This window comes from Typopeltis vanoorti, chromosome 7 (assembly GCF_054136105.1).
Source record: "Typopeltis vanoorti isolate ZY-2024b chromosome 7, IOZ_Tvanoo_1.0, whole genome shotgun sequence".
Classification (NCBI taxonomy): domain Eukaryota; kingdom Metazoa; phylum Arthropoda; class Arachnida; order Uropygi; family Thelyphonidae; genus Typopeltis; species Typopeltis vanoorti.
Window position 1 is genome coordinate 43,208,500 of NC_143555.1, and position 144,179 is coordinate 43,352,678.

General features: G+C 35.1%; 1 protein-coding gene across 4 annotated transcripts; it reads right to left on the reverse strand.

Moving 5' to 3' along the window:
* Positions 1–13,579: 13,579 nt before the first annotated feature.
* Positions 13,580–78,036, reverse strand: LOC150104631 (mitochondrial genome maintenance exonuclease 1-like). Of its 4 annotated transcripts, none has more exons than XM_090395830.1 (5): positions 77,685–78,036; positions 68,747–69,561; positions 45,978–46,194; positions 29,268–29,400; positions 13,580–13,844 (listed from the first exon to the last, which is right to left on the reverse strand). In XM_090395830.1, exons 2-5 carry the CDS (start codon positions 69,459–69,461, stop codon positions 13,695–13,697), a joined length of 1,215 nt encoding a protein of 404 aa, XP_090251956.1. In that variant the 5' UTR covers positions 69,462–69,561; positions 77,685–78,036; the 3' UTR covers positions 13,580–13,694. The 4 variants fall into 4 exon arrangements, with proteins under 4 accessions (XP_090251956.1, XP_090251954.1, XP_090251955.1 ...); XM_090395828.1 differs by having other exon boundaries at positions 68,747–69,587; XM_090395829.1 differs by lacking the exon at positions 77,685–78,036 and adding an exon at positions 77,370–77,431 and having other exon boundaries at positions 68,747–69,587.
* Between the last annotated feature and the right edge of the window lie 66,143 nt (positions 78,037–144,179).

Below are 144,179 nucleotides of genomic sequence, written 5' to 3' on the forward strand. Positions count from 1 at the left end.
AGGCTCTGAGAAGAGTTGAGGTATTTTAAATGATATAGCGAATAGAAGTACTCATCTCAGTAAGAATAATTTCAATTATTTGAATCAGTTGACTGAAATCAGCACATCATCCAATTGTCTCTATTGGAATGCATTGTGGCTGAGAGAGCACGAGCTGAGAAAAAATATTATAGTCACAAGGAGAGATAATTGAAACTGTGTATTCAGAAGAAAAATGTTTAAAAAAATGATAATGGGAGAATGATGGGAATTGTCTGGTATTCTGGAATATAGGTTAGCAATGTATATATATCATTACTGACATCAAACAATTCGGATGATCTTACAGTTCGTATGCTGAAATCTTCAAGGAACACTGTCTCACCCTTTTAGTAATTACCACGCTACCGGCCAGGACGTGTATATATATATATATATATATATATATATATATATATATACGTCCACATTTCCATGGATGCTAAGTGCATATTAAAATTGTAATGCCATTGATATTACATTGAAATTTATGATGGATACGAAGCTTTTTAGGGTGCGTATTTGATCTTTATTTAATGGCCGGTAAGGTCGTTAAACTGTATGTGCTCGACTGTTAGAGATGGATAATATATCTATATCTAATAGATGGGTATAGTATAATCATTAGAATTAAGATCGCGGTAATGGCTGTAAATGAAGGCATCAAACTGAAGTTAGGAAATCTTGAATGAAAGCAGATCATATGTATGGAAAATATTCCAAAACCACCAGATACGCAAATATCCATTTTTTGTTTTTAATTTTCATATCTTTGATTTATTCTACAGTACTGTTGTCATATTCTAAGCTATTTAATAGGTGAGAGAACATTTTGCTACTTACCCAAGTCTTCACATGACTTGTTTAGCTACTGTTACAAGTAAGAAAGCTATGTGTAAATATATTTCTCCCTATACATTGAATGTATTGGGAAAAAAAAAATAAATAATATATATATATATACAATGTGTATATATATATATATATATATATATATACAGGGTGGCCATAATTAAAGAGGAGGTGTTCAGAGCCCTGCAGTAAAAAATGTATTGAATGAAATTCAACCAAACTTGGTATAAGTACACTCTGGAACATGTTTTTATATATATATATATACACACACACAGTGGTGGCTGGTGCAATAGAAACAGGTGGGGCCAAAAAAACTTAATGTTTTTATATTTATACAGTGGGTTCTATTATTAATTTAGTTATTTCTATTACAACAGCCTGTGTAGTTCAGTGGATGTGGTATTTGCCAACCACAGCGCTTGGCCGCACGAAGGAAGACTTGGTTTCGAGTCTAGTCGGCGACTAGAGGAAATTTTTCTAAACCTTTTTTCGACCGGTTCCCGAGTTAGTCGATCTCTGGCACGGGCAAGCAGGTTTTTCCTCCCGGAAACTCGGGTTTTTCGTCCTGTAAACTCAAGAAAATCGACCGTAGAACCGATATTATTTCAGACATTAAATATATTGTGTTAGGGTTAGGGACCACGAGATGGCGGCACATTTGAGCCGTCTCTCTTCACTGAGTACCGCTTAATTAGTGATAGCCTTGGGCCATCTATCTCTGATTGGTACCAGTGGAGATTGAACTGCCCGCTCAGTCTCCAAAAAGTTAGATAGGGCTAAATGGCCTCGCCTACTCCCTGTATACGAGAATAAAAAGGCGTTAGCTGATTTTTTTTTTCTATTACAATAATGTTTAGTCAGAATCCACTGAGATTATGAAGCACGTGCTTTACAATCAAAGAATCGCGCGCTATGTACGTACGTGCCAACACAGTTACTGGGCCCGACTAAACTGGCCCAAGATAAGCGTTGCGCCCGGTAAATAAACACGATCGCTAGTGCACATGCCTCATACATGCCCTGTGTTTCAGACGTATAAAATAGGGCCAGCCATGCCTGGCCCCAGAGACTGTACTAAGTCGCATTATACAATATTGTCACAAAATACTACAGTAATTTTTTTTTATTAAAAATAAAACGTGTTGGAAATAGATCAAATAATAATAATTACAAGAAACATATTTTTTAAAACTACAATTATTGGGCTAGTTATACAAATATAGGTGGCCCCTATAGACGAGCCGCCTCTCTGTGTGTGTGTGTGTATGTATGTGTATATATATATATATACACACACACACACATTGAGAAGATAAAAATAGTACAAAATTCTGTCACCAGAGGACATTTGGAGCTATAAGACGCGTGGTTTGAGATTAAAGCGTTATGGCTAGAAGAGAAAAATCAATTTTCATGTTTGTATAACTTACAGATGTGATTCAATGTCCTTTCAGATTTTCTAACTGCATTCTGTGAATGAGATTTTTTAGAGTGGAACACAACAATCTATTTGTTGTATGAGGTAAATCAATCTATTGATTTACCTCACATGCTGCGTTATTCTGTCTTTCAAGGTTGCTAAATCAGGAATATGTCTTTCGTACACCATGCGTTTCAGATAGCCCCACAACCAAAAGTCACGTGTTGAAATCAGGTGAACGCGGTGACAATGCTTTAGGAAATGCGTGACTAATTACTCTGTGTTCTGTGAAGTGTTTTCGTAACATTCGTTGTACCGCGATCCAATGTAAGGTGGTGCTCCACACTGCACCTTGACTCTAGTATGGCAGAGTCAAGGCAAAGATGCCTCAACTCTACCATACTGAATATGGTAGAGTCAAGGCATCTTTGCTGTTGTGGAACAAAAAAAAAAGTTGTGCAGTATCTCTCGATACCTAACAGCAAAGACGATACAAGTCACTGGTCCTATCGGGCGAAGTTCTTCGAAAAAGTTACGGACCGATAATATACATTGCAGCAAAACCACACCGTGACTTTCGGTGAGAGTAATGGAGTCTGATGGAACACACGAGGGTTATTAGCAGCCGAAATGCAACAAAAATGTGAGTTAACACTACCTTTCAGATAAAAATTTGCCTAGTTTACTCCAAAATCTTTCACGGCCATGCATCATCCATCTCCATTCGAGCTAAGAACGTCAAGGCAAACTACAGTCGAGTTTCTGCAACACCATAAAGCAAAGTTTGAGTATGGGAGATCTTGTAGGGAAATAACCTCAGCAATTTAATGCATGATTTTCCTGACATTTCAGTATGGTCATGTCCAGTTGTCTTGATATTGTCCAAGCACTGCTGGATCCTTGTACGTTATTCATTCCGTGTTTCACGACGGCCGTTGTAACTTCGTCAACTTGTTGAGGAATAATCCATTTATGCCCTCGTTCTGACCTTAATGCTAAAGATCTATTTTCAAATCGTAAAATCATTTTCTAAGATTTGTTATTGTCATCGGACACCTTTTCTCCCACCTTTCAAACGCCGGAATTCTCGAACGCGGTATTTGCGTTCCCGCATTGTTGATAGTAAAGCTTGACTAACAACACACGTTCCAGTAAGGTGAGAACCATACAACTTCAGTCAGAATGATGCGATCCGTTTCGGGTCTTCCTTATACAGTGGTACCTTGAGATACGAGTTTAATTCATTCCATGACCGAGCTCGTAAGTCAAAATGCTCCTATCTCAAATGTTTTCCCCACCGAAATTAAAATGAAATTAATCTGTACCAGTCCCTAAAAAACCACTCCAATTTTTTTATAATAATGTATTTATAATGAACAAATATTGTATACAAACAAAATAAAACCAAATACTGTACATACATACATGTAAAAGAGAATCTAAAGAAATAAACAGATGTTGGCATAGCCGATTTGCGTATGGTATTAATTTTTTCTTTCACTTCACTTTTGCTTACCTTAATTTTCTTCTTCACTAGTTTTTTTCTTTTTTACCATGCTTTCGTCACTTTCATCCGCAGGTCGTTTCAATAGACACCTGTCCAAGCTTTGTTTCTTCCTCCGTTTTAGAATGTTTCTGAAATGAGTTAGGCAAGTGTCATTAAATAGTGCCGTTGCAACTTTTTCAGGGTGTTTCTTTTCAATAGCCCGAAACTTTTTCCCACATTGCCAACACTTCCTTTATCTCACTTGAAGAGATAACTTCCTCTGCAGTTGTACCAATCTCCTTCAGAACCTCCATATGTTGCTGCGTGTGTAGTTCTCTCAACTCCTCCATCATCAGTTCTTCGGAATGTGCGGCGACAAGGTCTTCGATGTCTCCCTCACCCACCTCAAGCCCACGGACTTTCCAAGGGACACAATCTCCTCCAGCACTTCCTGTTCAGGTCTAAATTCTTCAGTCCCTTTCAGCCACAGCTTTTTCCCATGCAGAGGTCAAGGTCCTTATTGCAACACCCTGCCAGGCCATATCAATAATTTTGAGGCATATGACAATGTTGTAGTGGTCCTTCCAGAACTCTCGAAGGGTGAGGTTTGTGTTCTCCGTAACCTCGAAGCAGCGTCAGAACATGTTTGGTAAAACGTTGTTTGAAATTGGAGATCACCTGTTGGTCCATGGGCTGTACGATAGGGATGGTGTTGGGTGGAAAGTAGAGAACCTTAATAAAGCTGAACACCTCGAGGATGTCGTCCTCAAGGTTTGGTGGGTGGGCAAGAGCGTTGTCAAGGACGAGAAGAACTTGCAGGGGTAAGTCACTAACCTCAACGTATCCCTGAATGGCAGGACCAAAGACCAAGTTGACCCACTGCACAAAAAGCTGCCTGGTGACCCGTGCCTTTGGGTTTGCCCTCCCCATAACTGGTTTTTCTTTTAAAACCTTGTGTGTCTTGAAGGCTCTGGGGTTTCCCGAGTAGTATACGAGCGGCAGATTGATCTTGCAGTCGCCACTTGTATTTGCACAGCGCAAGGGCCAACCTATCCTTCACGGGCTTGTGACCTGGCATCTTCTTTTCTTCTGACGTTATGTAAGTTTTGCTTGGCATCTTCTTCCAGAAGAGCCCTGTCTCATCACAGTTGAAAACTTCAATTCAGCAAAGGTTTTTACAAATTCCTCAGCTGCCTTAGAATCAGAGCTCGCTGCCTCACCATGCCTGATAACGGAGTGAATGCTGGTCCTTTTTCGGAAATTTTCGAGCCACCCACGACTGGATTTGAATTGCTCTTGTGAAGCCTCCTGTGCTGAAGTATCTGGGGTCTGCTGCAGCAAATCTGCGTAAATGGCTCGTGCCTTCTCGCAAATTATAGTCTCTGTCACAGCGTCTCCTGCAAGCTGCTTCCCTGTGAACCAAAAAATCAGCAGGTTCTCTTTTCATGGACAGAGTTGTGTAGCTTTGAAATAATTTTAACGCCCTTAGCTGGAGTTATAGCCTTTATCGAGTCCTTCTGCTTAAGAATAGTACATATCGTAGAAGTAGTGCGATCGTACTGCATTGCCAAGTCTATTACTCTTACACCTTGCTCATGTTGGTCTATTACCTCATGTCTTAATTCCATGGATATCACCTTTTTCCTTTTCTCACCACTGTTCTTTACACTCACCTTCTTTGGACTCATGGTTATATGAAAAAAAAATCAGCTAAATAACTGTACATACAAAAGAAGACACAAAATTAAAACTCAACACGACAGAAATGCTTTTGCAATGAGGAAAACATGTGAACTGAATGATGCACAAAACTTGGGGAATCTGAGCAGAGTGGTGGTTGCGACATCACCGAAGCAGACTCGTATCGCAAGGCAAAAAATCGACCTAGTGACGACTCGTATCTCAAAAAACTCGTATATGCTGGGGCACTCTTATTTCAAGGTACCACTGTATATCCAACTCGTCAATAAAAACAGCGGATTATGCAAATATCACGATTCTAACGTCAATCGTCTGCTGGCAGCAGAATTTTGTACTTCATTTTATTTTTGTAAATCAAAATCCCATATTCCAAAGTGTACACGAGTACTTAAACTAAGTTTGGTTGAATTTCGTCCAATATATTATGATGATAATAAAATCGACCAAAGAACTAGCGCACTTTCAGACGTAATATACGTGCAAAATTAAACTTGCCAAGAAGTTATTCTTTATCCAAGTGTTCGCAAAGCAAAAACCGAAGCTTACAATTTATCCAAGTATAAGCTTCATTTGCATGAAGTATCTTCATGACTATACTACTTGTATATACAGACTGACTTCACATCAATTGTCTTAGTACTTAATAATGCAAAACAGAGTTGCCTTCAGAGCATGTTGCTATGCACAATGCCAAAGGATAACTACTCAGACCGGTTTCGACCTTTTTAATGATATGTCATCAGTGAGAGCCAAAAGGGATACCAAACTTCAATTTGATTTCTAACCAAGTGGAAGAACATTTTACAGCAATCTCTGATCTAGAGTATTTTAACAAGGTGATACACCTGTTTACTACTTGTATATGAAAAATATGACTTCTGTATTAATTCAACATTAGCACCTATTCTGGGTCTGGCTACCATTGATGAGACTTCGATAATGGTCGAAAGTCTTGGCAGTGAACCTACCCATAATGCATAGTAATATATTCTTCTGAAAGGAAGTGTGCTTAGCATTATGGGATACTAAGGCAATTGATGTGAGGTCATCAGCCTGGTTGTGAAGATATTTTACACACAAACCTTGTTTGCTTACACATCAGTAAAAGGATTAAATATGCATATAATTTCTTGGCAATATATACTTCTGAAAGGAAGTGTGAAAGGAAGTATTATGGGATACTAAGGCAATTGATGTGAAGTCATCTGCCTATACTAGTAGCGAAGCTATTTCATGCGCATCTTCTCCTTCCTGCTATGTACTAAACCATGTCTTTAATGCCAAAGACTGACAATGAAAATGTTTTTCGATACATGGTAGGAAGGGGAAAAGAATGAGGGTGGGGTCACCAATCGAAATGATGTAAATGTTATTGGTGTGTTAAGACTCGGGTTTTTCCCCCTTGGGGGGGGGGATGAATGTTTTGCCAGAGTATTCTGTTCTTCAAAAAGTCAGGGATAATGAGTTGCTTACTGCTTTTAGAATGAAAGGCATTAGTTGTTTATTCATTTTGCATCAAAGTCTTATATAAATCCACTTTATTATTATTTTTTTAAGTATTCACACACTGATATCCACATGCATATTTTTAAATGTGAATTTTGCCAAATACATATTATAAACTTATTGTGCATTACCTTTGCTGCTTTAAAGATAATATATTCTGGAAATCTACAGGTTAAGCAAATTTTTCTAACTACTTAAAGCCCTTCAACAAGCAAGGTGGTTTCATCACGATGACCAATGGAATTTATTTGTCGCCTTAAGCCATTCACAACTGCCCGTGCCCACAGTAGAACCAACTCACGAGTAATGTTTGTAAAACAGAAAAGCTTTCCTCTGCTAGATGCCAGCAAATGCACACCTTTCCTTTTATCTTGATATATTTCTTTTATAATACTCTGCATGCATGCTGATATTCAGTGACCAGCAATATGGATTTTACCACTACTCATTCACAGCCTCTATACTCCACCACTACTCATTCTCCTAGCCATTACCCACCCTTCAGCATGAGCAAAGAAAACTTAGGAGAAACTAACACATTCATGTTCTTTCCATTTCTAGGATGTTCAATTAGGTCTTACAAAGAAGTATACTCAGCAAAGTAACATTTAGCAATTGAATCACCAGCTATTTTTATGGTAATTTATTACCAGTCATGCGTGACAGCTTCCTTTCCTCAGCTTTAGTCACCAGTGCTGGAGCGAAAGTGCATGGCTCAGTACTTTCACCAATTTTTCCTATAAATAAACAACCTACTCTCTCTTTCACTCTGACCTCAAATTCTATCCATAACTATGATGACAATACACTTTTCTCTTCTTCATTTGACAAGCCCTTGTAGAAAAGTAAATATTTTGATAGGACAGGACACTTGTAGGCCAACAGAACTAAGTAGCTTGGCTATACTTCATGTTAATTAAGAAATTAAAATAACCAAAGGAATTATATACAATTTTTTAAACTTTACTTCCATAACCAATGCATTAAACTATTTTACTATCCATAAGTGGGGAGGTGATGATAAAGTTATGAATAACAATGCTACTGTCCTGTCACTACTCATACAAAAGTAGCTCAACTTCACTTCCCTTTATTTTTGATAACACCTAGATCTCCAAACAGAATAAGATTTCACTTTTAGGGGCTGATTCATAATCAGAAACATACATCAATAAAAAATGCAAAAATTATATTAGAGCAAACAGAGAAATCATTAGAATACAACAAACCTCTTTACATATTTCACTCACTTAAGTAAAGCATTTTAATAGAATACAGTTAACAGACAAAAAAAACCACATTACAAATAAGAAAAATATATTAAAACAAATTTCGAAACTAATTAATATGTACAAAGATAACAGTTCTATAATAAATATAGAGTAAGGAGAGGTTGAAGAAATTAAATTACTTGACAAATAGGAATCTAAGACATAATTAACATAAGACAGATTTAACTCGTATATATTTTATTGGTATAAAATTTTCTCCTTAGTATGAAGGGCATCTTCAGTAGTATGATTTTCAAATCAAACAACAAAAACCGGTATATTCAACAATGAAACACATGAACTGCATATACATGATGTACAGCAGGGTTGTCCAAAGCACTGCCTGCAGTGCAATTTTGTGTGGCCTGCCTGTGGGTTTTGATTTTCACAAGCAAAAACATAAAATAACAATTTAAATCGAATGCATATTAGATATTTTAATTATATCACTAATCGATAATCTCTATGTTGGTAATTTTACTTTGCTTTATTTTATTTTACTTTTACATCACTATATACCCACGTTTTTCAAATGTTGGAAGTTTATTTTGCACTTGGTTAGACTATAATAAATTTAGTTTAATCCTTTATCCAAGTGTAAGCAAACAAAGTTTGCACCTGAAAATATCTTCAGGATTTAGGCAAGGTGGTACATCCCTTGGCAACTCATTGCAAAGGTGGACCAAGCTTTCATCACTCCCTGTCTCAGTATCTCCCATAATGCAGGATGCACATCTCCTTGCAGACATGTATACTGCTATGCATTATACTGACACAAAGAGTGATGAGAGCTTGGTCCACCTTTGCAAATGAGTTGCCAAGGGATGTACCACCTTACCTCAGTCCTGAAGATATTTTCAGGTGCAAACTTTGTTTGCTTACACTTGGATAAAGGATTAAACTAAATTTATTATAGTCTAACCAAGTGCAAAATAAACTTCCATCTTTCTCTAAATCCAGAATAATTTAATAATAAGGTGGTAACACCAGTTGGCAACTCATATAGGTAAATATGACCTCTCCATTGCTTCTGCCTTACTATCACCACTCTGGGTCTGCCTCCCACTGATGAGACCTCAATAAAGGTCAAAACTGGTCTGGGTAGTGGCTCTTCCTTTAATGCATAGCAGTACACATGTCTGCAAGGAGATGTGCTTCGCATTATGGGCAGTGGCGCACTCAGGATTTAATCTCGGAGGGGGCCGAGTGCTCAGGATTTAACCTTGGGGGGGACTGAGTTGAGTAGACGTTTTGCGAATACACACTACACTTCGCATACGACCTATAACTGAGCATCTGTAGTGATCGCTAATTCATAAGTAGCACACAACATAAATAAAAAAAAAAAAACGAATTTTAATTAGGAAAAGATTTTTGGAAATTTTTCTAGTGTTTTTTCCTTTTCTTTGGGGGTGCCTGGGCCCCTTACCCCCCCTCTGGGTGCGCCACTGATTATGGGAGATACTGAGACAAGGAGTGATGAGAGCTTGGTCCACCTTTGCAACAAGTTGCCAAGGGATGTACCACCTTACCTCAGTCCTGAAGATATTTTCAGGTGCAAACTTTGTTTGCTTACACTTGGATAAAGGATTAAACTAAATTTATTATACGTTTTTCAAATATTAGATGTGTCAAACAAGCGTTCTTACACTTTTAGTTCCAACACGCACACTCTGGGTGCTCACAGGGAATGTGAGCATGCGATTAGTGTTGTTCGTTAGTTCAGCTATCTAGGTTGTGTCACTGCTGCTCACCAAATTACTAGATATGCAGTGATGTGGCCCTCGGATAAATATTTTTTTTTTAATGCGGCCCTCGGATTACCAAAGATTGGACAGCCCTGATATACATTCTTACTAAATAGCTTAAGGAAATTACAACGTACAATAGAATATACATTAAAATAAATTTTAATACACTTACAATATTTCGGCAACATCACGTGGCCATTATCACAGGAACTTAAATACACGACACGTGCACGCAAGCACAACACACAGTAAATAAGGAATGAAGCAGGAAGCTATTCTTTCTCCTAAAATTTCTGATGATGTCCCCTAGCAGGCAATGTTGGTATTCTTGGCCGATTGGGCTGAAGATCTTCTGATGTAGGTTTCCCAAATTTGGGGCAGTCTCATGCGACCAAATTTGTTTGGGTTTGGATTGTTTCTTAGGGCTGAGGCTGATTCCATGAATAGCCTTTCGTATTTGAATTTACTACGGTGTTTTATCGTGGCTTTGTCTGTATTATCTGTACTCTTGTCCCCATCTATAGGGTAAAGGAGATGCACAAGACTGTAAAAATTACAGAGGAATAAAGTTGATGTCCCAAACAATGAAAATCCTAGAAAGGGTTCTTGATGGAAGATTGAGGAAGGAGGTGGAGATTGCAAAGGAACAATTTGGCTTCATGCCTGGTAGATCGACAACAGATGCTATCTTTGGGTTACAGCAGATGATGGAAAAGTTTCGAGAGAAACAACGGGAACTATATCTGGCATTTACTGATCTGGAGAAAGCATATGAAAGAGTGCGAAGGCAAGAAGTCTGGAGGTGTATGAGGGGGAGGAAGGTTCCAGAGAAATATATCAGGTTGGTGCTGGAGATGTACAGAAATGTGAAGACAAGTGTTCAGACCTGTATGGGATAGAACAGAAAGTTTTCAAGTAACAATTGGCTTGCATCAAGGGTCAGTATTAAGTCTGTTTCTGTTTAATATTGTGATGGAGGTGGTGAGAGAAGCTGCACCTTGGACAATGTTGTATGTAGATGACATCTTGCTGTGTGCAGATTCAAGAGAAGAAGCAGGAGCTAAACTGGAAAGATGGAGAAAAGTACTGGAAGAGAGAGGTATGAGACTGAGCAGAGGTAAGAGAGTATGTGTTGCACAGTGGGCGGCAGCCAGGAGATAGATCTGGAAGGAAATGTCATCAGGAAAGTGAGGGACTTTAGATACTTAGGTTCAACAGTGGAAGAAGAAGAAGATGGAGGAGCTGAGAAGGAAGTGGGATGCAGGATACAAGCAGGTTGGAGGAACTGGAGGGAGATGGCTGGAGTGTTATGCGATACTAGGGAATTATGAGCAAGTTGCCTTCCTTGCCATAGTATATTTTTTTATGACTGTAGCTGTGTGTGTTCACGGGACCAGTTTTCCTGTGTTGAGGGATGAAAAACCTGAGTTACCAAGAGAAAAACCCTCCATCTCTGTATGAGACCGGTTAACTCAACTTTAGTCGAAAGAGAGACCAGAGAAAGGTTCCTCATGTCACTGATGGGAATTGAACCCAGGTCTATCCAACCAAAGGGCTTCGTCTATACTGACTGATCTACGGAGGCTCCGTATGAACTACAATACTTAATATTAAATGCAATTTATTTGTCGCTTTAAAACCATACACTTAATGCTAAACACAATTTCAATCAGCTTTTTAAAAGCATACATTGCAATGCATGTTTTTAAATTGATCCAGCCAACCATTGTTACATACAAAATCACGGTGTCTAAATTATTGAGCATTTTCCACTTAATCCTTCAAAATTGAATTACTGAGAATCTAACACTTCTTTGTGCAGTGAACCATTTGTAAGCTTGCACTTTCTATATAGATAGTTTTGGTTTGGTTTGTTTCAGTTATGTTGTTTTCCAGTGCCAATACATATTTATCTTACTTCTTCAACAGTGTTGATTCTACTAAAAATGACAAAGAAAACTTTTTATACACTTGAACATTTTTGGCACCACATTCTAATTCACAAACCAAGAGACATTTACTTTTAGTAGACATGTTTCTGATGGATGGATCTGTTTTTAACTAATCTTAAGTTGTGGCAGTGTTTGCGTAAAGCTAGGGGAAAAGAGCCAGATGTTAGAAACTGGAGAAGTAGGAAAAGATTAGTTTATAAGCTGGCCCATAAATCTGATGCAGGTGGTTATAAAAGCTAATTCATTCCTTTCATTTTGGTGTATTCCAAAAATTCAGTATTCCAAGAGCTAATTAAGCAATTAAGAATGTTCGGCGTATTTACCAAAATTTGTACAGCATATCCGTTTAGTATGCTTGTTATAAAAGTGACCAAACGTATGAGAATATGCATAAATTAAAATAATTATCGCTTTTTACTCATTGCAGCTGTGATCTCTTCATTTTCATGCTTGTTACAAAATTCTCTCCAAGTGAATTTGTATACATTTTTATGTTAGAGCATGGTGTCAGTAATAACTAGTCCATGTCTGAACATGACAGGTACTGATGATAGCTTTGCTCTTTTCTCAAATTTTTCTGATAACATTTCTATATGTCTGGTAATCATTTCCTATTCTACTATTTAGATCTCCAATAAGGACCAACTTTTCCATTTGTAATATCGTAAAAACTTTTTCCACTTCTTCCTTAGAAGAACCTTCTGTGGGATAATATGCAACACATAAGTCTCATTGTCCAGTTCCTCATTCTGATATTTGCTCACATCACCCTACTTGATGTTGCCTGCATTCAAGAAGATTGTCGTATTTAGCGTTGAATACTATAATTACTATTCCTTTTCTCTGATTGTTATTGTATGAATGTAATTGTGTATTGTTAGAAATATCTTAGCTGTTTTTTTTTCTTCTTTGTTTCACATTGACATAATAGGCGTATTTGTCACACCTATTATGTCAATTTGGTACTTATCCAATACTTCTGCTGGTTCCATTTCTTTCCTTTGATACTTCTTATGGTGATTGTGCCAATCTCGAACTCAGCTGATGCTGAGTTGGCATATGTTCCAGTAGCTGACTTTTTGCTGTTTGCCTCAGTTCCCCGAAAAAATAAAATAAAATAAAATAATGGGGACCTTGTAATTTAACTGGATGATGCCAAAGTTGGCATGAAATTTTATCAGTTTGTATCATTATTTTGCATTATGGTTTAAGCCAATAAGAATATAATTTGTTCAGCTAAATCCCAAATTGCTAGCGCATCTTCGTTCATTCAGTATCCAGGTAGATATCTAACGGGTTACGCTATGTGAAGATAAGAAATGAACATTATGTCAGAAGTCCTGGTCAGTTCTCCAACTTTCAAGATACATGGAGGTCTACTCCCAGTAATCCAACTCCGGCCCTTTAGCACCATAAAATTTCCTATCATAATGTATTCTTTGTGAAGAAACTCAGATGTTCAACATTCATGTTGGAATTTAAGGCAATTCATAACAGCAGCACCAAGTTCAATATGAATATCAATTATGCAATACTAAATGATGCCATTGGTGATGAAAGAAATTAATGATCTGTATAGTAGTATCCCAATAGATTCTTTCATAAAAACATGAGACTACTAGAATATTACTGAACCACAGTTCAGTAATAATTTCCAAACTTTATTTACAATGATACACAAGAGGTGAAATTTAAATACAACGCCAGGAATTTAAAGTAAAAGGACAAAAAATGCTATAGTTTTCCCTCCTGAACTTTTACCCAATAAAGCTGTAATCGTTGTAACCACTCTTTCCAATATCTTTCACAATCTGCTTTAGACATATAATGTACATGCCCTGGTTTTCCATCCTCATAAGCAATGACTATCATAGCATTCTCAATCTATAAAAGAATAAACTTTTATCACATTTTCCTGAAAAAAATATAGAAATTCCTTTTTCTTCTAATTATACAACATATATAAGAATGGGCAAAGTTAACAGAGGGTTCCAAAAATCACTAACTTTGAAATGTGCATCAACAATATTGGAATCAAGATAACAATTTTCCAAATGAAATTCATTCCTTTCAAAACCAATATAATATATATATATATATTGGTTATGTATTTTTTTTGTAATATATATATAAAATCACCAAAAATAAAAAAAAATACAGATTTTCAAGTGCATGTTTTAAAGTTTCTCTAATTACAGTTAGAATATTTTATTTTCTGAAACTTGTTAAATTACTAAAATCTTAACATTACTAACCTGTTTATGATTAAGGCATGAAACCTGAAGGTTATAAGTTTCCATGAAATTCTTAAACTGAATGTAAAATTATGTATTTTTTTTGTAATTTTCCTCAGGTTGTATAACAGTTGAGTTACATGAAGATTTGAATGTAAGCCAACTTCATTTGGTGAGATTTAGAGTGATCTTGTAGATCACTCAGTTTTTGGAGAAGCATCAATACACTTTAACATACCTCAAATAAAGGTCAAAACCGGTCTGGGTAGTTGCTCCTCACATAATGCACAGCATTATACATACCTGAAAGGATGCATACTTTGCTAATGGCATCACATCAGATGCTAAGGCATCTGATGCGATGCCATTAGCCTCTATGTACAAGTAGTCCAGTGAAGACATTTCATATGCAAACTTTGTTTGATTACACTCGGATAAAGGATTAAACCAAGAATATAATTTCTTGGCATCTTGGAATATAATTTTCTGCCTATTTAACTGTAATTCTACAGTTAAATAGGCAGGAGAGTCAATGTAAGAACAGACAAAGACTACATCTGGTTCCATCACTACATTCACTCAGGACTTGCTGATCTTTTTATTAAGTGAAAGAGTTTGAAAACAAAAATCAAACTTGAAGACACATTGAGAGACTAAAGAAAACATTGATTCAGCCAGAGGTATGTGGTAAAGTTCTCTGCAAGAATAGAAAAATCAGAACTCCAAGGTGGCTAAAGGAAATTAAAGAAGTCATGAGGAAGGAAAATGTATATTAAAAGTGCCTAGCAAGTAAGTTTGCATGAACTCTGAATGACAAAGAAAATTATAATAAAACAAATCAATGTATAAAAGTAGCTAAACAGTCATTGAAATATAAAATAAAATATAGGACATACATATCAGAATCAAGTAAAAAGTTGATCAGGTGTTGAAAAAAAAAAGTTAGAAATGGAGGAAAGAGTATTGTAAAAAGAATCACAGGTAATAATGGTGGGCAAGTAAATTGAAGATAAATATAACTGATGTCTTCAGTAATTATACTGAAAGACTGCTAAACAAAAGTGACAGAACAGAATGGTTTCAGAAAATATTCAAGAGGAATGTAGTCAGGAACACACATCAGTACCTGAGGTATGAAAAGGCATCAAAAACCTGAAATGTGGAAAGGCAGCTAGAGTAAATATTCAACCAGAAATTCATTCTCAAATGTGGCAGTCCAAAAGTTTTACAGTGGCTGCACTGCATAATTCGGAAGCATCGTCAGAAGGTCAAATTCCAGATGCCTGGAGTAGAGGTCTTGTATTACCCATCAATAAAAAGGGAAATAAAACTGAATGTGAGAATTACAGAAAAATTTGCCTGAGTATTACAAGTAAGATTTATGAAAGCATACCTGACAAGCTTTCCATACACAAAAAAAAAAAATTGTGGATGGAAAGTTTGAAGAAAAAGGCAGGTTTGGGCTAGAGGTTGTCGAGATTGGATGTCACCTTTAAGACATGTTAAGAAGTCATGGGAAAATAACAGGAATCTATTTAAGGTTTGTAGATCTGAAAAAAGTACTGTTGAAACAGATTCCAAGAGAAAACAATTATATGGTATAAACAGGACATTATACACAGCAATAAGTAGTACATTCTTGTGTTATGGATTGACAGAACTGGTGAAGGTACATTATGAACTGATGTAAAATCAGGTGTGAAACAAGAGTATACATCTCCACTGTTATTCATCATCTATATGGATCACATTATGAAACAAAGTGGCATTAAACATGATATTAAAATTGAAGATATTCATTCTCAGCTCTTTATTTTATGCAGATGATGTTACCCTCTTAAATAAATTCAATACAAGTCTGAATAACTATTGTAATAAAGCTGTCATGAAAACCTGTAATAAAAAGAAAAGACAATGAAAAGCAAGAACTTTGAAAATATAATCTTTATCCTGAATGGAGAACTATAGAATAAATAACACGATTCAGCTATTTAGGAACAAGTTTAGCGAAGATGACATATTAAATTTGGCAATAGTCAACAGAATTAGCAAAGCTGGCATGGTAGAGAGTCAGCAAAATAATTTATATGGAATAAGGGTGAAATTAGTCAAAATACTAAAAACAACTATATATGTGTACAAACCAATTTTAACTTAATGCACTGAGAACTGGGTTACAAATAAGAGTTGATCTAAGACTGGAAACCACAGATATCAGATTTCTGAGAAAAATTTGGAGAATTATCAATAGTGGAATCCAGTGGCAGCCTGTACATAAGCACTGCGCCACTGCAGCATCCCCAAGGAAAAAATGAAAAAATTAAATTTTGTTCGTGTTTATAAATAATAACAATGCTTACAACATGACATTGACTGAATAGTTAATAACTGGAATTGTTCGATTAACGCTTTAGATTACGAAACAAATGCACTGTGATCTAACGCCGATATTCGTTTGCTCTTGTCATTGCGCGTTATGTCATTCCCAACTGTAACTGCTCAAACGGCAGTGTATTTTTAGTATCCTTACGCGCCTTATTTCTGTGAGATAAGGAAGGTTTATTATTGGTGCATGTGCATGGTGAAATTTTTTTTTAAATTTTATTTTATTTAAAATAACATAATTATTTATTTATTATAGATACAAGGCTGAAATATGACAAGTGTGACTGTTGAAAATAAGAAAAGAATAATATTTTTTCAATTATCATTACACGAAACAAATGCACTGCGATCTAATGCCGATATTCGTTTGCTGTCGTTGCACGTTACGTCATTAGATACACTGCCACTTGGGCAGTGTATCTTATGCCTGCACTCATTATTTCTGTGAGATATGAAACGTTTATTATTGGTGAGTGTTCATGGTGAACTATTTTTTTGTATAATTATTTATTTATTATAGATACAAGGCTGAATTATGATGAGTGTCACTGTTGAAAATATGAAAAGAATTATATTTTTTTAATTATCGTTACATGAAACAAATGCACTGCGATCTAACGCCTATATTCATTTGAACTTGTCATTGCAATTGATACTAAACTTTTATTATTGGTGTTTGTTCGTGGTAAGGATGAAATATTTTTAATAAAGCAATTTTTAATATGTAAATTTATTTATTAATAAATTTGTTACTGATTAAGAAAAAAAAGTTTTTTTTTTTTTTTTTTGTATATGCAGCACCCCCACTTAAAATTTTCACCGTCCGCCACTGGTAGAATCATACTTAAAAATGAAGATATTAGGAAGGAACTTGACATTGTTAGCGTTAAGGAATGTATGAACATATGTATGTCATTTAAACAGAATCAGAGTTTAGTAAAATAGTTGTCTGACATCAGGATCGTAGAAGAAGGATCCACAGGAAGCTCAGGATCTAGGTAAAATAATGTAATAAGAAGTACTGTAAAAGACCAGAACATAAGATACTCAAATACAGATTCTAATTTGGAGGAAAAGTGTCAATAGTAGCAAATTTTTTTTTTGTAAAACTATCATCGTATCCTGCAGTAACCTTGAGGGTTCATATTAGGAATTTCATGTGATGATGTTTAAAAGATATATAAAAAATCACTGTTGTGTGAAAACCACTGAACACTGTTAACAGCAATGCATGCAAAATGAATGATATATTGCCATGTGGGCATTCTAACAGACATCTATCAAGCAGACATTATATAATACATGAAATAAAAATAGTTAATTCTATATTTAGAGAATACTGAGATTACAGTGAAAATTTATAACTTCCTCCTCATTAGCTGAATGTGTTTGCATGTAAAAATGTGCACTCTTTTATATCTGGTGCTCTTATTTTGTAAAATCAAACTTCAAAATGGATAATTTGATTTAAATCTAATACTGAACATTTTGTATGACAATGTGAGATCATGTTCCACATGAACTACTGATCATCAATTATATTCTTCAGTATGACTGATGAGGTTTTCTGAATTATCAACCACATTAACTAAAATGGTTTGCTGACAGGAATATAATTTGCTACTGTGTGGCATGTGGAAGAAGATCTTGATTACAGTATTCTGAAAAATAGATTATCTTGATAAAAATTAACAAAACTTTTTTAAATTTGTGTCACATTTAGTTTAGATTTGGATATTTAGTAAATTGTGGAATACTGATTATGAAGATTGAGAATTTGTAGGCTGCAGACACTAACAAACACGAGAAAGAAGATTCAGGCTTAAAAACCTCTGAAAAGGTTATAGAGAATTTCAGTAGATGGAATTTTTCATTTTATGGAGAGTGGGGAAAGGATGCGAGGGCATCCTTGGAAGTTGAGAATGCTGTCAAGAAGGGAGTAAGGCTAGATTTTTCTCTCATAATGTGGTGCATGATTGGAATGGATTGCCAGTGGATGTTGTGTGCAAGTAGTGTGAATGAATTCAATAAGAGGTATGACAGCTAGTGTGAATAGTATGATGAGCTCCTGACTTCCTGGAGGTCTCTCTTAATAATAATAATAAATATTTACAATATGGCATGATTATAGTGTGACAACCAACGCCAACATGAACCAGAACAATGGCACTCAAGATGTCTTTGTTTAAAGAATTCAAAGCTGAGGGATTTTGTGAATACTGTGTGAAATGTTTACTAAGGATGAATGGTTTGTAGGGTGAAAGTAAGAATGAAAACAGAACATGTACGAACTGTTTCAAAAGCAGGTACCAAAAATGCAGGTCCTGACAAAACAGAGATTGAAGTGGTGGATGTTACATGTAACTGTTGGGAAAAAGTCCATCGGAGAAGGTACCGTATACCCACAAATGCAAGACCCTTCGACACTTCTGCACATGTCACAATATTAGGGTAATCAATGCATTAAGTGGAATGAGTGTTTATTATTATACGTCAGAAAATTAGCTTTTCTTTTATGAAAATTCTAGTTCTTAAAGTGGTAACAATTTTGCTTGTACAGTTGTTGGAAAATTTACGTATAAAGCACGTGATTTCGAGTGTTGGTGACCAATTCATACATTCTTTATTTCTTTCTCCCCATCAGCATGAATTGACTTTTCTTGGCACACTGCCAAGCTTGGCTCTATGAATTTTGGATGTACAATACTAAGGAATAAGGAGTAAGTAAAAATGACCAAAATACGAGTGATAACTTCAAAGATATGGAGAATGGCAAAGTGATTGTAATGAGAAATAAGTGTTACATGAAAATACATAGTAGAGAGGATCAGCAGCCCTTGGTAAGAGAACAAAAGATTGCTGAACAAAGCCATTATCTGACTACATTATCCCTCTAGTTAAGAAAATAAACTGCATGGAAGTTAAACAAATTAATAATTTTGATGTGGCTGTTTAAAGTAATAGGCACATCAAAAAAAGTGTCAAGGATCCAATACCAGGAGAAAAAAATGACTAGCCCTAAGAACAGCATAAAATGCAGGCTAGAAGGGTGATAACTATAATGAGGAAGACGAAATGAAAGATAGAAAAAGCATTTAGCCTTGTAAATAAAGGAAAATACAAGAGAATTTTTTCAGTGTACATCATGACAGGGTTGTTAAGCAATCACTTTATAACATACCAAGTAAACAAATGACTCATCAGGATGCTGAGGTTGAACTATATGAAGGAATACAAGTGAATAAAATAGTAATATTAAAGCTACTGCAGGAGCTCGATTCAACAAAGCATTGGGTGAGATATTTAGATGAATATCCTATCAGATATTCATTTCCCCGCATGCATAAGTACACAGGAAGATAAATCACACAGGAATACATCTGCTTTAATGTACTGTATGTCACATATGCAAGACCCTTCGACACTTTTGTGCATGTCAGAAGAAGGAGAATCCATTCCGATATTAGGGTAATCAATGCGTTTTGTGGGATGAGTGGTTATTAACTATATGTTGGAAAATTAGCTTTTCTTTTCTAGTAGCAAGGCTTATATGTTGGTCAGACATAACTGGTGATTAGTTTACGGAATTAACAACACATATAAAGTATATTAATTAAAGGTAACTTTAATGAATAACTTCTATATTTCGGCAACGTCACATTGCCATCTTCAGGAACATAAAGATATGGTAAGTGCACGCAGGCACTAACACAAAGCAAATGAGGAAGAAAGCAAGAAACTAATATTGTTCCTAAAGTCCTAATGGTGCCCTCTGGCAGGCTAATTTGGTAGTCTTGGCAATTGGGCTGAAGTTCTCATAATATAAGTCTCCCAAATTTGGGGTAGTTTCATGCACCCAAATTTATTGAGGTTAGGAACGTTTTTTAGAGCTGCTGAAGATTCTTTGAATAATCTTTCGTATTTAAACTTGCTGCGATGAATTATTTTTGTTTTCTTCCAATGAATTTTATGTTCTGAAATCCTGATATCGGTTGTTCTGCCTGTTTGGCCAAAGTAGGACAATTTGCAGCTGCAAGGGACCTGGTATACACCAGGTAGGTCTAGGGGAAGTGGTTGGTCTTTGGTAGAGCGGATAAGGGATGCCAACTTTTTATATGGTCTGTAACAGGAAGTAAGGTCATATTTTTTGAGGATATTGGTTATTTTCTCAGAGATGCCCTGGTGTAGGGGATGGTGATAGACTTGGTGTAATCTTTATTGTGGAGGGGGGGTTTGCGGTTTACTGGTTTTAGTATTTTTTGGATTTTTTTGGGGTTATAGCCATTGGCTAAGAAAGTGTTGAGGATGTGGTTTAGTTCAGTAGTTAGTAAACCGCAACCCCCCTCCACAATAAAGATTACACCAAGTCTATCACCATCCCCTACATCCAGGGCACCTCTGAGAAAATAACCAATATCCTCAAAAAATATGACCTTACTTCCTGTTACAGACCATATAAAAAGTTGGCATCCCTTATCCGCTCTACCAAAGACCAACCACTTCCCCTAGATCTACCTGGTGTATACCAGGTCCCTTGCAGCTGCAAATTGACCTACTTTGGCCAAACAGGCAGAACAACAGATATCAGGATTTCAGAACACAAAGACTACATCCGGTTTCACCAGTACAGCCGCTCTGGGCTGGCAGACCATGCCTTAGATACCCACCATAAAATTCATTGGAAGAAAACAAAAATAATTCATCGCAGCAAGTTTAAATACGAAAGATTATTCACAGAATCTTCAGCAGCTCTAAAAAACGTTCCTAACCTCAACAAATTTGGGTGCATGAAACTACCCCAAATTTGGGAGACTTACATTATGAGAACTTCAGCCCAACTGCCAAGACTACCAAATTAGCCCGCCAGACGGCACTATTAGGACTTTAGGAACAATATTAGTTTCTTGCTTTCTTCCTCATTTGCTTTGTGTTAGTGCCTGCGTGCACATACCATATCTTTATGTTCTTGAAGATGGCAATGTGACGTTGCCGAAATATAGAAGTTATTCATTAAAGTTACCTTTAATTAATATACTTTATATGCGTTGTTAATTCCGTAAACTAATCACCAGTTATAGCTTTTCTTTTATGAAAATTCTAGTTCTTAAAGTAGTAATTATTTTGCTTGTACAACAGTTGGAAAATTTACGTTAAAGTTTTTTTTTTTTTTTTTTTTTTTTTTTAAATCATATAAGTCAACAAATTAAAGAAAGAATCATACCTGGATAATTGACAAACCAAATAATTCGCACTTAGATAATCAAGTGTATACACTGTTCCCTTTGTGATAATCCAAGCATATTTCACACACACACATATACATACAAGATATGGTGTGACTGCGACATTCGTTACTTTGGGCAGATGGATAAGTCTATTAAATTGCATATGGAGGAGCACAGGAGGGACATCACTTACAAGAGAACACGTGCCAGTGCTTTATCCAGCTATATCCTTTTTTTCTGCCAATTCTGATGATCAAAACCATAGTCATACAATCCTTTGGGATAGATCTAACAACATTTTCTGTTGCCATGACGAATTGGAGAGGAAAAATTGTTGAATCTAGAGAAATCATCCTCAACCCTGTACATTTAAATAATAATTTAAGCTACAACCTCCCAGACTGTCATTCTGCTGTGATCACATACTGGCGCTTACGAGATGCTATACGCACACACTCACCCAACAATGTGGCCAACGAAAGTAAAGCTTGGAATACACATACAACGTTTTCACGTTAAATATGTATAGTGACTTTCCTGCGCTGGTCACAGTTTTTATCTTCAATGTTTAATGTTTTTTCTTTTCTTATATGAAAACACCTGAAGAAAGCTGTAAAAAGCCGAAACAAGTTGTGTGATACCATTAAACCTTTTTCCTTTACTCTCAGTTTATGTCATTCAATTCTTTTAATATATATAGCAGTTAGCTTAAGAGCAGTTTACTTGAGAGTAATTTCAAAAGTTTCATACACTGTACTCCTGTTGTTAAACCAAACATTTACCATCAGAATTATTACAAGCCTTCAGTATAATCATTCTGATAAATCCCCCAGGAATAGAAAGGGAAGCAAGTGAGAAGAGCACAGTTTGCATTGTGATAAATTTAACAAAGGTCAGATCTCTCTATTTCTTAATGCAGTAATTTAGTGACATAATTTCTTGTTATACATAATTTTTGAGTGTACATCAAAAGAAAATGTCCAAAAAATCACAAGTTGCACTCACTGTAAAACAAAAGTTACAGATAATTGAAAAATTTGAAGAGTGCGACAAAGCTTGCAGAAAATATGCCTGTGGAGTCTGGATGGTTCATGACAAACAAAAATAAAGGAACATACGGAAGATATCATAGTAGAATTGGATTTAGCCATACTTCAATCAAAAAAAAGCACAATATACACATAAAGCTAAGATATTTCATACTTACATTAGAAATTATCTTAGAGATTCTTAAAAACAGGAGGAAATTATGTTCAAGTTACCTGATAAAATAATATATATTTTTATAAGGTAAATACACATGTGAATGTATGTTTTTTTATAGATATTTACTGTCAACATATGTAAACATGTTTAATTACCCTCCTATATTTCTTCCTTGTTATAAGGATGAACTAGAGTAGAATAAAAAAAAAGGGAGGGGGGTGGATGTTAAAACATTTAAAATGACATGACAGTTATCACTTGTAATGTAGCAAGCATTTACTATTCTAGGCTGGATCTGAGCTATGTGAATCATAGTATGTGCTACAGTATTAGAATTTAAAGGAAACAAATAGTGATATCATTAAAGAAATGACAAAAAAAAAAAAAATGATACACAATTTATGATTATTTTCCAGAATTGGAATATAAGCATACAATTAAAACAACTGAGATCCAGATACTGATATAAAGTTTTGCTTGTTTCTAGTATATACTTATTGGCATGGGAAGCAAGTTCAGATTCATCAGATTTCAAGTACTTCGCATTCCAGGATTCTAATATCAGATCAAATGTCCAAAACAACATGGCTAACATGAACAAGGTGCCTGATATAGAACAGGTAAGGTAGAGGGAATATAATCATTACTACAGGAAAGAAAAGAAGACAGCTTCCAGAATAGTTTGATGTGATGAAGAATTGGTGCTATTTATTCTGATGTCCCTTTAAGATAGGGAAAGGCAACCACCTTAACATCTCTGATTATGGGATGACATTTATTATTTTATTATTATTATTAAGAGAGACTTCCAGGGACTCATTGAGGAAGGCCACATACTAAATGCGCCAGCTCTCATACTTATTCTTGAATTCATTCACACTGCTTACACTCACAACATCCAATGGCAATCCATTCCAATCATGCACCACCCTATGAGAGAAAAATCTAGTCCTCACCCTCTTCTTAGTGGCATTCATTCTCAGCTTCCAAGGATGCCCTCCTGTCCTTTTCCCACCCTACATAAATTAAAAAATCCCATCAATTGAAATGCTGTATGACCCTTTCAGAAGTTTATAAGTCTCAATCACATCACCCCTCTTTCTCCTGTTTACTAGTGTCTGCAATTTACAAATTCTCAATCTGTCTTCATAATCAGTATTCCACAATCCTGATATCATTTTTAACACTCTCCTTTGCACTCTTTCCAATATATCAGAATCATAACGGAAACCAGGAGACCAGACCTGCGCACAATAGTTCAAGTGAGATCTTATCAAGGCCTTGTAAAGAGGTCAAATGACATCCTTATCTTTACATGTGAATGTTCGTTTTCAGCATTGCAATTATCTTTTGAGTTGCATTTGCAATCTTTGCTATATGGCTCCTGAACTTCAACTTCCTATCTACTAACACTCCAAGATCTCCAGCCTCATCAGTTTCTTCTAGCACAATCCCACCAATATAATACGACATTGGATATCTAATCACGTTGAAGCAAATGACTTTACAATTTACTGACATCCATTTTCCCATGCCCACAATTCCAGCTTATTCAAATCATTCTGCAAGTATTGCACATCAGCAGCATTCCTAATTACCCTACCTATCTTTGCATCATCAGCAAATAGCTGTATGTCACTTGTTCAAATCCTTCCCAAAATCATTAATGTACAGATTGAATAACAGTGTACCAAGCACTGCTCCTTGTGATACACCACTGGCTTACCTTAAATCTAGCAGACTCACATCCCCCATATACCTATTTTTGATATCTGTCAGTCAGCTATCCACGCTAATATTCTGTAACCCAAACCCATTTTCTCCAATTTATGCAACAGTCTACCATGCTGTATTCTGTCAAAAGCCTTAGCAAAATCCAAAAGTATCATGGCATATAGTGTATCCATTCCCATTGTCTAGTTCAATGGTAACATTGTTACAGAATGTGAGCAAGATGCTAAAACATGACCTTCCCTTAGTAAACCCATGTTGCTCATTGCAAAGCAGAGATTCATTGTCAACCCATTTCTGAATGCAAGCCATAACCAATTTTTCCAAAATCTTCACCACCACTCCTGAGATACTAATTGGTCGACAGTTGGATACATCAGTCTTTGCACCACCCTTGTGCAATGGAATTACTAATACATTCTTTCCATTCCTGCAGAATCTTCCATGTTCTAAGACTCATATTAAACAGCCTGGTCAAAGGAATAGTCAGTTCAGCTGAACACTCTTTTAGTATACGTGCTGATATCCCATCATGTGGAAAGGCTTATGTGTTTGTCACACATGTTGATTGGATTTTAACGGTATAGATGCGAACACAGATTGCTAATAAAATTATTTTATTATTAAGAGAGACCTTCAGGGACTCATTGAGGAAGGCCACATACTAAACGCACCAGCTCTCATATTTATTCTTGAATTCATTCACGCTGCTTGCCCTCACAGCATCCAATGGCAATCCATTCCAATCATGCACCACCCTATGAGAGAAAAATCTAGTCCTCATCCCCCTCTTAGTAGCATTCATTCTCGGCTTCCAAGGATGCCCTCCTGCCCTTTTCCCATCCTATATAAATTAAAAAATCCCATCACTTGATATGCTGTATGATCCTTTCAGAAGTTTCTATGTCGCAATCACATCATCCCTCTTTCTCCTGTTTACTAGTGCCTGCAGTTTACAAATTCTTAATCTGTCTTCATAATCAGTATTCCACAATCCTGATATCATTTTTAACACTCTCCTTTGCACTCTTTCCAATATATCAGAATCACAATGGAAACCAGAGATGTTACAGATTTTAAAAATTTCAATCTATACATTTTTTATGGCTAATTATTTTAAAAATCACTCACCAGAATGAAACAATTTAGTTACTGATTTAAAACATTTTACAAAGTTATTATTAATGGCATATTACATACTTCCATGTATGCTATGTTCCAAAATTTTTACCGCCAAAATTTATGTCGTCTGCTAATTACGTAGCATTTTCCTGATGATATCTCGTACCTCCTTTGTAATTATTTTCCTTACATATTTTGTAATTTTTTTTTATTTTAAAGTATTTTCCCAACTTTTCATCATGAGTAAAAGAATTAGTGAGCAAAAAAGTGAAAATGATTCGAAAAGTAATCTCATTGGAAGAAAAACTCGAAATAATAAAGAAAGTGAACAATTCGAGTCCAGAGCAAAGAACACAAAAATGGGTGAATCAACTATAAGAGCAATTTTAAGCAAAGCTGCTGAATACAAAGTATTATAATGATTGAATTAGAGAGACTTCTTTGTACACGGATCGAAGATTGTAACCAAAAACGGATCCTGCTAAGAACTGACCTTATTAAATCAAGAGCATTAAGTCTCTTTGCAACCTTGAAAGAAACAGCTATCAATGATGGAAAAGAAGAATTCTACATTAGTGCTCTAATCACAGGCGAAGCTGCAAGTGCCGATAAGGAGGTGGCTGCAAATTATCCAGAAATTTGAAGAAAATTGTATAAGAAGGGGGCTATTGTGAGCAACAAATATTTAATGTCGATGAAACTGGACTTTTTTTGGAAGCCAATGCCTTCCAAGACTTTTCTGGCTACATCAGAGAAATCTCAGCTTGGTTATAAAGTCGCAAAGTTGAATGAAATTACTGCTAGCAATATGAGATCCATTTGGAAGCACATTCTTCCACACTGTGCAAATGATTTTAGAGGCTTTTCAAATGAATCTAAGTTAATTAAATCTCATTCTGAGAAACTGAGTGATTCTGACCTGCTAAATTTAGATGCACAGTAGAAAGATCCTGAAGAATATGAAGAAAATTTAATCACTGACAAGTCCAAAGAGATTTCACAGAAACAAATTTAAAATATTTTTCGTGCAATCGAAGCTTTTAAGTAACAATGCTTAGAGACTGGCCCTCGTGAAGAGAGAAGTAGGAAAATTTGCAGAAGAGGCAGTTGTATGAAAAAAAAGAAACACAATGCCTGCAAGAATAATAGATTTATATTTTGAATATGTTTTATTCAGCTTTCAGCTTCATAGTTTTCCTTTAACTAGGCCCTGAGACATACCCTAATTCTTTTATAAAAAAAAAAAATCAAGGGTAAAAAAAGAAATTTGAGGAATGAATTATACATTTTCCCATAGGTTATTATACTCGATTAGTGCAGTTTCGATTAATGCGCCTGTTTTAAAGAATGCATTAGGTGCACTAATCAAGGGATAGCTATATTTTAATGGACTGTAGTAATTCACATAAACATGATGATAGGCTAAGGTGTTGATTATTCATAAGTGCTTCACAATAAACCACAAGAGAAAACAAAAATAAATAATTAAATGCTGTGAATTACTAATGTTTTTCTGGATTTCAAGTCAGCAACTTCATAGTGCAAATTGCAACTATGCTAAAACACAGGTGCTCGATTAAATTGTTGCAGAAACAATTCAAATTGTCATAACTGAAAAGTAACTAATTTTCCTTTCACGGTGTCTTCTAGGGCCAGATATAAACAAAGCTAATTCAAAGAAGTCAAGCTAAATGTGGTCTTAGAAAGGCTGTTTCCCAGATCATTGCCAAATTAATGTAGCCATACTTATTGAGATTAGAGGAGGGGTTTCATGGCTGATACTCATTCTACAAATAGTCTCAGACCTATAGCAACGTTTATGCAGCATAGCTGTCTTCTTCCATTTAATCCTGTATGAAGGAGAATCCAGAGCATGAAATGCCAGGCCTGACTTGCTATACAAGATGATCATGAATGTAGTTTTCATGTTCTTCAAGGCAAATGTTAAAAGATCTATTGGTCTGTCCAAAGTAGGACAAGAAGTCACAGAAACCTTATACAATTCAGGATGAGCAAGACAATAAAGTGATCCTTCAGAGAAGGATGATGGCTGAGAGCTGAATTTGTGGTTTAAAAGTGGCACGGACATTATATTTATGAAGAACTTCAACTATATTTTCAGATGTACCCTGGATGTGGGATGGGGCTGGTTTAAAATCCAACAAAATATTACTAACTTAATAAATTATTTATTTTGTTACCCTAGTGTTGTTTGTAGTAATTTAGTCTCTGGATGTGCCAGACTGCAAAGATATCATCTACATAACAAGCCAAATGAAAGGTTTAGGTTAAATATGGTATTAAAAATTTGCTTTCTACAAATTAAGAAAGAACAGTCTGTCCATAGTAGTTCATTCAATTTGTTTGTATAACTGACAAGTGAAATAACTTTCAATGATTGTAAATTTAAATGAGTTAACATCTGCAGGAAATCTACAACTTTTCTTGTAAGAACCGAAGAGTTTCTTGAAATGGTATGTTGATCGACAAAGAGATTGCATTATCAAAAGAGATCAGTTCTAATTTTATTTCCTGCTCTTTTATCTTCATTGTCCTGGACCTTGCAACAAGAATGAAATATAAAAGGCAACATAGTAGACAGTGTGCTAGACTAATAGAACTGGACAACTATTAGAACTGGGCTACTATTAGAACCGGACAACTTTCTATGCCTTTCTTTGCCAGCAGATGACAAAGATATGTTAGAAAAGGTACAGAGAAGATTCACAAATTAATCAATGGCTTGAATGTGGAGTACAAGAACAAACTGAGAGAATGTAAATTGCAAAGCTTTGCGAATAGGAATAGGAGGGGGGGAGGGATATGACTGAGATATATGCTAGTCAGGAGTTATCAGGTTGACATGGAAAAGATTTTTCATAGAATGGGAGGGGGGGGGAGATAGAACAAGAGGCCATCCCTGGAAATTAAAAGAAGGGTGTGAGCAGAGGAACAAGTTCTTTACATGGAGTGTGGTTGGTGAGTGGAATGCATTGCTTGAGCATGTTGTGAACATAGACACACTGATTCAGTTTAAGACATGGTTGGATGAGCTTTGTATGCAGTACCTCCCACAATGAATGTCTGACTCCATGGAGATCAGATGTTAATAATAATAAGATCTTTACTTGTCTTGTTATGCATTATTTCTACAGAACATCTGTTTTTCCCTCCTATCTACACAACACACAGTTTGCAGACATCCTTTAAAAAATACTATATTCACAAATTTCACTAATCTTCTGAATGTAACAAACCATTATTAATCTTATAAAACTGTATCAAGCTGTTAAGTAAAAAGAGTAATTACAATAGTATCATTAACAATACAATACGTTTTTAATAACTGTCAAAGTTAAATTTAAAAAAAGAAATAAATAAAAAACCTACAATTCATTGCTTACCACAAATTTATGATTTGGATCAAAATTAAGGGCTCCCATATAAGCTGCAACTTGTAATGGGCTATCATATGTACTAGAAAGGGATGGTTTTGGCTTTTTCGAGGTTTTCCAATCAATAAGTAGCAGATTATTCCTGTAGAAAATAAATATTAATTATCAATTTATTTTATGAAAACATTAAGTATACCAACTACAAACACAATTCAACCATTCTTAATTTCTACGTGTTCAGATTACCTAAATTTATGCAAAAACAGAAATTTTAATTATAAAGAAAAAATTAAGTCATCCTATATATTTAATGAAGATCAAACAAAAATTTATTTGGGCATCAGATTTATAATAGGTTTTAAAACCAATGACAATATTTCAGAGTATGCTTTATTATTAGTATTACACAGACATGTCTGTGGAGTATGAAGCTTAATGGACTAAGACACACTAACCATTATTTATATAACACAAGGTATGATAAGTTTTATGTGAATACTGAATATTCAAATATTCTGCTTTAAAACAGGATCAGTTTTCTCTTCTTGGTTTAAATTTCACTAACCTATCCTCGCATGAATATTCAGGTCTGCAGCCTCTGAAGAGCTTACTATTCATTTTTGTTCCAACTGTATTTCTCTCCTGGTTGAAAATGGCTCAAATCTGCCTGACATTAGAATAAGGTTCTAATGTCAGGCAGATATTCGAGGTGGTGCTGCCCTTCCTCAGAATGCTTCATGTATTCAGAAGTGAGTAATTTGATTAATTGATAACCATTCCCTTGAAGAATCCCTCAAGTCACTTTCCATTAGATATGGCATTGCTGCATTGTCTTTTCTATAGGTATTTCCATGGGTGCTGCTACCATTCTTCCACTTGCCTGTAATCATATACAAACAGCTGTCAGTCAAAATCCACATACAGTTCAACTCTAAACCCTGAACTTCTCATTCTTTGCCTTCACTCCCTACATCACTGCTCTCTGAAATAGTTTTCCCCAATGATTACAGCCCTCAGGTCCTCAAAAAACACATAGACAAATTCCTTTCTTCTTTCTAACCACCTATAGATAGCACTGCATCATAGCTCTCAGGGCCTCCCAAAGTATAAAGTTGATATTAAAAAAAAAAATATATACACACACACATACACGAGGGGGAAGAGGTCTAGAAAGTTCTGATAAACACTTAGAATAAAAATATTTTTTCACTTCACAAAAGATCTTTTAGTTTAGGATATATAAGAAGACATAAAATTAATTAATTTTTGTAGATATTATTTCTGGAAAATTTTCCACATTATTCCTCTAAATAAATATTAATTTTTATGGCAGCTATTTTGCCTATTTTTCTTTAGGAGTACCCCTTTTTTGATTGTCTTTTTACTGAATTTTTTTAGAGCATTACTGATGTGTTAAAGATATAGATACATGAAGAATATAAGTAAGGAATAATTTTGGACATACCTTTGTAGAATGTTCCTGGTTATCTTCTTATTGAGAGAGTGAATGAGAGCGAAAATGTGATGCAAGATTTGAAAACAGAGTTGGTGAAGATAAGGCAAGAGATGACAATGACATGGATGCGGAGATATTAAGAGAAATCGAGATATGTATGGAAGAGTGAAAATGATGAAAATGGATATTGGCTTGAAAGAAGTAACAAAAGTCCTGTAAGTGGCAATGTATGGGGATTCAATTATTAGAGGTGTGTTAAACGAGAAGATGCACAAGGTTTGTTTTCCTGGAGGTAAAATGAACAGAGTGATTGATGAGTTGGATATGAGGAGTAAGCGAGCAAAAGAGTTGGTAGTGATAATAGAGATAAATGACTTGACTGGGAACAAGGAACACGTAAGATTGGATATCAGGAGGTTGTTGAGAAGGATAAAAGATAATAATGTGATAAGAAAGATAATCAGTGTGTTGCCCAAGTATTACAGTGATGAAATGAAGCAAAAAGTGAAGATTGTGAATATGTTAGTGGAAATGTGTGAAGAGAAAGGAGCGCAGATTGTTAATGTGTGGAATGAGTTTAAAAGATGAATTGAACTGTATAAGAGTAATGGACTGCATTTGAATGGTTTTGGTGCAAGTCATTTGGAGAAACTGCTACTGAAAGGTAGATAAATGAGTGCAGAGAATGAATCTGATCACATATGAAGTGATGCAAAGGAGCAGGAGAGTAATTAAGGAGAGATTGAAGTGGTGGTTATGAATGAAGAAGTGGGTAGCATTATCATAAAGAATGAGAGAATGAGTGTGCAAGACCAACAGGAATACGGGCAGGCTCAAGGTGGACAGGGAACACAGCATGAGAAAGGTTGATGCTCTAAGAGGATGTGAATGTGTGTAGACAAAAAAAAAAAAAAAAGGTAAAGGAATGACTTGGGATCAAGGAAAAATAGTTGAATTTGAAGAAGATTCTAAGGAGAAAACAAAATGGATTAAGTATGGAAAAGTCACATCTAATAAGTGGTATCAGTGAAACTTGCTATAGATAAAGGAATGAGCTATTATGTTTGTAAACAAATGCTAGAAATGTAGGAAACAATGCAAATGAAATGGTTGCATTTAGGATGACTTGGGATCAAGGAAAAATAGTTGAATTTGAAGAAGATTCTAAGGAGAAAACAAAATGGATTAAGTATGGAAAAGTCACATCTAATAAGTGGTATCAGTGAAACTTGCTATAGATAAAGGAATGAGCTATTATGTTTGTAAACAAATGCTAGAAATGTAGGAAACAATGCAAATGAAATGGTTGCATTAATTGAGTCTGTTAACCCAGGAATTGTTGGAATAAGTGAGACATGGTTGGATGAGGATGATATCCTGACAGGAAAAGTGATAGAAGGGTATGATGTGTTTCGTGAAGATAGGGTACAAAGGGAGGGAGAGTGCTATTGATGATAGAGAAAGAGTTATGTCTATGCAAGGTAGAGATGCAAGAGGGAAATATAGTACCAGTGGTTTTGAGGCAGTATGGTGTGAGATAGAGGTGAACAGAATGAAATACTTAGATGTTATTATATACCTGGTAATGTGGATAGTAATGACCATGAAATGTATAATCAAATTAGCCATGAAAATAAGAAAGTGTGATCATTATGGGCGATTTTAATTATGGCAATATACACTGGGATGATGAGATAGCAACTGGAAGTAAAGAAAATGAGTTTTCTTGAGTTTTTGATGGACAATTACCTCAGACAGTATGTAACAGAAGACACACAAGAATTGAGGGATTGGAGCATCTCATCAGAGGATGTTATTATAAATGAGGTGTCAAATCACCCTACAGTTGGTGATAGTGACTATGAAGTGATTACCTGAGTGGTTGCCAGCAGTGTGAGGACATAGGTCCTCACACTGCTGAAAAGGGTATATGTGGAACTACAAGGCTGGCAATTATGAGAAGCTCAGGGGACAGCTTGCAGGTGTAGCATGAAATGAGGAATTGGCTGGAAAGGAGATCAATGCAGCTTGGGTGATATTTAAGAACTGTCTGGTAGAAACAATGTCTAAATGTATTTCAAGGATCATAAGGTTAAATAAGGTAGGTGTGAAATGAACGAGGCTTTATGGAGGCAGCATAAGAGAGGTAATAATCAATTCCATGAGGATTACAAAGCATAGGCAAGGAGGGCAACATAAGGGCAAAAGTAAAATATGAGCAGCAGTTAGCTAATGAAGCCAAAAAGAATCCTAGGGAGTTTTTTCCGATAAGTAGCCAGCAAAAAAAAAAAAATATAATAATGATTATGGAAGGATGATATTGATTGGAGAAAATGGTATAAGAACAACTGCTGCAGAAGATATAGTTGAGATATTTAATGAGCAGTTCATAAAGGTCTATTATTCTTGTGAATGTGACATCATAAAGACTTTGAAAGCAGTTGATGATGAGGAGGAGAGGCTGACTGTAAATGAGCAAGAGTATATGGGGAATTGAGTAAACTTTATGTTAATAAGGCTGTGGGACCTGATAATATATCACTACTTTTGAAGGAATGTACCAAGAGTTGGCATCTGCCTTGACATGTTTAATATGAGTCTTTCACTGGGTCAAGTTCCAAAGGAGTGAAAGTGAGACAAGACTGTGCCATTTCATAGGGAGGTGACAGAACTCAAGCATCAAATTATAGGCCTATATATATGTGTCAGTTATTGTGGTTAAAGTGACTAGTGCATTGGATTGGATATTGGCTATCTGATAGATATCAACAAGTTGTATATGGGGGAGGAGGAGCAATATCCTAGAAGAAGTAAGTAACTAGTGGTGTGTCAGGGGTCTGTTTTAGGATCATTGCTATTTAACCTGTATGTTAATGATATTTGCAAAGATCTGGATGGGGATATTCAGTTGTTTGCAAATGATGCAAAGTTGGGATGAACTATGTGGAGCAGAGCAGATGTTGTGGCCTTACAAAAGGACTTGAATAGATTGAGCGAATGGACATAGGAGTGGGGATGCCAGTTCAATAATGCAAAATGTAAGGTTTTAAATTTTGGGAAACAAAGATGGGGGATGTAGAATTCATGCTAGATGAGGATATATTATTGAAGGTGGAGGAAATAAGCTTGAGCAAGGTTAATAAGGATCTAAAATTTAGAGACACATTACCAAAATTGTGAGGACAACACAACAAATTCTGGGAAAGATGTGGAGGACACTGACTTGTAGAAGTAGACTCTTGTTCCATTGTATAAGGGTCTGATTAGGCCACACATGGACTACTGTTCATAAATTTGATCACCTGGTTTTCAAAAGGATGAAGAGATGTTGAAGAGGGTCCAGAGGCAATTGACTAAGGTAGTTTCTGATCTCTGGAATGTTGAATATGAGGAAAGGTTGAGAAGATGCAATTTACAGTCTAGCAGATAGGAGGAAGAGGGGTGATATGATAGCAATGTACAAGTTGGTAAGGGAGTGTTATAGGATCAATGCTGAAGAGGTTTTTCATAAAATGGTGGGAGATCAGGGGAGAATGAGGTCATCCCTGGAAGTTGTATAAGGAGGGTGTGAACAAGGAAGTGAGAAGCAGATTTTTTACATGTAGAATTGTGAATGATTGGAATGCCTTGCCTGAGTGTGGGTGTTTGCAGGGAATTTGAATGTGTTTAAGACATGGTATGATGAGCTGCATTATGTATGACAAGGGGATCTCCTAAATGAGTCTTTGATTCCATGGGATCTTAGGGTAATAATAATAATAAATGTCTCCCTGAAATCCCCTTTGTCACCTAACACATGAGACCACAGCAAAACTGTTATCAATCCATACATTAAGGACACATTGAAAAGATATCCAGGCGCTTAATAAATATCAGCTCCTGACCACATTTAAACCATATCTCAAATTGGCAACTCTCATTCAGTCACCTCTAAGGACAAACTTTTTCCTTTATCACATCTAGGAGTGTATGAAGTGTCCTGTAAACTTGTGACCTGGTTTACTAGAGACAGATAGACAGACAGGAAGAACAATTGATATCCATCTCTGAGAACATACGAAATACATTTAGTACCACTGTTATGGCAAGTCAGGATTAGAAGACTATGCCTTGGATATCCACCCCTTCACACAGGATCAAATGAAAAAAAAAAAAAAAAAAAAAAAAAAGTGCTGCAGAGAAGTCATAAGTCAGAGAGATTGTTCTTGAATCAGCAGCAACTTTAAACTATTCCCTTGATCCCCAACAAGTATGGTTGTATTAATTTACCAAAAATCTTGAAGACAGTCATTTTAAGATCAAATTAATACTTGTTAACTCTCTCTCTTTATACAACAACAGATGGCACCAATTAGGATTTTAGTTCCTGGTGTTGTTAATTACAATTTTTAAACTGGTCCCACTGTTAACTAATTGTTGCTGTTCATGTACTGTGACAAACTGTTTTCTGTGCTCTGAAGATACTGGGTGTAATACCAGAGAAATATTAGCAAATAAGTTAAATAAATATTATTTTCATATTATTTGTGTGTTTTGAATTAAAACCATTAAATAAACTAATGAAAAATATATTTATATAAAATATTAGGAAAGGTAAATCTGTAATTGTTTAGACATATGTATTTGATGAATTGTAGATTTACCATTCCTAAAACTGATTTGGTGGACACTAATATCTTCTCCATAAATGGTTTTAATTTGTTCTTCAAAAACAGAAGTGAATAGTATGAATGCCACACATAACAGAGAAATATCTTTATAATTTTCACAAAATGTTTTGTCATTCTTTTTATATCACATTGAGAAGATTAGTCTTTCTCCATTCTTTTGGAATTTGTGTTTCCTTCTGTATGGTTAAAATTCACATATTTTGTCTTCTACTTTCTTTCCTACTGCTTTCACCAACTCTGCAAGAATTTTTTCTATACCTGGAGATCTGATATTCCTGGATTAGCGTATTATATATCAATAGGCTATTGCCCTGATAGCAGCTCTACAGATTCTTCTACAGTTGTAGTTGGTATATAATTTTAAGTAGTAGAAACGATTCCTGTTCAGTAATTAATGGAAATATTCTCTCTCTCTCTCTCTCTGTTTATTAAGATGTTTCTTTGCACCTCCCTGCATGATATCTGACCTAGGCTTATATCATCATCATCAAATTCCTGATATGTACCCTCAGGGGTGTAAAGAATATTATGATAGTACTACAAGAAAAAGTTAAATCATTAACCTCCTATCAACAATTTTGCTCCAGATTAATCTGTTATCTGTCAAGACTCCAATATTATCAGAACTCATATTTCTTCTAAGGCACATGTTATTGTATCAATCCACCTACACCCTATTATTCTTCTTTGGGGTCTTCTAGCTGCCAGTCTGGCAAAAATACACCTTTTTGTTAATCTTCTCTCTCCCTTTCTGTTTAAGTGACCTACTCACTGAGATTAGCTAAAGATATACTGTATTTTTCTGTATATAGATGAACCCAAAATTAAGAAATCAATATTTTAAACATAAAACAGAACACATTTGATATTTTTTTAAATATTCAAAGTATATTTAGTAATTAGGTAATATTTTTAAGATACATACTAAGAAATTATGCATCCCTCTCAGTTCCCGGCATATCATTTTCTTCATCACTATTAGTTCCAGACATACATTTCTTCAATCTCTACTGCATGACTGCTGTCTTCTGAGTCACTGTCTATATATATAAGATTATCCTTATTTCCATCCATGGCATCTGATTCCACATTTCCTGAAGGACTTCACAACTACCTCTTGCTTAACTCCATTCCATGAATTTAGGATATATTTGAATACCTCAATAATGGTTGGTTTTTCACTCTTCCTGTCAGTGAAAATTCCATTTTTCCATTCTTCTTTCATCAGAGCTTTGAAGGGCTTGATAGAAATATCTAGTGGCTGTAGTTGACCTGTAAGTCCACCAGGAATAACTGCTAGCTGTGTTCACAAATCCACTGCAAGCCTTTTTGTCTTTTCTGTTAATGTGCTTGGGACTGATCAAACATGAGCAGACCTGGCCTCTTCATGAGCCCTCCAGGTCTTCTGGACCAAATCTTTGCAAACCATGATCTTTTCATTCATCCAGCCATTCTCATGAACTTAGACAAGAACGCTAGGTAGTATGCTCTCTTTAGGATATGTTTTCCTCTTAAAAATGAGCATAGGAGGTAGTCTGATACCATCTGCACAGAAGGAAAGGACAGCAGTATAGTGTGTCTTTTCATGACCACTTGTTTTGATTGGCACTGTTTTTTCCCCTTTCATATCAGCAGTTCTGTTGGAAGGCACATCAAAATTGAGAAGCACCTCATCCATGTTTGCAATCTGACTTGGTTCAAAAGCATATTTTTTCCAAAGTTTTATGACATAGGAGTAAAACTGTTGGATTTTATCCTCATAAGCTGGTGGCATTTTCTGAGCTAACTTGGTTCATGTTCTCATGGCCAACCCTTGAGATTTGCAAGAGAAATGAACAATGTTCATTTCTCTTGCAAACCTTTTGCCTCATATTGAAAAAGCTTGGCTGACACACACATACCCCACTCTGGCACTGCTCCATAATCCCAGTCTTAAGCCACTGCTCCAAGTTTGGAAATTTTGCTGGTTTTCCTTTTAAGGCCCTCTTCTTTTTGCATCTTGAGTAGTTGTTCTTCCTGTTTTCCCCCTGTCTAATCATAACTCAGGGGAGGAGGTCCAAACTGTTTCTCTAAAGGTTTATTTGCATGTTCTTTTGCATAATTGATGACTTTTAACTTGAATTTTGAAGAAAATGACAGTAGTCTTTTTTATTTTCAGACATTTTTATGGGCTAGTGCTCAAAATATTGTTAATGCATTAACTTACCCTGCAAACAAGTTGCATACATATGAATGCTTTCAGAGTTCTGATTGGTTTATTCAGAATCAGCCATTAATGACATCAATCAACAGAGTTAACAAAGACTATGACTGGTGGAAACCTGTTCATGGAAACAAGGTACTGGCAGTTTCGCCACGGCAACCACAGGTCTCTCAACCGGTTACCCCCGTGTATAAGACCCCCAATTTTTGGTCTAAAATTTTAGAAAAAAAGTCTAAATACGGTATTTGATAATTTCAAAAAATTGTTTCACATGTTTGTAATTTATTATAATGCAAATGTAAAAAAAAAAATACTTTTATAATTGTAATGAACAGGAAGTAATGAAAAGAATGGGTTTTCCTCGACACATTATCAGGTTGATAATCAACTTGTACAGGGAGCAAGAAGCCACAGTAAGAACAGGTGATGGACTGACTAATTGGTTTCAGGTTGGAAAAGGAGTTAGGGAAGGATGTTTACTTTCTCCTCACTTGTTTAGTATATATATGGAGGACATCATGTGTGAAGCATTGGATAAGCTCAAGACAGGAATTAGGATAAGTGGTAGATTGATCAGTAATCTGAGGTATGCTGATGATACTGTACTCCTTTGTAATGACAAGGAAGAACTATGATAAGTTCTTGATAAAGTTAACAAGATCAGTAATAACAGAGGACTTCAACTCAATCCTAGCAAGACAAAGATTATGGTTCTCAAAGAGAATACAAAAAAAGAAGCTCTTGAGAAACAAGTTGTAAAATCTCTCATGATAAGTAATTCAACAACATGTTTGGTTTTACAATGGTTTTAATTTCGGATATGTATTGAAAATATATGTAAAATGTTAAATGGAATATTATTCCCTATGAGTTATTGTGTTAAGCAAAAAGGAATTTTCATTGTTTCTATAATGTGACACACGAATCAGCAAATTTACAGTGGGATTGACGGTAGGAACAAAGAGGATTATCATGAGAGAAAAAGTTACAGAGAGTTGCAAAAGATGACGTCATTGCATCAAAGGACAGCAAAAGGTCACCAAAGACATAGAAGTCGAAAAGAGCGCGAAGACGACGTCAACATGCCTGGAGGTAAACAAGTGACAAGTTTGAAAAACACACGAACGTGAAGACAAAGTAGACACATATAAGGCACTTGAGCAGTAAGCAAAATTATTACAGCATTCTCAATGCTTGCTCTTGCCTGTAATTGCCAACAAAAAAAAAAAGAGGCTTCGATGTCCACCTTCTGGATTCTCAGGACATGCTTGTATTTGAAGATTTCAATTGTTCATGATCAAAAGGAATAGAAGAAATGTTTTAGCTATCATCTACGTGGATCGCCTACATGAAGGAGACATTGTGACAAGACATTAGGAAGGAAGAGATAAACACAGTGAATGAAAGAAAGGCTAGGAAGATTTCTGTAGGACACCTGAATAATAAGAAGAATTGTGTTTGAAAGAGAAACTCGTAACTATGTTTCTGAAAATATGTGTAGAATATGCATGAATCTATTGTATGTAATGTGCCAGCAAGATATTGTGTAGAAATTAGTTAATTAGACTAGACCAGTATGTGTTTTAGATCATATAAAGTTTAAGTGCTATGATAATTCAGATTAGAGGTTAGGAGAAATGAGGAACTTGTAAATATCTAGTGTGTATATTGAAACATTCTTAGGGTCTTAAAAAATAAGTTGAACAAAACACTGAACCACTTGGTGTCAATGCACTATCTCCAAAAAAATTCTGAACCTGTGTGCGAGAACAATATGTATGATTTTTATGTAATTGCCATGACTGACTAAAGGGAATAAAAGCAGAGAAAGAGCATACAATTTCAGACACCTGCATTGTCCTTGAATGACGTCTATACTTTCATTCTCAAAAGTATAGGCTAGCTGGCACAGTCGATAAACAAATAAATTTGCTAGACTTAGAGTGAGAGATAAGACATAGTATAAGCATATGGCAGCAGCCTGAGAGTAAGATGGCTGACCATAATAGTTAAGTTAAAGACAAGGACAAGGCAGGGTAGATCAAGTTAAACGTGGATATAAGATAGTGAAATATAGATAAATTTTACAAATGTCACAGTGAACATGAAATGTAATAAATTTTACAAAATGGTGCAGTCAACAAGGATTGACACATGTAAAATAACATTTTAATAAAGTGTACCTTAATGGAGAAAGAATCGAGGAAGTCAGCAAGTCTGAGTACCCAGGATCCATTATTAATGCGAAGAACTGCTGTTCAGAAGACAACAACAGTAAAAAGACTTATCTAAAATCTGGAAGGCCGGATCTATCTCCATGGGAACAAGGTTAAGGATTTTGGATGCAGTTGTTTTTCCAAGAGTGACTTATGGATGTGAGACTTGGAACCTAGAGAAGTCAGATAAGAAAAGAATAGCTGCTTTTGAGGGTGTTACAGAATGCTGTTGAGGATATTGACAGCCTTCTGAAAGGCATACAAATGAATGGGTGTTAGAAAAGACCAGTATAACTTTAAGGCTCCTTAAGGATATTGACAGAAAAAATTTAAATATTTTGGACACATTGAAAGGATGGGAGGAGGACTTCTCAGAATAGTAATAGAATATATTACTATTCTGAGTAATACCTTCCTCTTTTTGTTTCCTCTTTTTCAGGAACTTTATGTTCCTGAAAAAGAGGAAAGGGTAGACCATTAATGAGATGAATGGATTGTGTGTGTGGAGTAACTGATCATCAGAGAGTTGAAACATCCAGAAAAGCATATAACAGGACTACATGGTGAGGCCTGGTGTGACACATCATTGAGCATCGGAGTGACCATACAGCATCTGTGTATGTCCAGTGAGCATATGGATGGAATGAAATATTATAATAACTTCTCCTAAATTGCCTTTGCCTGAAAGGGGGATATGTCAATGTTACTAAAATCTACCTCTGAACCCCTTTTAGATTTTAGTTTAAATGAAGTTCGAGAAACAATGATCTATATGCCCATTATGATTAAATGTTCTGCTATCTATGGATATCCATGTTCTTTTATGGATGACTTTATGAGAAAAGTATGTACCATATTTTTACTTGCAGCAAAATCATCAGTTTCCCTTCATTTCATTAGAGTGCACATTATTATTACGTGTCACCTCCAAGGACTCATCGAGGGAGGGAGAGCATCTACTCTACATAAACTCCCGTCTCCACCACTCAATCCACCAACTACAGCAAACTGCATTTACCATTATCATCTACACAATGCCATCTACTGCCCACTGCCACCAGTAGTATTTTCACAGAGAATCACAAACATCCATGCCCACACAGGATTCAAACCCACAGCCTTTCGGCTGGAGAGCAGATACGCTAAATATTCGGCCAACCAGGCTGGCTTTATTATATATATGCAGACTTTTTTTTTTCCCCAATTGTTCCTTTAGACATATCCTCCTGGGCAATCTTGGCATTGAAATCTCCAATAATCATTTTTTTGTCATTAGATGGTGCTGAATCATAGTCTCTGTATTTAACAGAAAAAAAAATCCTGTTTTTCCCGTATCAACCTTTTTTTCTGATAGTGCATGAGCATTTATAATTTATAAATTTAAACAATTCTATTTTGATTCTTATTGAACATAACTTTTCAGTCATAGGTCTAAAATCTAAAACATTCTTTTTAATATTCCCATTAAACTACTAACACTACTCCATATTCATGTTTTCCTGATTATTTACCACTTCAAAAAAATTGTGAATTTTCCAAAATTTTGAATTTCTGTTTCAATCCATCTTGTTTCTTGTACTACCACTATTTTTGTTTCCTCCATATGCTACCTGGAGGGACGTGACTGGTAGGTTGTAGCCATAGATATTTTTCTAATCCACCATTCAAATATTCTGAATGTTGGGAGAGAGCTCCAAAGGAGAAAGTAATGGTATTACAGTAAGTCACAGTATTTGGTTACACACGAACAGGCATCTATCATCTCTTTAGGTAAAAAAGTATATATAAAACAAGTATATATATACTCCAGATGATGACCTTAATGTGAAGGTTGAAACGTCGAGTGATTATTTTGCTTTGTATTAAACTGAAGTTTTACTTTAACACAGTAGTTGTTTCCATAATTTGTAAAATGAATGCTGATCACCGTGTAGCCATGAAAGAAAGGACTGTATATGTTTGAACATACAAACATAAATTAATGAAAAGTATGAAAAGATAACATAATGCAACATAAAGAAAATGTGATGACAATTTGAAATGCATTTAAAATGCAGTCCAGGTTTGAACACTGTCTAGTCAATGATGAAATTTTGTCTTTATGAAATTTCACATTGACCTCATTGGTCACTGTTTATAACTATGTAACATATACAATAAAATTTTAAATAAGTCACATGGTGAGCTGAATACAAAAGCCATATACATACTTTAAGTTAGTCTACAAGCACACGCTAACTTAAGTATGAATTTTTACACAAACCATTTGCAACTCTTGTATTAGGAAAGGGGATCCAATGCAGAAGATAATAATTTTCTGAAGTGAACTAAGAAACATAAAATTCAGATAAAAATGAATTGCAATATCTTTTTATGTACAAGGGCTGTTCAATAAATCCGTGCAAAGTCTAAGAGATGGCGTCACCAGTATATATCGAGATTATTTTTAGTTGCTGGCAACTGTTGAGGATCACACACTAAGTATCAGTCAGATCTATTACTCTGTGTGGCGTTCATTTGAATCGATCAAATACTGTGATTTGTGAAAAATGGATGAGAAAGAATTTCATGTAGTGATTAAACATTACTTTTTGAAAGGCAAAATTGGCTCAGGAAACCAAAGCTAAGCTTGATACACATTATGATGAGTCTGCATCTTCAATTAGAATGGTTTATAAGTGGTTTAGTAACTTTCAAAGTGGCCATATGAGGCACATGTGACGCTGAATGTTCTGGATGCCTGTTGAGGTCACTACTCCAGAAATTATTGAAAAAATCAATGATATGGTAATGGATGATAGAAGAGTGAAGGTGCGTGAAATTGCTAAGGCTGTGGGCATCTCAAATGATCGTGTACATATTTTACATGAATATTTACATATGAGAAAACTATCCACAAGATGGGTGCTGCATTTGTTCACATTAGATCAAAACCATCAACATGTGAACTGTTGCAAGGACAGCTTGAAGCTGTTTCAATGGAATCCAGAGGAATTTTTGCATCGTTTCGTAACAGTGGATGAAACATGGATTCATCACTACCAGCCTGAGACCAAGGAACGGTCAAAACAGTGGGTTGCGAAACCGAAAACCGTTCCTTCAGCAGGAAAGGTTATGGCCACCGTCTTTTGGGATGCTCGTGGCATAATTTTCATAGACTTCTTGGAAAAAGGGCAAAACAATTACTGGAGTGTATTATGCATCTTTGCTGGATCATTTAAATAATGAAATAAAGGAAAAACGACCGCACTTGGCAAAAAAGAAGATTCTTTTTCACCACGACAACACCCCCCCCTCACTCTTCTGCAATTGTAACAGCAAAATTGTTCGATTTACGCTACAGTCCTTTCACCCTCCCCCCTACTCTCTAGATTTGGCTCCCTCGGACTACTATCTGTTTCCAAACATGAAAAAATGGCTGGCAGGAAAGAGATTTTCATCAAATGAAGTGATTGCCTATTTTGAAGAGTTGGAAAAATCATACTATATGGATCAAAAAACTCGAGCATCGTTGGACTAAGTGTATAGACCTCAAAGGAGACTATGTTGAAAAATAAAAAATGTTTGTCCCAAGAAAATTATGTTCTCTTTATTTTTGCACAGACTTATCGAACAATCTTCACACATATTTACTTCTGTAGTGACTGTCAGACTCTTATGAGACCTGATATCTCCAGACACCTAATCAATTCAAGTGCAATCCATCAGCCTTATATAAGACATCCTGCTCCACACATCTGCATTGTCTGTATGTTAGTTAATTTGAATCAAACACTATCTCTTAACAAATAAAAAACAATTTGTAATAGTCCATAATAGCAACAGTTGAGTTATAATACAATATGAATAGCCTACAGGTAAAATCAAAGATGTGAACTTCTGAATCACATAAAAATTTATGTGATTTAGTAAATGACATAAGAAAGGGTGATATCAGTTTGATGTGCGATTTACATTTACTATGCTAAGTGATTTTTAATTAATCATGATTATTCAAAAATTCAGAAATACATTTCACACAAATGTCAATACAACAAATTTCTAACAAACTTATTTAATGGCTAATCCATTAAATCATACAAGAACAAGACAACTTATATTATGTTATAATATGTTATGTTATTTATTAAGCTGCTAATATTTTACTGGATTCAAAGAAGTGTATTTGGAGCTTTTAGAATTTTCTATATTTGTCAACTAGGGAAACTTCCTGGCTGGTTTGCTATATTGCAAAATGAAAAGCCAAGTTTAGAAGGATAAAACATGTATGATGCTAGCTAAATCATCTTCAGTTAAAATGCTTTTATAAATGTTTCCATGTAAAAATTCAGTTCTTTCCAATCAAAGTGCATTCATTACTGACAGATCAATGGAAGCTCTTGATTTTATATCTACCCCTTTCATTTATAATCAAGACTCAATTTCATGCTTCATCTAAGATAATGCAATTTTATCATGTGAAAGGGAAATACTTTAGCAAACCTGAATTTCCCATTTCTTTTCTCTCATTTCACACTGTTGACAAACAGACCATAAAGGTCAAGTCTAGAAATTTCATACAAAACCATACTACTAAGAAGTAGTTTCACAGAATGTAAAAGATATTTTCTGGTAATCAGTATCCATTTAGCATGACCTGGACAAAACAAACCATATGAAATATTTTGAATTTGGAAGTTCAAATGAAATATGTGAAAATCATTTTCTCAGAGTGAACTATATTCAAAATCTCTTCAACTTTATGCTGTTATAACAAACTGATTTCTTTACTTGAGTTTGTGCTAAAGGATGTTTTTAAAAGCATGATGCTTCACAAAATTGTAGACCCAAATTTATGGTTAAATAATTATCAGAAAGATAAATTCAGCACTTTAAACAAACAGTATAATATAAAGAGCCAACAGGCTTCATTTCAGCGATATAAACATTATTTAAATTAAGGGGATATTAAATCCCACATTGTTTTAAAACCGAATAAGAAACTCAAAGATCAGAATCAGAGAGTTTCATGCCGAATATAGTAAACTATAAAAGTATTGACGATTACTAGTGTGAGCTAATGCAAGTAGTCCTAGTATGTAGTACAAACTCTGACAACTCACAGCAAAGGTGGTAAAGTTGTGATCACTATTCTTGGTATTTTCCATAATGTAAAGACACATTTCCTAGGAAATGTATGCTGTTATTACATTATAGTGGGAGGTCACTACCCAGACAGGTTTCAGCCTTTATTGAGGCTTCATCAGTGAGTAGCTAGACCAAATTAATACCAAAGGGTATAGCGAAAAGAACTTATATACTCTGCTATACGAGTTGTCGAAAAGGTGTAACCCATTAAGTTACTTAAATATAAAGAGCCAACAGGCTTCATTTCAGCGATATAAACATTATTTAAATTAAGGGGATATTAACACATTTCCTAGGAAATGTGTTTTTACATTATGGAAAATACCAAGAATAGCGATCAGAACTTTACCAACTTTGCTGCGAGTTGCCCAAGTTTGTACTACGTACTAGGACTACTTGCATTAGCTCACGCTAGTAATCGTCGATACTTTTATAGTTTACTATATTCGGCATGAAACTCTCCGATTCCGATCTTTGAGTTTCTTATTTGGTTTTAAAACAACGTGGGATTTAATATGAAAAGAACATATGGTCTTGATACAACTGCACCTGGACTACTGTGCACAGTTTGGTCTTCTGGTTCCAAAGATGCAAGTGATGGAAGAAATATATTGGGATTATGGAATGTAGATTACGAGGATAGACTGAGAGTATGTGGACTGCAGACACTGGTAGAGAAAGAAAACATGGGTGATATGATAGAGCTCTATTAACTTTTGAGAGGATGTTATAGGATATCAGTTGATAAAATTTTTCATTATACAGAAGGTGGAGAGAGGACAAGGGGACATCCATGGAAGTAAAATTTGTGTGCAGTTAAGAAAGGGGTAAGACCTAGATTTCTCTCTCATAGTTATGAGTGGAGCAGTTTGCCTGCTGAAATATTGAGTGCATCTAGTGTGGACGAGTTTAAGAAAAGGTATAACAGCTGGTGTGGGTGATGTATGGCCTCCATGAATTCTCGACTCCCTGGAGATCTAATATTACTAATTATATCCATCCATCCATGCATCTAGACTAAAACAGTGAAACCTTAATTATAATTACCTGTGCACTGCAACACAATCCACAATACCTTTATACATCAAGTAAGGATGAACAACTGAAGATTCAAGAAGCCTAACATCAGAGATATTTAGAAGAAGTGGTTTTAAACTTTTCCAATGTCCTGCATTCACCTGTTTAATACAAATCTGTTCAACTGAAGTTCCTTTCAGAAGTTCTACAATGCTGTTGTGCAGGGATGCACCATTATCTAAAAGAGCTTGGGGTGGGGGAATCATCTATTAGTAAATATATATATCTATTATTTCAAAGTTTATGTATAGCAAAAAGATCAAAAATCATTCTTTAAGTTTTTCCTACAAACTAGTTTGCAGAATAGATATTATAAAGTGCCAATGCAAAAAAAAAAAAAAAAAAAAAAACACCTTTAACTGAAAACAATAACTACAGCACAGAACTCAGGTGTCTGAAAAGTAGTGAGACAACAATGCTGGTCTGTAATAACCATGATCACTTAAAGCCCATGCACTAGCTTGTGATTATATTATAGTAGATTTTTGGTGTTCTACTGTAAGTTTGTGTGTGATTTAAATGGCAGCATAGATGGATATTTGTACATGTCAAGACAGGAGATTCTGTACAATTTTGTTTATCAACATTGTTCATTCATATATGAATAGAGAAATATACACAGATGCATATATTTCAGATGTGAAGGATTACTTGTCAGAAAACAAAGCGAGACACTGGTTAACAGCAGGGCCGGTGTGAGAGTATCTGGCACCCCCTAGGCAAAGAAAATTTAGGCACCCCTATACATTGTCTCTATGCAGTAATTAGTTTGTGTTAAATAATTTTCCAATATCAAACATTTTTTAAGCAGTTCTGCTGAAGTAATTTTTTGAAATTCATATATATTTAAAAGAAAACCAAACTTTTCATTAATTGTAGACATGAGCTTGAATTTTTCATCAACAGATGCAATTGCGGTATCAATAATTGAAAATTAAAATCTACCTTAAATTTTTGTTTATTAAAATCTTATGAATTCATCCTCTGCTTCATACACAAATTGTTTCTTTTTTTTTTGAAGTCTAACTCTTTCTTGTTCAAAATTAGGCGTTACACCTAAGACCTCAGCGACTTTTTCCGCATCTGTTAACATCATTTCAAATTTTCATTAAGAAATTCTTTGTATCATTAATACAATTTATGGCACCATTTATATCAAGGTTTGTATTCTGAAGTTGTTTGCTTGTAAAGTTTATTTCAAAAAGTATATTACACCACATTACTAAGGATGCAATAAATTTGAACTTCCTTAAAGTTTTAAGAAGACTATTTGCATCTAATTTCATGGTATTTCCACTTAATCCACATAAACTATCATCTTGAGATATTTCTTGCAGTGCTTTGCAAACTTCGGACAAATAATATCTTTGGGGTTTTAATAAGTCAATTTGACTCTCCCATTGTGTATCACAGACTGGTTTGGGTGTAAAATTACTTATGTGTCTTTTGAGGTATTCCCATTGACGAGTCGAACCGGAAAAAAATACATATAGATGATGTACCACGTCAAAAAATGCTGTGGCATCTAGAGTATTAGCAGTGCAATTCACTACTAAATTTAATGAATGTGAACTACAGGGTACATACATTGCTCTCGGGCTAATATTTGAAATTCGTCGCTGCACACCTTTTACATCACCTTTCATATTACTGGCGTTATCATATCCTTGACCTTGTAAATCTTGTATTGGTAATGAAAATTTGTTTAAGTTCCTAATATTTCATTGGATAAAAATTCTCCAGTGGTATTTTTTATTTCTATAAATCCCAAAAAGTGTTCTTTTATAGAAACCGTGCTATTACTAGTGTCTACGAATCGAAGTACTATGCTCATTTGTTCCGTGTGACCAATGTCAGACGTACAGTCAATAATTATGGAACAATATTTTGCAGCAACAACAGATTCTAAATTTTTTTTTTTTTTTTTTTTTAATCGCATTGGTGAAGATGTTTATTATTTCATTTTGAATATCTTTTCCAAGATAATGCAGATATGCATCTTTATCTTTTATTCTTCAAAGATGTTCATTCATTATTGGATCAAACTTGGCTAGAAATTCGACAAATTTCCATTTCCATGTGAAAACAATGTCTCATTTGTTCCTTGAAATGATAAATTTTGAATAGCTAACGTCTGAACTAAAGCAAAGAGTCGTTCTAACTTGCACCCAATGTTTCTCATTTCTAATAACTAGCAAGTTCTCTTCATCAATGGTTTTCTTTTCTTTTCTTTTATTCGAATTTCTACTTCTTTCCACTTATGGTAATTTTCAACATGTCTTTGACTTTTTTCATGCGCAGCTAAAATAGAAGAAGCATTTTTCCAGTCCCTCAATCCAGAATCAGCAAGGTTAATTCGCCACTGATCAAATAATAAACAGCAGAAGCAAAATGCAGAATCCATGGATTTTGAGTACAATACATGCATGCCAGAGACACTGCATTGTCTCGCCGTTAAATAGTCTTCGAGTATAATGAGTCATTGAAAATCTTCTATTATTATCTTTCGGAAAATCAAAATTATGAATCTGTTCAGGTCCATGTTCAACTAATAGTTGCTTAATTGATTGATATTGGAAAATTTTACAGGATACCAAATTGCAGGATCATTATAATTTAAATTTGTAAAATTAAATCCTTTTATGATTGGATCTGTAGAACCAGCTTCAGAATCAACAATACTCATAAGATCTGTAGATTTCTCCTTCGATGTTTTAATCCATTTTTGGTATCAGTAGAATTCTCCAATTCATTAATCAAAACTATAGATGAATTATCCAACGAATAATCTTGAAGATTTTCTTCTTGTATGTGATTACGATCTTCTTGGCAAAGATATTTTAAAAATGCACCTTCTTGTTTTTTCAGTCTTTCTTCCTTTTCCACTTTATGTTTGCGATATTGAAAACCCGATTTCTTTTTATCCATTTTCAAAATCCAGTAACTGAAATATTTATAAACAAAAATAAACTTAATTATAAAAAACATGGACTTTAAACTATTCAGTAATTCACAAATAAATTTTTATACATTTACTTAATGAAGTATTTATCAATTATATATACCTTATAACTAATCTATCATACATTTATAATCTAATAATTCAATAATATCGTTTTCTATGAACATAATTGACAAATTTCTCAAATGCATCTGACTTAACGAATTGTGTAAATATTTTTAACGTGTTTAAGTACAGAAAATGAGCGTTCACCGCTAGCATTACAAACAGGCAGTGTCCAGGGCCGCATTTATACTTTTGGAGGCCTGAGGCGCAACATCATTATGAGGCCTCAAAAATAAGCACTTTTTTTTAGTTTATTGAAAATAAAAGTCAACATTTCCATAATATCTAATTTTAATAACACAATATAACATTGGTATACATATATTTGCATTTTAAAAAATGTATAAAAATAAATCAGTTCAAATTTAAATTTAAAAAAATCAATAACTAAAAGTTTTTTTTTTCTGGCTTTGGTTTTTCCAAATATATCTAAAATGATATCATAATTAATCGAGTCTATTACATCTGAATCAATGCATAATAACAACAGGTCACTTGTTTTATTTTGGTGCAAGTTGCTTCTTAAATAATTTTTTATTCATTTCGACGCTGAAAATGAGCATTCAGCACTTGTATTTGAAATAGGCATCGTCAAAAATATTTTTAAAATTGTTTCTATGTTCAGAAAAGTAGACCTTAACCCACTGTTTATAAATTTGTACATATTTATAATTGAAGAATTTTCTTCCTTCATCATTATTAAAAATTGCTTAACTTCATAATTTTTCTGGATGAACATCAGTCCCATAAGTTTGTAAAATTTTATTAATAGTAGTCTTGTACTTGTCTTGATCTATATCTTTTATAAAAAAAAAGAAAAAAAAAGCCAAACATATCTAGTCAGCCAAAATAGCTTTTTTGTTCTTTCATTAATTTCCAAAATTAGCTTATCGTAAATGACATTAAAAGTGTTCACAGCGAAATTTTCTTTCCCATGTAACATAATCTCATTGTTAGATTGTGAAACTTCATCACTCATTTTTTTTTCCATTTTCTAACTCTTTCCTTTTCATCTTTAAATTTTGTCTTATCTGATAATAAATTCGCTTCTTCATTTATAGCAGCAAAACTATTTCTTATATCTAAACAAAACCAACTAAAGACTGTAACAAATTATTAGCTAAAAAGAAATCCATATTGGGATCTTGTAGAGATTTACTAGTAGCATCTATTTGTTGTAAGCTTTTGTCCCACATAACTGCTAAAATTGCTGTTTCTGGTTTCTCAAAATGTTCAGCCAATGATGAGCTCTCTAATTTAGAAATATGTTTTTCATGAGGAGAAATGGATAGTACAAGTAATGCATCTTTAATTTCTTTATATCTACATTTATATCCAAATATATCCAAAATCTTTCTGCAAAAGATTTCAATTGCAGCGTTGATTGTTGATTTTGTTTGACAAGCTTCGTTGACAAGCATCATAGTTGCTACAAAAATTCTGAATACCGAAAAAATATTAAAAGGTACGGTAATAATTTAGTATAAGTTTTTTTTTAAAAAAAAGAAAAGAAAAGAATTTAAATGCAATCTAATTAAGCTTGCTAATCATGGTAAAAATAGGAACTTCATCAACTCTAGAATTCAGATATTCTCACTAAAAATAAAAATTTTGAATTTGCAGTAATAAAAATTGTAGCAAAAATCATTATATTTATGGAATTACAACATAGATCTAAATATAAAACATTTCAGTTTGCAGTAACATGCATAGTATGCCTCTCTGGTTGACAGAATGGTTAATATATCTACTTTCCAACCACACAACTTTAGGTGAAAGGTAAATTTTGTCACCTAATGCGAGACCACCTTACTTACTGGAAGCATGGGATTCACGTAAAAAGCATATATATATATATATATATATATATATATATATATATATATATATATATTTGTTAAACATACCAAGCTATTTTAAACCTGGTTTTACTCTATTTCCTAAGTAAGCAAACAGACAAGTAAGTCAAGTCTAGCTGACCTCACACGTAGCGCAAGTCAAGGCAACTCGTGGTAAATGTGGATAAGCTCTGATCACTATTCTTAATATTTACCCTTAATGCAAAAGCACATCTCCTGGAGGAGATGTATGATGTTATGTATTAAAGGCAAGGGGCCACTACCCAGACCGGTTTCGACCTTTATTGAGGTCTCATCAGTGGGAGCCAAGCTAGAAACACCAAGATTTTAGTAATACAGAGCTTATAAGTATTTTACCAGAACAAGTTACCATAAGGTGTTTTAACCTTATGGTAACTTGTTCTTTTAACCTTAATCTATAACTTGTATAATTATATTTTTGTCATATATATAACTTATATATATCTATAACTCCAGATTTGATTCTTTTAAGTTGCAGTAATAAGCATAATAATTCCAGCTTTAGTTAAAACATAGAGATAATGAATAGTAACTTGCTATGCTCGCTGACATCCACTTTTTACTCGACATTTTATCCTAAAATAACTAGAATCTTGATGCACAAAAAAATGAACTGAAAAATCATTTAATTTATAAATAATAATAAACTTGAAAATCAAATGCTCTGTTTATGTGATATAGAAACTGCTCTTACCCAACTAATTAATACAAATAGCAGCATCACACAAAAAAAACCTCTGTTGTCTCAGGAACATGTTTCAAAATGATCGCAAGTTCAATACTAAGTGATCTGTTCTTTCCTAGTGGAATTCTGGGAAATCACAGGGTGAAATATTCTTAAGAATGTTATGGATTAAACTGATCATATATTTAATCTCTGGATTAAACTGCTGAGTCACTCAACAGTTAGTCAATACAAGTCAAACATTTACTAAGAGTAAATTTCCAGAGAAGGAGACTGGAATTTAGTAATATTGATAAGAACAATAGACCAGGTAGTTCAGAAGTGAAAACCATCTGTGACAAAATGAAACTAGTTTATTTAATTAAAAACACAAAAATACAACCAATTTATTAAATATATATTTATAGAGTTCATAATTAAAATGACTCTAATAATACTAATAGATTTCTACAGAAGTGTCTCATCTTGTTTTAGTATTATCAAAATTATCAAATTATTCTGAAGCATTATGAATTTTGCTATTTTATTATTATGATGCTAATATTTCTGCAAATGCGGCACTTTTTACAACAAAACTGGCTAAGTTATGTTGAATATATCTGTTCGCAAATATACTCGAAATCCCTTTGACCTTATAAAAATGTAGAATGCAGATGAAGTTTCATCAGCATTCTATCTGTTAAAATACAATTACTCCCCCCCACCCTCCGTTAACGGATTATTGTCTTAATGTGCACTGTATTACTTCGAATTTCTTTACTATCTTACGATATTTGATAATTTTTTCACTGCACAATTTATTTATTGTCTCTCTTCCCAAATAAAAACGAATTTCACATGTGTGAAAATAAATAATCAAAACGTTTGTTTGCATTGGAAATATTATGTCAAGTATTTATATTTTTTAAATAACATATATTGAAATAAATATGACATTTTGCTTTCTTTCCTTGAAAATAAAATTATATGGGTCGCACATTTCAATTTTAGGAAAGTTTTTTTTTAATGAACAACAAATGATGTTAAACATTACTTGGAGTTTCTGATTGTGAGTCTTCTTAATATCAAAAATTTATATCTAATGGTATTTTATCAGAGATTCTTCACCTGTCTTTTGCTTAAAACTGCAACAGTAGAATTACTTTGGAAAAATAATGAATTCAAACAAAAAGAAAGTGCACATGTTATCTAGCAGTATTTTTTTCGTGTGTGTGTGTGTGAAGGGGGGGGGGGTGATAATTTTGGGAGGGAGGTTAGCCATTAAAGGCGAATTAATTCTGTCATGAAAATTTTGGAAATAAAATTTCATTTTGATGCATGCACCTACACGTTTTGAAGGATAAAGTGTAGGGAAAATATCGCGACTTTAAAACTGCCGCATAATATTGAAAATATGTACATAACAGTTGACTTCATAACTGCTGTTTATTTCGATTTGTAGGGAGTGATTGAAGGAAACCAAGAGTGTTGAAATGCAAAAACCTACAGATACATATAAAAATTATGCATTACATGATATGATTCAAGATTTAAATATGATTCTCTATAGAGCAAAATTTAAAAGTGCGAACCTTCGTGCAATCTGTGAACTAACCTTCGAACTAAGATTATGAATTAAAAAAGAAAACTTAATTAGGAACAGATGGAGGCTGTATTCATTTTTAGATTTGGATTTTCATGAATTTATAAAATAATTGTTTGACAAAAATAATTATCTTCAATCAAGTTCTGGGAGAATTTTAAAATGTATTGGTGATTAAAATAATTAGCCAAAAAATTGATAGTGACGTTGATCTTCCAAAGTGATACAATATGAAGTGAAGAAAGTATGAAAGGATTACTTATTTTGCACTGCCATTAAAAACTATAATTATACGATAAAAACAAGCAGCAAAATGAATATAACTCATAGGTATTTAGTCTGATATAACTTAGATTCCGGTTACTGAGCAAACGGCAAGCAACTGCGTTTCTTGCTGTAGGCAACTGAACATAGCTACTACATATGTCAAGTAATCTAATTAAGTTCTTTTCAGCATGAAGGATTATTGCCCCTTCTGATGGACATGACTGTCAAACTACACTTCTTATCCATGTTCTTTCAGCAGATGGATATTATCCAGGTTTGTTGGACGTGTATATAAGTGCAGTAAAGAAATGGTACGCTTACATATATGAATTTTATGGAATACAGGAGTTCCTGTTAGTTTTATATATAGCAAAATGTGGTGCCCCGAAGTCTTGGTGCCCATAGGCAATTGCCTAGGTTCGCCTAATGATAAAACCGGCCCTGGGTCATTAATAAGTCTAACTGCTCTCCTCTGTATTCAGTAAAGCATTTTGAGGGAGCGTTTAGGGGCCCAATCCCATAAGTGAGAGCAGTATTCAATAGCTAGGTAGATTTGCGATTTGTATAATGTTAACAGCTGTTCAAGGGTGAAGTAATGTCTTGAGCGAAAGAGAAATCCTAGATTTTTTTTGAAGCTGAGAATGCAATGGTTGTGATGTGTTTATGCCAGGAGAAATCTCAAATTGTCTAGAAATTTGGGTATCATTAAAAAAGAATAATGGGAAAAACTGGCTTTTTTTTTTAATGAGAAATAAAACAGAACTCCGTTTTATTAGTATTGAAATTGATGAGGTTATCTGTACCTCATTGGAGGATAGCTTGGAGATCAAAACTGAGGGATGTGGTGGTTGATGTTTTGTAGGTTGAGGCGAGTTGTATAGAGCAAGGTTTATCAAATGAAAGGGAGGAGTGCAACGTGCTGTCATCTGCAAAACTGTGGATTGGGTTTGAGGTCAACTGAAGTAGGTCATTGATATAGCAGGAAGAGAGTGGGTGAGAGGACAGAACATTGTGGATTCCTGGCATCAATTTAATGGTGAGAGGATAAAGAACCATTCACCATCACACACAGTGTGCATTCAGACAGAAAACTGGCAATCCAACTACAAAAGTCCTGATAATGATGGTAGTTTGCTTAGCAAGTCTTTGTGTCAGACTTGGTCAAAAGCTTTGGATATATCAAGTGCAACCACCTGACATTTGCTAGACTTCTCCATGGCATTTGTCCAGAGATGGGTGACATATATGAGGAGATCTCCTGTTGATCGACAGTGATGGAATCCATACTAGTGGTCATTTATTAGGCAGGTACCTTTAAGGTAGTGATTGATGATTGAGGGAATTGATGATTTTTTTTCCATTACTTTAGACAGGACTGAGGCAAGTGAGACAGGGCAGTAGCTGGACAGCAGTGACTTGTCACCCTTCTTGGGAATGGGTTGAATATAGGCCAGTTTCCAGGTTGTGAGATAGATAACAGTGGTTTTTATATAATGAAACCTGTGGTGAATTCATCACTAAAAAACACAGGTACTAACCACAGTGAAAAGTTTTAATATGTAAATATTTCATCCCAAGTATCTTGGGACATCCTCAGTACAGTAATTCAAACAATACTAGGAATAACATACAGTTAGGGCGCATGATTACAATGGAATCTCAATATGCGTGCAGTAACGTGTTATAGAAGTAAATTAAAATATAACTGAACAACAATAAAAAATAATAATAAAAAAAAAAATATATATATATATATATATATATATATATCTAAAGAGACTATTTTACACAATTTTGTATGATAATTTCACATACTTTAGGAAAAGTAATAACATCGTTGCGGTTTAAATTTGGTCTGTGTAGTAGGGCTTCAGCACTTTCTTTATATAAACGTTCATGTTTATATAAAGATCTATGTAAAAGTTTCGATTTTTTCCAATGGATCCTATTGTTTGGGTTTTCAACTCCGTGTTGAGAGAGACCAGATTTCTGCAGTTTGAAAAGACGAATGTGGCCTCGATGTTCCGAGATGAATTTCTGAACAGACCTACCTGTCTGTCCAAAGTAAGACAAATTGCAGGAGCATGGGATCTCATATTCCAGGTAACATCAGAGGTGAGAGTTTGTCCTTAGGAGAAGGTAACAAGTTATAGATCTGGTTAATGGGTTTGTAAGTAGTGGCAAAATTGTATTTCTTCATAATTTTTGAAAGATGTTTGGAGATGCCTTTGACATAAGGTATGGGAATCCTATGGGCTTCTTCTTGTCTAGGTTGATGTGTGGGGAAGTGACTGATGATTTTTTGAGTTATTTTAAGATTATATCCATTTAGTATGACTATTTTTGATTATTTCTAGTTCTTGGTTTAGAGATTCTTCAGATGAGCAGAATTTGTGTGCTCTATTAACTAGTGATTTAATGATGCCAAATTTGTGAGATGGATGATGAGCGGAAGAATTGTGAATGTAGCAACCTGAAAATGTAGGCTTGCGATAGAAAGACGCGGTGATGGAACTGTCTTCTTTTCTTTGAATGTGTAAATCCAGAAAGGAGATACCCTGTGAAGATTCTTTTTCTAGCGCAAAGTTGATGCGAGGGTGAAGAAGGTTTATTTTATCTAGAAACAGGTGTAATTCATATTCGGGATGATCTCAGACTGCAAAGACATCATCAAAACATCATAGCCAAATTTTTGGTTTGGGTTCAAAAGTGAATATTTTTTCTTCCAGGTGTTCTAGAAACAGATTTGCTAAGTTTGGTGATAAAGAAGACCCCATTGCTGTTCCTTCTTCTTGCTTCCAAATTTTACCTTTCCAAGTGAAGTAACCGGATGTAATAACAAATTTGAATAATTCAACTATATCAGATGGAAATTTGAGTTAATAATTCTAATGTTTCTTTATGGGTAATGTTAGTGAAGAGAGAGACAATGTCGAAGCTAATTAACAAGTTAGTTTTTAACAACTGAATGTCTTTTATTTTTGCGTGAAACTCTGTGGAAATTTTGAATGAAGAGGCTGAGTGGCCTATGTGAGGACAAAGAAGGTTAGATAAGAATCTTGATAACTTGATAATCTTGATAAGGCTGCTAATAGAATCTACGGCAGGTCTGAGTGGAACATTAACCTTGTGAAGCTTAGGTAAGCCATAAATTCTAGGAAGTCTAGCATGGTATGTCTCGAGTTTTTTAATTGTTTCTTCATCTAAGGAGGAGGTTTCATCAAGTAACTTATTTAATTTCCCGAATTGATTTTGTAGGATCATAATCCAGTTTGGCGTAAGTATTACAATCTTGGAGTAGTAAATTCATTTTTCTGTCATATGAATTGGTATCAAGAACCACAGTGGTATCTCCTTCGTCAGCTCTGGTAATGATTATGTTCTTATTATGTTTTAAGGAGTAAGAGCTTTCAATTTTGATGGTGGGATATTTAAATCCGAAGGTTTAGCAAAAAATCGATCTAAGAAGATCACTAACAAATTACCGACGAAAAAATGGGTAGTCAACTTCTCTAACCGTCCACTAACAACAGACGAATTAAATGTTCTAGCAAGAGGTCATAAATTTGAGATTTCTCCTAAATGTTTCCCATATTTAGATTTCATACATAACATAGAGAGAAACATCGGCATATACAAGCAACATAGTTAACTACAATAATCATTAAAGAGAAGTTAATTTTTCGACCGGTAATAATAAACAACTCATCCCACAATACGGACTGATTACCCTATTATCGGAATGGGTTCTCCTTTTTCTGAGATGCGCAGAAGTGTCGAGGGACCTCTAATCGGTGGGCGAACTATATAAAGAAAGTGCTGAAGCCCTACTACACAGACCAAATTTAAACTGCAGCGATGTTCTTACTATTCCTAAAGTATGGGAAACTGTCATACAAAATTGTGTAAAATAGTCTCTTTATATATATATATTTTTTTGTTCAGTTACATTTTAATTTACTTCTATAACACACGTTACTGCATGCATATTGAGATTCCATTGTAATCATGCACCCTAATTGTATGTTATTCCTAGTATTGTTTGACTGTACTGAGGATGTCCCAAGATACTTGGGATGAAATATTTACGTATTAAAACTTATCACTGTGGTTGGTACGTGTGTTTTTTTAGTGAGATAACAGTGGAGTAAGAGAGTACATATAGGCAACATAGGATAGGAGTCAGCTCTGGTGCACAAACTTTCAGGACAATTGGAGAAATGCCATCAGGGCCAGGAGACTTTTTGTGTCTAATTTGGACAGTATTTTTCTGATCTCTTTCTTGAGATCAGAAAAATACTTGCTGAGAAAAAAAATGATGAGAAAAATATTTCGAGATCCCTATCTCTTCCTTCTCCAGAGGATATAGGGGGCATTGTTGGGCATCTGGAATGGTTGGAGGTATTTACCATTATCAGTTATGCATGCATTGGAAGCAAAGTGTGAAGCCAGAAGATTGGTTTTTTCTGTATATTAATAGACAAAGCGCTCACAGCTGATTATGGCAACACATTGAATTCATTCACAACTCGCCAAGCAAAAAAAATCTAGTATTCACACTCCTACTAACCACATTCAACTTGCAGGGGTGACCTCTTGTTCTGCCCCCCCCCCCCCCCCATCTAGCCAAGTGTGAAACATTTCTTCTTCATCAATCCTCAATCTTATAAAACCCTTTAGGAAACAATTTTTTCTATTATATATTCCTTCTTTTTTGCCTATCAACCACTTCTGCAATCCACACAATTTCAATTTATCCCCCCCCCCCAGGGAACATTCCAAAGACCACTCATCATCTAGGTCACTCCAGGGGTGCGCCAGTAGTGTCCGGCACCTGTGTGCAAAACTTTAATTGGTACCGCTATACCTCTCCTCCAATAAAAAAAAACACTATAAAAATGTTATTTTTAATATTTGATTCAAATAAAGTGAGTATTTCATTTTGAATTTTATCTCCTAAATAGGAGGGCATATTTTTAGTCAGGATCATTAGCTACAAGTTGCGTGTGTTCCGATATAAAAGGATCAAACTTTTCTAATATCTCAATGCATTTTAAAAAATTGCCATTGTTGTGATCGTCAAGTTTATTACTTTTACCACAAAGAGCTAGATTTTGTTTGCCTAAAACCTATGCTACAAAAATTATTCTTTTCATAACTTCATACGAACGTTTCCTTTCATTATCTAAAACTGTTTGTTGCAAATGATCAATATAAGTTTTATTTTTTAAGGATGTAATTAATTCTGTCCATTTTTTGTAATTGTTCAAATAATTTAAATTTTTCTCATGACGATTCAGGTACAATGCAAGATGTTGCCTATATTCTGCTGATAACAGCAGAATATAGAATAAAGTTAAAAACTGCAGCAGATTTTCTTATATATGTTTAGAGCAAATGCGAGTGTGGACAAGATTAAACAAATTCAAACGTGCATCATCCTGTAAACAGTAAACTCACGCAAGTTCAAGTTTTTACTTGTTTACGCTAAACTACTTGTTAGAACTAGGCTCAGAATAAAATAAGATCTTAAGGAATAATAACAAATAAGTGATTATAAATAATTTGTTTAAGACAAATCTATAAAATATAATTAAAATTTAAACAAAAATGTAATTTATTTTGATATAATTAATGAATAGTATTTTTTTAAAGTATAGGCAGCCCTCGGTTTACGCCGATTGCCTGTGCTTGCTTTCTCACTGTAGTGTGGTTGACTGAGAAATGACGTTAGCAGGCACTCGTGTTTGAGTGTTTATCAAGCTACTACAACGTGTATGTATCAAACCTAGTTTTGATGTTGAATCTACCTAATTGCTCTATTTAATTTTTTTTACGTACATACACACTCTCCCTCGATGAGTCTTTGGACTCCTTGGAGGTGTCATATAATAATAATAATACGTATTTAAATTGATAAAGTACGTAACTGCATACCATGTCTGATAACAGAAGGGCAGAAAAAATGAGCAGAACATGGTGTTAAGAAGGTATGGAAATCAATCACACTTGAAAAGAAGATGGAGGTGATTCGAAGAATGGAAGTTGGGCAGACACGTGCTAATGCCTGTAGAAGTATGAACTTACCTCCATCGACTGTTACTACAATTATGAAAAATGCAGATAGAATAAAACAGTCTGCGCAACAATCTACAGCAGTACTAAATGTAAAACATGTAAGTTATAGCAGGGGTATACTTCATGAAAAAATGGAAAAATTATTATCATTATGGGTGGATGACTTGAATCAGAAATACATTCCTCTGATGCAGGCTGTTATAACTGAGAAAGCAAAAACAATTTTGGAAGATCTTAAAAAGACAGATGGAGGCGAAGAAACATTTTTAGGAAGCAAAGGTTGGTTCATGAGATTTAAGTCTCAAAGTGCCATAGTGTCAAATTATGTGGTGAGACGGCAAGTGCAGATGTTGAGGCAGCGACTGCTTTTCCTAAAGAATTTCAAGACTGTGTAGAACAAGGAAGTTATCCTCCTGATCTCATTTTTAATGTTGATGAGACTGGGCTCTACTGGAAAAAACTGCCATCACACACCTTCATTTCCTGTGAAGAACGTTCCGCTCCAGGTTTTAAAGCTACAAAAGATACTTTTGTTGGGTGCAAATGTCTATGGAACTTTGAAGCTTAAACCAATATTAGTGTACCATTCACAGACACTACGTGCCTTCAAGTGTTTAAAAGCCATGCTGTCAGTCTATTGGAAATGGAACAAGAAAGCTTGGGTTATACAAGACGTTTTTATAGATTGGTACAAATTATTTTTGTCCTACCATGCTTCGCTTCTGTAAAGAAAATGATTTGCCAGCCAAGACATGGCTACTCTTGGATAATGCCCCTGGACATCCTCAAAACCTTGCTGAAGTAAGAACACCATTGGATGTCAAGGTTGTTTACATGCCTCCAAACACAACATCACTTTTGCAACTGATGGATCAGGGGATTATATCAATCTTCAAAGCCTGTTACCTTCGTATAACATTTATGGAAATGGTAAGAGTCTTGGACACCTCAGGAAAAACTATTAAAGATTATTGGCCGCCATTCGATATTTTGAAGGGCATTAACAACATCGAGGCTGCTTGGAACGACGTGTCAGCAAAGCGTTTAAAAGGATCATGGCGAAAACTTCTTCCAGCATTTATGCATGGCTTTGAGGAATTAGAGCAAGAGGAGAATGTTATTGAAGATGTTACCAAGCTTGAGCGAGAGGTGGGATTGTACGATATTACAGCTGAAGATGTGACAGAAGTCTTAGAGAGCCATGATAAACCGCTTTCCAATGAAGACTTAAAAGAATTAGCCGAACAATTAAGTCAACATCCAAAGGAGGAGAAAGAAAATGAAGAAGGTCCTCTGAAAGATATGAAAATGGCCAGTTTACAGCATATCCTTGCAAGCATAGACATTGACTGATGAACTCTGCGAAATGGACCATGATTGGGAACGGAGCGCAAACGTAAAAAGGAGTGTAATCGCTCTATTCGACATTACAATGAACTCCTTAAAGAAAGGAAAAGAAAATCTAGGAAGTTAACACTGGATACTTTTTTTTTTAAAAAAAATGGGTGATCCGAAACCAGGAACTTCAACATAGAAATATGTAATATCTTTTCGAAGTTTCATATTTTTTGCATATAATTTTGTTTTGTTTTCATTATTAATAATTTTATTTTAACATAAAATAAAATTATTTTATATTAAAATAAAATACATAATACATAAATATATATGTATGTATTATCAAAGCTTTAAATATAATAATGTTACACATACTTCATGTGCATATTTTTTGACTGTGTGGAACAGGAACATAACTTCATACTTCCCATTAAAATTGGGTTCATTTTACGCCGACTGGGTTCGGTTTACGCCTGTTTTTTCAGGAACAGAACTGAGGCTTAAACCAAGGACTGCTTGTATTTCCTCCTCACCTGAAATCTTTGGCGTCTGTGTGCATTGCACACATTGCCGGCATACCCCAGTCGGTCACTCACCTCTGAACACTCTCCAACAATTCCTCAATCCCAAGAAATGCAGGCGACTAGACCTGAGCACAGTAATCCAGGGATGTATCAAGGCCTTAGAAAGAGGAATAACAACTTCCTTATCTCTACTTGTTAGTGTGTTCTTCAATGGCCAAGAAATCTTATGAGCTATCTTGGCAACAACAGCAATATACACACTAAACTTAACTCTTTGTCTACTACCACCAACTCCAAATCCTTAGCTTCATCTGTTTCCTGGGGTATAGTTCAATTAATGTGGTACACAGCTTGATTGTAATTGATTTATACCAAAATGCATAACTTTACACTTCTTTGAGACACACCATCAGTCACCTGCCTTCTTCAGCTCCTCCATATAGCACTTTTTGATATCTGTCTAACAGCTATCCACATAACAAATGTCATATGCAAATGAGCACAAATGGGGATGGATAACACAGTTCCATGTGGTATTCTATCACATGCCTTTGCAAAATGGAGTAGAATCATCATGTAGCCATTTCCATTATCCAACTCAGTTCTCACTATTACAAAAAGTTAGTAAAGTATGACTGATCTTCCACAAAATCATGTTGCCTCTCAGAGTTTCATATTCTTATCCATCCATTCTTGAATTCTCGTTGTGACCAATTTTTCTAGTACTTTTACCATCACTCATGAGATACTGATTAATCTATAATTTGCTACTGCAGTCTTATAATCCTTCTTATACAAAGGAAATGTTTTGCCCTCTTTTGCCTCTTTCCTTATCATTACCTCAGAACTCTACAAGAGCTGAGACTTAAAATTAAAGAACCTAATCAGAGACATTGTTAGTTCCTTTGCACATTCTCACAAAATGTGAGCTGATACCCAACTAATCCCACAGAGCCATATTTGCACTGAGATTCTGTAATATCCTAAGAACTCCTAATTGATCTACCTCTGTTCATTCCCCACATCAGTCTTTGTCACAACAATAATCTCATTTGGATGATATATCCTTGCAAAGTGGTCACTCAGTAACTCAACTATTTTATCTGTTTCTTTTTACCTCATCACCATCAGCACTCATTAAGGTTATTCTTCCATGCTCATTCTTTCTCTTACTTGCCATGGAACGAAAAAACTCTTTGGGATTTGTTTTAGCCTGCTCCTCTGGATACAGATCACTCCAGAGATACTAACTGGTCTATAATTGGTTGCTTCCGTCCTAGCTTCACCCTTGTGTAATGGATATTACATTATAGTAGAACTATATATATCATGCCTTTCTAAAATTCAAATATATCTCCTTTTATAAAAAAAAAATCAAGTAATGATAACTAAAAAAATTAGTTATCATTACCTGCTATCTTCTATATACAGTAATACCCTGCTTTATGATGCTTCACTTTACAATGATCTGCTCACATTATGCTTTTCAACCAGACCAATGCCATTTACATAACATTGCATTTGCTCATACGTTTTCAACTATGACCAATGCCCATTTATATGATGCCACTGTCACTCTTATGACAGTTTTAGCAACATGATACTGCTGTGAATCAACTGATGTGCAGTATGCATGAACTCAGTTTATTTATGTCATTGCTTGCTGGAGCTCTCTGTGTTTCGTGTTTCTCTGTGCATTATAAACATTTACAACTCTTCTTTTATTGTTGTTAAGAATGACAGATAAAATTCAAAATAATTTTTGAAAATTACTTTGAATTTATTAATTTTGAATTATGAAATCTGAATTAATAAATTATTAAATTTAGTGATGATGATGCATCAAACAGAGAGAGAGAGCAGGCAACACTACCTCACACTAGTGTTGTTACAGTTCCTAAAAACAAAGATAAGATTCTAAGTGAAGTGAAATGAAATGTACTAAACTAGGTTAATAATACAATTATCTGTAAATATGACAATCTTATTGCTGAAAAGAAAAAACTTTTAATGGTGTAGATTGATGACCAAACTGGTTTGCATGTTTCCCTAGGCCAAGATATTTGGAATAACTTTTTCTTTGCGAAAATCATTTATGTTCGTTTGTGAATCTAATAAATGCTTTATTTACACACATTTATACACATATGATTGCTTAAATAAAGCATTTATTTATGTTATTAAATCATAACATGCATATTAAATCACAACAAAAAAAAGTGATTTATATATAGGGGGCAACATAGTTTTGTGAAAGGTAGATCATGCTTCAGTAATTGCTCACATTTTCTAATACAGTGACAGCTGAGTTGGATAAAGGTATGGGTTTATAGTGATACTGCTGGACTTTGCAAAAGTCTTTGACAGGATACCACATAGAATTCTAATCAGAAAACTGCAGCACATAGGCATGGATATAGGGTTGGTGGACAGATATCAGAGAGTAGTTTATTCAGGAGTAGAGTTCAAAAGAAGGCCTGTGACTAGTGACATGCTGCAGGGTTCTGTTCTTGGACCACTACTGTTTAATTTGTATTGTACATTAACAATATAGGAAAGGATCTGAGAGGAACTGTTCAGTTGTTTGCCGATGTTAAAATTTTCCAGGATGATTTGGAGAGACTGGGCAAAGGAGAATGGATGTCATTTTAATGTGGCAAAGTGTAAGGTTATGCATTTTGAGTGAAAAGATTACCAGCTGTATACCACATTAGTGGATCTGTGCTCCAGGAAATTGATGAAGCCAGAGATTTGGGAGTGTTAGTGGATAGGGAGTTAAAGTTTAGGGGGCATATAGCAAAAGTCACTAAAACATCTCATTGGATTATTTGGTTACTGAAGAATACTTTGATGAGCAGATACAAGCAGGTTATTGTTCCTCTTTGTTGAGCCTTGACTTGACTACTGCACACAAATCCAAGTGACAGGGTTTCTTGGCAATGAGGAAAACGTGAAGAGGATCCAGAGGTGAGTGAAGATGATAGTAACAGGTCTATGGAATGAACCTTATGAGGTTGAAGATTTATGGATCACAGAAACTGTTTGATGGACAGAAAAGGGATGATATGATTGTGACATACAAATTACTGATGGTTTTTACAAGATTAATTCAGAAAAAATTTTTCAGAACACATCTGGTGGTGGAAGAACTAGGGGCTACCCTTGGAAACTGAGTAAGAATGCAGTAAGCAAGTGTTTTTTTGCACTTTAGCAAATGCTCACTTAAACAATGAATTTTTGTGTGCATAATTGTAATCGAATTCCTGATAAGTACTCTCAAGAGCGACTATAAAGGATGATAGTACTACAGGATTAAGTTTACTTTATTACTAGTTTACCATCGACAATTTTCTTCCATATTAATTATTATTATTACGCCTCCAGGGAGTCAAAGACTCACTGAGAGAGAGGCTACACATCACCAAAAGAGGTCGTACAGCTAGTGAAGCTACTCATACCCTTTTTAAACTCATTCACACTAGATGTAATCACTACTTCAACAGGCAAACTGTTCTACTAACTCATGCTTCTATGAGAGAAAAATCTAGCTCTCACCCCTTCCTTAATTGCATGCAAACTTAACTTTCATGGCTGCCCCTGCTCTCCTAACTAACAATCCTGCTGTCCTTTCTGACTATCATATAAAAACTGATTTCTTACAAATCTATTATGGATGTTAAAGTTGGGGACTTTAACATCCATAACACAAACTGGCTCCCCTATTTTAACTTCACAGATCAAGATGGTAGGGAAGCTGCATCTTTTGCCATCAGTCATGACCTAACACAAATAGCCAATCTACCAACAAGAATACCAGACAATCCTCATCATTCTAACAATGTTCTTGACTTTTATTATTATTATTACTACCCAAGACCCTATGGAGTCAAAGACTCATCTAGGAGGTCCTTTTATCATACACAGTGCATCGTACCACATCTTAAACACACTCAAATTTTCTGCAGACACCACACTCTTAGGCAAAGGCTTTCCAATCATTCACAAACCTGCTTCTCATGCCTCTGCTCACACCCTCTTTATACAGTTTCCAGGGATAACCTCTGGTTCTCCCCTTATCTCCCACTGTATTCTGTAGAACCTCTCCAACATTGATCCTATAACAACCCCTTACTAACTTGAAGGTCTCTATCATATCACCCCCTTCCTCCTATCCGCTAGACTCTGTAAATTGCATCTTCTCAATCTTTCCTCATATTTTACATTCCAGAGGTCAGAAATACCTTAGTCAGTCGCCTCTGGACTCTTTACAACATCTCTTCGTCCTTTTGAAAACCAGGTGACCAAATCTGGGCACAGTAGTCCTTGTGTGGTCTAATCAAAGCTTTATACAATGGAACAAGAATCTCCCTACTTCTACAAGTCAGTGTCTTCTGCATCATTCCCAGAAGTCTTTGTGTTGTTTTCACAATTTTGGCAATGTGTCCCCTAAATTTCAGATCCTTATCCACTATCATTCCAAGATCTATTTCCTCCACCTCCAACAATATATCCCCACCAAGCATAAATTCCCATCTTTGTTTTCCAAATTTTAAAACCTTACATTGTGCAACACTGAACTCTCATTCCCCATTGACGTGCCCAATCACTCAATTTATTCAAGTCTTCTTGTAAGGCCACATCTCTACTCTTCATAGTTCATCCCAACTTTGCATCATCTGCAAACAACTGAATATCTCCATCCAAATCTTTGCCAATATCATTAACTTACAAGTTAAACAGTAATGACCCTAAAACAGACCCCTGAGGTACACTACTAGTGACTTTCCTTTTCCAGGATACTGCTCCCCCCATACACAACTTGCTGATACCCATCAGATAGCCAGTCTCCAATCCAATGCACTAATCTAATAGCCAACCCCATCTGCTCTAGTTTGATTATCAACTTTTCATGCGGTAATCTATCAAAAGCTTTTGTAAAATCCAAGTATATTAACTTTTCTTAACCAATTCTCCCTCCAAATAATTTACCGTAGATGTCTGCTCTTCCTAAACAGTAATGACAACTGTTTAGGAAGAGCATTGGCAACTCTGCCCACAACTTATTCAAGTCTCCTTCTATACAGTTGGTCCTCTGTCCAGCCAATCTCAGCCTTGTACCCAATGGCACTATAATAGTGCCAACTGGGATGACCTCTGGAATTTTTATGCTGCTTTTCCATGGTTCAGATTACTACTTTCACTCTCATCATCTAAATATCTGCACTGAACTAGTAATGTGAATAATTCTCATAGGAATGAGAGCCTTCATTCCCTACTCCACTGCAAATCCCCCAATCTATATCCAAGTCCTGGTTCTCAAAAAAATGTGCCTCTGCCATCTATTATAGAAATGCAGCTTAGGTTCAATGGCTAAAATTAAAAACTCTGGCTTCTCGTTCAGTTTGCACAAGTTAGAAACGTAAAAAAAGTTATCCAAGTCTCTGATCCAATGCACTAATCTAAGAATGAAATGTAATAAATTCACCTCCCACTCAACTGGCAGTCAAGCCTTCCGATTCCTTGCTAAGGCTGATGGGTATAGCTTCTGCCCTTCCATGTTACCATTTTACATCCTGATGGCACTATGATAACTTCACCCAAGGAAAAAGGATTTCTTGGCATCAGTTTTTTCCTCCAACTCCTCCTGGATGACCAAAGCAAATCACCTCCCATACTTCCATAAACCTGTCGACTGCACACCTCTTCTGAACTTTCATCAAAAGAACATCAGAAAACCCTCATTAATCTTGATACTAATAAGACTCCTAGTCCAGATGGTATTCCTCCAGATGTGCTCAAGACTTGTGCTCCAGAATTGATATCCATTCTGTAATGTCAATATAAATTTTCCTATTCTACTGGCATCTACCCAACTGCATGGAAGCAAGTCCACATCCATCTTGTACCCACAAAAGGACGACAAAAGCAAAGGTCAGCCATCTAACTATCATTCCACTGCTCTTACCTCAATACTTTCAAAAGTGATGGAGAAAATTATCAACAACCAGCTTCTTCATTACCTGGGACCTCATCAGTTAATTGGTGATCACCAATATGGATTCAATCATTCTTGTTCTACAACCAACCTCCTAGCTAATCTCACCTACCCTTAGACTTAAGCCATGTAAAGATTTAGAGAAACTAACGTTATCACTCTTGATATTTCTAAGACATCTGATCATGTCTGGCACTGAGTCCTCCTAAATATCAGGAGGATTCGGTCCAGAAGGAGAACTGCTGTCTTATGGCCTCCCTTCTACACGGTGTGATTGGATTGCAGTTTCCTTACTGGTCATTCATCATGTGGCATGGTGAATGACCAGTAAGGAAACTGCAATCCAATCACACCGTGTAGTACAAATGGCTTCCTCTGATCAGATTTCCCCATCAATGCTGTTGTGCCTCAGGGTTCTGTACTGTCATCTACACTCTTCCTCCTTTACATCAATACCCTCCTTTCTGAATTTAAATCTTATTCAGTTTTGTGAATGACAGTATATTCTTCATTATTTGATAAACCCTGCACCACCCTAATGTTAGATGACCTCAAGATCTTTCATAACCAATGATTTGAACATTTGATTTCTTTAACATCCTGAAATGGGGTGAAAACAACTTAGTAAATTTCAGTGCCAAAAAACTCAAGCCTGTCTTATTACCAGCAAGAAAAATCCTACCTCAACCAGAAATACTGTTCTCTCATGTTCTGGGTAACTTAAAAATAGAACTCTCTCAAAATTCTTAATCCTGAAAAAAGCAGTTCAGATAATCAACACTCCTCTCATTGACACACACTTAAACCACTAGCTCACAAATGATCTGCTTTAGTCACTGTGTTTTCTACAGTTCTTCCATGACCATTCTCCACATCCATAATTAGTCTACTTTCCACTAAGCCTGTTAAAACATGTACAGCAACTGTTAAATATCCATTTACACTTTGGCTGCAAACTTACTAAACTTGCTTTTCCTTCTTTCATATAACTACTTCTATTCTCTGCAAAAGCTTTTCCACGAGGTGTTTCCAACATCTACAACTTAAACTTTTTAAGAAGTAACAAAATCGATACTCTTTTACTCTTAACTGCTACCTATACACTGTACTTGTGTGCTATTAATTTTTGCCTCTGGAATGTATGACTGATAATTATTAACTTTGTTTCATTTTGGTTATTATAACTTATATAACTTTTTTATAACTTTTTTTTTTTTATAACTTACTATAAGAGATTCTTTTTTTCTGATGAAGATATATTTCATTAGGAAAAAAAAGTCAGTTAAGTAATATATATTAAATCAATGACAATATATAACCTACCTTGTTGATAATTTTGAAACTGTTGTTCACCAAGCTCTTCTACCATTTTCTTCTTCCATTTCTCTAGTATTGCTACTCTTTCTTCTGGAAGAGTCTTGCTTAATATTGTTGATACACTAGGATAAACACTCTTGACATTTAACTTTTTAATTGCTGGTATCGGTTCTTTAGGTTCTGTATCATCACTACACATATCAAACTCTCGAAATGTATTTAGCAGTGGAAATTCTGAAATTGCCACAATATCTTTACTGTTAAAAATACAATGCTCTGAAGTTTGAATTTTATAACTATCTGGTTCAGTTTTACATATAACATTTTTAACTTCGAATTCTGGTTCTTCATCTTGTGTATTCTGTATTCTTTTGCTAGCATCATAACATGAATTAATATGTTTTTTAGAATCTATAATGCGAACAGTTGAAATATATTTAAGCCAATCAGGAAATGCATCCTCATCACTGGTAATTTGTGTTTCTTTGATCAGAGGTCCAAACAGAGCTTTGTTTTCCCAGTTTAATTTTCTCATTGCTAATGAAGATGATTTACTTTCTAAAACCTTTACAGAGCCAGTCTCAGAAGTAACACTCTTAATGACACAATTCTTCTTTTTAGAACGTCTTGGGTGGCAAATTTTAAAAGATGTTTTAAATCTAATTATTTTAAGTATGCAAGAATGACTCTGGCATACTGCTAATAAATTATGAAGTATCATTCTTGTCTCCCCTTTAAAACAAAAAAAGTTGCATAATTATGGCTAATCTTCCACTTCATCTGTTGACATAAGTTGCACCTTTTTACTGAAGCAAATTTCTCTGAAGAGCAAAAAAAGTGTATTCATCTAAAAAAAAAAATTATCCATAATTCTTTAAAAATAAGGTAATAAATAAAATAAAATTTCACTTTAAAATCAAAGAGAGAAACAAGATTTACATATTCAAAATAATGAATCTCACATTTTAAATATGTTATGATTAATCACTTCAGTGTATCTTAATTCACGTATACATGCACTCATTTAGAAATGACAAATTATTTAAAGATGCTCTGCATATGGAGCAAACAGCAGTTACTCCATAAGCAGAAAAACAGAGCACTCACTTTTATCCTGATGCTCTGCAAGCTGTTTGTAGATTCAAGATAAAAAGGCACAGATAGAAAATAAATATAGGGGTGAGAAATTGATTTATAATTTCATGCTTATTCATATTATGAGAGGGAGGATGATAAGAATATGAATAAGATCCAGACTAAAGAGCAGAAAAGGAAGTAGGGAGAGTGGTATAGTATAGCTGCTAGTGTGAGCAGGAGAAGGTTGTTGGGATGGCCTCAAAGTGGGATTGTTATGGTTGTATGCTTAATGATAACTGACATGAGAAGTGAACTTACTTGACTGAGGATGATATATAAAATCATCCAGAACAGTAAAGAGATATCAGGAGGGGTGCACTGTTAATGATAACAGGGAAATCTTATCTATTAAGACTGCAAGTATGTGTGAAGATTTCGAGACTATCTGGTGTGGTTGAAACTAAGAGAATAGTATATTTAAATAGGATGATAGAATGTAGAGGCAACGATTGCAAAATGCTTACACAAACCGATTGAGCATGTAAAAGGATGATAATTCTAATGGATGACTATAATGTGCATTTCCCTCAAGGGCTCACTTCAGTGAGTACATGAGTGGCAAACCCGAGGAACCTGATGCTGGACTATGCCTTACTTTATGTAATATACATTTGTTATATTATCGTAGACTAGTCCCTCCCCTTCTTTTTCTTCTTGCTTCTTTCTCCTCAATGCTATTAGAGTATTCAAGGGGGGGGGGTGAATCTTTCCTATTTCTCTATTTCATTTCGTCTTATGCAGTGAGAGTCTGCCTCACCTAGTAGGCAGAAGTTCCAACCAATCTAGCCAATGCGGGATAACTTCCTAGTTATGTGGAAAGAGTCTCTGCATCCCTATGACTTATTTTTCTTGCAGTGACTTCACTACAAAATGCTAATACGGTTGTGCTTTATAATACATCTCATGCTTCATCAGCTGTTGTGAGGAATAATGCGGGAGATGATGAACTGGCGGTGGAAGGACTAGGGGCCATACATGGAAGCTGGGCAATAATGTAATGGAGATGACATCTCCACGTTTGGGTCTGCCTCCCACGGACGAGACCTCAATAAAGGTTGAAACTGGGTAGTGGCCCTTCCCTTAATGCATAGCAGTATACATGTCTGCAAGGAGATGTGCTTTGCATTATGGGAGATACTGAGACAAGGAGTGATGAGAGCTTGGTCCACCTTTGCTCGGAGTTGCCTTGTGTTGCACTACCTTACCTCAGTCCTGAAGATATTTTCAGGTGCAAACTTTGTTTGCTTACACTTGGATAAAGAATTAAACTAAATTTTTTATAGATTTGTTTAGCATTGCCTACCAAGGAGAGATGTGCTTTACATCTTGGGATTTTAATGCAAAAGTGGGAAAGTGTATGAGAATTAAGCCTGAGTGTGGCATGTTAGGTCTGGGTGAACGTAACACCCATGGTGAAAGAATGCTGGCATTTGCCCATGCTAACAGATAGTGCTTTCACCTATCAATGTCAGAAACACCCATGATGGACCCATACTTGGATATCTAACATTGATAGGTGAAAGCACTAGACTGATTGCATTCTGGCTCTCCAACAGTGGAAGACAAGCATCTCTGATGAGCATAATTGTCTAGAAGCAGACTGTGATACAGACCATCAGCTAGTAAGAGCCAAAGTATGACTAAGACTCCGAAACCTTCCAAGTCAAGCAAGACTGGAGTCAGAATAATTCCTAGTGGGTTCAGAGAAGAAAGATCAAATCAGTTAGATGATTTTTTTTGTAGACTAGTGAGAAATCACAGGAAATGCTTTGGAAAGGAGTCAAGGTTTTAATACAGGATATAACCAAGAAGTATCTGAGCCCAATAAGAAGACTAAGAGATCCATGGATATCAGATTCAACATGGGATCTAATCGAAAGAAGGTGGTTGGAGAAACAAAGACACAGGGACTGAAGAATATAAGAGATTACATAGAGAGGTCAAAAGAGCCATCAGGCAGGACAAAGAAAAGTTTTATACTAATAAATATGAAGAAATAGAGTACCATGTGAGGAGGCACAATTATTAAATTATGTTTTGTTTGGTTCATGACCTAAAGCGCAAGTTTAGGACCAAATTGTATGTCATCAAAGACAAGAATAGAGCAGTACTAACAGAAGAAATGAAAATCAGACACAGTACTGTGAAGAACTGTACAACAGAGAGGATAAAAAAAAAATTTGGAAGAGTCCTCTTACCAAAAAAATTTCGATCTGGAACCTCCTCCACTTAGGCATGAGGTTGAAAGAGCAGTTAAACAGCTTAAAAGCAATAAGTCTCCCCACCCCAAGTACAGATGGAATCCCAGCAGAGTTAAGGTTACAGGGGATGGAAGGATAAGAGTGCTTCATAGATTGATTACAAGGATATGAGAGAGGATCATGGCCTAGACTCAAAGAAATCAGTTTTCATACACTACATAAGAAGGAATATACAAAAGATGGCAAGAACTATTAGTTTAATCTCCAATGAAAGCAAGATTTTATTAAAGATCATTCTAAATAAGCCTGTGTAGCTCAGTGGAAGTGGTGTTTCCTCAGCAGTAAACTGCCGAAAGGAAGAGTGTTGCCGGTTCAATTCTAGTCGCTGAGTAGAGGAACTTTTTCTAAGCCTTTTTTGACTGGTTCCCGAGTTAGTTGATCTCCTGCACAGGCAAGCAGGTTTTCTTCTCCCAGAAACTCGGATTTTTTGTTCCAAGAAATTGACTGTAGAACCCACACTATTTCAAACATTAAAAATATTGTTAGGTGGCATGAGATGGCAGCAGTTGTTGAGCAGTCTCTTCACTGCAGATTGCTTTAATTAGTGATAGCCTTGGTCCAGTTATCTCTTATTGACTACTAGTGGAGGTTGAACTGCCCACTCAGTCTAAAAAGTTAGACAGGGCTAAAATGCCTACTCCTTATAAGGGAATAAAAAGTGTTAGCTGATATCCCCCCCCCCATTCTAAATAGGATGGAGGCCAAAGTCGAGGCAAAGATGCCTGAGGAACAAGCAGGTTTTAGGAACAGTAAGAGTATCAGAGATCAGATTCTTTGCCTTAGACAGATCACAGAAAAGTATAAAGAACTTAGACTCTCTATGGTAGTATGTTTCATATACTACTCTCAAGCTACTGACTGTGTTCAGCATGTGAAACTGTGGGAAGTAATGAAAGAAATGGGTGTTCCTCAACCCACAGTCAGGTTGATAGCTCACTTGTACAATGTGCAAGGAGCCACAGTAAGAACAGGTGTTGGGTTAACTTACTGGATTCAGATTGGAAAGGGAGTTAGGCAAGGATGTCTACTTTCTCCTCACTTGTTTAGTACCTATGCTGAGGACATCATCCAAGTAGCATTGGAGAAGCTCAAGAGAGGAATTAAGATAGGTGATAGATCGATTCAGCCAGTTGGAGTACCTAGGATTCTATTATTAATGTGAATAATTGCTGTTCAGAAGATGTCAGAAATTGTTGTTCAGAAGATTAGGAATGGCTAAAACAGCCAGACAACAGTCAGAGATCTGTCTAATATCTAGAATTGTTCCTATCCCCCATGGGAACAAAGTTGAAGATTGGATGCAGCTGTTTTTCCAACAGCAACTTATGAATGCGAGAATTGGAACCTAAAGAAGTCTGATAGGAAAAAGATAGCTGCTTTTGAGACATGGTGTTAGAAGGCTGTTGAGAATATCAGATCCTGAAAGGCAGACAAATGCATGGGCACTAGAAAGGATCAGTAGAACTTTAAGGCTCCTTAAGGATATTGACAGAAGAAAGTTGAAATACTCTGGATACATGGAAAGGATACGAGGACTTCTCAAAATAGTAATAGAAGGTGAAGTTCCTGTAAAAAGAGGAAGGAGTAGACTGTCAGCGAGATTGATGGATGGTGTGTCTGATCTTCAGAGAGTTGAAACCTCTAGAAAAGCAAACAACAGGACAGCACCTGTTGATGTCCAGTGAACAGATGGATGAATGTGAACTGGCAGGAAGGAACAGCATACTTAAACAAGTAGAGTGAATTTGAATTTCTGAGGGATAACTATTATAAACAGCATGTGATGGAAGCAACATATGGTTTAGAATGTAGTTGGATACAGTGATACTTCTCACTGCTATCACTTGGTAGCAGTGTGAAGCATCAACACTAGATCACTAGATGAAGCATCAACTTGGTGAAGTCAAACAGGAAAGGGTTAATATCAAGAATGGATATTATTTTGAATTATAGTCAATTAACAGGTCTATGTAGTCAATTCCATAGGTTAATGTTCAGTGGGAGGTGGGGAAGGTTGACAGAATACAAGAACTAAGCAGGAGACATTACTAATGATATACAACTGTAAAGCAAGAGTTAAGTGAATAATTAGAGACAGAATGGAATGGATGAACAGTGAAATCAGGCAAGCAATGTGGAGAAAGAAGATGTGGAGGAGGTAGTACAAGGCAGTAAATAATAATCAGAAGCAAGAGGAGTATAAAATGCAGACTATAAATTTCAAGGAAGAGTAAGATGAGAAGAGACTGGCTAGTAGAGTCAAAGAAAATTCAAAGGAATTCTTCCACTATGTGGAAACTAAAAGGAAGAATAAATTACAGAATGATCATGTTAGAAAACGCCTAGAAGAGAAAAAAATGATAAAAGCATTAGAAGTGAAGGGATGTATCGTGTTGATTTTACAAGATGTAGACACAGCTGTGGAAATGGATGACATATCCACATTTTTTAAGGAATATGCAAAAGGTGTTTAGATGCCTTTGACTTGGTCATTTAATGAGTCTTAAAGTGAGAAGAGTGCCAAAAGAGTGGAAAGAAGGTAAAATAGTGCCAATACACAAGCACTGTCGTTGGAGAATGCATAACATCAGCATGGACTGGTAAAAGGAAGGTCTTGTTTTAACAATCTTGTTCTTGAATTTTATGATAAGATGACAAATGTTGTGGTTAAGGGAGATTCATATATAGTGACATTTTTGGACTTTGCAAAGACATTGATAGGGTACCACCTAACAAGTGGGTGTATCGACTTGATAAGATTAGGATAGATAGATAATAAATCAGTTAGATGTAAAGGAGGGAAATGACTCCACTTGATACCAGCAAGTTATGTGTGGTGGGACAGTGTCCCAGAAAGGAAGGTAACCAGTGAAAAATAGGGTTCTATTCTTGAACCTCTGTTTTTATAACTTATTTCTTAATGATATTCCATATGAATTGGGAATCTCCAGTTCTTTGCTGATGGTGAAAAGTTGGGGAGAATTATAAAGTGATGAATGGTGCTAACTTCCTTGAGGAAGATCTGAAGAGACATTTAGCTTGACATATAAGCAAGACATATGAGCAATTCCAGCCTCATTAGTTAAATAGTTATTGTACCCTCTCAAATCAACAAGGTGTGGGTTCAGATCCCATCATGGGATGGATGTTTGTGATCATCTTTAGGTGAGAGATGAATTTCATCACCCAACTTATTAGAGGCCAGAAGTGGCTTGAAAAAGATCCATGTTTGGTCTCTAGAGCAGGGTTTCTGAACTATGTAAAAATAAATAAAAAAAAAAACTGCAAAAAATATATAAAATTGATAAAAATGGAAAAAAAAAACTTAGTCCACCCATGGTACAAATATGTACCATGGGAGGCCTAAGAGTGTACTATAGGTTTACAAATAACCTTTCATTAGTAGGAACAACAACAACAAAAAAAATGTTAGTAGTTTTAATGTTAATAAATGTGAACTGTTACATTCTGAAATGATGAGAATATATTGTGATCAGATTACCACTTCCTGAAACAGAGTTTGGTTCTTTAGGAAGTGGATGAATTTCAAATCTAGGGATAATGGTCGGTAGTGGTCTAAATTGCTCCTTATATTGTGCAATGCAATGCGTATATTGCTGCTATGATAAGGAGCATACTGATAAGTAGGGATATATATATGGTTGTGTCATTGTATAAAGCAATAAAATAAAAAAACAAATTATATATGTATAATTTTATATTTACATATATTTATTTAAAAATCTCTCTGTGTAACGAAACTTTTTTTTTTTATCTAATGGCATGATACCCTACTGTTTCCATAGCAACAAAAGGTTCATGTACAAAGTAACCAATGTGTTTCTGATACTGCCTAAAAAGTTTAATTGATTGTAGTTGGAAGCTTACTTAAGAAAGCCACTAAATGGGAACATACTACCGCAAAATTTTAATCCAAAGTATCTGGACAGAACCCTCTCCTTTAACAGACATCTCTCCAATATTGCTGCCAAACTCAGAACTAGAAATAACATAATGCATAAACTTGCCAGAACAACCTGGGGTAGGGTTGTGCGCTTATATTAAGGAGGACATCTGCTCTGGGTCTCATCTACTCAACTGCTGAATACTACTCACCTGTCTGGCTGAACAGTGCACACATTAAATTAATTGCTACTATGTTGAATCAGACAATGCGTATCATTTCTGGAACAATAAAGACTACTCCATCATACTGGCTACCAGTTATGAACCACATACAACTGTCACAACTACGACGCCAAGACAACCTGATTGTTGATTATAACAAAATTTGCCAGAACCCACTGCTTCCTATACACGCTGACATTGACAGCTTTACATCGCAGAGGCTTAAGTCAAGACACAGCCTATTATAACAGCATAACAACTTGTCACTGAGGGCTATGATGCAACAATAGCATGGTAGAACAGAATGGACTGCCAAAGTCCCGGTAATCTGCCAGACTGTCTTTAACCAAAACAGCCCTCCATCAGGGTTCGGCCTACCTTGAAAAATATGGACCTCTCTAAATAGGATTCACACCAACCATGATAGGTGTGGAGCTTCCTTATTTACTTGGGGAATAAGACCAAACTCATCTTGTGATGGTGAGGATAACCAAACTATACAACATATCACATTTGACTGTCCTCACAGAGCTTTCATGGGATCAGTATCTGACTTTATAACAGTTTCCACTGATGCTGCTGACTGGTTGTCGAACTTAGACATCCAATTTTAATTTTATGCTTACTTGTATATTTTTATATGTATAGATGACTACAGTGTCAGTTCACAATATTGTATTCTTTTATGCATTTCGTTGTCTTGTGTGTGGTTTTTTTTTTTTTTGTGTGTGTGTGTGTGGTAGCATATGCATGTATTCTTCTTGGCCAAACGCTAAATAAATAAATAAGAAGCTTACTAACCAAATATGAGAAAATTGACAAATTCACTTCAAATAAGAACTAACACTAATCATATTCTACCAAATATGCTGCAAACAGAGCATTCCATAAGTGTTGCAGTAAGTTGTATCTGCTCAATGATAATTCATGAATCTGAATAGAAGATGGTGTGTGTGTGCGCACATCTATAATTAGTTAATTCTCGTCTCTTATACATTCGTATAAGAGACGAGAATTAACGGTCGATTATACACGTCTTTCATGTTCAATATTGTCGCACTATGAAAACACAGTTATACATTAACAAAAACTTGTCATCCAACCTTTTCTTGGAAATCCCTCGTTTCCTTCTATCAGAAAATCGCGACTCATCCAGAAAATTGGCTGTACCAATACTAATGGCTCACGCAAAAAATTAAGCAAGTTTGAGCAAGGTTAGTGGTTGGAAGGGGCCCAATCGTTCGATGCTGTTGGCACACTCTCCCTTGATGAGTCTTTGGACTCCCTGGAGGTGTCACATAATAATCCCTTTCTGAAAATCATTCTCATGGATGATCCCTTACTTCATGTTTTGCAGCCAGGATAATGAATAGAATGTCTAAACAGAAACGTTTAAAAAATATGAACTGACTACTTACATCGTTCCTATGTACTTCGTTATATCGGAACAATGGAAGTCATTCTATATCGATGACAAATGATGTTTAAGTAAACAAGTAAGAAGCATTGGGAACTAACGAGCTCGAACTACAAGACATATTACGATGAAACGTATATAGGCATTACATTTAATTAACTTTAAATTTCAACACCTTGCTCTGCACCACAGTAGTATCAAATATCACACATCTTAGAGCAGCTACGTTATGACATTCAAGAACTGCAAGCACAACAATTTAATTGAACTGTAAATGATAGAAACCTAAAGTTCATGCAACATAAACATAACTCAACATCACCAACGCTATTTTAAGATATTACCGCGAAAGAAATTTCGTATTTTGCAACTTTTTTTTCGGACTTACAACTCCCCCTACTGGAAAGTAGAAAATCACAACTAAAATCGCTGGTTATGGCTACTAGTGTATGATTAGCCTCATGGAAGTTCCGAAGTTTGTAAAATTAAACAATGTTCATAAAATAAAATAAAACCAAACAACTTGCATGTTTAGCTTGAAAAAATTTTTCTAGTTTTTTTTTCAAGCTAGTTCTGAAGTTATTCAATTTTTTTACGCAAACAGCTCCTACATAACTGAACTCCAGTTTTAAACCCACATCTCAAAAAATATAAAAAATCGACCGTAGAACTCGCACCATTTCAGACAGTGACAGCATGAAGAGTTACAAAGAGACTAGTTGATGGTGGTGGTAGTTATACATCGTACTGTCATCACTCGTAAGTCTTTAAATGGAATAAAGAAATGAATTCAATAATCAATGATAACAAAGGGTCCTGCTGTGTACCCATTTCCAGATGTAAAAGCTATAAGAGTTTGTTCTACGCCCTTAGAGGGATAGAAGACAGACAAATAAATAAACATAAAGCACCTAAATTCGCCCTTTTATTACCTATCGATCTTCAAAAGTTAGAGCTGAAGGGCCTACACTTACTCTCTCTGGGAATAAAACAAATCTTAACCTCCTCTGGAATAAGTGGCTTATTACACTTGGAAAGAAATTTCATTCCTTCTGTTCATCCATATTTATCATAGAAAAGCAAGCAATAACATTTATATGTGAACTCATCAAGTGCTTAGGAATGCAAAGACGAGAAACGAGTGTCATTAACTCTATTTATCAGTATCTCTGGAGAGGTGAAGAGATTTTGGAAAAGTTTATAACAGATCGCATACAGAAATGGGCTGAAAGAGAATCTATCCTTCGCAATGACAGCAGGAGTTTACTAAGAGGTGATGCTTGAGTAACTTGCTGATATTTCGTAATGACTGTGACTCTTGATTTAGACAAGGAGAATGAATACACCATAATACTTTTCGATTTTTATTAAAGCTTTTAAGAGGATTCCACACGGAAAGTTGTTGTATAAGATATAGGATGTGGAAATGGATTATTTATAAGCTATTAGTTTTGATAAGAGAATAGCTGAATGCATATTAAAAATGATGTATGATAGATGTGAGTCTCCAAGAATTAAAGTGAATGGTGTACCCAGGGATCTGTCCTTGGTAAATTGTTATTTAGTCTTTAGATTGACCAGTGAAAAGGATTTAACCGAAAAATACGACTATTGAATTGCAGGCAGTGATGAAAATTTAGGCAAGGTAATCAGACATGCAACTGCATGCATTACTTGCAGAATGATTTGAATAAGCTGGAAAAATGAGCATGTAAAGATGGCTGTCAGTTCAATTTTAGTAAGTGTAAGCTTATGCACTTTGATGTGATGAGATGTCCAATGTCATATTATATTAGCGGGTCTCTGCGCTAGAAGAAATTGACAGACTAGAGATCTTGGATTTCAGTAGACAGGAAATTGAAGTTCAAGATATAGCAAAGACTGCAAATAAAACTAAGAGAATAACTGCAATGCTGAAACCAACATCTGCATATAAGGATAAAGAAATCCATATGCCATTTATAAGGCTTTGGTATGCCTCATCTGGAATATTGTGCGCAGATCTAGTCTCAGTCACTCAGATTATGTAAGATACAGTAGCGACGGTACACTGGACAGTGTTAAAGATGATTTCGGAACCTGCTAATATAGATTATGAAGAGCGAGAAGAGAGAAATTGAGGATCTAGTGACTGCAGACATTAGCAAAAAAGAGAAAGAAAGGTGATATGACAGAGACCTATAAATTTCTGAAAGGGTCATTCAAGACCAGTAGACAGAATTTTTCCTTTTATGGAGATGAGGAAAAGGCAAGAGGGCATCCTTGAAATATAAGGATCAATACTATCAAGAAAAGGATGAGAACTAAATTTTTCTCTCATCATGAGTGGTGTGTGACTGAAATGGCGTGCCTTTGGAACTAGGGAGGGCAGATAGTGTGAAAGAATTTAAGCAAGGCATGACCTGATGTGTGAGTGATTTGTGGCCTCCCTCAATGAGTTCTTAGCGATCTCTCGTAATAATAATAATAATTAACTGAATTCTTAATAAATATTGGGTACTTAGGAGACGTTATTGTGAAATTAGTTGATTTCATTAAACCTAGTATGAAAGTTATTCCAGACGATAATAAAAAGGTGTGTTTCATATTAAAATTTGTGTATATCAATTATCAATCATTTATCAATTTATCATTGATCAATTATCAATTTGTGTATGTCATTTATCAATTTGCTAAACCTATAGGTATTTTTGACTTGTTTTGTAACAGCTTGTTTTTATTATTATTATTAAAAAAATTTTATTCCCTATAGGCGAAGTAGGCGAAGCTGTTTTAGTCATATCGAAGATGTTTTAGCCATGCAGGGGAATAGGAGAAGCTGTTTTAGCAATATTTTAATTTTAAAGACTGAGGGGCAGTTCAATCTCCACCGGTAGCAAATCAGAGATATCTGGTCCAAGACTATCACTAATTATACACAACATCCGGTGAAGAGAGGGGCTGACAAGTGCCGCCATTGCGTAGTCGCTAATCCTAACACTATGTTTTACTGTCTGAAAATAGTGTGGGTTCTACGGTCGATTTTCTTCAGTTTACAAGACAAAAAAAAAGAATTTCTGGTAGGAAAAAACCACTTGCCCATGCCAGATATCTACCAACTCTGGAACTGGTCGGGAAAAAAAAGCACTTAGAAAAGGTTCCTCTAGTCAAAGACTAGAATTGAATTTACAGCACTCTTTCTTTCTTTCTTTCTTTTGGGAGGGGGTGCTAGCGCCCTATGGCACTAGCCCCTTCTGAAAAGGATGTTGGGCCTCGAACCTCATGTAGCAGCAGGCAGAGATGATAACACTCGGTGTTGTTTGGATGGTGTACAATCTTCCCAGCGCGAGGTTCTTCTTCACTGCTGGCAACCATCAACACCCTTTCCCGACTTCCTTCTTGTGAACTTATTATTCTTCCACACAAAATAAGAAGGGACATGAGAGTACACGAAGGTTTTTGGAAAGTTTTGCATATCTAGGAAGGTTTCTAAGTCCTCTTGAATAATCGCCACCAAAGCATCAAATTTGCATCGGAAATTTGACGGCGTCCTCGCCTCTCTAGATTTAAAGATCACTAGGATGCTGATTGTCTCAAATTTTCGATTTTTCGAAAAACAACTCACACAGATAGATATTTACATGCCTCCTCTCATCACTTCCCTCTGTAGAAACTCGGTATTATTTCCACTCTGGTCCATAGGGCGAGATCTCTAATTTCAGAAGATCTTCAAATTGAACTTAACCACCTGAAAAGCATCTTCTTAAACAACGGCTACTCACCTCGAAGCATTACCAACCATCTATACCCACGTCTCCAACCTCGGCAAGAAGATACCTCCAATCCTATTGCACACATTCAATTACCATTCGTAAGTTCTCTATCACCAAAATTGGCGAAAAGTTTGAAGAAATTCAACATTAAATAAAACTTACTGCATTACCCTACCAAAACTTCTTTCTTTCCTGAGTCAACCCAAGCCAAAACACAACCAACTTCAGTTTCCAGGAGTTTATAAAATCATCTGCAGGTGCAGAAAACCATATTATGGGCAAACCAATAAGTCGATCTCACTACGTCTCGAAGAGCATCAACGTGATATCTTGTATAAGAGAACCCGTGCAAGCACCCTCTCCAGTTATGTCCTTTTCTCTGCCAACTCTAATTCAGAAGAGTGTCAACACCAGATAGACTGGAATCTTACTACTAATATTCATAAATGCGCTGACGAACTAGAAAGACGCATCCTAGAATCAAAAGAAATAGTTCTGTACCCCTCACACATGAACAGTAATCTAAGCAATAGCTTACCTGACTCACGTAGCGCAGTGATTCAATTCTGGCACTCTCAAGATAGTTGCCACTCACTAACGCTTCACGCTAGACCTGCCACGTGGACGCCAGTTCAAATTTGACTGCTGTTATTCCTAACTTGTTTATATGAGATCACTAATATATAAAAATATAGAGGGTGTCCCAGAATTCATGGCCCAAGCATGAGGGAATGGTAGTACACACCGAAACCACCAATATTTGTCATAGAACATGCGGCCGCAAACGCAGCCCGGTGCCAGTAGGGGACACAGACGAGGCGTCACGGCTTAAAAGCGTTGGATTGGCCAAACCCCAGCATTCTCAGCGTCGACTGTACACGAGATGGAGCAGTTTACGAATGCAGAGAAAGCCGATATGCACCTGATGTACGGCGTAGCCGAGGGCAATGGTAGAGGGGTGCAAAGACTGTACCGTGAGCGATATCCTATGCGCCATGTGCCCGATCATTGTTTGGGCGGGGATCGTGCATGACTACATAATTGGACCCTACCTACCTACTGCCGGACCGCCTCGATGGGCGAACTTATCGTATTTTTCTGCAACAGGTTAAGATGTTCAAGTCACCATTCCCTCCCATATGTGGTTCCATCATGATGGGACACCCCCCCATTTCAGCATGGACGTGCATCAGCATCTTAATGCCACATTTGGTAACCAATGGATTGGGCGCGGTGGTCCCATTCCGTGCCCCTCCCCCCCAGATCTCCCGTTCTTTCTTGTCTAGATTTCTTTCTGTGGGGACATTTGAAGAGTCATTTGAGTGACGTGTACGAGATGCCCGTGTACTCTGCGGAGGATCTGGTAGCCCGACTGTCCGCTGCAGCTGGCGATCTGTGCGACAAGCCAGGTGTTTATGAGCAGGTATGCCAATCACTACTCCCCCTTTGTGCCGAGTGTATCAACGTTGGTGGGCGGATGTTTGAGCATTTGTTGTAATGATCTCCAATAAATGTCACTCTGGAAACCTGTCTGTCCTTCATTTCCGAATATCACTGCGTTTGTGGCCGCATATTCTATGACGAATATTGGTGGATTTTCTATGACGAATATTGGTGGATTCGGTGTGTACTACCATCCCCTCACGTTTGGGCCCTGTGTGTATATATATATATATATATATATATATATATTATAAGTCTATGTTTTATCTTGCTTTTTTTTTTCCAGTTTTTGTGATAATTTATAAACCTGAAGAAGTCGGCATTCCGACGAAACTAGTCCGCGCGGTTAACCTAGTGGCTTTGCGCTTCGCAACCATATGCCTGGGGAAGGAGTGTCCTAGGTTCGATTCCCGTTGACGACGTGAGGAGCTTAAGGATCTTCCTCAGCCATAGCCAAGTTAGCCGGTCTTGGGCGTGGACAACAGGGTTTTTTCCGCCAGTTTATCTGGGGTTTTTCATCCCACAAGCAGGCAAACCGAACCCGTGAACACACACAGGTTACAGTCATAGAAATACGGCAAGGAAGGCAACAGGAAACCACCTTGCGTCATTATCTCCATAGTAATCAGCTGCAACCCTCTCAAAGAGAGGAAGCCACATGATCAGATCAGATCATCTTACCTTATCTCGGTGTTCCGAGTCAGTAAAATTATGATTAAAAAAAAAAAAAAAAAAATATATATATATATATATATATATATGGTAGAACGGTAGAGTAGCTGTTTACTATTGCTATTTCAAACATCCACGAAGTACAACGTTGAGAATTCCTATACTCGGTTATATCTTCGTTCTTGCCTCCTACTATAAATACTACCATAAAGTGCTAAAGCAACTACTATTCTCAGCAAAACATTACTTCGACCAGTATGGTCAATTTCACAATATATATATATATATAATATATATATATATTTTTTTTTTTTAATGAAGAATTGAATGACTAGAACCGAGATTTAAGTAAAAACGTTTTAATATAAAAACACTGCTAGTTTCGGCCTGTAACAGCCTTCATCAGGTGACATTATAAAAGAAAGAAAAAAGAAAAAACACTAAACACTGAAGGTTAAAAGACTATGAACAACATAAAGAGTCTCTATACATAATTAGCATGAAAACGTTGTAGTTGTATTTAAAGCTGTTCTTTCGTTTGTTGCATTGTTGGGAGAGTGCGTGCTTGCCCATCACGTGAACGCCAGTACATGATTACAGCTGAATGACTATCTGGGAGGTTGTAGCTCAAGTTATTATTTAGATGAACAAGATTGAAGATGATTTCTCTAGATTCCACGATTTTTCTCTCTAGCTCATCATTGCAACGGAAGATGTTAGTAGATTTTTCCCAGCAGACTTTGTGACTTTGGTTTTCATCATTAGGATTTGCCGAGAAAAGGATATGACTTAATAATGCACTGGCTCGCTGTCTCTTGTAAGTAATGTCCCTCATGCGTTCTTCCATACGCAATTCGACAGATTTGTCTGTCTGCCCAAAATAAGTAATATCACAATCACACAATATTTTATATACACAAGGGTATTTTAGTTGATGATGACAATGTTCTGGGTGGCTTATTAAGAAACGGATCTTTGGAAGTGAACAAGGTTCCGATATTGTATTTTCTTAGAACATTTGCTAATTTATGTGAAACTGTACTTATGTAAGGAATAGATATATTGCCTTTGAATCTATTTGTTTCTTCTAAGAAAATACAATATCAGAACCTTGTTCACTCCACTTCCAAAGATGGGCAGCTGTACTCCACCTTTAGCCTCTTCGAAAGATAAGCACATGGTTATCGCTAATTTTTAGAGGATTGGAGACAGAGAGTACAGCAGACGGTCACGGCCATTTCATGATTCTAAAGCTTTCCAGTCGATTGGTATCTGAAATAGTGTGAATTTTAAGGTTGATGTTCATGGTTAAAAACACAAGTTTCTCTGAGAAAAAAAAATCTGCATCCCTTGCCAGATCGACTAACTCGAGAACTGACGCAGAAATAAGTGTATTTTCCGATGCATATGCACAGTATACAGAAGTGAAAAAGTTAAATTCCTCCTCATGTAAATTAAAATATGTAAAAGCAGAAATTAATTTTGGAAACTTCTATAAAAAGCACATATATATTTTGTCCCCTCCAAAGAATGTCATATTTAATCAATTTAGTTAAATTAGTTAAATGTTTTGAATTTTATGATTTTCAAAAATGACAACAATGGTTAAAGTAATATTTGTACATATGTAAAGTATATTAATAATATTACACCACATAAATTTGACTCCAAGAGAGAGTGAATGTAATAATAATAATAATATTCATCACTAACAACGCCAAGTTAAGAGAAAAGAAATCTAAATGTGAATTCAACAAGTGAACCTTAAAGGCCGCATTCCTCTTCTTTGTTTGTCTAATACAAGATGTATGTAAATATTACTTTTAACCGATGAAAATACGGTCACCTACTAATGACGCATGAGACTTACTTAAGACCGCTTGTATTTACCAGACCATGGCCATCTCATTAACTCATTCACCGAACACCAACTTACACAGCCCACGGACCAAGGTGTTAATGCTGCCTTCGAGGCATTTATTGAATAATTATTGAAATAAAAAGCTTATTAAGCTTCAATCTAGCATGCTAATCACAAATTATAATGATATAATTAATTCAGTGTTATAGCTAGATAAGATAGAACCTTAAAAAGTTACGAAACCTTCCAGAGTTGAAGAGAATATAACTTGCAGCATAGGATTTGCCTTGGACTGCATTACTTAAAAGACATGGACACTGCCCAGAGCCCGTATATCTGTCTGTAATGTCTATATTGTCATATGAGTGGTGTCTGGAAAATGCTTTTGAGAATACATGTTCGGATACATGCACAGAGATTGTAACAAAATAGAGCTATAGACCCACCGTTTGTAGGTCTCACCTTGGAATTTTGCCAAGAATAGTCGATTCATGCTGAAGGGGAGAAAGAAATGAAGGATGTACGAATTGGTCGCAAACATGCGAAATCACGTGCTTTCTTGTCTGTCGCTGTAGTAGCTTCGTTTTTGTTGTCGCTTTTTTGCATTATTTTTTTATTATTAATTTGTATGATGGATCCAGTACAGTCAACAAGTTCTGTTGTTAAACGTTTCAGTAGCTCTTGCAAAAGAATATTGAATAATGTGCTGACATTCTGCGAAAAAGAATCGTCAGAAGGCCATCTCCTTGTTCCCCTTTCTCAAGTCATAAAATATGCAAGTGCAATTGCGGGAGTATCGGGGTCGACTGTTAAAAGAATTCGTAGGGAATCAAAAGGTGAAGGTAAGCCAAAATTTAAATCTCCTATAAAAAAGCGCCAGAGAAAGAAAGCCATCGAAACAGTAGCTTTGAATCATTTTGATGTAGACGTTATAAGAATAACTATTCACGAATTTTACGGACGAGAAGAGAGTGCCAACTGTTCCGAAATTGATTCCTGCGCTTAAAAAAAAAAAAATTAATTTTCCTTGGAAAAGAGAAACTTTAAGGAAAATACTTCATGAAATCGGATTTTGTTTTAAAAAGTACCAGAATAAAAGGAAACTTATCATGGAGCGAAGTGACATTGTTTTATCTAGAACGCAGTATTTGAGAGCAATAAGACGTTTCAGGGAGGAGAAACGACCGATTGTGTATCTAGATGAAACTTGGATTGATAGTAATTTAACTTATGGAAAATGTTGGCAGTCTAAAGAAGAATTTGGAGTGCTACAAACCGGAAATGCCTCGCGGCGCATAATAATTTGGTGTGCGGGTGGAGAAATGTTTTTTTTTTACCTAATTCAAACTTACTATACAAAGCCAATTCAACTACTGGAGGTTATCATGGGCAAATGAATTCTACGATCTTCGAAAAGTGGGCAGAAGAAAAACTGATTCCAAACCTTCCTAAAAATGCTGTTGTTATAATTGATAACGCTTCATATCACTCTATTCGATTAAACAAAGTTCCAAATTGGTCTAATAAAAGCAAGTTCTTATGGATTGGCTCTCTGCAAATAACATTTCTCATTCTCCAGATATGCAAAAAATTGAATTGCTTAATTCGGTCAAAAGAAACTTGCCCACAACTAAACTATTTAAATTCGACACGATGCTCAAAGAGGACAGATTTCTAGCTTTGAGGCTACCACCATATCATTGCGATATTAATGCTATTGAGTATGTTTGGGCAGAAGTAAAAAGTTTCATTCACCATCGCAACGTAACTGGGGATATTGACATGTGGAAACTTTTTAAGCTTTCAGAACAGGCGATTGAAAGTATTACAGTTCAAAAGTGGGGAAAATATTGCTTTCATGTCACCTCATTAGAAAATATGTATTTGGACAGAGCCGAATTATCGAAGAATTATGCGAACCTTTGGTGATCAGTTTAAGTGAAAGTGATGGCGATTTGGACACCGATTCAGATGACTCTGAAGATTAAAAGGATTTGATGATGGTATTTTTTCCAACATTTTTTTGCATGATTGTTAAAAGAGTCACAACAAGTCATAAATAATTAATCGGTTTAGGACATTCAAGTGTCTCAGTTCTCTCAACTGTAAGTTTAGAATATCTACGTTCATTTGAAAAATTTCTGTTTTTCTGTATAATTATTTTTATTTTATAGAAAACTTTCTTAAAAATAAACTTAGTTAAATTTTTGTTTTATGCTATACCTTTTTTAATTTTGTTAATACTCTACGTACATTTTTCCAACTGTTATATAAACAAACTAGTTACACTTTAAAAACAGCAATGTTCGTAAAAGAAAAGTTAAATTTTCCGACCTGTAATAATAAACAAACTCATCCCAGAAGATAGATTGATCCTATTATCGGAATGGATTCTCCTTTTTCTGACATGCGCAGAAGTGTCGAAGGCTCTCTAATCGGTGGGCGAACTGCTAAACAGTTGGAGATTGACAATGAAAAAGTAGATCACTTAGTGGAAGCTGCAGAAGAAGAGTTCTCAAATGAAGTGAAAAAAATTACCGTGAGGCATCCCTGGCGATAAGACAATAGTTTGAAGTAATGGATCCCGATAGCGATATTTAGCATATAGTCAGAATGATGCAAGCTGCTGGACATAATGTGCATATTTTTAATGAAATCCACTAATGAAGGTGAGCCTAAACCTTCTACAAGCTGCATGTGGCAAATCATCATCAGAACGTTTCGTAGTAATTCCTGAATTTGAAGAATTTGTCTTTTATCTATAACCCCCCCCCCTCCCGTACCTCCTTCGATGAATGGTCTGATTAATAATAAAGCAGCAGTTTTGAAAAATTAATCTCGGTCTATGTGTTGCCAGTTGATTATTTTACTGGTTAGTGCGCAAAGAAGAACCGTGCAGTATTGTTTCAATTTATTACAGTATAGTACTGAACATAGTCATTTTAGATTATAAAATGTAAATTGTACTTATTTTACTATACACAAAGAGCAAAATTAGTTAAAAATATTAAAAAATATAACAAAAACAGATCTATACATTTTAGCATTCAGACATGTTAATTGTTACCGGATCGCTATAGTTCATAGGTTCACATAGTGATTTCCGGCTTACGACGGGATTGTCGGAACGGAATTCCATAATACTCTGAAAACTTACCATACTGAATTTTCACTATCATTCAATATGCCATTGAAATAACTCTCTTTAAATGTACGATTTTGTGAGCAAATGAGAAATTGTATCTAATTTTTAAATCTCATAATGGCGATCGTTAGTCCAACTGTCTCACTCATAAAAAGCGACAATACTCGTACGACTTATATGCATATCTATTCAAAGCAGAGTCACCAAAAACATTCCACCTGTATTCATCATGATTAATATATTTAAGAAACAAAGTCATGCTCTTGTCGGATTCTTTCATATGATAACATATCTAGTATAGTTCGCCCACCGATTTGAGGTCCCTCGAAACTACTGCGCATGTCAGAAAAAGGAGAATCCATTCCGATAATAGGGTAATCAGTCTGTCTCCTGGGAGGTAATAATAAACAAACTGAGTTTGTTTATTATTACAGGTCGGAAAATTTAGCTTTTCTTTTACGAATATTGTTGTTTTTAAAGTGTAACTATTTTGCTTGTATAACAGTTGGAAAAATGTACGTAGAGTGTTAATACGTGCAAATGCTACGTTCTACATAAAACAATGTCACTTCGCTCCATGATAAGTTTCCTTTTATTCTGGGACTTTTTAAAACAAAATCCGATTTCATGAAGTATTTTCCTTAAAGTTTCTCTTTTCCAAGGAAAATTAATTTTTTCTTTAAGCACAGCAATCAATTTCGGAACAGTTGGCACTCTTTTCTCGACCACGTGAAATTCGTGAATAGCTCTTCTTATAACGTCTACATCAAAATCATTCAAAGCTACGGTTTCGATGGTTTTAGTCTGGCGCTTTTTTTTTTTTTTTTTTTAGGAGATTTAAATTTTGGCTTACCTTCACCTTTTGATTCCCTACGAATTCTTTTAACAGTCGACCCCGATACGCCCGCAATTGCACTTGCACGTTTTATGACTTGAGAAAGGGGAACAAGAAGACGGCCTTCTGACGATTCTTTTTCGCAGAATGTCAGCACATTATTCAATATTCTTTTGCAAGAGCTACCGAAACGTGTAACAATAGAACTTGTTGACTGTACTGGATCCATCATACAAATTAATAATAAAAAAATAATGCAAAAAGAGAACAACAAAAATCAAGCTAGTACTAGTACAGCGACAGACAAGAAAGCACGTGATTTCGCATGTTGGCGACCAATTCGTACATCCTTCATTTCTTTCTCCCCTTCAGCATGAATCGACTATTCTTGGCACAAATCCAACAAGGGATCTAGAAATGGTGGGCGAACTATAGAAATAGATATTTATTTCCCCGTGTGTAGACGCAAAGCAGTCTAAGCTTTGAGACATCTACAAACAAACGTCGTTTATCGGATTAGGGTTTCTCCCCCAGTCTTCCAGGATTAATATCTGTTAATATTTTTGTAAAACAGAAAGCCATTACTCGTTTGTGTTTACGTTTCGAAAGCGCTGCGATCTTGAATTTTTTAAAGAAGTTGATATCTTGCATGCATTCTAGATTCTAAGATTTCTATTGGTGTTTAGTAAAATTTATATTCTGTAAGGTAAAGCAGAACATGGTCGTGGTAGTCGCTTTTTGTTTGCCTAATACCGTGAAAAGATGTTTTTTTTTTGTTCCAACCTTGCGGCCTAGACATCACTAAGATTTCTACATGTCAAGATTTAGATATTTCCTAAAATCATCAACACTGCCTTGAATTATCAAGTGCGTGTATTACTTGCTTGAATAACGGCGGCCATTTGGAGTTCCGGATTCGGTTCACCAGTACATTATGCTTCATTGTTCAGTAGAGTTGTTTTCACCCACAGTTCATAATTAAAAGAAACACACGTATTAACCACAGTGAAAATTATTTAATTGTAAATATTTCATAATTAAATAATTAAATAATTTCACAATTAAATAATTTTCACTGTGGTTAATACGTGTGTTTCTTTTAATTATGATCGCACCACAGGTTTTATTTAAATAAATAAACACAGTTCATACGACTATTACACTTTTTTATAAAATCTTTATCAAGTAGCTTTATTTTTATCCTCCTACATGTTTCGCCAATCTGTTTCTATTGGCATCCTCAGGGAATACAAATCAGTAAGTACAAAATGAAGGTTACAGACTAGGTTAGAAACAGATTGGCGAAACATGTAGGAGGATAAAAATAAAGCTACTTGATAAAGATTTTATAAAAAAGTGTAAATAGTCTTATGTATAATTGTCAAGAAAAAATTCAACATAACGAACAGGATCGACGAGTTCACCAAACAAAAGGTACGCAATCTCGAAGGTTAAAATGCAAAAAAGCTACGTATTTAAACCATCTGACTTTTTTAAAAAGATGTAGAGACAATAGCGTGATCCCAAAATTTCTTCGTTTGAAACAACTTTATAAAACTAGGCAAGCCAACTTGATTTACCAACGAACTTCGTATGCTCTTTTCTTGAGAATATCCATAGTCTCAAGAAAAGAGCTATACAGTATACGACAGACAAGGATGACCTACTAACGGAATTAAACACAATATCCAGAGAACTTTCTTTAAATGGTTACCCTAAAAGACCCTATAACAAGATTCTATTTACTGATATACCACATCGACAACGTGATGACGTCCAATACATCAGTACAATTACAATTCCTTTTGTCAACAACCTTTCCAAAAAATTAGCTAACCTTTTAAAACCATACAAGATCAGAGTGGCATTCAAACCAATCAATACTATTCGGAAATTTTTAAGATCACCAAAAGATCCTCACCCATTCTACAAATACTCTGGAGTATATAATATTCCTTGCTCATGTGGTATTAGTTACGTAGGTCAGACATCTAGAAGCTTCGAAACGAGAAAGGAAGAACACATAGGATATGTCAGAAATAACAGACAAGACATTTCAGGCCTTTCATGCCACTTTGCCTCTACTAACCATCACATTGAGTAGGATAAGAGCCTTATGCCATACATAGAAGATAACTACCATTCAAGAACCTTTAAAGAAGCAGCTACAGTCGTCCGTAAAACTGAAAACCTAAACAAGAATCAAGGTCTAATTTTACCAGAAATTTGGAAAACTTTTATCAGATCATTAAATATCAAAGAAATGAACTTTCATAACAATTACGTCATGAGTCATCACGAATAAATCACGTTAACGAGACACGCACATTGTCACGCACAATACCAATTTTTTGTATGATTTAGAACCATCGGTTATAACCTAGTCTGTAACCTTCATTTTGTGCTTACTGATTTGTATTCCCTGAGGATGCCAATAGAAACAGATTGGCGAAACATGTAGGAGGATAAAAATAAAGCTACTTGATAAAGATTTTATAAAAAAGTGTAATAGTCTTATGAATAATTGTCAAGAAAAAATTCAACATAACAAAAACAGTTCATGTTTCCGATGTTTTAAGAACTGATAACATACCACTCATACAGCAATGGCGTCATTGATAATAGAAGTTTTGGTGTCGTATTACAGGTTTTGACTGCAGAAAATCTAGTTGTTAGTTAAACAGAAGTAGCAATCCCTTGCATGCCACTCTCTCTCTCTCTCTCTCTCGATATTATTGGGACGTCAAATGGCATTGATGATTTTATACCATTTCACATTATTTAAATGCCGTTCCATCCTGTCCTCGTTGTAGTATAGACTCAATGGCCTGCCAAGTAACTTGAAAGAAAACCAAGTAAGTAACTTGGCTTCTTAGAAATCTGATAATGCTTTTTTAATAGAGCGGTTAATTCTATTTGCACATTACCTATACTATGACTGTAAATGGTGTGCCTTCTTCTGGATGGTTTGCAACACTGTAGTATTAAAAACCATACCACAGCCGTATGAGACCGTTTAACTCACCTCAGTTGAAAGATCCGATAAAGACCCGATCTAGGACGTGAAGAACCTTCGCGTCATAGACGGGATTCGAACCCAAGTCTATTTAGTTAAAGGGCGCTTCATTTATACCTACTGAGCTACGGACCTCTTTTAAAGTTTTAACTAGAGTTCACGCACTGTAGTATATGTAAAGTACAATACTCATACGCATTCCCGATTAGGAATGAATGTTTGCTCAGCAGATTTTAATGTCACTTTTTCACACGCGTTTAGTATACATACATACATACATACAGAGAGAGAGTCGGAGCAAGGTCACTCGCACAGTTCCTACATGTAGAAACATCTTGCTACGCCAAAATGCACTCCACAAAGTAGTCACTTGAAACGCACACAAACTAGTTAAAATAAAGCATACTAAATGACACACAAAACCAGATCTGTTTCAGAGGGTTAACTGTGCATCTAATTGTTCCTGACATTCATGGTGATGCGATCACAGCACTTGAAAAAATTAAAAAAAAATTGTTATGATTAAAGAAATTATACTCAAATGAAAGGAGAAAATATCAAAACTCAAAACTTCAAGCTGGCAGATTCAAACATGACGGTCCAAATTTCGTTGAATTGACTTAAACTTTTTTTATTTCGTGAATAAAAACGTAAATTTAAGTTTACGTTTCAAATTGAAAGTTGAATTGAGTGACAAAAAAATCTAACCCATTTAAGGAAGTTTAAAAAAGTGACTGGTTTATACAATTTGCTAAAGCATTTGAAAAATTGCGATTGATTATTTGAAGGTATGGAATTCTTGACAAATATGTGAGAATAATCAGAGAAATGTATACAGGAATTAAAAGTGTTTTATTGCCCAGTAAACAATATCAGAATGGTTTGAGATAAAGACTAGTGTGAGATAGGGTTGTGTAATAATGTCTGGTTTGCCATTTAACAGTGACTGGATTATACGAAAAGATTCTATGTCACAGTTGGAAGATCTAGATTACGAAAACTTGATATCATCAAATACACTGATATACAAACAAAATTGGAAGTTCTTAAACTGAAAAGCAAATGGCACAGAGAAATTAAAATCAATCAACATGAAGTAGAAGAAGTTAAGGATTTTACATACTTGGAAGTAAATGCTGATATTGAAGGACGGAACTGACAGTAATATAATGCAAAGATTGATGAACGCAAATACCGCTTTCAGAAAATTAAATAATATATTAAAATCTTCAAAATATCATAATAAAACCAAAACAAAGATATTCAATAGCAATGTTATGGCCGTATTATAATATGGATAATAGTGAGATGTATAAACAGACGATGAATTATATAAATTGACTTCAATTATATACAGTAAATGAGATGTATAAACAAACGATGAAAAAAAAAGTAGATAGAAATGGACTGGACACGTACTGAGAATGGACAGTAGAGATTCCAAGAGTAGTTTTGACATGGATTCCAGTAGAAAAAGCATAAATTAACTTGGCAGAGAATGACAGAAAAAGAAAGAAGAATGATAACTTGAGAGAAGCTGAATTGGCAGCCCAAAACAGAGGTATCTGGAAGAAGCGAATTCCCGCCTTGTGTTCCTCATGGCGAGAATGGACGGTGTATTTCATATTCTTGTATATAGTGATGTCATATCATGAACAGTAATTATATTAAAAACCGTTTTGGATTATGCATCGTAGACAATTTATTGTCATTAATGAAATATAATTTCGTCCCGTTTGGAATCATTTTGACACTAAAAATTATCGGATTTAAACCAATACTAAGATGATTCTACATTGTCATTTAAGATCCAAAAGAAAATCTAATACGAGCTCGTAAAATAAACCTTCTTCAGCCAGAGCAGAGTTATGCATATGAACTGACAAAAGCTAATATAAAAGATTACAACTAAAATTCTGACTTCTTTGCTTGGAAATTTTAGAGAGGACACTTATTTAAAGCTAAATTGTTTGTCGCATTAAAAATAATTCCATACAACAAAGAAGTAGCTGCAAGAATGATAACTTCACGCACAGCACAGACCTTTTTTTTCATAATTAAAAAATAATTTAATCGCCTATCCCATTGTATCCCAACTGTGGTACTGTGCCCAAATGGATACGTCTTTTAGGAGATACAAACCATTTAAAAAAATTTTTTTTACATTCATATTTTTATTGCAATATTATCGCGGTTAATGCTTGTCAATTCTATAATTTTTCAATGACTAAAAAATCGAAAGAAAGTTTTTTTGGGAAATTTTAGAGAGGACACTTATTTAAAATGCGCCAAACTTATTTAGAGCTAAATCCAACAGTGTGGTTCACTGTTTGCATTCTTCTTCACTATAAATGCTTGTAAATCTAAATCATTGTAAAGTGCCTCCATTTTCAAGACCATCTCGCCATCTTATCCTCGGTCCCTTTGGTATTCATCTCTTTACTTTCTTTGCCCATCTGTTATCCTGCGTTCTTTATATGCTTTTTCCATTTTCTTCTTCTTCAATGAACTTTTTTTTTCCGTGTTTTTTTTTTTGATCATATCATTTATTAGCGTTAATTTACATTTCTGATTTGAAAGTTCTGAATTTTGTTACACCTTCAACTTTTCTGAATGTTTTCATCTCTGATTCGTAACTTTTGTAGTTGCTGTATGCGTTTCTGCTGCATATTAATCAAACATTTAAATTAAAATAGTTCAAACCACACGGTAGAAACTCTCTGCTAAATTGCACTCGTCTTCATTAAACTTTTTTTTATTACTAAAAATTTAATGTCATAATTTTTGTTTCTGCTGTATATGTAATGGGTTTCGTATAATTAAAATGTATTTACCAATTTAAAACGAAACATGTTTCACATGTTTGTAATTTATTATAATGCAAATGCTAAAAAATAAATACTTTATAATTATTCGTGTTTGAACGAAATGTCATAACGTCTTCCAAACTACCTTTGCCTGAGAGGAGGTACGTAGGTGTTACTAAAACTTTGAAAAGGATACGCGCATGGTGAAACTGTATCGGCAAACACTTACCTAGTCCACAGAAGAAAAAAGTTTATGTTCTGATTTTAAAAGATATACATCACTGAGAAGTCGTCAGCCGGTCTCATACGGAGGTCGGGGTTTTTTTCACCCGGAAACGTAGGTTTTTTCATCCCCCCCAAAACAGGCAAAACCGGCCCCGTGAACACACACGAATTAGTCAGGAATACTTAAGACCCAGTCATAGGCCTGATTTGTCAGCTATAGATGGGGAAGGAGAGGATTGAGATGTACTTCCCCGTAAAAGGGGCCCCTCATGGTCATTGTATCATTATATGCTAAATAAATAAATAATTGAGAGGTAGAGCGTTAATGTAATTAAAATGATGCGAGCTATTTTGCTTGATTGTTTTCCTTTTTTTTATATGGAAATTCCCATCAACAAAATCGAAATCTCTAGAAAACTTGTATACATCAAATAAACAGGAATTCGGCTCTTAAAACCAAAGGCGATCTTTTGCATACCACTTCAGTCTCTAAATAATATAAACAGGAATATTACTATACTGGCAGTATGACACAAGGAAAGCAAACTGAATGACTGACATAAACAGCTGGTAGCAGAGAATTATAATCAAATGTTGCAAAGTGTTATAAATAAACGAGAAGGACCTGAGCTCACTGGCTAGAGAAAGTTTTCTACGAGTTTTATTTAAATAAAACTTTTAATGTAATTTTTAATAAGAGTTTTATTTAAATAAAATAAATCTTAATACCGAGTTCATTCTTGCAAGGGACAATATTCAAAACGGACTGGTTTATACGTGGGGCGGTCCGAAAATAATGCTCGTTGTCCAAATCAGCTGTTTTGTGAGTGGTCTTGAAACGTGTCGTCTTGTTTTGTTCATGCTAAACCCGAATTTTAGAAGGATAAACAAATCCACTGTCGATCTGAGATTGATAGCTGTGAAAGACAGATAATTTTGTTCAAAAAATATCGCATATCACTTTGTGTTAATTGTTAGATTAATTTTCTTAATAAAACCGAATTCCTCTTGTAAGTCTTTATTAATTTTTTTTAAATCACAAAAACCAGAACTATCGCTCAGAAGTTGACAATATTATCAAGTGTGACTTTTCGGTTGCGACAAACCGTCGCGCATGCGCATCTTGGAAGTCGCCGTTTAATAGTAATAAATTTATTACAAATCACCAAAACTGACGTTTTCGTGATTTGTAAGGATAACATGTAAATATTATTAGTCTGTTTATTATTTCTTGTGTTTGCTACAGTTTCATTATTATAAAATGTATTCAAGAAGAGAACTCTTTTTTTTTCTTTTTTTTTTATCATTGCACATTCGAAAATAGGTACAAAGCTGGAGACTAAGACAAATGATTCGAAACTGGTACCGCCCCGGTCATAGTAGAATGTATAGTTACCTTATCCTGCTTATACCGGCTACAGTTTAGTATACAGTATCGAAGTTGTGTTTCTCATGTTATGTACACAGTGGACGAATATCTTCCAAGTTTGTCGAAGCATGTGAAGCAGCGCACAGTAATAAAATTTTTGACACACGAAAATGTGAGTGCTGTTGAAATTTCACTGGTTTGAATGGTAAGGAGACTGTGGATATGAGTACTCTACGTCAGTGGACACGAAGAACAAGAAACAACGATGGCGGCATTGACATTAATGACCGATCACGAAGTGGCGTCTAAAATTGCGGCTAATGATTTCCACAGGCAGATAGATTAGCGGTTAAAGAGAAAATCAGCAATAAGTCAGAGATCACAGTACCGAAAGTGAACATTGGATTAGCACTACTGAATTAAATCATTAGCGGAATTGGGCTACAATAAAGTTGTGCACGTTGAGTCCATCATTTTGACTCCAAAATGAAAATTCAGTCTCTGGAATATCGCCACCCTATCTTGGCGGAGGGACAGACACTTTAAACCTTTGGCTGAGAAGCGCATACTAATTGTGTCTGGTGACAGCAAAGATGTCATTCACCGGACGGTATGGTGAGAACGGTTAACAGTAAATTCGCATAGCTGTGAAGATATATGGATAAAGTTGAATCATAAATAATCATGCCTGTGTCAAGAAACTGTTATTGTTTTTGTAATATGTCAAGCAATGCGAACCCGTATACAACGCGTTGAAGTTAAAGTTGGAGAGCATCCTTCCTATAGCACGGCCTTGGCTCCATCGGACTTCTGGCAGATCAAGGCACAGGTGAGAAAATGGCGCCGATCAACATCTGAAGAGGTTTGCTATGAGGGGCTTTGAAAAATTTGTTCAAAGGGAGAAAGATAATATATTGATAAATAGTGTAGGAAACTGAAGGAGGGATTTCAGACTATCTTTTTTAATTTCACCAACATATTTGTTTTTTGGGAAACTTTTTGGGAAAATCCAGTGGAGGAGAGCTATCACGATAAGACATAAATTTCAGAACGCCCCTCATCGGCACAATGTATCTTAGTGCTATTCTGCAGTTGGGTCCCGATATCGTCTGCGGTTAGTTATCTCGTTTGGCAGATCCACCAGATATACAACAGCAGAACACGCTGGTAGTCAGATCTGTGAAGGGTAGAAGGGGGGGGGGTATTTAGTATTTTGTCTCTAGTGCAAAAGTTCCTGGTTATATAGCTAGGTTATTCTCGTGAATGAACTGATGAATCTTAAATGAGTGTGTTCAACAAGCCCATTAAAAATGTGGCAAAATACCAACACGTTACAAACGTATTCTGTAAAACAAGTCGACTGAACACCCTTAAGTCTCCATCCAAGATTAATTCTATGCCCATAGAAAATACAAAAACAAGAAGTACTTAAATTTAGCTCATTCCTTAAATGAAATACTTATATTTTTAAATGCTGTCTTTACTGTGAATTGTAGTTATATCATTTTACGCTTTCATTCCATTTTCCATAATTAGGACAAGTGACTGTTACTGTAAAATTAGTTTCGAATTGGTTCCTAGAATTTTATCCAGAACTGTAAAATTAAATCCAGAGATTTAATTTTACAGTTTTATTAATTCATTTAATTCAATAGGCGCATTACATTATACTAGAAGGCTGGGAATCAGTTACTTCAAGTATGACTCTTATTTGAGAGGTTAAATTAAAAAAATAAAAAATAAAAATAAGGTTCAAACAAGAGAAAAAAAAAATCACTGTCGAAAATTTTTTTTTTCTTATTTTTATTTCTTATTATTAAAACTCTCTTCTTTTAAAAATTATGAAATGTGTTATGATTGCATTTTTTTTTCTTAATAAAATATAATTTGTGGATCCCCCCCCCCTCTTATGTGTAATGGCCGAATCTAGTAAAAGTTACCGCATTCTGCATTTCAATCTGCGCCATAAAAGTCACTCACTACTAATAATATTCAACAAGCTCACCAAGTTAATCATCAAAATTTGAATGTAACTATAAATTCCAAAGAAGCCAGTACACACATAAAAGCAGAAAAAAAAAAAAAATCCTTACCAAGAACTGATGATTAGAACTTTCGTGGAGTATTATGCAGTAAGGAATTCCTAAAATTATTTCCTCAATAACAACACAGGAGTACGTTTCTTTCAATCGTTAACGTGATATTTATTTCCTTCTGCAACCATGGGTAATTTGAAATTCCGAATTTCGTTTTAATTACTGAAACCTTTCATCATGATGGCCACTCATTTTCTATTAAAAGTCGAAGTAAAGAGAGAGAATGTGGACAATTATACATTTCCAAAACTTCTAAAGTGAGTTGCAACACGCTGTAGATGTTACGCAACCTTTGCTAGACAGTGAAGCCCGAAAAATGCAACCATGTATCTGCATCTCATGCAAAGCTGTAATAAATGCGTCAAGGATAAGGTTTCCTGACAGTAGATATTATATCTAGAGTTGAGCAGCTGTATTATGGGATTTCCAGATTACAGAGATACATGTTAGCAGATATTGAGCATTTGCAGGAGTATTAGCATACATGTATCTTCTTTCATTCCTCAGCAACTTTTGATCAGTGTCTGGAATAAACGAATAGGATGGAAAAATTATGCTTTGTCTAATGAAAATCATTTGTAAGAAATAGCAGTAAACGCTGAAGACGATAACATGATGAAATGAGTATTAGATCATATCTAAATAGCTCCGCACTTTTAGGGAGGTCAGGGAAAAGTATGACATTTGTTACAGTGGTATTGTTTGTTATCTTAAAAACAATGAACGTCGCAAGACATTCAAATATTTTCCTTCAAAAAAAAATAAATAATAAATAAATAAATGATTTTACGGATCTTGAAGATGTCACATTTCTAAAAGACGATATTTTAATACATCTGTGAAATCATTTAAAATATTAAAATGCTGTATATGAATAAAATTCAGTTATGAATTGCAAAACATGGTGTAATCGTGATATTATTTAACAACTGAAATTACAAAAATGAAAATAAATTTATGTGGAACATTTTAAAGGGTGAAGTGCCGTGCGTTTATATGTTTTTAAGTAACGCTGCGACAGAAGTTGGAGGAAGTCAAAAGAAACTACTAAATCTATGTGGTTGCTGAATAACAATAAGTGAGTTAATTGTATTAAATTTAACGGATTAGACACTGCCAGAAACTTACACCTAATATTCTGTAAGGCCAGAATAAGTGATCTGTTTACTTTTCCGAGTACATTGACAATATTTCTCTTGGTTTTGGTTTAAACAAAGAATGTTTATTATTGAAACACATGATGTTTAAACGTGTAAACGACAAAATACAAGCAGAAGTAAATAAACAAAAACGGGATATATTTCTGATTAAAAAAAAAAAAAAAAAAAACACGTTTCAATCAGTTGTTGGCTTGCAGAATAATGATACTGACAAGACAAGATGGGGGGAAAGCGGCAATTGGATATGTAGCTAAATTAGCTAAATATATCAACACTTCAACACTTCTAAGAAAGAAAAAAAACTGAACTCCTATGGCTGGCTATTCAGCTAAAATACTAGAGTTTATTACAACATATTTGGCTATGAGCTTTTTTTTTTTGACTTCTCTTAGCTTTATAACTTGTTTTGTAGGAGCTACCTCCTTGAATTAGGATAATAGCAATCGCATCAGCAGTTTGATCAAATATATTTGGTTCGTACTCCAGAAGAAAAGAAAAGAAGAAAAAAAAAACACTATCATATATTTTAAATTAGGATATAGAACTTCTATATTTAAGTATCCTATATCCTAATACTGTATATCACAACACGATATTGCGATAATTAAGCAAAAGCGATATATTCAGAGAATATCGCAGGATCTAGGACAAGACAACAACATCGCAGGATCTCAAATGCATTAGGAGCCTTCTTTAATCCTACATGAAATAATGCTTTTAACTTAGTTCCATTTGGAAATACTACTTCTCTTTCAAGTTAGAAAAGTGGAAGAGTATACCCAACAAAACCTCTGGGGAACCGCCGGATATTTACCTTCGAGCATATCTTGGACAAGAGTGACTTTCAGATAGTGCGAATCATCAGCTTCACACAAGAAAAGGATACTGATGATTCCCGACCACATTTATCTATGTAGCTGTGAATCCCGTTCACACATCTTATTAAAGAAAGAACGAGAAAAGGCTTCAGATCGAGAAATTAAATGTTTTAGTTAGGACAAATACCTCCAGGACCGGTCGAGTGGATAGCATTCCGCTTTGCCATCAACAGGCTATGATGTGAGAATCACCTCTTTACTGGTGGTCTGATGCTTGATTCTCAGCACGTCTCCTATCTTTGCCCTTAATATTAATATGTCCTAGAGGTCTTCACCAGCTGTAAGTGACTAGAAACTTGTAGCATATACTACGCACTTAGCTTAGTCACACAGTGACTAAGCCAAGTTTTCTAGGTACTTGAAAATATGTCATTCTGTGTGTCCGAATACTTTACATCTCCACTCTACTACTTGTAGCATGAATATCTGTTGATATCTTTAAATGCTAGATGATTTTCATTGTCCGGTGTGAACCTACGGAGACCAGAAGAGTTTGAAAAAGTAGCTTGATCTTGTGAGAAGGATTTAGAATTATTGAGTGATTAACTCGGCCATGGTACTTAAAGCTGGTGAAATTACCATGCAAAAAGAAGTATGAACCAATATGAGATTCCTCTATCTGATGATGGTTTTAAATTTGACTAAGTTAAAGAGGAATAAAACAATTCGAATTTACGTGAAAATATTTTAATTAGTTATAATAATTTCGACTTTTTTTAAGTTCAGTAAATGTAACTAGTTTAAATAACAGAATAGCGCAGTGCGAGTGAACAGAATTAAACCCGACAATGCATGCCCATGTTATGTTGTGCACCCAAAAAAAGATAATAATTAATGAAAATAACACATATGGGAGGATTTAACGACATAATTTTGCATAATTGGGAAATACGGAGGACATCATTCCCGTTAAGATTTAGTTTATGTATACGAGCTTGTGTTCTCTGGTTGGTTTAACGTGTTTTGAGGGATGAACAACACAATCCAGAACAAATAACCCTGGCCACCGTATAAGATCGACCAACTCATCTGCAGTTGAAATGCCATTTATAAAATGTTCTTGTGCTATGACAGGAACCGACTCTAAGAGGTAACTCAGCCACCGATCAACGTCCGTATTAGCACACACGTGCTAATACGGACGTTGATCGGTGGCTGTATTAGCACACACGTGAACTTCCAAATATTCACAACTGGAAGACTTATTTTACAGTAAAACTTACTGTAATAGAATAGTGATGAAAAAAGATAATAGTTCATACAGTTGCAATTATTTTTCCAATACATACATACATACACCATATGAAATATTGTAGAAACTATAGTAGCTTACTTTTCCGCTAAAGGTTCTGTTATGTGCATTTACCTTCTTCTGAATTTATGTAAATAAATTAATGTAATTTACCTTCAGAAGAAGGTAAATTTACATATAATACGTGATGCTTTTGTAACAAAATAATAAAGCTGAAAATTTACCTTTCAAAACACTTACAAATAAAAATTTATAATGATAGTATTCCTTTGAGAAAAATCTCCAGAAACTGTTAAAAGCTACATGATGCTCATGTGTTTAAAATTAAGCAATTTTTTTAATATGACATGTTTTTTTTTCTTTAAGATATCATATTCACTGAGAAGATGTCATTAGAAAAATGTTTTACGTATTACACATTCACAAATGTAAATACTTCCATCAGTAAAGACAATTACATGTTCAATCAATTTTTTTCAAAGGATATTTCAGTAATAATAAAATTGGCTTACTTTCCACCAAATCTTAATAAATACGCCCATCATTGTATTTGTTTCCTGAACATGGAAATTGCACTTCAATTCAAAATCCTGCATCGCTATATCAATTCGTTTTACTTGATTTTATAATTATAGAAATAATTATATGAAATGTTGCTTATATTCAGTAAAAATTATGCGTAAATTACTATTAAAACTGAATGGGTCTATGCACTATACTTAATCAACTTTGTAATATGAAGCTTTTTATTTTTTTGTAAATTGAGCATTAAGGTTAGCATCATGGGCTAACGGTAGCTCTGCAACATTTCCGAAAGTGGGTTCTTTTAGTTATATATTGAGTGTATTCGAAAGTTTCAGCTAGTGTGTTAATTATAAACTGAGCCTTTTCTTAGAGCGAAACGATATAATAATGAAGTACTAAGCTCATTTCCTACTTACTTCCTATAAAAATGACTTGCATCTTTTATTATTATTATTATTATTATTATAAAATAAGTATTACAATAAAAACAGTAGACGGCATTCTGCATCGTTTTGAAATTCATCAAATCTATAATTCTTTTAAATTTAAACCATTTAATACAAACTTCGGTCAACAATAACAACTCAGACACAAAACTGTTGTCGATAAACAAAGAAGCGCCCTCTCACAATGACGGCTCTAAAAATGTGAGAAATTTATTTTAAAAAATTGCGATCGATGGATTTTACATAGTGCTTACTGTTTTAAGGATGATTTAAAAACACATGGAGGAGTCAAACACAGGAGATTAACGAAGCAAGCTTGCTTTTAAATGCCAGAGTTAAATATTAAAAATTCTGAGATTTGGGAATGTTCGAAAAGAGCAGTATTTTTTTAAAACTTGTTTCGGATATATTTAAGACCATGCCCTGCTAGGAAAAGTGATTCTTGTGTATACAAAAGCCTTGGGCGCTTGCGAATTTGTGAATACAAAACCAGCCGTTTCTTTATTGTGACTGGGTCGGTGACAGAACTGAAATCCTATAAAAAAATCTAATATAATCTGTAGCCTCTTCCATCTGCGCCAACCGAAGGACACACGCTATTCCGCAGGTCTTTCCGAAGTAACTGTCTGGGCGGTTTGTGGCAAGAGCAAGCAGATTAGTCGGCAATCAGCGTAAGCAAGCCTACCGTAGCCCGCAGTAAATCGGCAGAAAACGGCGAGCCATTCGCACAAAGGCGGCCCAGTGTCCCCGACACTGAGCCAGGGTTAATCTCCGCTTACACATGCACATGACACAAATCTACTTACTGCCACCCACCCGCCCAGCAGACCACCTACGATGTCGTGTTTGCAAACGATATTCAACGTTCATTCCAAGTGGCTATATTTGCTGTCAATACTGATTTGTAGTGTGGCTGTTACTTGTTGACATGCTGACCATTACGTTTTTCCGCCGAGAAATAAATATTGTAATTTAATTACGATATTCAACACCACTGCAGAATGCAATACCATGTACAGTATTATCTGACTAGAAATTAGATTTTATGCACGATTAAATGAAGTTATGTTTAAGAAGAGAAAATGCGTTTCTTTTCTGTTTATTTATTTCTTGATTCGTTTAATGAAATAAAGTATTGTGCACAAATCCTGTTCAAGTTTTGCTTACGTATGAGAAAAAGTGACCTTAAATAATCTTTAAAGGATAGAAGGAACTACTTGTACGCTTGATAGCAACAGTATATGATGTAAATTGAGCATTCAAAATGGATGTTCGTAAATTTTTATTCGATTTTTGGAGGTTTTCTTTCCTTTCCTTATACTTCCCCCTAAATGTAAGAATTCACTCTATAAAAGTAAATAAAAACTGACAATTCCACCCCCTTGACGAAGAGTTTAACTGGGGGGGGTATAATTTCAAATTCACCGGGATACGAACACACGTTTTTTCCCCTCAACGAAGTTCAAATTGCTCGACCATTATTTTAGTAACTACAAAACACTTGAAGCGAGCTGTCGAACTGTTCAAATGCTATCCAACTGTTCCAACAGCTACAAAGCCTGGCTACAATGCGTTTCCGAACATGCTTAGAAGTAAAAATTCATATTTTATGTATAATTCAAAACTGCAGACGATATTACAGAATAATAATAATATCTATATGAAGGTCTTCAGTATAATTCTAAACGGAATGTGTAACAGAAAGACTCTTCCTTGTTCACTACAGTTTGGCGAAGGATTTCTCTGTGCTTCAGTTGTAATGCTGGAGAGCGGACCCTCCCCCCTCAAAAAAAAAATCGGCTTCTGCTATGTAGTAGTGGAAGGCAATGAAAATATTATGAATATCCAAAGTTAGCAAATCATTATTATTTATAAGTAATAACTAAACAATATGACACCTCATACCTCCTTAGCGCTAGAGCAAAATTATCAGTAGCAAAGACGCGCTTTGGTTAGAAAGATGTGGATTCTATTCCCTTTGTAATATGAGTGGACCTCTATAAGAACTTTTCCACTTAAGTCAGTCAAACTCATACTGACGGCAGTGGCAGGTTTTTACTTTACAGAATACCACATTTAACTCGCCCATATAGTAAAACAGGCAAATAATTGCCATATCATCTCCAAAACGCGAAGGTAAAACTCATTTGATTCAAAGATATAAAAGGTACTTAAGAGTTTTTTGCAAAAGGGGCTAGAATCATAATTACACCACTGAAATATAGCAAAAACGCTGGCCTGTTTGGCTAGTATTTCAGAGTAGATAATGCTTCCGCTTAACCATTAGGTTAGCATCTCACCGTGGGCATGGGTTTATGAAAGCTTTAGTTGCTGGATCAAGATGATCTTCGTTGTCTGGAGAGACCATCACCTTGTTTACGGGAAGCTTGAATGACTTGTAAAAGGTTGCGTTGCATGTTCGGTCTCTAGGGGAGGGAGGATTTCTAGATTATTCAACCATTAGCAGATCGAAACTACTAGTGTATGATAGAAAAAATAATAATTAAAAAAAATCTAAGACGTGAAATATCTTGAACAGAAGGACACTCTAAATCCTGAAGACAATCCGGACGGCCATACTCGTTTTATATTATTCCAATAAAACTTTATTTATTTATTTAATAGCAATTGTGATCACAAAGAAATGGCCAAAATCCTTAGTAACAGTTCTACAGATTCTAAATGCTAAAATAATGGCGAACTTCTTATCTTAATGTAATCTAACAACATGCAAAAAGTAATTTGAATAAGTGGATTGCGAAAATGTTTCAAATAATAATGTGACAGAACATGTTCATGAAAACGCATTATTCGTGTGCGTGTATGTGATAGGGGAGTAGGTGGAGAGAGAGAGAGGGGGGGGAGCTGTCATCATCCATTTTCTCTTATTATCAAAAGAGAAAAGGGAATCATATGAGTATTGCACAGCTGTTCCATTAGTTGGCAGGAAAGACAAAAAATATCGTAATACAAGTATGTATGCAGTGTGAACAGATTTCTAAATGTTAAGCGTACTGATCCAGCTGAAAATCATCGCCAGTTAACAGAAGGGCACGGAGTAAATTATACTATGGAAATAGGCTGTGATTTCATGTCATGTCTTTGCTAATGATAGGGTATATCCAAAATGAGCAGCAGTTGTTACTTCTGTTGCAGCTGAATATAGTCCTGGATCATTGGCCACACAGCCCTGGTCTTGCAACTAAAGATCTCCATCTCTTCACTGAAAATCATGACTGATGGAAAAGAGCGTCTCTGGTAAGTGATTTACATCTACGGCTATATAAAATATACTGTCGTGTGTCTTTAGTGATTCAGATCACACTGTATTCCAATTCCTTCTATGTCAAGATAGATGCATTTGTCCCATCAAAGACACAAATGCATAAAAAATCTTCGACTAGTAGTAGATTAATATAATATATGCTGACCTCGACCTGTGTCACACATGTCTTTAACTATTTTTCCATGCTAATTTCTGTAATAATCTCATAAGGTTTTTCATCTTGCAACCAGTCAAACTAGCTAGGAGAACTTATGCAGTTTACAAACACAAGAAACCATGTTATCCTAACATTATGGTTACGAAAGCCAATCTGGGCAGATAGTGGGACTTAAGGTCCTGAAAGTTCTGCAGATTATTATTACAATAGTTTCTGTAATAATAAATGAAATTCCGACATATGGTGCCATTAGATTCATGATATTGTATTTAATTTAATTAATGGTTGAAATTAGGGCCGATATCTTTTGTCCGATAGCTGAGTTCTGATCTATGTGTGCTTTGCAAGATGGGAAGACTAAGCATGGTTTCAGAAATGCATCAAGAAATCTGTTACCTTCATTGAAGCAGCTCTTAAATGAAAGTAGCACTCGATTCTCAAGATTAAGTCCTAAAGATTAAGATGCGATCAAAAGAAAGGAATTAAAATTGTATTTGAAAATTTAATTTGAGAACAAAAGAGAGGGAGGGGAGGAGAACTTTTGTAGTGTACTGAACTGCAAATAGATAAAAAAAAAAACAGTTTAAAAAAAAAGAATTTAAAATAGAACTTTATACCTTTATTTCCAATAGCAGAAGCACTTTTGACTGACTCCAGGGTAATATTATTAAAAAAATATATGGGTGGATTACTGAATTTCAATCAAAATGAAGAGCTATTTAAAAATTGCAGTTTTATGAAAAGATATTAAAACGTTTGAAGATCATCTTTCGATTGAGGTTGCAGAAATGCACGATATGTCTGCATTTGAGATAAAAGGTTGGAGCTGGCTATTTACTGATTTTTTTAAAAGGTTAAGTAGCAGTGCGTTCAAATCTTGTAGCATTCCTTTAAAGGTGCTACAAGATTTGATTCAATCATTATTATTATTTTCCTTACTAATTTTCAATGAAAAATCAGAATACATGCTAACACTCGAACCTTGGAGAAAAATATCAATAAATTTCTTAAAAAATATAAAGTGAATAAAACACATGCGTGTAGAGAACGCTTATAATAAAATCGTAAAATGGAAAACTATCTATGTTTTTATATATATTTATAAAATATATATAAAAACTATTTATATCTATCTATCATGTTTGCTCGCAGAGTATTATTCGTTTGGCATGCTCTTGAGACTGTCAAGTCAAGTTATTTTCTTCCATATATGTTTTAAATCATATAAAATCATCAGAATTCAGTCGAGTCATCAGAATTCAAGGAGAACTGGCCTACCAGTCCGGAACTCGGGGGGGGGGCGCCGTAGGCGCCAGGGGAGCATAGCCCCCCCTAGTTTATATATATATATATATATATATATATATATATAGAGAGAGAGAGAGAGAGAGAGAGAGAGAGAGAGAAAATAAATGAAATCTAAATATTCCTAGCTAGAAAACAAACAATTTGGATGTTGGTTTGTCAAGATCACTTACAGAACGCATGTTTTAATGTGTATTCACTTTTTTTCGAACTTTCTTACTCGTACTTCATATTTCTTGTCTCCTGTCCCTTCTTTCGGCAGTTGCAATTCTATATTGGTATATTCCTTTGTGTTGACAACTTAGCCCTTTCGTTATCTTCTCCTCTTTTCATATCCTACAACTTTCCCTAACGCAAATTGTGCCCCCTCCCCCCCCCCCAACGATTCATCCGTTCGCATAATGTGCAAATTATACTAATACCTGTTTAGCAATTAATGTCTCTAAGGGCCCTCCATTTATGTTCTATAAACTTCTTGCTATTCTAGATTTTTCATGGGATTCTGAACAGTCCCCCTTTAAGTCTATCATTCAAATGAATCAACTCACTTTCTCTGTTTCGTTTTAATGATCTCACGTTCACATCTATATAATGCCACTTCAAAAAGTTAGATCAACTGTTAACTTTCGTGGGCTTACAAACTTCTTTCTTAATGTTTGTCAACGATTGGCACCTTCCCATAGTTATCCTTTTAATTTCATCTTCACACTACTTACTTATTCTTTACCTCACTGAATCATAACTTTTATCCACCAGTGTTTTATCCCTCTAGATCATAAATTCATAGAAATTGTTACAAAGTGCTGTCTCTATTATGATCTTTTAGATACTACGATAATACAGCTTTTGTTTATCGTACAAATAAAAGCTGCATTTGTTCACGAAACGTATTAGTTACATTATATGACATTTATTTTATGCTTTAATCGCTTAAATATATTTGTTCCCCAGTAACTTCCTGAAGATATATCAAAAATGGCAAATTACACTTCTATGAAAATTATAAACCTGTTTGGAAAACGAATACATTGCCATTCTCGAACACTATAATAGTTCCTTTAATTTAACAGAATAGATTGAATTTGCGCTTTGATTAGCACATGTTACCTCTCATATGCGAGACACAATGCAATTCATTGTCCATTGCTCAGCAATGGAGATGGGGTAAACATTGAATGAAACATCATAAGTAGATTACACTACAACGTGTATTCGGATAAAAATATAACCGAAGAAAAGCGAGACTTCCCCTAAACAGTGCTTGTCAAACATCATAACGTAAGGGATCTGTGGTTCGTCTCTTTCCCCATCCGCAAAGAAGGGAACAGAGCTACTGATAAACCATCACAGATTCAAAACTAAGAAGGTTAAGGACAGCGTACCGACAGTTTCCGGCTTCCCCTACTACGAGAAAGGCTAAAGGAGCAGCTTGGTTGTCAATACTGTGCCAGACTATTGCTCATTTAACTCCACATAATGAAGGAGTGAATAAACCTACTTGCCCGGAAAATAACTTTTATCATGGAAATAGGAATCTGTTTAGAGGGGGACAGTTCACACGCAGCTGCACGCGAGGTCGGAACAGAGAGCGGAGAGAGGGCTAGCATCGAGTAATCACTCGCCTGAGGCATGCAGCGATTTCCTATTGAGGGGTTACCTTTTCTGAAGGACAAATAGCCGTCAGTAAGTGTACATCGAAGGATTTGTGGTGATTAACCGATCTAGCAGATTTCAGGATGCAGTACACAAGTTGGGGTTCCCGGTGTAATCTCCGCTGCACTAATAGAAGGATTTCGGTTCACATGATGGAAAAATTTGCGCCCTTATTCTAATATAAGCTTCTGTTGTGAGAAACCTCAAACTTCCCTTCCAGCTTGATTTAAGCTACTTCGTAGTTTAAACATGTAAGATGTTAAATAAGATGCCTTGAGGGATACGTCTTACACATTTTAGTAACGTTAATCTGAACGCGCTGATTCGTTTTCTCAGAAATAGAAGTGGAATGTGACATAGCTCATTTTCTTCAAGTGCAGTTATACGGGAAAGTAAAATAAAAATTAAATTTTCTGTATTCTCGTATTAATTGGAACTTTGTTTTAATTAATATGAGATTCTTTTCTGCTAACTGCTTAGCATTATAGCAAATTTAATTAACAGAAAGAAAATGATCCATTTTATTCAGAATAATCTTCTAAATTAACGACTCCTAACTTATAAGTTTTATCTGATTTGTAACAAATGAATAAAGATAAGTACGACACTAAGGATTCTTTAGCTCAGCGTTTCTCATCCTTTCTAAACCCAAGGACCAGTAAAATGCCTAAAACAATTATATAACTGTAAGTTGTGTAATTTAAAAAAAAAAAAACTTTGTGGGGATTACCAGCATTTGGGAAAAACTGTGTCATTTATAACATAATAAATCTAAAAGCATGTTTTGAATACATATGGAAACATAATTTATTAAATTAATTAAATGATGATACACGATAAAAGTGTATCATCATGTAACAAAATTTTAATTTTTATTAAACAAATCAATAATATGATCTAATTATGTTACTACTTACTTTTAATGAGATGGTTGAGCTTCTCGGCCCTTGCAGAGTTGCTGGATATCTGGCTCAATATTGGTCAACTTTAGTCGAAGATCGGCACACACACACTAAGACGATTTCTGTGTTTTGTTTTTATTTGAAGGCGCGATGAAAATCTTTTCTCACAAAGATATGTTGTAGAAAACTGCATGACGATTTTTAATGCTTTTTTAGATTATTCGAGAAATTCAGTTCTCACTGAAGGCGAGATCCAGAATCGAACCAAACCAAGATCATAGAATTGCATTTTAAGTACGCTGTCACTTGAAAGCTCAATTAACTTCTTTTTTTGATAACGAAAGGTCGTTCTCGTGACTGTAAGCCTGAAATGGATCGCGAACCCACAGAAATTTCTTATAAAAGTTATTCGGGAAATGTGTTTCAAAATTCTGTTTCAGAGTTTTGAGATGGTCACAAATGCTTTCCAGAAACTCAGAATCAACAAAAATATCATTTTCCACTAAAAAGGATTCCAATGTTGTAAAAGGTGCAAATTGTCTGTCTTTTACATAATTAATCCATAACACCTATTTTTTTTCTCGAATGCCTTTATTTTGTGGTAGGCATCAAGAACAGTTAAAGAATTTCCCTGAAGGGGGAGATTTAGTTCATTTAATTTCGAAAAAAAATGTCTGAAAGATGGGATAGTGTTGATAAACATGCTTGGTGAACAAGGAGTTATGCAAAATCAGAATTACGTTAATTTACGAACAATAAAATTTAATTGAAAAAACCTTGTTAGTTATTTGCCCCTGGAAAACCAGCGAATTTCAAAATGAAGCAAAAGTTGTACATAGTCACTGCTCATTTCATCACAGAGTACTGAAAATAATCTGTTATTTAACGGTTGAGCCTTAATAAAATTAACTAGCTTTAAAGTGTTGTATAGGACAGTTTTTTAAATTCTGGTGGCATTCCTTTGGAGGCTAACGCTTCCCTATGTATGAAACAATGTACCCAATTCATAACCGGAGGTACTTCCTTGATCTTAGAAACAACCCCAACTATGCCTGACTGTAAGGGCGCGAGCTCATTCCGAACAGAAGCCCATACATTTTCCTCACTGGATCCCTTTCTGTATTATGTAATTATTGAGAGTGTGAAATATTTCTTCTCCAGTTATTCAGGATGACAAAGTTCTACAAAACAGATTATCGTCATGAATGTTGTTATCATGCGCATATCTTACGTAGCATATTAACTGCGCATCATTTGTAACATCAGTGGTCTCGTCTATTTGTAACGCATAATAAGGGCTCTTCTTAACTCTTTCGATTAACTGAAATTCTACGTCACCTGCCATATTATTAATTCTGTGACCGACAGTGTCATTTGAAAGAGGAATCAAATCAACATTTTTAGTAACTTGTTGCCAAACATAGTTTTTACCACATCTTTTATAGCTGGAAGTAGTAAGTTTTCCCCGATGGAATGAGGTTTCCCTGTTTTCGCTATGTGCAAACGTAAGAGATAGGATGCTTCCAGTGCATTGCTATTAATCGAACCCATGGCCGAAACTGTATCATTCCCATGATTTAATGTCCCTAAACGCTGAAAAAATTCATTTGGCTTATTTTCCACATCACAATGTTTAGTTTCTAAATGTCGTCGGAGTTTCGCAGGTTTCATGCACTCGCTCGACAACACTTCATAACACAAAACATTGAGGTTTCTGTTCACTTTCATCTCCACACCAAATAAACCCGAATTCCAAATATGAACTGTTATATTTCCTACTGTATTTTTTCTTTGAACTGCTTGTTTCTTCTACTTTAATAGTATCAGATCTATTCGCCATTACAACATGTGTATCACAATTAAGGTTGGCATCATCTGTTTCATTTGCTTGGCTTTTCAAAGTCCTAGTTCTAAGCCACCTTTCCATTATTAAAAAAAACGTGTCCGAAAAATATATAAATACTGGGGTTAACTCACGACACACTTTGTCAAAGTATCACTTAGCACTTCTGAAGATATACCGAGCCTTGGTTGAAGGGAGGAAGACCTTCACTAATAACAATTGATAAATAACAAGCAATTGGTTGAAATGTGGATAATACATGTTCACTTCAAATCTGACAAAACAGCAAGGGAAGGAGGAAGCAATAAAACCATATTGTTGTTCACTTCACTTCTCTTTTATTGCTCGTCATTCTGCCGCTACAAATTAAAACCAACAAATAGCGGCATAATGTTCATGGAATGAACATTCTGCCGCTATTTTTTTTTTTTTTTTTTTTTAAGTATCCATTTTGTTTCAATAACTTTTACTTACTTATTCAATTTTAATTTGTTTTGTTTGGATAATTAAAAAAATATTTTTTTATTTAATTTAAGTCTGACTGCGGACCACCTGTCTTATCATGGCTGACCACGGGTTGAGAAACACTGCTTTAGCTCATACGAGGCAAAGCATGTTGATGGTAAGATCACCCCTTCGGAATAGTACATTAGAAATCCAGCCTTTATCTATAAAATATTAACCCTGCTTTCCTAGGAAAACCGAATCTGCAACAAGAAAGAGCAAATGCTGGAGGACCAAAAGTCTACGCTGAAGATCAAATGAAGTTTGTTCTCTTCATAACAGAGAGCACTGCTTCACCTTATCCCTGAAATTAAAATCCCTAGTTGTTCAGGTAATAAGAAAAATAACTTATTTTCGCTTAGTCTTTATTGAATTCATCCCATGGGTACTCAATCATAGTATTCGACATAGATGTTCTGTTTCATATATGGAATTGTTTTTTTTTTAAAAAAAGTACTTTAATGGAATACCTAGTTAAAAGATGCCTTTCAGCTAAATGTCCATTTTATACGTACATTTGTATTTTTTTTTTACCGAAATAAACTTAAAATATAACGAAAAGTGTCCATTACCATCCTAACACTGTAAGGAGGAAAAATGAATTGTTGTGTGCATCGCAATCTTACACTACTGGGTTACAAATAAGTCTATTATATTTTGTTCTCCAATGTTTCTTTAGAGAATATCTAGATTAAAGAGTACAATTTCTGATTTTTTTTTTTTTTTTTTTTTTACAGGGAAAAAATCTTAAAGTGAGTTTTCAACGAAACAGATTTTATGTGAAGTAATCATTTTTTATCCTAATAAAATGTAGATTAAATATAAGAAAATTCAGGTATTTAATCGGATACATTGATTTTTACAGGGGTTTAGTTATACTCACGTTATTTTAATATTTGAAAGTAAGGGAAAACCAGTGAAATTTATTCAGCGAACACTCGATAATTCAGTTATGGTTTAATAATATCATGATAGAAAGAAGGAAAAAAATTCAGATAAAAAAAATTTAGACAATTAAAATTTTATAAAAAGAATACTCAATTCATATGTAAATGAAAAAGAAATCGGAATCAGTTAAAGTCGGAATAAAGAAAAATAATACTACAGCTGAAAAGAATAATTTAAATAAATTAATAATATTCATAACATCCAAAACTGACGATCTTCATAAGTTTTCTCCTTTCTAAAATGGATAAGAAAATTAGGAAAGCCGAATGAGCAACAAGAAAGATTAAGCCAGGATATAACAAGTTGAAAACATCAATACAAGAACGTCTATTAGAAATTAATGAATACAAGACATTATCATTAAGAAATAAGAACCAGGACCAAAATGCACTCAGTTGTGTTGATCTTTCACACATAAACTACAGACAGTTTGTTTATTCGTTGCCACTCTGACTACATACTGTGATCACAGATAACAGGAGGAACAGAATTTCTCTCCTCCCCTCTTCCATATTCTTATCTTAAATGTTTAACGCCTTTATATTTCCAAAGAGAGCAGGAGGAGCTCTTTTAGCCCAGACTAACTGTTTGAAGATCGGCAAGCAACCTGCATCCACTCTTCATCTATCACTGATAGTGAGCTGGAGGATATCAATGGCAAGGCTTTCAGGAAAGAGATTACAGCACAGACAAATGTCATTATTTCGTATCCGTAACTCTAACAATAATTATTCTGTGAAATAGAAAGAGAAACGATCAATTTATGAGCTGACGAGCTAAAACCCAAGTTTCCAGAAGATAACCCTACTTGTGTACTCGCATAGCTCGTAACCCGCCAAGAAACGCGTAAGAAAAAGTTCTTCTCCTAGGCTAGACGGAACCATATAGGCTACAAGTGCCACGAAATAGAGGCACTCGTACTAATCTCTGCCGTAATTTCTCTCTCCAGAAAGCCTCCTTTCTTCAAAAGGTGTAAATAAAGTATGCTTATTTCTCTACTTATGCAGGACTAAACAGACACTCGTTTTCACATATATTTTATTCTCTCTCTCTTCCCCCCCCCCCTTATAGCTTCTCTTATAGTCTCAGCTTCTAAACGTGGCATAATTAGAATATTCACAGCTGCTCTGTTTGGAAAGACCCGAGTTCAAATCCCCTCTAAGTCTCAGAGCTTTTATAAAATGCTTTTAAACTGCAGCTAAGTTAACTAGTCTTATAGGCAAGGCTTTTGCTGCCTGAAATTTGGGTTTCAGAAAAACAATTACGAAAAAATACTCCGTCTTCAGAGCCTCATTTACTTTCGAGGTAATACCAATTCATTGGAAATCAGATACAGTTCTGATTTGGATAAATTTCGAAATAAGTTCCCTTATTTGAAAAGCCCCGGGTTCAAATCCTTCCAAATACGCGAAGACAATTTTCTGAAACTCAGCTGAAATTCAGTTTTCGATCTCAGACAACAGTGAAATTTTTCTCATGGAAGACTGTCCCGGAAACGCAGAAGTTTCCCTTTCCCTCTCTCTCTCTTTCGCTCTCTCTCTCTCTCTCTCTCTCTCTCTCTCTCTCTCTCTCTCTCTTGCAAAAAAAAAAAAAAAAGAGGAAGAAGAAGAAAGTCAAACATGTTAATTGATATAAACAAATTAAACTTCAAATGACCTTATCTCTAAGTAACTATCAATACGCAAACAAATTACTTTAAACATGGACAGGTTAATAATGAGCTACGGAAGGAATTATAAATACGTGTCGACAACCAGAATGCGCCGGATGACTTTTCTTTTTTTCTATTTACTAGCTATTTCCTCAGGGACTAGCGCATGCGTAGATGTGTAGTGGTATGAAATATCGTTGCATTATTTACCTTTTGCGCCCACTTAATGTACTATACGTTTTAAAACGATTAGCTGCAAAGCGCAGAGCACTATGGGACTGATCAGGTTATTTAGATATTTGCAATCCATTAACTTTACCTGGGCTTTTTCAGACGAAACAGAATATATTATTTCCTTGAGTATGTAAAAATTTGTCGTTTTGCAGTAAATGTATTCGGGGAAAAAAGAGGGAATTTGGGCAACAGGTCCTGAGAAATTGTTTTTCTTGTTTCCATTTCCTTTAATTAAAAAAAAAATAAATAAACCGGCCATTGGATAAAATAATAACTAAAGAATACACAATTAACGTTATCTGCTTTAAAGAGTTTATTTTACGTGCATTTTTGTTATTGGAGAATGTCACAAGATAACAAAATATACCGATATCTACTTAAAGAGGTAATTTGATTATTATTAGTACTCTTGCTAAAGCTATAAAAAATCTCGAAGGTATCATCTTTCTTGAATATGCTGAGGTAAATTTCTTGACCAGTCAATCTCGCGCCGAGCTTGACTTGAATTAGCAAAATTTCAGAATTTGAAAATTTGTCAAATTTTCAAATCTCCTGAAATCAAACGCAGTATTTATTAAACAAGAATATTCTGTTAAGATAAAGGTATATTTTACAAAATATATCATTCCGTCTAAAAGTAAGAAAAGAAAAAGAGCCACGTCATGCGCAACATAGCTGATTAGTGTTAATGAACAAACAGGGAAACCGAAGGATGGGGGAGGGGGGAAGTAAAAGAAACTCGGGAAGCACGTTGAGTCCCCACAAGTGTTCCAATAAGTCCGTGATTCGTGGTGAGTGTCGGCCCCTTCTTCTCCCCCCTCTCTTTTTTCGCTTCCACCGTCGTAATCACAATTTCTATCCAAAACAAGGTTATTCCCAGTACCGAGAGGAAACTGATTGAATCATTACTAAGGTTTCGTCCCTTTAAAAGAAAGCATGCCGCGTCTGACCGGACGCTGCAAATCGTCTAAAGCTGGCTAACAGGAAGCCCTGAGCTGTTCGGCTTGAGTCGGTAATACTAGACGATAAGCGTAGGAAAGGATACGATTATCGTTTTGAGAGAAAATGTCACTTGAGTGTGTGTATACACACACACACACACACGTGTGTGCCATTGGCACACTTTGGAAGCCATGCAGTAGTGGCCATTATGAAAGAAATTAAATTATTTCACCAACCACTTTCATCACACTTATTCCATCGTTCATATTCTAATATGAGAGGATCTTTTATAACTTATGAGCTGAGTAATCACTACATTGAATCCATTTTTATTTTTCTCATAAAAGGAATTGACAATGCTTAACAAGGCTAAGAGAAGCAGCACATAAGAAAACCAGTTATAGCTTATCAGTATTTTCTAAACTAGTTTTGTAATCAAAGAAAAATCAAATTTGAATATACAAGTTAAGCAACCAGTCAAAACATTAATATATAGTGAAGTCGTTAAAATGCAGCTCATTCATATGTTATATTTATAATAACAAAGACAAGGTATGATATTAAAGGCTACTGGAAGAAAAAAGCTACATTTCGTCGTTTTCAGTCTACTTACAGATAGTAAGATATAACAAAGCTAAAATATAGCGCAGCAAGTTTTTGGGTTTTCACCTAACCAGCAATTTGAGTTAATATTTGTTCCGGTTGCATTTGAGAGCAATGATTGCTGAAAAGCTTTGATTAGATGTTTGAAACCTTGCAGTATTTTAATAGGTATAAAACTTCTAGTAATGAAAAATACTTAGTTTAAATACGAAGTCGCTGCAAGACTGGAAGCCAGTTAGTATAAGATGCGCACAGCGACATCTGCGCAATTTATTATTAATCCAGCTTAATTGCAATACCAGTTCTTTATGATTATAAACTCAGTACTCTGGTTTTAACGATTCATCTGAAATTTCATTGGATATCTTATGCAGTCAATACTCCTGTTAAAATAAACATACCACCAAATCAATGCGTATATAGTTTAGTTGTTTAGAGAGTTTGTTATTTGCTATACAGATAATGAGAGATAATTACCTCAAATGCTCACTTTAGTGAGTACGGGAGTGGCGAACCCGAGGTACCTGATGCTGGATCATACTTTACTTCACGTAATATACATATGTATATTATCTATAGGAATGATGGTCCCTACTCTTATTTATTTTCTTTTTTCTTTCCCCCAATGCTATTAGAGTATTCGAGGACTAAGAGTGAATCTTTCTATGTTTCTACTTCTTCACTTCTCTATGCATAGAAAGCAATGGGAAACCACTATGCTTCTACTTTTCCATAGTTTACATGAGCAGCAAGGATCAAAATGACGAGTGATTGCATAGTTCAGGATGGGACACCTGGGTCCGGAACTGTGCAGTTGGCTACCAGGAAGGTTACTTATTCCAGTATGGATATTGACAAGATTGCATGTCAATCATATGAATCATCCTGTGGGAGGTGGAGAAGAGGAAAAAGAAAAATATACATATAGAAAAGAGGATGGGACACCTGGATCCAAAGTGAAAAGTAAATTTCACACTGGATCTTGGAATGTGAATACCCTACTTCAAACTGGAAGATTAGATATTGTAAAGATGGAGATGTTAAGATTGAAAATAGATGTTCTGGAAATGACTGAGGTGAGGTGGAAAAGAAAAGGAGATTTTATCACAGAGGATGGAATGAGAGTAATTTACTCAGGAGAAACATCAAGCAAAGTGTAGGTATAACACTGAATAAACAAGTAGCAGGATGTGTGGAAGGCTACTGACAAATCTCAGACAGATGTTTGGTGGTAAAGATGAAAGCAAAACCAAGAAATATTTTACTTATTCAGATATATATTTACCAACTTGTGATTACGAGGAGGTAGAAAGAGTTTATGGTGATACAGAAAAGGGTTTGAAATGTAAAGACACGAAAGATATAATTATAATACAGGGCGATATGAATGCAAAAATCGGAAGAGGAAAGGGGGAAGATATTGTTGGACTATATGGATTGGGAGTGAGAAATGAAAGAGGAGATATGTTGTTGGATTTCTGTAGAAAACATGATTTGACAAATATGAACACTTGGTTTAAAAAACATCCAAGAAGATTGTATACGAGGAAATCCGCAGGGGAGGATATAAATAATAGAAGAAATCGGATAGATTATGTTTTGATAAGCAAAGGATATAGAAATAATATAAAAGATGTGACAACATATCCAGAAGCAGACTGTTATATAGATCATACATTGTTATCAACTAAGATGAAAATTAGGTTAAAAAAGTAATTACAAAGAAACAAAATAAACCATGGTATATAGAGCAGCTGAAAATACCAAATAAGGTGAATAAATTCACACAGAAAATAGAGGAAGAAATGAAGGAGAGAAATATAGACGTAAGTGATGATGTAAGTGAAAAATGGAAGATTCTGAAGGAAAGCATAATTACTACTACAGAATTACATTTAGCTAAAAAAGAGGAGGAAAGAAAGAAAAGAAAAAACCATGGATAACGGAAAGTATTTTGAGAAAAATAACAAAAAGAGGAAAGCTAGTTAATAGTAAAACAGAGGGAGTAAAAAACCAGTATAAAGACTTGAATAGGGAGTTACAAAGAGAGATGAGAAAGAAAAAGGAAGAGTGGTTAGATGAAATGAGTAAAGACACAACAGCAAAGGCAGAAAGAAATGACATAAAAGGTGTTTATAAAAACATTAATATGATGACGGGAAGAAGAAAGCTACAAACGTTTGGAGCAGTCAAGAATGAAAGAGGTGAAATTTTGATAGAAAAAGAGAAGATATTACAGAGATGGGAAGAATATGTAGGTAAACTATAAAGACAGAGAAAGAGGAGAAAATCAAATGAAAGAGTATAGTGGGCAGAGGTTATACATCATGAGGGAAGAATTGAATCTAGCAATTCAAAAGATGAAAGAAGGAAAATCCCCCAGAATAGATGTAGATAGAACTTATAAGAAATATAAGTGAAAAAGATATGGAAGAGTTATGGTAAATTATTAACGGAATTTACGAGCGACAAGAATTACCAGAGAAGTTTAGAAGATTAATTTTTATCCTCATTCCAAAAAAGACGGGAGTTTTAGACTGTAATAAGTTTAGAATGATAAGTCTTATAACTCACACAGCAAAAATTCTGGCACAAATAATTTTGGAGAGAATTAAGAGTAAAATAAAAAAAGAAATGAATGAAGAACAGTTTGGTTTCCGAACCAACAGAGGAACTAGAGAGGCTATAACTTGTTTAAGAATTATTTGGGGGAGAAAACACTAAACGATGGTAGAAAGGTGTTTTGGGGGTTTCTAGATTTTGAAAAGACATTTGATACAGTGAAACATAAAAGGCTTTTTGATATTGTAGAAAATATTGATATTGACGCGTATGATTTGGAAATTTTAAAGAGAATATATTGGACACAAACAGCTTCAGTACGTGTGAATGGAGAGGGAACAGGAGAATTCCAGGTGGAGAGAGAGAGAGAGAGAGAGAGAGAGAGAGAGAGAGAGAGAGAGAGAGAGAGAGAGAGAGAGAGAGAGAGAGAGAGTTAGACAAAGATGTAAGTTATCGCCATTATTATTTAACCTGTATAGTGAACAAATGCTTAGAGAGGCACTTGAGGATGTAGAAGAAGGAATAAAAATAAATGGAAGAATCATCAATAACTTAAGGTATGCGGATGATGTAATGGTAATGGCAGAGAACGAAAATGGATTACAACAAATTGTTCAAAGAACTGAAAACTTCTGTAAAGAGTACGGACTAAGGGTTAACACAAAGAAGACCAAGATAATGATAATGGGCAGAAAAACAGGAGATAATGCAAAGATAAGATGTGCAGGAAAGGTTTTAGAAGTGGAAAGATTTCAATATTTAGGTAGTTGGATCTCAGAGAAAGGAACTTCAGAGTCGGACATCAGAAATAGAATAGGTAAAGCTAAATCGGCATTTATGGAAATAAAGAGAATTTTAATAAATAAGATAAGAATATTAAAAAATTGTGAGAATTGGAATAGTTAAAGCAACAGTCTGAAGTATTGAAAGTTATGGTAGTGAGTCATGGACACTCAGAAAAAGAGATATGGAAAGAATTAATGCATCGGAAATGTGGTGTTATAGAAGGATGGAAAAGATTAGCTATACAGAAAGAATATCAAATCAAGTAGTTTTAAGAAGAGTTTGGATGGAAAGAACACCTGAAAACATTACAAGGACCAGATTTGCAGGACATCTTCTGAGAGGTTCCTCAGGACATCTAGCAAGAACTATATTACAAGGGAAAGTTGAAGGGAAGTCGTGGAAGGTCAACCAAGAATGACGGAGGCAACAGACCGAGAGAAATGGAGAAGAGCTACTCATCTGCTGCAACCTTCTTTTAAGAGGACGCTACCGGACGACGACATAGAGATAATCGAAAGAGGAATATCTCTCTCTCTTTCTCTCAAGATGTTCCAAAAAACGCCAATTAAACATGATGGTCGTACTTATGACTTCAGTCTGAATGCAGCGTGCATAAAACAAATAAAACTAACAGAAGGTGTTAGAAAAAGTGTAGGAAAGGATTTGATATCACTTCAAACATGTTTGAGGTACCTTGCATATATTTATGTATATTTATGTATCTCCACCCACGAAATGATGTAATCCTATAGTGCCATGCAGTGGCGCACTCAGAATTTAAGCTTGGGAAGGGAGGGGGGGGGAGCACCCAAGATTTAATCTTGGAGGGGGATTGAGTAGACGATTTGAGAATACACACTAAACATTGCATACGACCTATGATTGAGCATCTGCAGTGATCGCCAATACATGAAACCCGTGATCTCTGGTCCGGCTCGGGCAAATTAAGTAGCGCTCGGTCCGCCCGAGCACTACTTCGTTCGCCTTGCGTTCACAACAGCGTGATTCCCAAAACTATAGGGTATTTCCACCTTATGTGACCGCTAATTCATAAGTAGTATAGAAATAGAAGACACGACACAACATAAATTAAAAAATGAATTTTAATTAGGAAAATATTTTTGGAAATTTTTCTAGTGTTTTTTCCCTTTTTATTTTGGAGCCAGGGCCCCTTGGCTCCCCCCTGGGTGCGCCACTGGTAGCATGGACTGGATAAGGAAGGAAAAAATATAACCCATGTGTAATAAGAGAGAAACAAATTTTCTATCAGTAACTTTATTATTCCATTTTAGGAACACTACTCTAATCTATGGTTGTCTTTCCTCGCTAATACACTGGTTATATGACGAGGTACGATAGTCAAATCATCGCCTAGTACTTAAATAAGCACTTTGGGACATTGTTTGTGCTTCACCATTAACTAATGCTGTTTTGAAGGGACAGTTCGATTCTTCCCGGCAAGTCTTAGTGCAGATTAAGTTCATCATACCTTTCGTTGCATCGGTAAAGCTCGTTAACTACAACAGTTCTGATTAAAAGTTGAACTCTGACATCGCGAAGTTACAGAGCACGCAATGACGATAAAAACAATAAACATCTAGTTTTTACACTGCACACAACACTTAAACACTTCTGGAAGATTGAAACACTGGCTGTTTCAGTTCTCGAATAAATACATCTTCATTTCGAGATAAGTACAAACATTTAAGTTGGAGAAACACGATGAAACTTGACATCTGAACTTCTGTATTCATGATTGGCTGAGGATTCCGACTGCAGTTCTCTTCTTCTGATCACAGAGTACACGTCTTGCAGATGAGCATCGAGAGGTCTCTCGCATTTTCTCTCAGAGGTTCCTTCTTGGGTTAAGTCCTGTAAATGTTGCTGACTGTGATGACTTTCGCCAACGTCATTATAATCCGCATGGCCAGCCTCCTCACTAAGTCGCCTTTGACGTTCTTGTTCTTCTCTCTGCTGCTTCCTCCACTTCGCTCGACGATTCTTGAACCAGACCTGTCGAAACAAAGAACTGTGTCAAAATGATGCTTTATAAATGGAATAAAAATCCAAGTCTAAAATGCGTGTCGATTAAAAATGAAGACACTTTTTAACTTCAATTAAAAATTGAATTTATAGGTTTTCGTTTTCCAATTACAAAAACACCCTTAAGTAGCCCTTTTAATATTCCTCCCGGTCTACTATGAACGCAGTTACTGCATTAACAGACACGCTAAACATCTTAATTAGATAATTTGGCTGCTCACACGCAGTTCCAAAAGACTTTTGCTGTAGACTTCTCGACTTTCTCTTCTCCCGCCTGTACGTGACGTTGAGTCCATTTTAGGTAGGCATCGGATCGCCACATCGCATCCCTCCCCCATCAGCGATTGTCGTGAGCACAATAGCTTGAGCCTCTCGATTTTACAGCGACCGCGGTTGTGAAAATTGGATAGAGGCTGTAGGTGGCTTTGTACCGTCTTCTTCAACTCGCTGGCGAGGTCAGGCTAGACAGATAATGATTACTGCCTCTCACGAAACCCGTGCGTCACGAGGGTACCGAGCTGAATCAAAATGAGATGGGCAAGGATGCAGGGTATGCTAAGTTTTCGCGAGAACATCGAATCTCAACTACTCTTGATTAAAGCAGTAGAATGGTACGGAATTGCAAATGGCCCAAGCAATTAATATGTTTACGTAAGGCTGGGACTAACAGCAGAATGTGAAATTCATTACGCCGAACTCCGTTCATTCTGCGTAGTGGATTTAGATGGCCTGACGAAAGACAACTGCTATACAAGTCAGGAAATTGCGCTGTAGGATAAATTAGAGAAAGAAATTCATATAACATGTAAGAAAATGATAGAAGCTGTCCATTAAGAAGCGAGATTCTTAATATTACTTATAGTGAAGCTATTTATTATCACTACAGCTGGACTTATGTTGTTGGCTCCTGCATTGTACACATGATTTTGTTTTGCCTAATTTTGCCCATTAGCAACGATCCGATTGAAACCACAGCGGAAATGACTTGACAAACTTTATTCTCCATCCTAAATAGCAACATTTCATTAAATTACATGTACTGCTATCATCTGGACACGTTTTGCCCAATTTTGAAAAATAACATTGGGAGTAAAATCAAGTTGAGCGAATAAACATTTTAGCATTCATTCATATTAGCTTTTTTTTATTATTATTAAATTTCATTCAATCAGAGCAAAGTTCTTGTTTTGCATATCGAAAAGCACTGCCAAATTTATCATGGACGAATGCTGTAAGCAGTATATGATCGTTTACTAAAGTTAAATAGAACCCTTCCATTGAGAGTCAAATAACTTGCTTACGTACGGACAGATCAAACTAATATAATAGACGCTTAATGATATGATACCTAACTATCTTATACAATTTTTCAACAGCTACTTCCTAAGATCAAAATGTTTTTTTTTTTTTAAGGAATGGGATGTAAGGTCAAGAGACTAAACATTTTATTTCCGTTTATTGCCATCGAGAGAGGGCAATAAAAGGAATAAACTCTTGAAATCTTTCATATGAAACTGGCTGACATACTTTCCAGTGAAAAGTTCTTGTAAAGGTTTCTTGCATATTGAACCAGGTCTTTCCTTACAGAAGGGAAAATGTCACGACTGAACCAAGGAGGATCTATTATTGGATTAGATACCCGTTTAGCTGAAATTCAAGAATGGAGTTATTCAGTCCTTGGATAGAAAGGCTCTAGTTGAATGTTCACTCAACTGCAGGATCTTAAGCTGGAGCTTAATGGGAACCTAAATGTGCAGAATTCGAACTGAAAAAAGCGTTCACAGAAAGACACAAACACATTGATTTAATCTCATTTGGACACTACACATATTACAATTTTTTAAAAAATTATATTTGTCTTATATTTTCTTTTCGTTCCAGACCTTATTGATTCGTAATCTTATTTTTCAGCCATTTAGAAGAATAGATAGCAGAGTTGAGTTCCCAATATTTTTGGAAACGCACATCCTTTCATTTTCAGAATTTGGTGCCACTCAGTCCGATTATCTGGTTGAAATTTTATTATTAAGGTAAGAAATCGAGATGTCGTTATTTCAATAAATAACTGCAGTTATTTCAGCTTCGTATTAAGCCTCAGGGTTTGTTACCCCTAGTAACCCCCCCGCCCTCTCTCTCTCTCTCTCTCTCTCTCTGCCAACCTAATTATTACTACGTAGACTGTTAAAATAGGATTAATCTCCATATGCCGGTCAATTGTATGTGTTCTACCAATCTGTCTCATACGGAGATGAGATGGGGAGCTCTCCTTCCAAGAAGCTTACTGTTCAGTTGAAAAGCCTATATAAATAATTTTCAAGTTCCATACTGTATTTAATATGATAGTATATTTCAATACCAACCCTATGCCCGATATTGTAATTGTACAAAACATGTTTTTACACGTTTAGACAAGTTGAGCTATTAGATCGTTGTTTCGATGCCGATTTTTTTTTTTTTTTTTGGTCTTAAATTTTATTTTAAAACTAGTAGAATAAACAACTGCTAAGGGACGTTCTCAAGTCAGAAATCAACTCAGTAGTTCCATCGATTTAAAAATTGTGGAAACACCCAACTGAAAAATATCCGACTGCTCTGTGAAACTACATTCAACATATTATGAAAACATGGAAAAGCATGCGATTTAATTCGAAATGATCGACGATTAACTTAAAGAAATAGCGAAAAGGAAGAATTTCTATAAGCTTGTTACAATTCGGTTTTAACCGAAGATCTCAGAAATTGCTGAGTAGGGCGAAAGAGTTTCAAAAATCATTAAAACAGGTGATACGAATTTTCATGAGCGACATTGAAACTAAACAATCATCGTAGCCGAAGAATCAGTTCTTCCCTCCCCCCCCCTCCACAGCAAAAAGTAAACACCACCACAAGCGCCTAACGAAATTATATTACCCAACTTTTTGTGTGCGTGAAAGCAAAGAATTATGTAATACACATATTCCAACGATCAACAAGCAATTTTTTTCTTGATGTTTCCATCTATGATACAAACGATGGACAGAATGTATGTGTGTGCTGAAAGGAGGGTTTTAATTTGAAGGAAACTAGTTGTCGATAAGATTAATACTAAATCTTGGGTCTGTAACTACTATAAGCAATTAAACTCGCAGCCTTGCATATTGAAGAATAACAATATTGAGATTATTTTGATTCTATAAAATGTTTTCTGTTAACCACAAAGATAGTAAACATTACACCACTAAGAAAGAAGATGTAATATTTTACAGCATATAGAATTACATTAAAAAAAAAAAATTAATGTTTGAGGCTATGTTGGACGGAACGTAGCCAAGCTTTTTTTTTTTTCTAGCACAAACACGTGTTTCGAATATTTCTTTATACAGGACTCTTCCTATTTGTATATTTTTCTTTGGATTTTTACTGTTATTCTACATTTACTGAGTTCATGCTCCTGATGACAGAATACCGGATTGTTGAATATCGAGCAAATACAATTGAGCTTTTTCCCTTCCCTCCACCACAGACGTCAACTAAAACAAAATTAAGTGGCTTGTTTTTTTTTTTTTTAACGTAATTTAGCATATCCACTGGTCAAAAAACATTTGGTCAGATCTTTTTTTGAAGATAAAAAAAGCATGAGAGGAAGGATCATCTTATATCATATAAGATATAAAAATTTAAGATCATTTTCAGTAGCAGTGTCGAACAGAAATACTTATAACTTAGTTGCCATCCAAAGTCTGATGCTGCCTTAAGAGTTCTCGAAGTATGCATCACCAAATTTCTTTATAATTTAGGACGGCAGCATTTTCTAATAGCTATTTAATATACTCCATGCTTGAGTTAAATCTGCATATTTTAATGAAATTATAAGGGATTATTGTATTAGGAGATTAATGTTATTTTTTCCCCTTGAGTAGTTATCTTAGTAGTTAAAGGGATCACTTAAAAAATTAAGTAATATGATGTAAATAAATACATTTGGGTACTCGTATTTTGGACATTACGACCATTGAGCTAATGGTTTTATTTCAATTTTTTTGATGACATATACAAACAGTGGCAGCTCGTAGTTTGACATCGTAGGGGTGCTGCAACTTTCGAAATATACATATACACTGTAAATACAGTGTATACGGGTTTGGATAAAATATGAAAATTATGGTAAAAAAATTAAACATGAAAAAATATTGTTTATTATCGATAAAATTATAGTTTGGTATAATTCAAAATTACTTAAAAAATAAAATCCATTCCTTTAATTGTAATGTCCAAATGTTTAAAGAGACGGAGTAAACACGATAAGTACTACGAACAGTCTACTACTAGCGCAAACTGCATATAAACAATAGTGGAACTGCGCGACGGACCTGTGCCGCATTACGCTAATAGCTCGCATCTTACTATGACGTGTATATGCTTGCGCTCGTAGCAGTATGGCACTGTGTTAAACACAGTGCTGCTAGCGTTCCTTCGCCCTCCTAAGTGCTACAAGATGGATTTTTATTATCTTTTATACAAAATAAGAGACCTGTATAGGATTGTTGATGATAAAATTAAATATTGTAAGCAAATATAAAAAATTAATAAATATATTTATATAGAGAGAAAAATTGGGGATGCTGCAGTTCCGCAGTGCCTATGCAAGAGTCGCCCATGTACACAAAACATCTCGCCGCCTGCCGAGGAAGAGTAAAGCGGAAAGCATTCATTCTCCGTTCCGAGAATGCTGATACATCAAAGTAATAAAAATAGTAATACGAGTACATGCATTATTTCTACAGTATTTCTTGCAAATATTTTACTAACGCTCGTAATAAAAATATTTCTATGTGCGATGCTTGTGAATTTCATCGGATGTACAAGTACAAGCCTACTAATTGGATTTTTAGCATATACTTGCCACCTAACTTTTACTTCACCTAAAAATGCATTTGTAAACAGTCATTGATAAACCCAGGTAATTAACTGTCCATTGCGTAATACAATTTCTAGACTCCACGCAACGGGTTTTTATTGGTACCCTTCAGACTGCGTCGTCATAAATAAAAAATGTAAGTTAATATTCTAGTTGCCTATCATTGTTCAGGTCACCAAATTACTATACTTGACATTTAATATATCATTCAAATTAGAACGAATTTTTTTGATAACTATATCAGTATCCGCCCCCCCCCCAGGTATTTCAATATTTGCGAAATTTGAAATGACATGGATAAACTATTTATTAACTGAAAATTAGCATAATTTTGAGCTAATAAATGGGAACAGTTTCTGTTCGTTCACTGGTTCGTATCTACATTAAAATTAGCAGCAGCATAAATAGCCAACACCTTCCAGATTATCCATACTGATCGGATACTAAAAAAATGATCTACGTTTTGATAGGTGCGTGTGTGTGCGATGGCCATTCCATTAGTTACAAGTGTTATTGACTTTCTTTTTGTAATAGTTTTTCTTATGAAGTTTAATGTCAAATGTTTAATCTCTCTCTCTCTCTCTCTCCAATTAAAGATGAATTAGCCGATTTCATACGGAGATAGCAGGATTTTTTCTCCCCGAAACTCGTGTTTTGTCATCCCGCATACAGACAAATCGGTCATGAGAATACACGCGTTCATAGACAAAAATATATATATATATATATATATATATATATATATATATATATATATATATATATATATATCATCACGTAATAATAAATCTGGCGATTGATGCATTGTTTCCAGAGGAAATAACAGTGATTTTCCACTCTTACCCGTTTTGTGCGAAAGTAGAAAAAAAAAAAAAAAAAAACATTTAATTTTCTAACCGGGCAAGTTCAAATAACATAACGATAGTTTGGAAGATGTCGAGACATTGTCATGAACAAGATGAGCTATGTTAGTCCAGCTGTTGAAGGTTTCTTGAGAAAGAAGTTCAGTACAGAGCTATCGCTTACGCGGACACAACATGTTATAACTGAAAATTCCGAACGAATCTTTTCGACCTCTACAGGAGAGAGAGAGACAAATCCGCAGCGATAACCAGAATGAGAAATTCGATTCGAATTGAAATATTTTACAAATATGGCAATCATCTTTACTCTGGAGTATTTTTAGATGTGTTAATTTGTCAGCATCGTTTTAATATTAAATTTTAAGCCAATATTGGATGGCTATGAATGGATGACTTGATTTTCAGTAAGTTTTGGCTATTACATGAAAATAGTTTTCGAAAATCCAAATACTGGAATGAGCGTTTTTGAAACAGATTACGGGCTTTTTTTCTTAATTTGATTAATCCTAAGAGCATTACAACGATTTTATTTTTGTTCATATAAAGAGAGAGGGGAAAAAAAACGTAAAATAAAATAATTAGATCTATTTATGTGGAGAAAATTTGTATTAATCATACACTGGAAACTTCTAAATCCTGGAACTAGACGGTTCCGAATGATTTTAGGAACTTTTCTACTATTTACAAGCAAAAAATAAATAAATGAAAATGAATAAATAATAAATAAAATAAAATAAAAAAAAACTCCGAAATAAAAGAGTGTCCAACTTTTAACGATAGGGGGATCTCGTCGGTTTGCTAAACTAAATCTCATGTCGGATAAATTCAATAACTTAAGGTTCGGATGTTGAATGAACAGTAAAAAGTTAAATAGTGCAGTTTATTAAACAGAATAATAAGTATAAAAGTGAGAATTAAAACAAAAAAATTCTAAATAAAAATATATTTTAAACGCTCACGAATATTTTTTTTTTTTTTTTTTTAATTCTTCGTTTTATAACAGTGCGGATACGATACTTCGTCTGCAAATTTAATATGTCGTTAGCGATCTCTGTGGTAGCAATGAAATTTCGTAGATTAAGAAATTTCCAAGTATTACTAATTCTGTACGCCAGCGTCAAGTTCTGGAACCATTTCCAGTATTTTCCGAAAATAAAACTTTCATTTATCTCGTCGGCCTTCTTCAAGTAGGACGTTAGCTTAATTTAAACATCTATGCGGTCTTCAGAATATCATTGGCTTGCTAAATAGTAGATTTGGCATTTTAATTACAGTATTGTTTTGTAGGAGGACTATCCGAAAATGACAGTGGTTTAAGCAATGCATTTTTCTTCCTTTTCTAAGCGCTTCTTTTTCCATCAAAAAAAAAAGAAGGTATAAACAGTTACATAATTTGAAAGTGAATTACTCGATTATGGTATAGTATGTTAAGTTAATTTGATTGACTTAGAGGTTAGTGGCTAACTGTCCTATCGCTAACCATTTTAAAAGTATTCGACTGCATTTTCGATACAAGAAAACATCTGATAACTTTTTCTGTGTTTAGGGAACGGTGAACTAGTAGTGGGAATTTTCTTACCTCAACCCTTTCTTCCTTCAGGTCTACTCTCATTGCCAATTCTTCTCTCAGTAAGACATCAGGATAATGGGTCTTGTCGAATGCTGCTTCTAACTGTTCAAGCTGCTCTTCTGTAAAAATAGTTCGGTGCCTTCGTTTACGTCTCGGGCCGTGACTGGGAGAAGCTGAAGATGATTGTGCAGTCAGGTAAGAAGGAAACACGGGGTGATAGCCTGAAACAAACAAAATATATTGTAGAACACGAGCAAGCCAGCTGTTTACTTGTAAGTTCATGAATATTTGTGCAACTTTTATTTATTTATTTTTTTTACAGTTTCAGAGTCACGCACTGTTTGCTTGGAATGGATTTACGAATTCTTTTTATTTAATTGTTTGCAATACATGAAACCATCACATATTTCTAAAGAAAATTTATCGGAAAATAAATAGGAAAAAATTACCATGTATCTGAATACCTTAATTCCCCCACCCCCCCCCAAAAAGCAGGAAGATGTCGCAAAATAGAAAACTAAGCTTTCATTTTAAGGTTCAACTGTTCAGCAGGGAGATTCATCGGTTTTAGTTTGTAATCGAAGACGGAGATAATTTTCTGTACAAAGACAAATGACCATATAATAGTGAAAATAGCGGGTAGAAATCCAGAACAGCGATTCGTTTCTGGGAATTGTAACTGGGAAAGCGACCATATCGCAAGAATTAAAGAAAATAAAGAGGTTTGGCAAGAATTTCTTGATCAACAGCTACCTCTTCTGACTGAACTGAAAACCAAATCATACACACTTGAGGATGTTGTGTTTAATTTTTGGATTCATATTTTATTAATTCTAATAATATTTGATTAAGCGGCTTTCACAGGGAGAAAAAACGTGCATATTAACCAGTGTATAAACTATAGTCCTTTCAATTAAATACTTTGAGTAAACGAACGGGGGACGCGAGGGAGGATATGTGCAAATCTTGACGTGTTTCAAAAATGTTTCAGTTTCTGTGTCGAGATAACTAACCCTAAGAACTGATCTAAAGTATTTACAGCCTGATTTATACTTTATTAAAAGTTTGTTAGGGAAACAAGATTTGCAGAAACCATTAAAATATAGCCAAGCAGATACTGTTTCTCCCCAGCATCCCCATTAGATACTGGATTGTCTTCGTATTTTATTTCACTTAGTCATAGTGCTACCCCTCAACGACTTAAATTAAAACTTGGTTTCTCATTTCCCTTAAAGAATACAATGTAAAACGGATAACCGGAATTCATTATACGTAATGTGTAAGCTAAAAAGGCCTTTATGAGTTCTTGCCACTCAATTACTAATAATTGATCCTATGCCACAACTAAATTATTTGGGTTAAGTTAGTTATTTCGGTTTGTAATTTAACATTAAAACATCGTAAACAAAAGTTTGGTACTCCGTTGATTTCAGCAGCAATAAATGTTAGGTAATAAAATTTAAGAAAAAAAAAAAAAAACAGTTTTAATAATCCAATTTTCTAGACGAACCAATGGGACAATAAAAAGTCCGATTATTTATACACTAAGAGACTCTTATAAGCAATTCTGTTATTTCGAGGGTCCGAAATGCCAATTCAAAAGTTTCCATTAATGTTTCGCATTCAAGTGGATATAAACATCGAAAAACATACATATTTCATTTATGTTTTTCTTCTCTACATCTTTCCAAGGTGTTTTGGACTGCAAAGGGCAAGATACGATGTTGCCGTTGTCTTAGTAACTGATCCAGAATAGAAACCCACTTTGTACTTTCCGGTCTGTAAGCAACACATTGCTTCCGATAACAGCACTAGAAAGGTTTCACTTAGCAGCTGGAACATGCAGATGGCTAACGACTGGAAGATAAGTAATAATGTCTTTTAAAAACATTTGTTATGTATTTCCAGGAATACATAACAAGATATTACTTTGTTTCCTGGTAGAGTGATCGAAGTTGATATATCGACTTTTCTTCTTATGTGTTCATGAGATGTTCTTTTACTAATAAGAAGGGCCACTGGATTATTCTGGTCTATTAAATCGATATTTCTCATTTCTTGCGTTAAAAACTGACATTTTTCATCATGGCAAGAAAACATGGGAAAGATCTTGTAGATATAAACAAAGAATTCATTGAATTCATTTTGACAATCGCCAGATAGATTTCGCAATATTTTCGAAGGTAATGCAGTTTGCTGAAGCAAGATATCACCCATTCGATTTAATTTATCTTAATATATACATATCATTATATTTCTCCGATATATATATCGGAGAAACTGTAAAAGATAACGCAAGTAGAATAGTAATATTAGGATATGCAGACGATATGTACCTAGTTGGAGAAAATGTTGAATACAAATAACCTTCAGAAAACTGTTGCTGAAATATTAGGATTTACAAATCAGGATAAAAGAAAATATTTGAAAATTACGAAAAACAACAAACCGGGGGTGGGGAGAATAGTAGTTTGCTATTGGTAATCAGAAATTTGAAGGAAGAGGAATTTTTGTATATTTTAGATCCACGATTACTCGAGATAATAATTTCACACTGAAATACAAGCTAGAATACATGCCAACATATCTTATCATTCACTATATTTAAAAAAAAAAATTAAAGCCAGATTGAAATAGAAATATACATGATAATTATTAGATCTATTATTTAATAGGGAACAGAAATCTGGAGTAAAACAGGCGAAGATGAAAAGACCTTGCAGATCTTTGAAAATACAATGAGAGAGAGAGAGAGAACAAGTTTGGGCCTGCAAGGCCTGCAAGCGAATAATAAACACATTGAGAAAAAGAGGAATCTTTATGGAGAATCAAAACCAAATTTTCCATAAATTGTTTTTGATTTGGTACCGAGCTTTTCAGAAAAACTAAAATCAGCAAGTAACTGTTGAATTAATGGCCATAATTAGGACTGTTTCAATTAGTCTGCTTGAAAAAAATTTTTCACATGACCTAATTGGCTAACTCTTGATTGGATAATTCACCATAGTCCACAAAGGAGCGTAGAGTAGATATTGGGAAATATTCCTCACAGAAATCTTCCACTCAGTCCTTGATTGCCACTTTGCTTTCAGCTCTGTAAGTGAAGCACCTGTCCAATTTTTTTATATCGTCTATCTACTTTATTCTAGGTCTGCCTCTTTTTCGAGTTACTGGAATAAGTCCTAAAAGAATATGCAGTGGTACATTATTTGATCGGCTGATATGACAATGCCACAGAAATTGTTTCCTTCGAATCTTAGTTATGAAACTTGTTCAAGCAGACTAAGTTATGCGCTAATTTTAATTTTGGTTGTTTAAAATTTACCTGCGTTTTGTGGGGAAAACATGAGACTTTCATCTAAGAAGAAGCAACTCAAGTTTCGTTTAAAAATGGATTTCGATGTAACATTTTTATCTTATACATTCATACTTACTCTCCTAATCGAGCCATGCCACCGCAGTGGTAGACCCAATGTATTCACGGCTTCCATAATTTCAACAATCTCATACCTGTCAGTTTGGATTCTTTATAACTAATTTCTCATTTTTTTTCAAGCTGAGTCAATTGATAAGACAAATCACTTGACATACACACAACTATTATTTTTCACCGCTAGCACAGAAAAAAAAATCAAGTTATTCGAATATTAAAATATGGTATCATATTTAATAGAATCATATGGTATCATATTAGATATATCACTTCATTGAACATCTTCCAAAAAGCTAGTTTAATAAAATCTCTTGATAAGTTTAGGACATTTTTATACAAAAATTTAAAGAGGAGTTTGTTTCGATTTAATATCAATATTAGCGTGCGAATATAGATGAATATGAAGCGTCGTTGCTTCAGCCCTAAATCGAGCGGCTTCGAACCAAGGTCTTCTCAATCAAAGAGGATCTTTGATACCGACTGAGCTACGACGGCTCTTTTAAAAGAAACAAAATTCTGATTTAAAACTTTGGAAAATAACTCTTCCTTTTCACATTGTGGACTTGACATTCCCAAACATTTTGCAATCTCATGTTTCAGATATTTTTATGCATTTTTGTAACAGATTTTTAATTTCATTTTACGTTCAACGAACAAACGTTTATCGCTTTCCACCTATTCTAAGTTACACAATTCATATTACTGTCTTCGCATCGGTAAGGTAGAGAATCTCTTCAGGTTTTCATGGTCATTTCAGCTTAAATTTGAATCGGATATGAACAGCATTTCTGTCGGAAACTGAGTCTTTATTTCTGCAAATGCAAAACCTATTAACTTTCTCTGACGGTTCTTTATATGTCAAAATATGGCCATATTTTGACATATATTTTGACATATGACAAATGTTGCATTAATTGAGAAAACGTTTAAATCAAAACCCGCATGACCCAGAAAAAAATAAAGCATTTTTAGAGAAAGGAGATTAAGCCCTCCCAATCTTCGTTATCAGCCACTGCTTCTTTGGTTTATTTCTTGAGTACATTTCCAGTAAGAAGATAGAAGGAAATGTTTTCTCTTATTCTTTTCCTTAATCTTCTCTTGGAAGATTAAGGAAATTATTGGTAATTAATTTCATTAAAGCACAATTTTTCCTTATATTTTTCTAATAGCTTAATGAAAATTAACCCTATTATAAACTGGAAGTTCGACTTAACATTGCTTGATTTTTGTGGCAAGAATTTACACTTATTCTAAAATCCCTTCTTTCACAAGCTTATGCAGGCTTTCCTATGATTTCCATCTCTTTTACACATTTCTCCTTTTAACATCTTGAACATCAAGCAGGTAGCCTCAGGTAATCTTGGCACATTACACATCATTAGCAAGAAAATGATTTCCAGCTCGATCTTAGTCTTAACACTAACCATTAGAAATATCACGTTCTTACAAGAGTCTGATCTCTTCTCCAAATTAACGAGTCTTAAAATACGTTTGTGATGTTGACGTCAGCTATATTAGTAGACTTCCGATCAATATAGTCCAAGATAGATTCGACTGTTGTCAGGTAATATCAGTAACTCGTTAGTACAGTAAATGTTATTGATAAAGAAAAGAATGTGCGTACACAGAGTTTAGATAATTCATCACAACGCTTCGGACAATAATCACATTTGTACAATAAGCTCTTTCTCACCTATTTAGTTATCAAAGATAACATTAACGACATTTTTGTTCACTGTAAATAAATTAAATCGAAATCTTGAACTTCAACTGTCCCTTCTCGTGCTCTGGAAACAGAGCACGAGAAGGGACAGTTGAAGGGACGTTTGAATTAAGGGATTAAGGATAATCTCAATTCAGACATGTTAATCTCGAAAGAAAAAGTGGGCGGCACATACGTTAGGAAGAAGACATGCGTTAATACGATTATTAACTTGGCACTCGACTTTCTAGAAAGAATTCAAAGAATTCTGATTTCAAGCCATGGAATTAAGAACATTTTCATGGTTTAATGTATATCTATTCTTCGATTTCTCTCCCTCTCAGTTTAATACCTACATCGACAAGAATATATTTTAGATCTTTTTTTTTTAAGGAGATTATCAACTGCATTTGCACTAAGTGAATGGATTACACGATCATAGAAACAAACCAGAATTCTACTTACTGCAAAAGTCGGCAGCGGGATAATGAAAGTGAAAAGGAAGAACAGGAGAAGTCCACACTGATGACAACTGTTGTGCTGTTTGAGGTGGAGGTGTCGGCGGATCCCGTGCAAGAATACTTTCAATAGAAAACGAAACGGATGCTGCCGAAGAACTGGAGTTATTCGTTTGCGAATCCCTCCGGAGTGGTGTGGATAAGGAGCTGCTTGGACCAAACATGGAGATGATCGGTGTCTTGAGAGCCTCCTGAACAAAGCAACAAGGGTAAGGAGTTAGCGCGTGCACTCCGTAACTTCCACCGAGAGCCATCAGGAAGGAGGGGAGAAAAAAAAAGTTTTCCGAAGAAACCAAGTAGCAATAAAGTTCTTGCCTTCTCCGCACGAGATAATCAGGCACCCACACGGAAAATATATGGAGCAAGTATTAACGGAGACTGTGTAGATGAGCTGCAGTCGGAGACATGACTGACCATCTGCTGCTTCTTTCCCTAATTACTCGGTTATCGCGAACCCGCTATTGATCCTAGCCTCATAATCCTAAAGCTGTTGAGCTGATTACGGGCGACCGGGCTTGTTAGTCCGATTAGTTCGGCCCCGCCTCTCGCTCCCTATGCTCCAGACTTACGGTGGTATCGCAACGTTCTTTATTGGCTGAAAGGTAATCTTGAGGTGGCCCTTTCATTGGTGCTCCTCTCCGTTCGGGATACGGCACTGGCCGACTCCGCTGCTTTTCAGTATACGAAAAAGAACCACACCCCGCATGTCAGTGCCCACTACGCTCGTATAATGAAGAGAAGAGAGTCCTTCTTTAAAAGTTTATTGTCAAGACATCACTTATAAGCTGCTAAGAGGATACCGGGAAATGATGAAAGAAAAGCAAAGTTGAAGGGAAGGGAAGATGTACAAGGAGGAGTTCTATTTCAACACGCACCTGTTTATGAATTGGGATTCAGACAATGGGGGGGGGATGATCAGAATAAGCGAAAAACTGGAAAAAGAAAAGAAAGAACAGAGTATGTGGTAAGGGTTCATTAAGTTTAAAACCGCTAGTGACTGCTCGCAAGAGGCATTTATAATTTAAATTCTGTGCTCTGATTATAATGATGAATTCGGCTGCGTGCATCACTGCTCGGAGATTTCAGACTCTGTTTAACCTTCAGAAATTTTAATATTCACATCCTATGGGGGAAACTGTCAGTCCATTTGAAATGTAGATAACTGGAAAACGTGTCATATGAGGAAATAATTCTTTACTATAGGGAAACGAATTATATTTACTTTTGAACTGTCAGAAATATTGTACGTCATTCAAGACGAAATAGTTTTCTTAAAGATGTGTCAAAATGACAAATTTCCGGGGCGAGATTTTTTAAAAAAATGCCTTTGCTGATAAAAAAACATTTTAGCTTATGTTGTGACATTTAGTGAAGGAAATGCTATTTATTAACTATTAATTTAAAAGAAAACGAAGTCTATTCCTTAATTAAAATGTAGTTAGTATTCCATGTATAACAATTTTACCGAAACACGAAAAAGTTGTAATAGTTAATACTATAGGTAAAGCTCTGGAATCAAATTTTAACTCGCCAGTTCTCGATATCTATGAAGGTCCTTCAAATCTTAAAGACATTTATGGAAGCATACGTAAACAATTTAACGTTAGTGATCTTTACGTTTTCAAGATGTTCCTTGCATAGGAAGAGGTGAACATCCCTACTTCAAAATAAGTTAAATTCGCGAATCAGTGCTATACATCAAACCGCTGTAGTCAATGAAAGTTGTCAGCAATAAAATAATGTTTAAACTTGGCATTAAAAAAAAAACAAAAAAAAAAAAAAACTAAGCGCAGTTAATATTAAAACATCCCCTAAAACAGCTTTATTATTAAATCGGTCTCATAATTAAGAGTTCCTAAAGCTGTTCCGATAGATATTTACGTAAAGCCATAAATCATTCTCGTAAAAATATTCCATATTATGATAAGTTTAAATGTCTGTATTGCACTAATTTCATAGATTTAACAAGAAAAGGAAAAACAGACGGCAACAGGACAGTTCTTTTTATCTTTAAGTTGTGTTCAGAATTGAAAATTATTGCAGTTAACAATTTCATTGCGGAAATTCTAGTTGTACACCCTGAAGCCGCACAAATTAACTTCAGATGAAGAGCATCCTTGAAGAGGTTCCATGCATCATTCACGACACCTAACTCTTTCTCAACGAGATCGCACGTATTGTACTTTCGACTGGCATGATGGTACAGAATATTGGCAAATCAGTTGGAAGTATGTTGAAGACGATGTGCTCATTAACTTTAAATTGGTTTGGAGCATGTGAAGCATGAAAAAAAAAGTTGCTATTTTTTTTTTTTCAGATAACCGTGAACTTTTTTTTTTTTAATGTGATACCACGAAAGGTTGTAAACCTATAGTACATCAGCACCGTGAGAAGCAGTAAGGATTAGTTTTTAATATTTTCTTAATAATTTATATACAATATTTGATGGAATTTCCGCCACAAATCAAACATCCATGCCCACTGTGGGATTTGAAACCCTCAGCCTATTGGTTTGAGAGCGAATGTGCAACTATTCAGCCAATCAGGTTGACATATCTTAACATTGCAGTGTAATAAAGAATATTAAACAAAAATATGAATCAACAATCTTAAATATAAAACTACAAAATACAGTAACCATGTCATTATTTTATAACATATAAAAAAGAGAAATTTCTTTTTATACAATAAACGATAATAACATAAACGAGAGCCATCTGTTTAGGATGACTCTCGTTTATGCTTTAGTCACGAGATGTAGCAGGAATGATATAACGGGATTTTCTGGCTAACCTTAACACGTGAACACTCGCTATAGATATGTTGATTTAACAGATGTCACTGCTTTCTTGCTAAGAAAGTATTCAGTCATGAATAAACAGATGAGTGCTGAAGCAAGTGTTGTTGAATCAAGAGCGTCAACGTCGTTTTCGTAACAAGCAACGTAAAAATTTACTGGACTCATAAACGCCCAGAATATATTATTTCAAATGCGGATTGTTGAGGGAAAAGAACAAGCAATACAATATCCAATGTAATATACAATAGAGCGTTACAGTATTGTAACGATGAAAGAAAAATTGTCATTGTAATGAAATTAAAGCGCATTCTAAAATGGCATTGGGAAGCGAGTGCCTTAAATTAAAATGATATATACACAACGTACATACATGAGAGAGAGAGAGAGATTGTAAAAATCTCATTTATTACACTGGTTAGACTAAGAGTTAAATAATCCGAATTGTGCTCTATAAACTAAACCAACCACGGAGCTTTATCAAGCGAGTTTATTCTTTCAGTAAAGAGGATAGTAGTCTCATATTGGATGATGAAATTGATCTAAAAACATTCTTAAACCTTCGTGGAATCCCAATCCCCGTTTGCTAGAAGGAGACGCTATTCACTCGGCTATCTAGGCTGTAAGTAACTGCCTACTGTGGCTAAACCAGTGCGTGGATTATACAATCCATCTTGGGTCTGTGTAGTCACTCTCCTAGCCTCACCTCTTTGTCCCCGTTTTTTAAATTTGAAACCTGTCACATGTACTGTATATCTACAGTAGATAATGGCAGAAAAAAGCAAACATGTTCAATTCTAAATTAAATATAATCATTACCGAACAACTGATCATAATCCATCTTCCATAGATGGCCGATTAATTCTTTCTTATGAGCACCCAATTTTTTTTTCGTTTCTGAACCCTGTCCCATTGCTGAACGACATTAATGATATTTCCATTCTCTAAAAATTCCAGATTTTGTTTAAATTCTCTTATTCACTAACTTTTTATTATGCTCTGCATCAGAACCTGGTTTACACTTGCAGACCCCCCTGCTATCTATCCTGTATATTCTCCTGAGCTAACATACGACTACAACCAAGTCTTCCTCTTAATAGTTACGATCCATCATATGAGTCCTTCATGGTAGATTTTCCCAGAATATCTTCGATTCTCTTAGAATTAGAAATAGGCCACAAAATTGTGAGTCGCTCCGATATTGCCCTGACCAGAGGGAATATCAACGATGAGATAGTCCAAAAGGTATCATAACTTAATTTTGGTGGAATGGGAGTTATTTTAATTAAATTCAATCTGGTGACCAGTTATCTTATCAGTAGATGACTATTGAACTTATATTGTCTGTCAACTAAAAATATCCACATCTTGTATATTCATTCAATTTTTCTAAAGGTATCCCCATTTACTTTCTGTCAAATCAATACTATTTTCTTAGTAAAGCATACATATTTACATTTCTTTTTCTTAACTTACTTCCCGTGTTCACTCTTCGTTTTTTTAAGGTTGTTTTTACAGAACAGACATCGGAACAATTTATTACTTAAAATAAAAAAACAATTTATTTTTAAAGCTCCTTAACGAAACTTAGTTTTTTTTCCTTTAAAAGTTAGCGAATGCCATCAAAATATCACATAAGAATGCCTTAGTTATTAGTTATTCCGTTATTTGGGGCCTTTGCTCCCTGATCGCTGTTGTTAAACAGCGATCAAGGAACAAGATATTCTTGACTATCGTAGGATGTTCTGTTGCGAGTAATAAGGAATGTTGAGGTCATTTTAAGTGTGTTCCTAATAAAATGAGGGGGGGGGAATTTCTTCTTCAGAAATAGTTAAAAGGGCATTCTTTAAATGACAGACTTCGAGTCATTGGAGATACTGAATGCTATCCTTCAATCAGAGCCGTACTTACCCTTTTCGAGGCTGGCAGGGCCAGAGGTGTAGCGTGTCCAGGACACTCCTCATTGTTTGGGCCCCTTAAATTGACTTTAATCCCCCCCCCTCCAAATAGAGCCTCATGTACCTTCAATAGGAGTTCCAATTCACACGGTATTTAGGAATTCAGATGTGCATGACGCTGATTAACTATGTACAGTTTTTTTTTTTTTTCTTTTCAAAAAAACTTACGTTAACAACAAAACTTCACTTACGTGAAGATCAACATTTGAGTTGTTGCTTTTCGGCTTACTATCTACTAAAACAGTCACTGAATTTTTATAAAACGAATGGATGATATCTTAAAACTGGATAATCAGATGTAACATGTCGTATAATAAATATGAATAAGAAAAAAGTTCGGTAATCATTTCGAAGGTATTGTTCCTTATTGTGTAGTCATGCATTCACATTACAGAACAAGAAAAAAAAAATCTTTGAAATAAGCAACCAATGAAACTTAACGGATATTCGCATGCAGCATTTATTTTGTTCTTCTATCCTATTGGTGTACCAGAGAATTATAAAGGTTGTCAAACCATATTATATCAGTATCCTAGCAGGTTAAGAAATTATTTTGTATTTACTTTTTACAAAATCCAGAAACCCTGTTCTAGAGACCAAACACGAACTCTTTTTCCCTTCCCAAGCCATTGTAGGACTTCAAGAAGTGGAGTGATGGTCTCACACCGGTCAATGAAATTAACTCATACGGATCGATTCGAATCTACACCAGAAACCAATATTGCATATTTTTAAAAATCGTTATGAATTAAATTTAATCCCACTATAATCATTGAGAACCATCAGACTCAGTTTAAATAGGTTATGGCTGGAAATCCAGCAGTAATAGAAGAGTGTCGAGTCAATATTTATATACCGATAGGGAGTTCGGTTTCTTCCTGCAGTAATTTATATCCTTTAATATCACAGCAAGATCGAAATGGTCTCCGATGAAAATAAGAATAAACATTGATGGAGAGCAAGTACTCTGTCCACAGCAGGTGCCACCCAGAGCACGAGCTATCCAACTCGTTCAGTAGTGGGAGAGTGAGCGCAACGGCCTATGCAGTTCTCACGCCACAGAGTGCATAGGCTGCTAAATGTCGTTACGATTAGTTGTTCCTACAGTTACGAACACTTGTGTGCATTTCGGAATAGCAATTTTTAAAAGAGAAAGTTCCACGATGAAGAAAAAAAATGAAAAAAGAAATGAACGGGTTAGTTAGAAACGTGTAAACAGACGATTACGGCTAAATAAATCGTTCCGATATGCAAAAGGCATACAATTGAAACAGGCATACAATTTTAAAGCCGAATAATTTAGATGTGCACATCTTTAAGCGAGGTGGGAAAATAGTTATTTATTGCATTTCGAATGTGAGAAATTCTTTCTACTGTTTATTTCATCTATGTTCTCTATTGTTGGTTACATCGTAGTATTTTTATGCTCTACTTCGCTGGTGTTTGTGTTTCACGTTGGCATGCAGCGAAATCTACGAGATTGCAGATACTAACAATTAAAACCGCTTTGATCTGAGCTTTTTTATTATTCTTTGTTGCTGGTGTTGCATGGTAATACCGGCCACTTTGTACTAGCAGATTCTGTAATGTTTATTCAATAATGTCCCCATCCCTACAAAAATGTTATGTCCGCACTCTTTTTTCCTTTAATAATAATAAACAAAAGGCCCCCAAACTTTAATTCCTTGCGCTCCATTATGTTTATTTTTTTAAAATAAAATTTAGTCTCTTCGTTCCTTTTAGTCTCACCAATACTGCTGTTTACAATAATAATACATAGCACTTTATCCTCCATAATGAAATGCGGAATTAAATTAAAACAGGCGCTGAACAATATTTAATTTCATTTGTCAAAAAAAAAAAAAAAAAAAAAAAAAAAAAAAAAAAGAAAAGAAAAGAAAAAGGACACAGGCTGATGAAGCATTCTTTGAAATAGGAAAAAGTAGATGCATGTCGGGAAGGAAAGGGAAGGATGCTTCACAGCTGCAAATGAATCATAATTAATAAATTATGATACCGCCATTTCTAAAGCAGGAACAAAAAAAAAAAAAAATGTTTGAGAAATTTAAGGGAAAGAAATCAATGTTCAAGAAAGAATTCTGGAACATGGCAAACCTGAGCAAAAAAATGTTGATATTGGAGATCCACACTCTTGCCCCAAAGTAGATTAAACCATATCAATAGTCATTATGTAATTGATCAACCTCAAAGTTATTGAGGCTCATCAATTGTATTTCCGATGCCTGAATCTTTTTAATGGTGGCAAACACGCACCTAGTATTCGTGTGACTGACCGTTATTTAAAGCCAAAACACTCAACCCGATGAGTCTTGCGCTATAACGTGCTGACATCATTAAAGAAACGATCTCGAATTGAACATAGCTTCGCTATGTTCAATTCGAGATCGTTTCGAGTTTGAAAGAAGATGGCGTCAATCTGCCTTTCGAGTTTGAAAGAAGATGGCGTCAATTAAGCGCTTTTGAATCGTCATGTGATATCACTACCTCCACACACACACACACACACACACACACACACACACACACACACACACACACACACACACACACACACACACACACACACACACACACACACACACACACACACACACACACACACACAAAATGCTGATTGATAAAATCCGGATGATCGCTCACTTTTTTTTTTTTGAAAAATTCCTGAAACCTCAATCCTCTAGTTGACTTATTCCTCCTTCTCCCCACACCTGTTTCAGTAAAGGGAAAACAGCTTGTTTTTTTCTGATAGCCTTTGGATTTTATTGATGCACCGCAGTTTCGTATGTAACACACGAGTTACAGATGTCAGAAGACGCGACAGAGAACGATTTGGAAAACGTCTGAAGTATTTCGGTAAGGGAAGGCGAAATTTTTCAAATATAACGAAAAAAAAACTTGTAAACGCAAATTTGAAACTTAAATTGTTTTTTCCTCTATATATTAAGCATATTATAAATGTACAGTAAATCACATGATAACGCTAGTTGGGACTTACTGATATCAATATCCCAGAAAGAAAAAAAAACTGTATCCATACGCACTTTTTAATGTATATGATTATTCACAATACTTACTATATTCAGTGAATTTAGTGTGCACTTTCTTCTCTGTACTATGCTCGTAATGTCTCATACAACGTGTTAAATTTTTTTAAATAAAACATTCAGTGTAGAAAAAGATGTCGAGAGATTTTTTTTAAATTTTGCATTTAAACAAAAACAGGAGTGGTAATCAGCGTCTGCATATCCATACCAGGTTAATAAGCTTAATGTAGTAAATCAGAAATGTTTATACTCTTGAAACATGAGGAACAAGACAAAGTAAATTAGCAAAGCAATATTTGGATTCCTGCTTGACTTACGCTAATTATGTAAGTGCAAATTATTATTATTATTATTATTTTAATGTTGACTCACACACGAAAGGTCACAAGCAGGGTCGTCACTAGATTAGATCGCCCCGAGGCAAACAATTAAATATCGCCCCTGATGGATTAAAAGCCAAAAATATAAGAAAATCTCCAATTACTATTTATTTTTTATTACAAGAGAAACATTAATGCAAAACGATTACATAATAATATTAATTAAATGTTTGCTCTACGGGAATATCGCATAATAAAACTGTTTAAAAATTCTTCTAAATTTAAATTATAAGCTATGTTCGCCTCTATCGATATAGTTGTTAGACCAACCAATCTTTCTTGTGTCATTGCTGTTCGCAAATGATTTTTAATCAGTTTAAGCTTGGAAAAATTCTTTCCGCACTTGCTATGCTAACAGGAATTGTTAGCGTAGCGACTGCGCCTACCGCAATATGGATGAAGGAGCGCCCTT

What these genes read in the sequence shown, in the direction of transcription:
- LOC150104631 (XM_090395830.1), bottom strand. Translation starts at nt 69,461, where the DNA reads ATGATACTTCATAATTTATTAGCAGTATGCCAGAGTCATTCTTGCATA. An exon ending in GTTTCAAAATTATCAACAAG is followed by an intron (nt 46,195 to 68,746) that starts GTAGGTTATATA and finishes CCCCACCCCAAG; the next exon opens with CTCTTTTAGATAATGGTGCA. An exon ending in GATTGTGTTGCAGTGCACAG is followed by an intron (nt 29,401 to 45,977) that starts GTAATTATAATT and finishes TATTTTCTACAG; the next exon opens with GAATAATCTGCTACTTATTG.